We start from the raw sequence: 144179 nt of genomic DNA on the forward strand, positions 1-144179 counted from the left end.
TCCATTTAACTTTTGGAAACAGCTGGTTTAGATTGTGTGCATAAAAGCCACTTGAAAGAAACTTTGAATCTGATTTTAATATTGTGCAGAGAATGCCAGATTAGTGGTTAGATCAAACTCTTTGTATTTCATTGTTTTATGTTTTATTTGCACCTGTTTTATTTTCCTTATGTTGTCTACAAATGGTGTATTATATAAACATTCTGAATTGCCTCAGTGTGATAGAGATGTTTTCAAGTAAACTTGTTTGGTCTTTTTTGTTTTCTCGAGCCAACTCCTTGTCATTCATTCTCTCAGCTGCTCCCTCCTGTTACACAGTAACCCTTTTTTCTGCTCAGCTGCTCAGTTCCCCTTATCATTTTCCACCCTTTTGTTCTGCCTGACTGACCTAGGCTTTTGATCACCAGTAAATTTGAACTTTTAGGTGACCTGCTTGTCTCTGGCTGCGTCTGGAAAAAGAAGAAAGATAACAATCACCTCATTAATCCTTAAAAAAACCACACGACATAACAGGGGACAAACTAATATAAGACCCTGTCTCACAGCTCTCAGTTTTTTCCTCAACAGAGGGCAGCAGTGACCTAGAGGGACACCAGACCACTATGCATGTTAACATAACAAACAACTTCCAAATAAATCTTAAGTCAAGGCTTTCAATTTTCCAGTATTCGTGAGATCAAAATCATAAGTGATCTTCTTAAAGGGCAGAGTGTGAGTCACAAATTCATCCATTCTCAGCTTCTTGTTTATGTACTACATCACTCTGAAACACTGTCGACACTCAACTCATTTATTCAGTAGAGAGATGTACTGATGTGTGTTTTATAAGGTGGCTTCAGGAAACTATGTCTTAGGCTCATGGGTCAATTTTGAGGGCACAAAATGACTGTTGTTGGCTGGGAAGCATTATAAATGCATCTTTCACGTCTCACTTGATAAGGATAATTTAAAAGTAAAAGGGATTACTCAATTATAATTTACACCGATTTAGGCTTCATAAAGATCTCTAAACAAACTAATCCTGACATCTATGATACCATCTAAGCTATCAGCTTCAACCCCATTTTTACATCATGAAGCATGGACGATTCCAGCTGCTTCTCTGTCAGCTCCACTAAATTTGTATTATATTGACTTGTCCTTATATTTACTATTTATAACTTGGTGCACAATTTCAGTCATTCTCTCCACCCATGGCAAGAACATTGTGGGCGAGGCAGCAGAGGCAGAATGCAAAGGCCCCCTGACCAAGTTCAGTGCACAGCAGCCCCCCATCAGAGCCTCAGTGTCACCACAACATCAGCACCTGGCAGCAGGTGGACACTTAAGGGCCTGGAAAAAGTCATTGCCTGGTCAAGGACGAGCTTTAACTCAGCCAAATTCAGCTCCTTGGTGTTATAAAGGGGGCAAAGTGATGGACAAGTTCTGTTTCTTCTTGGATAGCACTGCACTCCATCAGGGAGAAACCAGTTAAGAGTTTGGTCAGAGTCTTCGACTGTACCCTTGCCAATGCAGCTACTATCCAGTAGGGTTGGGTACCTTTCATAATTGAACCGATACGGTACAGGTACCAAACGGTACCTTATTTCGGTACTTTTTAACCCTATGGGCCCTAGGCCTTTTTGGGGTATTTTTACTGCCTTTACTTTTAAACTCATATCACAGTCATTATAAAGGCTACATACACATGCTATATCTTGTTTTTTTTTCAGGACAATCTGGGCTAACCAGATTTGCCATCATTCCATGTCCTTCTATGTGCCTGTATTTTATATTAATTTTTATATCAATGAAAAAAACAAATCCGTGTGCCTAAATTCTTACATTTTTACATGTATCTCACCATAGCAAGTTGGAAGTAGACATATTCTGCCATATATGAAGAGGGGAGACTCTCTGGAATCTGGCAATATAGGAACCATGATGCTGGGACATTCTGTGACTTCACAGCTGTCCAAAACATGTGGTTTGTGCAAGGCGGACATAATTGCCAGTATTTTTTCATTATTGCAAGAAATTCCATTGACTCATTCACAAGTCAAAAATGTTTTATCTGAAAGAAACATCCAATATTTACATCTAAGATAATAGAAAAATAGTCAACCAAGTGCAATGATGTCCTCCAAGATAATATTTGTTTTTCAGTTTCAGTTATTTATTGAGGGAACATTTTGGGCATTGGGGAGGGGGCACGTGTCCCCCTCAATGTATATGATGACTACTGCCCTGTCAGCATGCATAATTAGGCTGCAGTTGTCTGGGTGCGCAAAGGTGAAGTGCGCTTGTCTTGTCATACAAAGTTTGATGGAGTGTCAACTGGACAATATGGAGATATTTGCATCTTGAAAGCCGGAATACAAATGTGGATAGACAGGGAGAAACACACGCAAGCCTAAGACGTGGTAAGATACGATATTCCTCACTATATGAAGTGACTGATAACAAGATCTGTATAATGGATTGCAAAGAAATTCGTCAGGTTTTTATATTGTAGACAATTGATCTGGATTTATAGCGTGATGGGATGACAGCACAATGATGTGTGTGGTCCTGCGCTTTCATGTGATATGCGTGGCATTTCTGTGCGAGCCTGCATTCGTGAGTAATCCATCCAAGAGTAATGTGTGTACAAAGCTGTATGAAAGCTCTGTTGTACATCATTTTATTGTAACTTTATAAAAACATTTTGCTGTGAAAACATTGGATTACCGACATATGCTTGGCCTTGTCGGAAAGCTACAGTTTCGCTGTTTCACGTGATATCAGTTCATATCAGTTTCAACATTTTATTGAGAACATTTAGGAACAGTGCTGCACGTTAACTTTTGTCTGCACATTTTTTTTTGTTGCCATTGTTGCTGAGTCTGAGGTGCGAATCATGCACTCTCGCTCCGCCTCCACCTCAGGTACCGAAATTTGGCACCGATTCATTTTAAGTGAATCGGTACTCGGTAGTACCGACGTGAATCAGTACCAAGTACAAAAAGTACAGAGTTTCGGTACCCAACCCTACTATCCAGACAACCACCATGGAGCTTGAGACCCAAACCACTACAATGGACAAGTCACATTTACTGAGCAAATTCAAACCTAGGATGTACCAACACTACTTTGAATACTCTGGCCTCTGCTGGTGTATGAGTTATCCCTGATGACAGAGGGGGTGCTGGAGGGTATAAGCAACTACCTACAGCGCAGCCTGTGCAGCGCAAGTCTGTATGTGAGAGCAACAAACTACAGCTTCCTTTCAGCAGCCTGGCTGGAAACTTCAGGGACTCCAGGGAGACTTATGTGGCAACAGCAGAAACTGAGTCACGGACGAGTGAGGAAGTGGAAGGCCCAGGAAGGACATGAGGTAGCAGGATCTCAGCGGAGACATAGGGTATTGGTAGGGATGGTGGCGTCTTGGCAAGCAGGGTTGCAGAAAGTGGGTACATTCTTGACAGGGTACAGGGCAGGGATAGATGCCAACTAGTCCTGGAGGTATGGGCAGGTGTTTTGGAAGAACAGAATAGCAGGAAGGTAGGAAGGAGCATGGACAAGGGGAGTGTGGTAAAATGGAAGATCTGATATCTGGTAGGCAGAACCCCAGTGCATTGAGTTTATGTTCCAAGCTGTATGTGATGTTTCTCCAAGCTCAGTGAAACACTGTGTCTGGGGGAAGAATTAAACCCCATCTATGCCCATCTATGCCCTCTATATCCTGGAAAAGGATCATTTGAGCATACCCTCTGTAGCTGCTTGAAAGCCTTGGGAGAAGAACTTTGGCGCTCCAACCAAGTGCTTAATGCAGTGGCAGAGTGCATCTCCAAAGCTATAACCAGCAGCGAGCACCTCCATTACAACAGGAAACAGACCACCTTAATCAAGGCCGGAGAGCAGCCCAGACCTCAGCCAGGAACACCATCACATCTGCTTACCACTGCATCTGATTGGGAGCTACAAATTGGGAAGGCAACAAGTTTCTGGGCCACAAAACATCATCTTAACTGAGGCCTGATGAAACCTAATTGAGTGAACAGTGCCTTGGGGAGACTGCATTGAAGAGGCCACTGAGTGGAAGTGGGCCAAGTGCCAGGAGCTGGTGGATCAATGCTGGGCACAAGCCCATCGAGGTAGCATGCAGAAGCTATGCTGCCCATTCCCTCTGCAGAGTCCACACCCAACTTGGCATCTCTAGAGCTGCAAAGAAGAAAGCCATGAAGTCCACCACAGAGGCTGCTGAGGAGGCCTTGAGATGGCTGTGGGTCGGGGGAGGGAACAATCTGTGGCACAATGCTGCTTGGACACAAGTCAGAATCTGATCTATCCCAGCTGGGTCACTTGAGGCAGGGCGTATGATGTTGAAAGACCCAAAACATCCATATAAATCTCAGGTAACATCACTGATGATGTATCCCAGTTCGTCCTTGGATCTATCTTTGAATTCTGATGACACTATTTTGTACACTTCCTGCCCTGCCCTGAATGCTGCCCTGACTTCCCTGCAACACAGCTTCAACGGTATCCAATCACTCATTCCAACCTTCACTTTCTCCTGAATACTAATAAAATAAAATGCATAGTCTTCCCCCAGAAATTACCTCAAGTCTCCAGCCACCTCAAAATCTCCTTCCTGGATGGGTCAGAACTCGAATTTGTCAATTTCTATAATTACCTGAGCATGTGGCTAGACAGCTAACTCTCCTTTTGAATACACATCAGCACACTGCTCTCGAAGGTTAGATCAAAAATTTGTTTCTTGTACCAACAAAAAGTATTTTTCACCTGCTCTGCAAAGTACATCTTGATTAAAATGACAATTCTTCCAGTCCTGGACTATCGTGACACTGACTTAATCTACAAGTTTGCCAAAAATCTAAGTAAACTGGATGCTATCTACTATAATGTTATCCGCTTTGTAACTGCAATTTACACTCTAGAAAATTCACAAGTATGGTCATTTGTAAAGTTGGCACCTGCTTTGTCCGTTACTTACTGGAATGAGTTGCAAAAGGTGTTAAACTCAAAACCTTGATTCCATTACCCTGCTCATATATAGCTCATTACAAGCAATAGTTTCTGGTGACTGCACCTGTTTTTGAATTTGCTCTTCTGGAACACAGTACATGCACCTCTGTTGTTGTATATACTGTATATATTTTTTGTATTGTTGTTTTACTGCACCAGCTCTATCTATGTTTTAATGACTTGCCTCCTGTAGCTGCTTCTTGGCAAGGCTGTCATTGTAAATGAAATGGATTTAGATAGATTTATCTAAGTAAATTAAAGTAAAACAAATTACAAAAAATAAACAAGAAAGCCACAGATCCCATTTGTTTATTTGAACACATTTATCACAATCTGCATGTATTCCATTGAATAGTGTTCAGAGTTCAAGACATCAGGCATCAGATTCTGCCACAACCTAAGTAAACCAATTATTTCTTTGTTGCCAAAGTTTAAAACTTCTTTCCTTTCCACTGTCACCTATCATTTTAGTGTCAGATCGATGTAATCCTCCACCACCCCTTTAATCTCATATTTCTATCACAACCAGTCTTCCCAGTTCACCTTCCAGTGAGCTCATCAGAAGTCCTGCTACACATCCCATCCATCCAGATCTTCAGCCATTGCTCTTGACCTCTTCACCACTGCCTGTGTCTAAACTTCGTTGAGGGGATTTTCCTGTATAGCTTATGGTATCACCTCCTTTAAATTATGAGGTCATGATGGGATCTAATCACAGATCTAATTTTTCTTCAACTCCCCCATTGTGCACTTTGTCCATAAATTAATTGTATTACTCTTTAAACATCTCTTTCAATTAAGTCTTCCCTGACTGAAATGTTTTGGCATCACTGAAAGGAACATAATGGTCTTTATGTGGAGATACATTCAGCACTGTTCGGATGCTGTGGAGCAAAACCAAAAAATCAGTTAGAGGACTTGCATGTATAAACTTTTCATCTGTGTAGCTGGTTAGTAATTCCTGAATGGTGTGGAAAGTATGGAGGTGTAAATCTACCATTTTCCATGCTTCATCGTTTCCATGGCATCATTGACCTGGTCTAAAGTCATGTTGTGGGTGATGAACTCATCCAGCTTCACCTTCTTGTTGAGGTAGGCTCTAACCATCAGAGGCACACCATCCTTACTCTTAAATCCTGAACAAAAAGAAAACACACAAAATGAAATGAGAGCAAACAGATTCTTATCTTAGTAATACCAGTTGAATGATTGCAAAGATCAGGTGTACAGCCTTTTGGTTACTGTGACAGCCCAAGTGGTGGTTGTTAAATGAGGGGATTTAACTACCATTAAACCTGATGGCTGTACTGGCTACCAACAGGCCATACGTATGTGAAATGCCTTCAGTTGCCAGTTAACAACAAAGGATGCAGGCCTTACCCAATACCCAGATTAGCTCATCCCAGTTTCGCTGTTGCTCATATTACCTCAATTACTATTAAGACCCGCTCCCTTGAGATTGACAACCAATCAGAAATGATAATTGACAACATGTAACTGTGACAGTTAAAGTAGTGCCATTAATAACTGTAGGATGGTCATATCTTACCATCCCACACTGACATAGGCATCTCACCTCCAAACAGGGAGCCCTTCAATGTGCGGCCAGCAAGGAACTGATTAGGTCGAGTAGAAAAGTCTTGCAAATCTGTTGCACCAACAATCACGCCAACACCCCACCCTTTCACACAAGACTCCAAGGCATTGCGCTGGATGGAGAAACAGCACAAAATCAGTTGCCATAGGGGATCAAATCCACAGAGCAGCAAAGAAAATGTATGCTTTAACATTTGAATAACACCTCTTGGGAAAAAATGTCCCATATAATGTGCCTTCTTGAAGACTTTATTTTTTTGGATCAAACCTGCTAAGAAACCTGCCTCACCATGACTTCTACATTCCCAACACATTCCAGGGAGTAATCCACTCCTCCGTCAGTCATCTCAGACAGCACTTGACTGATGGGTTTACTGTGATCCTTGGGGTTCACAAAGTCTGTTGCACCGAACACCTTGGCTTTTTCAAACTTCTCTGGATTGATGTCAACAGCGATGATCCTCTTGGCTCCTGCAGCCTTGCAGCCCATGACTGCAGCCAAACCCACAGCTCCCAGGCCGAACACAGCACATGTAGAGTCTGGTTTTACCTAAAGTAGCACAGACTTTGGTCAACATGGTTTTTTAGGTTGGACCTCTCAATTCTTAAAACACTAGTTCACTAGTTCTGCCTTCAATAATACATGTTAGACTATCCCCAAAAGTCAAACATACACACCTTAGCTGTGTTAACTGCTGCTCCATATCCTGTGGTGACCCCACACGCAAGGAGACAGACTTTGTCCAGAGGAGCAGTGGGGTCGATCTTAGCCACAGCCATCTGGTTAATCACAGTGTACTCAGAGAAGGTACTGGTTTCGATAAACTGCAGCACCTTCTTTCCCTTACATGTAAATCTGGAGTCTGCTAATGCCATCACATCAAAACGATCAGCAGCCCTGAACAGAAAATTTATTCAAATGAAAATACAACTTCAGACTAAATTTTTGCATTGAACCTGAGAGGGTGAAGCGAGTATTTGTTAACATGAGCAATATGCCAAAAAATGAAAAACCAAAGACCCAAACAATCTGTTCTGTATCTACAGCAGACAACATCCGAAGTTGCTCCACTGACATAATGAGTACTATGACATAGGTAGAGACATTATGCATGAATTGTAAGTGCACCCTCAAATGGGTCTATGACCTTATGAACACATCCCGGACAACTGAAAGAAAAGGTCCAGTGTGTAGGATTTAGGGGGATATATTGGCAGAAATGGAATACAGTATCATAAGTTTGTTATTTTAAGTGTTTAAGTGTATTTTAAGATGAGCTCACCATCCTTTCTCACACTGGTTGGTTCCGGGACTCTTACAGAAGCGACATTGTTGACACTGGGAGATAACCAGAGGAATCACCTTGTCTCCTGAAATTCAGAAACAGTGGATTTTAGGGCAAACTTTCAAGACCTAAAATCAAATGTCAAACAGGTTTGTTGGGCTGGATGGCACAAATAGGCCTTGGTCAACCCATTGCTGACATTGCTGCCACAAAGTCTGACAGGGAAAAAAAAACATGAGCTATTAGACAAATTAAACTGTTGAGGCTGAAGGCTTTCACTGACCTGGTTGAAATTCAGTGACTCCAGGCCCGACGCTCTCTACGATGCCGGCTCCTTCATGGCCAAGAACTACTGGGAAGCCGTCTTTTGGCATACCCTCAAACAGATGATACAGGTCCGTGTGGCACACCCCAGTTGCCACAATCTGCACCGAAGGCAACAACTACATATTAAAAACATTGATGCGTGTTTCTTTTGAACAGGTAAGGGTTGAGCATTATTGGGTTACTAGTCATAATGTTACAATTATTTATTAGAGCATATGCTGTACTCCAGTGGCTGTCCTTGGATGAAAAATACACAAAAAAGCTTGGGGACATTTTTTTTTTTTTTTTTGAACCAGCATGGAAACAAAAACAGGCATACCAACAAAGTGCAGAAAGACAAGACAATACAGTTATAATGTAGTTATTAATACAGTTTTTGTAGAACCGCTGAAGAATGACATTAGTATACAGTTAGCAATGGACTATATATATGACAGTATCCACAGCTTGGATACATTTTATGAAAACCTTACTGATATTTTTGATCACTGGACCCTTAAGGACTAAAAGAATATAAACAATGGAGGAATGAACACATATTTGGACTTAATGACTGTTTCAAAGGTAGGAAGATGCCACTTTATGTCTATCTCTTTTGCTTACCATGGCAGTAAATCTAAATGAATTATACTTTGGATCTCATAGTTTCTGTAAAACAGAACTGAACAATTGAATTGTGGAGAATCAAACCAAGCTAACAATGTGTTCATTCATTCACATTTTGAATTTGAGGTTTTAATAATCCGAAAGATAAGACTTTGTTTCTCTGAAATCATTTGGCAAATATTTGCTGCTAGCTTTTCATCATGCCTTCATGCTTCAAAATTTTATTTATCGTTCAAATTCGGTGATACAAGTTTCATATTCTAAAACCCAAGACCTTGTTTATGTAATATCAACTAAAACCCTAAAATGACCAATAATCGAAATGTTGACATAAATCCACATTTATCTAGAAATGAGCCATTGCACAATCAAGTGATTTTGATAGAGATTGCCACATTATAACGTCATTGTTGAAACAGCATCACATTAGGTGAAGAGTGCCTTATGACATGAGTGCAAAGACTTGGGAAAAAAAATCTCAAGGCTGATGCTGCAAAATGTCTTAAGATAACACATTTATTATTCAGAATAACACGACCCTTGATGCTGCAAGTGCCATGCAAAATCCTACAGTGACATGGCAAAATTTATAAAATTTTGTGAAAAGCTGTTTATGAGAAATTGTAAGTAATGTAATTGTGCCAGTAATCTTAATACATTAGGTTATTTCATTCTTTGTGTATAAAAACATTGTATCAGTTTGTCTCAGCCCGTTAAAGGATTATTGCAGATAATGTCCAGCTGCTGAAATGAGTGCCATGCATGCTGTAATTTTTAACTCTATATCATTAATGTCCCATTTGTATTGCTGTAATTTTCATGCATTTCTTTTGAGTAATGCATCTCTTAATACTTTCATGGACAAAATGGAAGGTATAATCAGTAACGCCTTAAGCCATTGTGCTACTTACACTTCATGCATAAAGACATCTGTCTTAGGTTTTTCACAAAATGCTTCAGCATATTTTCATGACCTGAATGATTGTAACTTATTACCCCCAACACTGTCAGTTGCACATTCATTAGAAGACATTAGTGTGATGATGTGACTACAGATTTCTGGTTAGTGAAGTCGTAAAAATCATCAGTAATCTCTACACTTCTACATTAATTCACTAACTCAAAAGTGCAGTAAGACATTCCTGTGTACATGTGTAAGTGGATGTCTCTCACCTTGATGCGGATCTCGTTGGCCTGGGGTGGGGCTACCTCAATCTCCTCAATCACCAAAGGCTTGTTGGGCTCCCAGGCCACTGCTGCTTTACATTTGATGACCTACAGGGCGGTGACACCAGCATGAAATCTCACATTTCTGGGCACAGTGCACAGGTGAATTTGAGACATTATAAACAGGTAGACGCCAGGTACGAAACCATAAGCAGCAGGCATGCAAGAGGAAGCTATGCAAATTAAACAAACAAACAAACAAAACAACCACCAGGCGGAAATAGTATACCTTTAATATAAGGTTTATTGCATTGTTTTTTGATGTTTTCTTTTTCTACCTACAGTATTCAACTATGCTTATACATAGGCTATACTTTATATATACTCTGAAAAACTCATTAAAACACGTCAGTTAAACATATGGTCTGTCATAATGTCCTGTTTGCAACCTTCATTCAGTATCTTTGGGTAGTTGATAAACTATACATTTTTGGAAAGTTTAGCTTGTGACCAATCCCAAAACGACTCTTGTTATTCTTTTCAAAGTCTCTGTGGGGGCCACTTAGGACTTTCAAACTGGCGACCACCCATAATTTGTTTTTAGCTGGATCCCTCGCGGTTAATCAAGTTGGCTTCTGAGTTTATTGGCTAATTATAATAATAATAATAATAAACTTTAATTATATAGCACTTTTCTTAACAATTTTACAAAGTGCTTAACAAGAAGAGATACAACCAAATAAGGTGGTAAAAAAAACTACCTTGGCAAGTGACTAAAAGACTGATACACATGAAGCAGAAAACAGTTAAAATGAATAAATACAAACAAAACAAATTAAAACAGTATAAAATAAAAGCAGTCAAACATTCCCAAAAGCTTTTACAAAGAGAAAGGTTTTAAGATGAGATTTAAAAGAGGCAAGGGACTTAGTGTGCCTTAGTTCAATAGGCAGAGCATTCCAGAGTGTGGGGGCTCTAACAGCAAAAGCACGATCTCCCTTCATCACAAACTGCGACCTAGGAGTAAACAGCAGGGCTCCATTCGTGGAGCTCAGTGGTCAAGAGGGCACATGGTGTGTCAATAAGTCTGTAGTATATTTCGGAGCTCGACCATTTAAGGCCTTAAAAGTGAGTAATAAAATTTTAAAATCAATTTAAGAACTAACAGAGAGCCAATGTCGGGAGGCAAGCACAGGGGTGATGTGCTCATGCCTCTTTGTCCCAGTAATGAGTCGGGCAGCAGCATTTTGGACCAGCTGGAGACGATGGAGGGAGCTTTGACTAATACCTGAGTAAAGTGCATTGCAGTAATCAAGTCGCGAATAAATAAAAGCATAAACAACTTTATCATCTTGAGCTGAAAGAAACAAGACTGAACAACACTTTTGACTTGATTATCAAAACAGAGTTTGGCATCAAAAATCACACCTAGATTCCTAGCATAGTTGCATATTTTTTTCGCCCAGAAATAAATGGGAACCTCTACAATGCACTAAAGATAGAATCTGATGAATGTTAGTCCCATACTGACCATTTCATTGGAGTGAGACCATTTTTTTAAAAACTTGACCTCATTTAATAGAATGACCCTTTTGTGACATCACCAGTTTTCACAGCGGAAGTGCTTACTCAAAGTCTTGGTGTTTTAATGTTTTTTGTGAGGGATTTTTCACCATATTTTCAATTCCTAAATGGTCAAAAATCATTTATCGTAAATGTTTATTGCTCCTGATGAGCAGGTGGTACCTAGTATGGTAGCCACCAGTGTATGAATACGGTGTGGATGGGTAGTGTTGAGCTGTGTTGTACAGCACTTTGAGTGGTCGCTAAAACTACAAGAGCACTATATAAGTGCAGTCCATTTACCCTTTAAGACTGCACAACATAAACATCTGAATATGAATGTGAATTTCTGAATAAAATGTATGTTTAGTTACCAAAAGCAAACATTTGCATCAAAACCTGATATTTAAAAAAAACAGTGTTTTGAAAATTCAAAATTCACCATCTAACTATTCCAAAAATATATAGTTGATCATCTCCCGAGAATTTTGAACAAAAATACATAAGCAACTTGACGAATAAGAGTTATCCCATATGGCATTTTGTACTTACCTTACCAGCTGTGGTCATTTTTGCAGCAAAGCTGAGTGTCAGAAAGTGCAGAAGGAGTTGAGAAAGAAAGAACTGCAGGACAGTATAGTGTGGAGGAGAGACCATGGATTTGAGGTTTAAATACTGCTGCAAGAAGTTGTGCAAACATTTGGCTGCGAAGGGACTGAATGTTCTATGAGTCAGTGGTTATCAACAACTATAAAAACTGTGGAAAAGTACCTGATAACATGGCTGGGTAATAGGTGTGGATGATGTATGGAGCTGAGTTAGCACAAACAATCAGCAGCTGAAAATCATGCAAATATACCATTTTAAAGATGACATTAACTTGATAAAAACAATAATTTCCAAAACTAGATTGCATTACTTTGTGGAGTTACAGGTTTTGTATGTTTTTAACAGTGCTGGGTAAGGGTTACTTTAAAAGTAATCAAAGTACGTTACTGCGTTACTCTCTAAAAAAGTAAGCAGTTACTTTACTGCGTTACTCCCTGAGTAAAGTAACTCAGTTACTTTAAAAGTACTTCCAACGTTACTCCCTGAGAAAAGTAACTCAAGCACTTTTAAAGTACTTTTGAGTATTCTACATTTCCTATTGGGCAATGGACCACAGGGCACTAAGCCTACATTTTTTGTCTCCAAAATTAAAGTTATGGACCACTTACCCTTCACTGAGATCCAATTCTCCCATCACAGCCGTCACTTTGACCAGTAGAAACACAGAACGATCTGCTGCCGTAGACAACTGTATGACAACAACACCCCAGCATTTTTTATTTTATTTTTAAAGATATGTTTTTGGGCATTTTTGCCTTTAATGGATAGGACAGCCAAGTGTGAAAGGGGGACAGAGAGAGAGGGGATGACATGTAGCAAAGGGCCACAGGCTGGACTCGAACCCAGGCTGCTGCAGCAACAGCCTTGTACATGGGGCGCCTGCTCTATCCACTAAGCCACCGACGCCCCTCCCCAGCATTTTTAATGTTTCCTCTAGGGATGTTACCACACAGAGTAAAAAGGGGAAATGATGTGTGAAACAGCAGAGGCACTTTGTCAACCCGCTGAGTTAACGTTACTGTCATTAGCATCAAGCTAGCAAACAATGGTACATCCTCACAGTCGGACATAAAGTAATAACATTAACATATAGTGGCAGGGCTTTTACTCACCACAACTGCAGAGGCTACATCTGCCATCTGCTGACCCTTTTAGGGGACTACAACAACATGTTGGCTGGCACATGAACAGACACAGTTCTGGCAGTGACTCAAATAATAGTGAAAGTAATAATAATAGGACAAGTATAACCCGATGACATCACACACACCGTGAAAGACCACCGGGGATAATTGGTGAGTACCAGCATGTAGCGTGTACCAGGCATAATGCAAGTCCTGAGTCTGAAATATGTCTGTCAGCGAGTCCTACTCCACCTATTTAGACTCCACCGTAGACAACAGCAGCACTTCTCCGACCACGTAGTGAGCCACAAGCTCCGTGGCTTCTTTCGGACTGACAGGTTTAACGTTATCTCCGTTATTAACCAAACGACAGCCGTTGCTGTTTCGGAGCTGAAGGACCAGCGTTCTAAAAGTAACGGAAGTAACTGATGTCTTGTTTGAAAATGTACTTAAGTATTTGATTACTCAAACAGCAAACTAACACATTAGGTTACTTGTTACTGCAAAAAGTAATCAAAGTACTCTAACGCGTTACTTTGTAACTTTGTAACGCGTTATACCCAACTCTGGTTTTTAATCCCAGTTCGTAGGAAAAAAATCACTTTCCAACCTGGTAGACCTATCGTTTCTTGGAGTAAAAGTCTAAGTGAAAGATATTATAAACATCAAAAATATTGATAAGGTCATACATGTCATATGTTTATACAGCAGAATAAATTATCTAAACAGATGGGGGCTGTGGCGTCTTTGTTTGTGTTGTGATGTTGTTGTGATGTATGGCACTGATAGTATACAAGCTTTCACGTTACTAGACACAAAAGTGATCTTGTCAAAGAGTTTTAAACTAGAATTCTGACCAAATGTCTCCCCTTCTGTTCCTGAGTTATGATGTTGAATAATGGCCAGAAAAGTGTTTCTGCAGGGCATTATGCTGTCACAGTGAAGTTGACATTTAACCTTTAAGATATGAAATGCCATCAGTGTATCCTAGAAGAGGTTTGTGCAAAACCACAAAACATGTTTTGTGATAACACAGTGACCTTGACTTTTGACCACCAAATTCTAATCAGTTCATCCTTGCATCCAAGTGGACAATTTTCCCAAGTGTGCGGAAATTCTCTGAAGGCCTTCTGGAGATATTGCATTCACAAGAATGAGACGGATGCAAGGTCACAGTGACCTTGACCTTTGACCACCAAAATCTAATCAGTTCATTGTTGAGCCCAAGCTCGCATTGTGCCAAAATTTAAATAAATAAATAAATCTCTCAAGGTGTTCTTGAGATATTGCCTTCATAAGAATGGGACAGACAGTTGAATACAACCTGAAAACATAGGCCATGGCTGTTGAGACAGAGGCATAAAAATCTCGGGGTAGAGTTCCCCTAGACCCCCATGGGGGTTAATAGTCAGTACAAACCAATAGAACTAGAGTGCTGCTCAGCAGCAGCAGTGCACTTAGTGCAACCACGGCTGGCCATAGGATACATAAAAGAGAAGAGTCCTAGTTTGAACTCAGATGTACCCATGGACAAGCAGGTAATGGAAAACTTCCCTTTTAGTCATGATCAAAAGCCTAGGTCAGGAAGGGACACAAAAGGGTGGAAACTAGGTGATAAGGAAAAGTGAGACCAGGTGAGCAGGAAAGGAGTTACTGCGAATCAGGAGGGGGTGGCTGAGAGTATGAATGGCAAGGACTTGGCTGAAGAAAACAAAACAGAGACAACACAAGTTCACTTGTGCAGCACCTCCTAAACACTGGGGCAATTCAGAATGCTTGATTAAAGACAATGAACAAAAATCTCAAAAATAAACACAAACAAACAAAAAGAAACACTAATTAAAAGCCATTTTTATTAAAAAAAAAGTTTTAGAGGAGTTTTAAAACTAAGGTAGCTTGTCTGATTCTCAATGGGAGGTTATTCAACAACTGTGGGGCCCTTACGGCAAATGCCCTACTACCCTCTCTTAAGCCTTGCCCTGGGGACTGAGAGCAAGAGCTGGTTGCAGACCTGAGAATATGAGCAGGGGTATAAGGTGTGAGACAGTTGATGATGTTGGAAGGGGCAAGGCTGCTCAGTGATTTTAAAACAACCAATACATTTTAGAATCAATTCTGGACATAAGGCAAGAATAGGGGAAATGTGCTCATATCTTTGAGTTCTAAGAAGACCCCTAGGTGCAGTATTTGGCACAAGCTGGAGCTAGCTGTTTGGATTTTTGGGGCAGTCCAACAAATAATGCATTACAGTAATCTAAATGGCTGGAGACAAAAGAATTAATGAGAGTTTGTGCATCACAGAATTAAAGAAATTATCTGATTTGGGCAATATTCAAGTCAGTTCAAGCCTGAATAAAAAATACTTCCACACTTTTAACCTTGTTGGTGCAATGCAAACCTTGGAAAGCTAAAGTTTGACTGGCACAATCTCTGTATGCTTGAGGTCAAAACACTTCAGTTTTGTAACTGTTCAGCATTAGGGAGTTACTGGACATCCAGGACCTTATGGCTGCAAGACTGTGAGTCTGTGAATGGGGTATCTGAGGCAAAGTCTAATAGATTCATGGACAAATAGATTTGTGCATCATAAAAATGGTGAATGGAGATGTGGATAAGGAACACTAAAGGGCCAAGAACAGACCCTTGAGGAATGCCGCAGGTGATATTTGCGCAGCTAGAGGAGACGTTCCCAACTGATACTGAGAAGGTTACTGTACATCACTCAGGCAAGACTTTAACCAGTCTAGAGTAGTCTAGAGTAGTCCCAGTCATGCCTCTCCAGTTTTCCGGTTAATCAGTTAATATGCCATGACCAACTGTGTCAAATGCAGCAGACAGGTCTAACAACACCAGATATTCAGATTTATATATTGCGAATAGGGTTACACCAATTCATCAGCTAACACTGGTACCTGCTGATTTTCACATTGTTGACTGCTATCAGCTTATCCGCAAATGAGAAGACATGTACAGATGGCTGCAGCTGATGTTCATCTGCTGTGTCACATCATAACTATGGCTTTAATTAGCCACAGAGATTTACTGACTTATTGAGAGAGGTAAAACAGTCTTTAAAGAAACAGTTCAATATATTGGGTAATATGCTTATCCACTTTCGTACTGATTTAGATAAGAGGATCAAAACCATTCCTATGACAATATAGTAAATATGTAACTGCTGCTTAGGATTAAGACTGGAAACAGAAAGAAACAGGTAACCTCAGGACAAAAGTCTCCAGTCTTAATGATTAAAGATTTAAAATTCGGTGTTTTTAACTATCAAATAATGAGGGATTGCATGGTAGGTTCTGCTCATGTGTTTCTATTTAACTTTCGAGAACAGCTGGTAAAGATTTTGTGCTTAGAAGTCACTTTAAAGAAACTTGAAATCTGATTTGAAGACAGTGATCAAGAAGATGATGAAGATGGATGCAGGATGGGCTAATCCATGGGCTCTTACTAGTATGTACCTACACTTTATTTTGAAAACTGCTGTTTCCAGTTATAGTTGTATGGAGGAGCAGTTTAGACATTGCACACATTTGATACATTCAATGCATTTACATTCAGTTTCAATGATATTTCAAGACTTCTGTAGAGCCATTCTGACTAGAAATAATCTAGCAGAAGTTTCAAAGGGGAATTTCCAGAGGTGAGACCAAGTCATTGTTGCCCAAGTCTTTGCACTCAAATCCTAAGTCAAGACAGGCAAGTCCTAAGTCAAGTCCAATGTTCTCATCTAAGAGTTTAAGTTAAAATGCACTCACCATTTTAACATCAGGGTAATAATAAATTAATTTACAAAAATCATGAATGTTTTTTAAAATCTTGTATGTTTCTGATCTGTTGTTATATAATGTAAATGCGAATGTTGTTTAATAGTAAACAGAGTTCTTTGATGTTGTATATGACATTGTCATACATAACATAGTTTTTTTTTATCTTTAGACTTGGGAAAAAGTTATTGAGTGTTTTCAAGTCAAAAGGTCCAAGTCCAAGTGAGCTGAGTTGCAAGTCTTTTTTGATTTTGTCAAGTTGAGTCCAAAGTCATCAAACATGTGACTCGAGTCTCACTTGAGTCCACAACTCTACAAATTTCAAACCACATTAATTAAGACATTGATTTCAAAGATAAATCTGAAGGGTTAGATTTCACAAACAGATATTAAGTTGCTTGTAAAATAGAAGTTGTTATGGTTATTATTAGCTCCCATAGTGTTTCCTTTGGGTTTTGCTTACTGGATAGGGAAATGTTTAGTATATTGTCAATATCACATAGATTCAAGTGACCTAAAATTACTTAAAATACATCTGACACAACTTGTAACTGTCTTTGTAAAATCACATGGCATCTCAGGAGAAAAATGATGTCTCGCATCTTCCGTTAAATCTCAATGTTGTCTTCATCAGAGGGCAACAGTTGCACATAAGGCCTGCAATAGACCAACAGGACATTAGAACACTATGCACATCAACATGACAACATTCTTTTACCCTCCAAGAGTACTTTCTGAAAGTACAGGAACTTTTGGGGTGGGGTTTGCAGGGATGACTGCTACTTGACTACTGAAGTCAAGTCAACTTTATTCATAGAGCACATTTAAAAACAACAATCGTTGGCCAAAGTGCTTTAAAATGGATACAATTATGCACAACCAAGAAAAATAATCAACCAAGACAGTTGAAAAGACTCCTTGGACCCGGAGCTTTCTCAGTTCATTTTTCTTTCTAAATAAATACAAATAAATATGGTGAATCTGCCAAAGTGAACCCAGCAGATACCTGCCACCTGACCACGCCCAGGTGGCAGGTGGCAGATACCTGCCACCTGACCACGCCCACCTACCCAGCAGGTAAGGTGGGCGTGGTCAGGTGGCAGGTATCTGCCACCTGCCACCTGGGCGTGGTCAGGTGGCAGATACCTGTCACCTGACCACGCCCACCTTACCTGCTGGGTAAGGGCGGAGACTATAAATTGTTTGTTCACCCCTCAGTTCATCCTTTGCACTCCCTGCCAGCACATGTATCCTGATTTGTGTGCGTCTTCAAGTTAACGTGAGTGGTCAATTCATCATTTTGATTGTTTCCTTTGTATGCCTTTTGTGGTGGCTTTGCTGACATGTGCTCTGCTACCCTACTCTCTTTGTTCCCAGACATGTGCCAGGAGCCATGTAAGATTGTTTGTCGCTTGACCATTTTACTGTTTAGTTGTGGATTGTATATTCACCCATACTTATTTGTTGTTTATTGTTTAATTGACCACTCCGTTGTTTGTTTGTAATTATATTGTCTCTTTGCTTATCCTTTTTCTGATGCAGCACACGAAAATGAGCTGTGACAATGACAGAAAGATCAAATCAAAGATAAATAAAAGCTACTGGTGTTGCATTGAAACCTGCCTTCTCCCTTGCCTAATTCCATCATTCCACTCCTTGCCATTGATGTCTTCTGACTGAGACTCTGTTTGCTCACCACACACTCACTCTCCCCGAACCACATCATCCCTACAGTTCCTTCAACAGTAGAATTCGCCTTGAGCAAATTCAATGAAAAAGATGAATATCAAACAAAAACGTTCTCATAATGAATCACCAAAAGCTAAGGCAAAGAGATGTTTTTTTTAGCTGGGCTTTGAATATATTTATAGAGGGTGAGGATCTAACTGTTTGTGGCAGGCTGTTCCACAGTTTCGGAACAACAACTGAAAAAGCTCTGTCACCTCTGGTTTTTAACATTGTAAGTGGGATGGAAAGCAGTGATTTGTCAGTGGATCTGAGGGGACAAGAGGTGGAATAGGGAGTGAGGAGTTCTGAAATATAATCTGGTGCTAGTCCATGCAGTGCTTTTAAAAACAAATAAGAGTCTTAAAATCAATCCTATACTTTTCAGGTTACCAGTGAAGCGAGGCCAGTACAGGGGAAATGTGATCACTTCTGCTGGTACCGGTAATGAGTCTTGCTGCTGAATTCTGAACGAGCTGCAAGCGTGATAGAGCTGATTGGTTGATGCCGGTGTAGAGGGAATTACAATAATCTAATCGGGAGGAGATGAACGCATGAACCAGAATTTCCAAATCTTATATGGACAGAGATGATTTAAGTTTTGCAATGGATCTTAGATGGAAGACGCTTGAGCTGAGAACTGAGTTGATTATCAAATTTAAAGCGTCGAAGATGACACCAAGATTCTTTACGTGAGATTTTAAATGTGAAGACAGAGGACCAAGAGTACTGGTAACAGAGGCAGAGATGTCTGTAAGGCCAAAGATGAGGACCTCAGTTTTGTCATGGTTCAGCTGGAGAAAGCTTTGTGCCATCCAAGATTTTATATCATTAATACAGAGTAGTAGTGAATTAATGCTGCAAGGATCTGATGGTTTCAAGGGAGGTACAACTGGGAATCATTTGCATAACAGTGATAAGATATATTGTATTTCCTTAGTATAGAGCCTAATGGAAGCATGTATAGTGAAAATAAAATTGGGCCTAAAATGGAGCCTTGGGGAACACCATAGGAGATGGGAGCAGAGGAGGAGTACACATTACCAATTTGGACAGAGGCTGAGCGGCCTTGGAGGTAGGAGGCAAACCATTGAAGAGCCAGTCCCTGAATGCCAACAACATGCTCCAAGCACTCCAAGAGAATGGAGTGATCCACAGTATCAAATGCTGCTGAAAGATCTAAGAGAATCAGAGTGGCATAACAGCCCGACTCTAAGGATAATAGTAGGTCATTTGTTACTCAACAGGGCGGATTCTGTGCTATGATGTTTTCTAAAGCCTGACAGAAATTTGTCCAGAATGCTGTAACAGGTAGGAGATGAGTTGAGAGAAAACAACTTTTTTCCAGGACTTTTGATAAAAATGAGAGCTTTGATATTGGACAGTAGTTACCGGGTACAGATGGATCAAGATTTTCTTTTTTGATGAGTGAATGATGCCATGATTAAAGCATGTAGAGACGTTCACTAAAGAGCTATTGATTATTGAGAGAACACTGGGCCCAACAGAGTTCAACATTTCCTTAAATAGGTGAGAGGGGATAATATCCAAGGAACATGAACTCGGATTCATAGGTGAAATGATGTGTGTCAAAGCAGAGAGAGAAATTGAGTTGAAATTTTTTAAAGTGGAGGAACATGAAGATGGCTCTGAAGGATCAACAGAAGGAGGTACAATCTGGGAACGAATACTGTCAATTTTGTTGATGAAAAATCTTAGAAAGTGTTCGCAGATATCTGGTGTAGCATCATTAGACTTTGTGAATATTGGTTTAAGTATTGAGTTAATTGTGTCAGATAAAACTTTGGGTTTGTGGACATGTTTGGATATGATATCTGAAAAGTATTTGGATCTCTCTGCTTTGACACATTTCTGATAATTAAAAAGACACTGTCTCAGATGCTGGTAGGACACTTGTAATTTATCCTTCTTCCATTTCCTCTCTGCTCTTCTGCATTCCTGCCTAAGTGACAAGGTTGTGGAGTTGAACCAGGGCTGAATTTTGGTTTTTCTTTTTATAACTTTAAGAGGGGCAGTTGAATTGAGAATATTGCTGCGTATGTGATTAAAATTATTTACTTGCTCTTCTGTGCCTAGGAAAAGGCATCAGAGAACCGATGGATAGTGAGGGGAGTAATAGACCTGGAGTAGCTGTGTGGGTGACTAGGTTTAGGAGCCTTGCAAGGAAGTGAGGTGGAGAACATAATAGGCCAATGATCAGACAAACCTGAATTGTTGATCTGGACAGACGGGACAGGGATAGCAGATGTTAAAATAAGGTCCAGAGTATGAACATGTATGTGAGTGGGCTCCATGACTGACTGGGTAAGATTGAAAGAATCAATTAAATTCAGAAAGTCCCAAGGGAGTGCATCAGATGGGCAGCAGACATGAATGTTAAAGTCTCTCAGCACATGATCAGAAATAACGAGCACTGAGGATAGGAAGTGCGAGAAGTCATCTATAACTTGGGTTGAATTTAGGGGGCCTGTAAACGAGTGCACAAAGAACTGGAGTTGATCTTTCAGTCTTACACATCAATTCAAAACTACTGTACTCATTAGATGACAGGAGTTTATAGTTAAAAACATCACCACAGCAACACCCCCTCCCTGGCAAGTGGTGCGCAGTGAGGTCAGAAATTTGTAATTTGGTGGACACAATTCAGAGAAGGAACTGACTTCACCAGATCTTTGCCAGGTTTCTGTGAGAAATAAAAAGTCTGAAGAGAGAAAAAAAGAGAAACATGACCGAGATGAGTCAGGAGAGGCTTTAGAGGTAGCCAAAAAATCCACAGAGGTCTCTCTTAATCTGAGGCCAGCAGTCCCATTGACAAAAAACAGTATGAAACAAAGAGAAGTTAGATTCTTTAATTTAAAATTTAAAAAAATATTTAGGACCATTTTAGGAGAAGGGCATAACAAAACATTTTCTGATTGTTTCAGGGCAGTTAGTTCTAAGGCACAAATAACCATCAAATACTTAACAGATTTACTTAAGATCAGATGCTCTTAGTTTCATTTCCTCCTTATCATTTTATTCAGTATATCTAATTTGCAGTTGCAATTGTTGTTGTAGTGAGACAAAACCTTGTCCAGTCATGCTGCGTTTTCATACGCAGATAAAAAATAAGATCAATGAACCTTTTAGTTCCTTAAAAGGTTGTCCCTTGGACTAAAAGTCCCAGAAACTTTGGGTCAAAACACAGCTTAAGATACCAGGTAGCTCAGCTGGCTCCGCTCCACCCCAATGATGATGCCTCATGCTTCCCAGCAGGCCTCCAGGGCTGACCTCTGCCATCAAGAGACAATATCAGGACAGTGTCACATTAACCTGATCCAGACAGTACCTGACTACCAAACTGAAATGTTTAAGGACTATGTTCACTCTAGCTTATTTGGAAATTTAAACCTAAGAACAGGACCGCTTGGATTTTAATTTATCAGGGTTGAGATTGACTCCAATAATCCTGAGTGCCCCAGCTGCTTTACAGCAATGATTGCTGAAAGGCCCTACCACCCCAGGCCAAACACTGCACAAGCTGACCTCATACTGACATAATATTATGTTAACATCTAAAGCAGACAAAATTGAGGCCAGATTATAAAAGACAGATAGCAAGCCATTTATGAAACTGTCTTCAAGTTACAAAATTGAGGGATTTTCAAATAATATTAACCTAAACACAATGCATGTTGGGTAAGTATATGCTAATAAGCTAACAGTGTTTTTAAACAACTTGATACCTAAGGATCAGTTTGACATTTAGACATCTCATTTTTCACTACTGTTATGGCTGCAGCCGTATTGTGTAACATTTATATTTCTGTAACATTTATTGTATATTGTATTTTTATGTGAGAGTAAGACCTCTTCTTTTTCTGAGGATCTGTGCTAGGTGCCGCCTCTGTCTCCTTCTCTGAGTGGTTAGCCTCGCATCACCAGGCTCTTCATGTACGGGGAAGAGCCTGATTTCCATTCACTCTGAATTTTGTCTGGATTCTGGTTCCGGTCTAGAGAGCGGATCCGGAATTCACCAAATTCACCAAAGTAAAAGTGTTCACCAAAGTAAAACTTTAAATTCTGGTGCACCATCGAATTACAATAAAAGAAAAAGGTTAACTTAATGGCTTGGGGCTTTTCTTGTAAATTATATTCTTTAAATTAAAAAGTTTCACCGCATTTTTATTAGCTTGGTGCTTTTATTTTGACGGAAAGGCGCATTCCATCAAATTCCGGATCCTGTCTCTCTCGCCCTCGTTCCTGTTCCTTACCAAAACAGCCACTAAACGGCCCCAGACTGTACTGAGTGGTGGGTTCTGGCTGGTCATGGCTGCTGCGATTGGCTGTTGCGGGGGCTTGGCCTTTTTAAATCCCAGCAATCTCTGTCAAAATCCGAGGGTCGTTTGACAGCAGCGTGCTCTCAACTTCAGCTTGACGCTCTGGTCGCTGGCATCGCGCTGCTCGCGGTTGCTCGCTGCAGCCGACGCGAGTGACGCTCTTCGTCGCGAGTGTTCATTGAAAATGAATGGCTGCTGGCTGCTTATGACGCTCATGAATCTTTTGGTGGGAATGCACACTTACTGTGCGTTCACACCAAATGCGATGGACGCGATGAACGCCACAAGTTTCCATTCAAAATCAATGTAAATGACGCGGTGACACGCGATGTCGCTTCGGGCGACATGTTTCAGGCGATAAGAGTGACGCTATGAAGCGATGACGCATCCATCGCCTCATCGCGTTTGTTGCTTGAAGTTGAAAAATTTGAACTTTTCAAGAGACATCGCGTGACGCTGTGCTGCGACATCCAATCAGTGTTGATATCCAACCATTCATAAAGAAATTATAAGCAACTAACCGGAGACAGATTGACAGGCGCTCCGCAGCTGGGATGGAGCGCCTGTAGTTGGTGTCCAGGCGGGAGATCCTCGCACCGATACGGGCCAACAGGTCCTCAAACTGGGCCAGCGTCAGCCTGAAGTACCGCTGGAAACGACCGTCATCCAGACGCAGCTCTTGCAGGAGGTGATGATATTCACCCAGCTGTGTGCGTTTCTGGAGAATATTGTGAACCCAGACACAACGGCGTTTGGGTCTCCGATCCAAATCAGCTGTCCACAACAGATAAAGAGCAGCTACGGTAGTTAACTCAGCCATGGTTGATGAGAAAATAGCGGGAGATGAAGAAAATTGCGGGAGGAGGGTTGCGTCATCGCGATTGAAGCGGTGAAGTGATGATCAAAAAGGTGACATTTGTGATTAAGCGACTCGATACTCGCATTACGGGTGATGACATCGAGTCCATCGCGTTTGGTGTGAACGCACAGTTAGCTGAAGTGTTGAATTGTTGTTTGTATCCTGCCGCTACAAGCGGTGAGCCTTTTGTCTGTAACCAATAACCGTTGCAGCGTTAATAGCACTTAGTTGTCACTTACACGTTACTTGTACATAATTGTATATAGCACAAAGCAGTAGGGGTGAGCTGCCATTTATTTTGAACTGTTTTCTCCTGTTTTTGTTTAGTTTAGGGAGTTAGGTTTAGTGATTGTATTTTTGTTTCTTTTTTTTTCACGTAGGGTTTAGTTAGTTATTTTGGGAAAGATAGTTTGTTTTATTTGTTGTTTAGGCCTGGGTTCACCCTGAAGACAAGCTTCCTTATTTGTAAATTGTACTTCTATCTGTGTGGTGGTGAATAAACTCACCTTTTGTCGTGCATTACCTTGTTGGCTCATTTTTATGTTACACTTCCTGACCCCTAGACGGGTGCGTAACAATTACTCTGAACAATGAACTCCACAATTTTGTTGACCTAACTTGAAACTGAGTTAAATACATTTACGTAATGTGAAAAGACAAGTTGATTTAACTGATTATGAGTGTAGAGGAATCTGGTATAACGTAAACATGGATTGAACTCTTGATGTAGGGGAATAAACGTGGAGGATCCATTTGGATTGAACAAAAAGCAAAAGGTTAATGATGTAAAAGCATTTTTTTCCTACTACACTCTCAAAGATGAGATGAGAAGAACATAAGTGACTTAGGCCTAGTCTGCTGGGGGACCTCCTAAAATACACCAAGCCCCTTCTCTCCTTCTCTCTCTCTCCTCAGTTTTCTGAAAAGTTGGTTCTTCTTCACTTGCTAACATTCACGTCCTATTACTGCATATCGCTAACTCGGCTTTACTACACTAAGCTTCTTCTCCGGAGCCTTTGTGCTCCACTGTCTCGCAGATAAACTCATATCACAGCGGTGCCTGGATGGTGTGTGGTGGTTGTGCTGCTGCCGTGGTCCTGCCTGATGCTTCCTACTACTGCTGTTATTACTAGTCATACTTTTACTGTTTTTAAACACATATAATTATTATTGTCACACACATAAACTATCAGATATTAATATAAACTTAAACATATTGTACCACAATTACTGCTACTATTATTATATTATTACTAAAATTAATGTTACTGTAGCTAATGTCATTACTGTCTGCCCTGCATCTTTCTCTGTCTCTGTCTCTCTTTATGTTTCATTATGGATTACTGCAAATTTATCATAATGATCTGTTCTGTACGTCATCTAATGCACGTCTGTCCATCCTGGAAGAGGGATCCCTCCTCATTTGCTCTTCCCGAGGTTTCTACCATTTTTTCCCCTCGTTAAAGTTTTTTTGGGGGGAGAGTTTTTCCTTGGGGTTTCTACAGCATTGGTTTTGGGATTCTTAGTATCAGTTTGACAGATCCCAGAATCCACTTAACTACTGATATTACTAATTATATGACAGTGACAGGGAAGACAGGGGGGAATTCAGGTTAAGGCTCGTGTAAACAAGTGTTCAGGTTCCAATGCAGGTCAGGCTTGCACAAGTAAATATATAATCTGGAATAACTAAAGATGCAAAGTTCATGTTAGTGTTAACGCTTTTTTTAGGGGCTGAACATTACATGTTGTAGATTATTAGCTTAGTTGTTCAAAGTCTGTGTTGTGCAGCAGGCTGCTCAGTGTTACCTAAGGATAAGGACACTGGCATTAATGTTTTATGCAAGATTTGATTGATTGTATCAAAATAACATCTCCAGACAACACAGCATACATTTACAGAGAAGTTATGTATGCTGTAGCAGACCAAAAAAACAACAACAAAAAAACAATTTGATGACAGTTGAATTTTAATGATAATAACTTTAACATTTCCTGCCAAGTTAAGCAAATACTGATACAACTATGATGGTCTGATTAATCTGAACTAAAACTGCTGGACTGACAAGAACACAAACAGGGAGGCCACAGATTCCATCTGTAAAATGCCAACACTGAAAAGTGTTGGGTGCTCGAGGTCAGGTATGTATACTGTCCATAAATTGTTAGATCTCTTTATTATGTGCATTGTATTTTGTGCATGGATATTGTTTTGAAATTCAGTTCAAGTACAACTTGGCTGCAAGTCATTAAATTACTTTTATGTCCCTGAAGGCAACACAGTGGTCTTATTGTGGAGAAACACTCAGGACTGTCCGGATGCTGTGAGGCAAAAACAAAACAGAAGTTAGAAAACTTGCATGGATTTATTCTTCATCTGTGTAGGTTTTTATGAAATCGTGAATGGTGGAGAAAGTGTAGTGGAGAGTGAATCTACCATTTGCTGTGCTTCATCAGTTCAATGGCATCATTAACCTGGGCCAAAGTCATGTTGTGAGTGATGAACTCATCCAGCTTCAACTTCTTGTCCAGATAGGCTTTAACCATCTGAACCACACCATCCTTACTCTTAAATCCTGAACAACACAGAACAATGTCACCAATGCTATCTCACCAAGCAAAAACAAAGTCTAAATCTTCCTGGTAATCTTCCTTTGTCTTCTGTGACCCCCAGCAAGTTAGGATTGTGCAGCTGGAGCTGCCAGCCCTCCCCTACTTTTTCTCTCCTTTCTGCATGCTCACAGCAGAAAAGCCTGACTCTCTCAATGTGTCCTACTCAAGCAGCCACACTGAACTCTCCTAAATGTTAGAACAACAGAGAAGTAAGCGCCTTTTGCAGACAAAGTTTGCAAACTAACTTTTTCAGGCAGCAAAGGGAACAGCTAACTCTGTAAGGACACACAGAGCAAATGGGTTCCCCTTACGTTCACCACTTGAAGGCAGTACAGCAAAGGCTGCTCTGGAACCACATTTCTTTTAAGCCAGGTTCATCCACAATAGACAGAAGCACCAGCTTACAGGCAGCACAACAAAGCAATTCTTCCCCCATTCATTGACTGTGTTTACAAGGTCTTTAGTATCCCGGTTTTGAGGCTTATCCCGGCTTTGAGCATATGCGGGATATGATGTTTACATGGAACACAGAGAAAACCGGTTATTCATATCCCTGTATACATGATAAATATCAGTAACCCGTTTTCTGATCGCTGCATCCTTTCTGCGCAGGCGTGTGTTACGTCTTTTACATCTTTTGTTTACAACAGATTGTGCGGGAAATGTGATATATTTATTATATTTAGAAGTAAGACAAAAATGTGACCTCTATGGCTTCTAGCAGGCTTAGCGAGGTGGAAAACCAGCGTCACGTAGCTTGTCCGCAACAGACTTGAATAGGTCGGCATTTCTGTGTCTTCTGCCGTCTAAACACGTAGTTATGTTGAGTTCTTTCATCATTTTCAGGCAAAATTCAGTCTCTTCGTCGCTCCAAAAATGGGAAGCTCTCGTTGCCGCCATGTTGCTTGTATATCTGATTCATCACTCTGGTGCCTGCACACATGGCGGGCAGCCATCAGAGACCGGGATAAGGTGTATACATGCTTCAGTATCCTGGCTTCTGTCGGAGTACTCCAGGTGTCAAAACCAGGTTTCTTGAAACCGGGAAAAGGGCATAACCCGCTTTCTGAATTCGGGATATGGTGTTTACATGCACAAACACAAAAACGGGATACTTAAAAAACCCAGTCAAAACCAGGATACTAAAGACCTTGTAAACACACTGTCTGGTAACATAAGAACTGGGCAAAGCATTAGTACAACAGTAAAGGTTAAGTGAAGCAAGACTGTTATCTTTGGTCATGTCATGTGTAATACGTTTGTAACATTAATTTGATGTTTTGAATTAGTTATTGTTGTGATCTTTGTGTTGTCAGGTTATTGGGAAGTTGGCTTTACTTAAGCTAAGTTGATGTTCGTAAGATAATGCTTTACACAGACAGGGTCTTGCATGGAACTAAATATCCTTTCCACTAACCCGGAACCTTAAATATCATAATCACTTACACAAATACTTAAAGAAATTGGCTTTAAATATAACAACACACAGAGAGGGAACTCAAAGTTCATGTTTCCTTTGTCCTCTCCACATGTGGTCATGCAAAACCTCCTCCTTCCTCTGAGGTCATTTTTGATATAGTTATCCTCTGTGTATCTATCTCTGTTGCCTGCCATTTTGATACACACACACACACACACACACACACACACACACAAATTATTATTAATTAAAATTATTATATTACATAAATAAGTACTTTCTGAATTATACTTGCTGTCTGTTTAATATTGCACAAGTATAGCTTCTGTGTCAACAGCTCCAAAATCCCTCTTCCTTCACTACTGACAAAGTCATTTTGGTTATAGTTATCAAATAAGTTATTAAAAAGAATTTCAAATTCATAGTTTAGTGTATATTATGAGATGGATTTCATCAACTGGTTATCATTTTTCACTTTTCGGGAATGGTGCCACACGAGGTGATTTCATGTCAATTAAACTATATAATATAACATAATCAATAACTTTGTAAAAATTTTTAATAATTTCTGATAGCCATGTGTAAAGCCTTTTGGTTACTATCACAGCACAGGTGGTGGTTGTAAAACAAGGGGATTTAATTACCACTAAACAGAGGTGTGGACTTGAGTCACATGACTTGGAATTGGACATGACTAAGCCAGACTCAAGTCACAAATTTGATTACTTAAGACCCGACATGACAAATAACAAAAGATTTGCAACTCGACTTGGACCTTAACACCAATGAATTGTGACTTCACTTGGACTCAAGCCTTTTACTTGAAAATACTTGATACCTTCCCCCAAAGCCAAGATTCAAAAATAAAAAAAAATTAAATTAATTAAAAAGTCTGCTACGATTGGTTCATCTCCTGAATTAACTAATATTAATGTTATTTATTCCCAGAAAGTCCATACTTATTGTTTTAGTCAAGTAAAAAAAGAAAAAACTATGCCATAGTCAACAAAAAACTAATTGCAGTATGCACAACTTGCAAGTTCATAATTAAATACAGAGATGCAACAACTTCCGACAAACTAGTTCACACAAAAAGATACAACTTTTAAAAAAACATTTGTGATTTTTGTAAATGTATCTAGTATTACTATGTTATTTGAATGGCATTATAATTGGCAAAGACTGCATTAGCACTTGTTAAAGACTAAAATCAAAGTTTAGAACTTGGGACTTGAGATTTTACTTAGGACTTGCAAAACAATGACTTGGTCCCATCTCTGCTATTACGACTGATGGCTTTACCAGCTATTAACAGGTCATACATATGACAACACAGAGGAGCTCATCCCGGTTTTGCTGTTGCTCATATTACTACAATTACTGTTAAGACCTGCCCTCCTGAGATTGACAAACAACCAAAATTACAAATGCCAACCTGAGACTGAAAGTTAAAGTAATGTCATTACTTAGTGGGGATGGTCACGTTTGACTGACAAGCATCTCACCTCCAAAAGAGGAGCCCTTCCATGTGCGTCCAGCAATGAGCTGAATGGGTCGAACAGAGACATCATACATGTCTGTCCAGCCAACAACCACGCTGACACCCCAACCTTTCACACAAGACTCCAAGGCACTGCGCTAGATGGAGAAACAGCACAAAGTCAGTTGCCACAGGATTTCAAATACACAGAGCAGCTGAGAAAATTTGTGCTTATATATTTGGAAAGCACTTCTTCTTGGGAAAGAATCTTTTTTATAATGAGCCTTCTTGAGCCAGTTAACATCTTTATGCAAACCTTTCTGTCTGCCTCACCATGACTTCCACTTTCCCAACACATTCCAGAGAGTAGTCCACTCCTCCATTAGTCATCTCAGACAGCACTTGACTGATTGGTTTACTGTGATCCTTGGGGTTCACAAAGTCAGTTGCACCGAACACCTTGGCCTTCTCATACTTCTCTGGATTGATGTCAACAGCGATGATCCTCTTGGCTCCTGCAGCCTTGCAGCCCATGACTGCAGCCAAACCCACAGCTCCCAGGCCGAACACAGCACATGTGGAGCCCGGTTCCACCTAAAGTAGCACAGTCTTTAGTCAACATGGCTCTTTAGGTGAGACTTCTTAATTCTTAAAATACCAGTTCTTCCTAAATACTGTGTTGTCAAAGACAGTACATTTCATTTCTGATGTCTGATGTTTAACAGAGTGGTGTGGGGAGAATTCATTACTGTAGGTATTAGCCTTCAACAGGACATGTTAGACTATCCCCAACAGTCAAACAAACACACCTTAGCAGTGTTAACTGCTGCTCCATATCCTGTGCAGATCCCACAGCCGAGCAGACAGACTTTGTCCAGAGGGGCAGCGGGGTCGATCTTAGCCACAGCCATCTGGTTAACCACAGTGTACTCAGAGAAGGTACTGGTTCCCATAAATGGCAGCACCTTCTTTCCCTTACAGGTTAACCTGCAGTTTGGGTCTGCCATCACATCATGGCGATCAGAGAACCTGAACAGAGAATTGAGTGAAATGGAAATACAACATGAGCCTCAATTTTTGCTTTGAAAACTTTCCAGTAAAGGGTGCAACAAAATTTCTTTAACATGAGCAAAATATGCCAAATAATGAAAAACCAAAGACCCAAATAATCTGTTCTGTGTCATTATCAGACAACGCATAAAGGTGCTCCAGTGAATGTAAACAATGTTCCTTTCCCCCCTTAGATGGGCTTATCACCCTATGAATACACCCTGGATAACCGAAATAAGGAGATGAAAAGACAAAACGGAGCTCACCATCCTTTATCACAAATGTTAGTTTTGGGACTCTTACAGAAGCGGCATTCTCTACACTGGTAGATGAACAAAGGAATCACCTTGTCTCCTGAAAGAGAAGAACAATGCTGCCATGTCAGCTTGCAAACAACAAATCAAATATCAGACAGTTTGGTTGGGCTGGATTGGCACAAATAGGCCTTGGTCTACTCATTGCTAGCATTGCTGCCACAGAATCTGACAGGGAAAAGAAAAAAAACTAACTAACTAACTAACTATTAGACAAATTAAACTGTTGAGGTTGTTAGCTTTAACCTGGTTGAAATTAGGTGACTCCAGGCCCAACACTCTCTACAATGCCAGCTCCCTCGTGGCCAAGGACTGTTGGGAAGCCGTCTTTAGGCATGTCCTCAAGCAAATGATACAGGTCCGTGTGGCACACTGTGGTTGTCACAATCTGGACAGAAGACAACAATCTCATACTGAAAATACTGTTGCTTGTTTCTTTTGAACAGTTGTGCGAAGTGTGAAGTGTTGTGCAGTAACACCTTACTAATCATAACATTACAATAAGTAAGTAAGTAAGTGTAGTGGAGCACATAATGTACACCAAGGGCTGTCCTGGGGTGAAGAACACAAAGACAGTTTGTGGGGTAACAAAAATAAAAAATATTTCCTAATTACCACATCTGCAAATAAAACCCTCAAACCTTGGCACACTAATTTGACTTCAGTGGTATTCCATCACAAATCAGTCACTTACTGACCTCAACCCTTCAAAGCCACAGTGTGTAGGAATTTCTCCCATCTAACATTGAAATCATATATTGTATTCAAACAGATGGCGCACTCTAGCGCCTCACTGTTTCAAACACGTATTGCAACAACTGTAGCCGCTGTGTACCAAAAAGCTATGATAACACTGATGAAACCATGTCATCCGATACTACATGGAGTATTCATTCAGGCTCCTACACAGACACACGCGACGCGAGTTGACAAACCCCCTCCTCACCATGCTGGCTGTGTTTACAACATAGGACTGTTGGGGCGGATGTAAATTGAAACAAACCAATCACGTCTTGTCCTTTGACAACTGACAAGTGGCTCAACCTCACACACCTCATCCCTCTCCTCGCATTACTGCGCCGCTAACAGCTGTTAGTGGCCAGTGGCACTACTGCCGCATAACAAAGTCCCACTCTTTGAGCATAATGCAGGATCATGCATATGCAGCATCACGGGAGACGGAATCCTTGTCGCCAAGAAAGTGCAAAAGGGAATCAAAAAGGCAGCGTGACCGGCGAATTAAAAAAACAAGGGTCAGCACTGGGGTTGCCTTTCCCAGGTGGAGAAAGCTGCTGAAGGAGAAAGGTAATACAGTCACAGGCCAGCGCTAACAGCGGCTAACAGCTGCTAACAGCTAACAGCGGCGCAGTGATGCGAGGAGAGGGATGAGGCTGTTAGCTACCGGCGAATTAAAAAAACGAAGGCCCACATCAGGGTAGCCTTTCCCAGGTAGAGAGAGCTGCTGAGGGAGAATGGTAATGCAATCACAGGCCAGCGCCGCTGTTGGCTGTTAGCCGCTGTTAGCCGCTGTTAGCGGCCAGTCGCTAACAGCGGCTAACAGCCTCATCCCTCTCCTCGCATCACTGCGCCGCTGTTAGCCGCTGTTAGCGCTGGCCTGTGATTGCATTACCATTCTCCCTCAGCAGCTCTCTCTACCTGGGAAAGGCTACCCCGATGTGGGCCTTCATTTTTTTAATTTGCTGGTCACGCTGCCTTTTCTATTCCCTTTTGCGCTTTCTTGGCGACAAGGATTCCGTCTCCCATGATGCTGCATGATCCTGCATTATGCTCAAAGAGTGGGACTTTGTTTCAAATTTGCCAGGGTAGTAGCGAAGCGCCTCTTGCTCCTCTCCTTCGGCTCCTCAGTCACACAGTGCTGGCCTGGCTCTCAACGAAAGCGCCGAAGGCGGTGCTGTATGTCCCTTGCTGGCAGGTGTATTCTCAAGATGGCGAAACGTAATGGAACCCCACAGACGACTTACCCGCACAATGTACAAACAAATCTGAAATTCTCCTTTTACGAGAATAAGTCAGATTATTGGTGGAGGTAATAGTACACCAGTGATGACATATTTATGAATGCAGACATCAATTTTTGCCAATAAACAACTGAAAATGTTACACAGTGTCTCTTTAAATTTGAATGATTTTTCCCAGTTGACCAATATTAGACGGTATTAGAATGGGCTTTGATTAATCACAATCCAATTATTCAGGAAACACAGGCCCTCAAAGTTGACCCATACTAGCCCACATATAAAGACACAAATCGTAAAGAAATAACAGTATCAGAAAGCTTAAAAACAAGTTTATTCAAAATTTCAATACTTTTAGTCAAAAATAAATAAATATGCAAATAAGGTGTTTTTTAATCATTAACTGTTTGTATATATTTTTCAACTATAGTTTCTAATATTTTCAATTTCTAATATATTTACTTATAATTATGCATAGACACTTACCCATCCCTGTTTACATTTATTCATTTTGCCATTTCTGTAAACTAGGGCATTCATGACTGTTACATTGTAGTAGTCATCAGCTACTCCCAAAAAGTAGTTGACCAGTTGATTAATTGTGGGAGATGAATCTTTTTTTGTTCCAGTCCATGATATGATTATTTCTTTTGCAGTGATCTGATATGGCTGATTTGAGGTTCACCTGCTCTGCTTTTTCTTTTAGTGATCTTTTGAGACGTCCTGCCGTTTCCTTTTCACATTCTTTTTTATGTTCTGTTTTTCTTGTATTGAAGCTTCTTCCTGTTTTTCCTATGTATGTTTTTTTCACATGTTATGCATGGGATTTCGTATATTATGTTACATTTTTTGTAAATGTTTATCCTGTCTTTTGGGTGAACTAAAAGCCCCCGGGATACTACCAGCTGATAAAGACACGTCATGACGCACATCAGATGACGCTTCTGAAGAAGACTGAAGTGACAGCCGAAACATGTCAAGGTAAACTACATCTCCTTAAAAACTCATTGTCTGGTAAAAAGAAACTTTCTATGCTTAATCTATTTTGAGTAGACAAAATGAACCTAATTACACTATTAGATGTTTTATATTGTCACATTTACTGGAAATGACATATAATATAGCCAACAGTAAGCGGGTTGTCATCAGCGATGGTGATTACCAGAAACTTTCAGCTCGAGTTTACTTGTTTGCAGGTCGGGTCTGGGTCATTGCCACTGGTCAACAAATCCACGTCAAACTTGTGTAATGTCGACCGACTAACTTGGTGAACACCAAAGCATTGTAAATTCTGTTACAGCCGGCAAAATATCTCCACTAATTAAATCAATGCTCTAGGCTACTTTATAACCGCAGTGGTCAAAGCAAGGGACTAATGTTTGGAAATTAATACATTCACTTATTGTATTTCATCTGTATTTCTGACAGCAGCTGTGGAGAAGCGAGGGGTGGACTGAGAAGTCGTGGACACTATCAGCAGACACCCTTTCACTCAAAGCAGCCCACCCTTATTTATGTGTGACTTTAACCTTTAAAAAAGGGGTGAGTTATATAAAATCCAATGACAGATCATGAGTTGTGCTATAAAGCAGTAGAAAAGCTTGGTTTGTTGACACAACATTTTCTTTTTTCTTTTAAATGCTTTTAATTCATAGTACATTATAAGTCCTAAATAGCTGCAGTACTTATTCATGCCAAGGAATATAGGTTGGTGTTTCTACAGTGTTGGTTTTGGGAGTCTAAGTGTCAGTGCAACAGATTACATTGAACTGCTGATGTTATTATACTATGACACTGGAGAGGTTGAATGGGGGTAAAGTACAGGCTCATATAAACATTTTGTTCAGATCACAATGTAAGTCATGCTTGCGCAATGTAAATATGTGATTAGGAATAACTAAGAGTGCAAAGTACATGATAGTGTATACGCTTTTTTATAGTAGCTGATAGATTATTAGCTGAGTTCAAAGTCTGTTGTGTAGCAGGCTGCTGCTTCATGCCAGATTTGGTTGTTTTGAAACAATGTCTTCAGAGAACACGGGACACATTTACAGAGCAGTTATGTATGCAAAACAAAAAAAAAGCCATTTGATGACAGTTGGACTTTAATAATAATTTCAACACTGCCTGCCAAGTTAAGCAAACATTGATATCACCATGATGGTCTGTGTAATCTGAGCTAAAACTACTTGACTGACAAGAACACAAACAGGGAAGCCACAGATCCCATCTGTTAAATGTCAACACATGATTCCACAATCTGCTCTTGATCCACTGAACAGTGTTGAGTGTTCAAGGTCATACAGTACACAATTTCTCTTTATTATGTGCATTGTATTTTGTATTGAGATTCAGTCCAACGTAGCTGCAGGTCATTAAATGACTTTTATGTCCCTGAAGGCAACACAGTGGTCTTATTGTGGAGAAACACTCAGGACTGTCCGGATGCTGTGAGGCAAAAACAAAACAGAAGTTAGAGGACTTGCATGGATTTATTCTTCATCTGCGTAGGTGGTTATTAAATTATGAATGGTGGAGAAAGTGTAGTGGAGTGTAAACATACCATTTGCCGTGCTTCATCAGTTCAATGGCATCATTGACCTGGGCCAAAGCCATGTTGTGAGTGATGAACTCATCCAGCTTCACCTTCTTGTCCAGATAGGCTTTAACCATCTGAGGCACACCATCCTTACTCTTAAATCCTGAACAACAGAGAGCACACATATGATAAATTGAGAGCAAATGCAGTAATACTGATTGAATGATTGCAGAGATCAATTGTGAAGCCTTTTGGTTGCTATCACAGCATAGGTGGTGGCCTTACAGGAAACCTAAATGAACTCAACCCGGTTTTGTTGTTGCTCATAATCAGGGACGTAGCCATTATTTCAGAAGTGAGGGGGACAAATTGTTTAGAGGTTTATTGAGTGATTTATCATCCTATCGCATTCAATTGCACCTCTCCTTAGCGGCTAAAGAACCACATAACCACAAACAGCCACAGTACAGCACCAGGGGACCAACTTTAGTTCTCTAAAATTATATAGAAATTTTTTCTCAGCCAGTTATAATCTCTCCTCACCTATGAGAACCCTGCATGATCATCCTTGCTGGCCTCTGGTCCACTGTCTCCTCCCTGACCCTGCTCTTTATATTGTGCCAATAAATATTAAAAAATATGTGCAAAGCAATAGTGAGCACAAGTTCTGCGCAGAAATTAAGGAGGAGTGGGTTTATTTCTAGCATGAAAGTAGCTAGCGAGTGATTTAACATAGGTAACAATAACATTAGTATTCTTGTTAACTAGCTTAACTTGATACATTGGCATCTATTAATTAGTCATCATTTAGCGAACATTATCTACATGCAACAGCATTACTCAACTTACACAGTTTGTTTGGAAGAAACTGTTAAAGGTTTTTTGCTTCTTGCTGGTTGGTTTACTGAACATAGTTAACACACAGCAGCACTGCCCAGCAGCACACGTCTCGTCTATGCGATTGATTCAGATCACAACACAACAGCAGGTGTATGCTGCCTGGCGCCGCTTACTCATGGTGCGTTTAAAGACGGCTCGAAAAATATGTTACCACATGTTAAAAACAAATTTAATGGTTGTAACGGCTATTAAAAGTGCGGGGGACAGAGGGCACAGATACGGTGCGGGGGACATGTCCCACGCGTACCCCGCGGCCACTATGCCCATGCTCATAATAGTACAATTACTATTAAGATCTGCCCTCCTGAGACTGACAACCTATCAGAAATGACAAATGACAACCTGTGACTGTGTTATTATTTCAAGAGGATGGACAGAATTGACCAATGGGCATCTCACCTCCAAACAGGGAGCCCTTCCATGTACGGCCAGCAATGAGCTGAATGGGTCGGGTAGCTACGTCATACATGTCTGTCCAGCCAACCAGCACGCTGACACCCCAACCTTTCACACAAGACTCCAAGGCACTGCGCTAGATGGAGAAACAGCACAAAGTCAGTAGGCTTGGAACCAGAGGAGTTTGAAATCTGCAGAGCAGCTGAGAAAAATGTGTGCTTTAACATTTAGATAACACTTGGGAAAGATTTTTTAATATAATGAGCCGTCTTGAGCCAATTAACATCAAATCTTTATGCAAACCTCTCTGTCTGCCTCACCATTACTCCCACATTCCCAACACATTCCAGGGAGTAGTCCACTCCTCCATTAGTCATCTCACACAACACAGCACTGATGGGTTTACTGTGATCCTTGGGGTTCACAAAGTCGGTTGCGCCGAGCACCTTGGCCTTCTCATACTTCTCTGGATTGATGTCAACAGCGATGATCCTCTTGGCTCCTGCAGCCTTGCAGCCCATGACTGCAGCCAAACCCACAGCTCCCAGGCCGAACACAGCACATGTTGAGCCCGGTTCCACCTAAAGTAAAACAGACTTTGGTCAACATGGCTCTTTAGGTTGGACTTATAATTCTTAAAACACTAGTTCTTCCTGAACACTGTGGTGTCAGAGACAGTATGTTTCATTTCTGATGTCAGATGTTTAATAGAGTGCTGTATGTGGAATTCGTTACTGTAGGTATTAGCCTTCAACAGTACATGTTGGACTATCCCCAACAGTCAAACAAACACCTTAGCTGTGTTAACTGCTGCTCCATATCCTGTGCAGATCCCACAGCCGAGCAGACAGACTTTGTCCAGAGGAGCAGCGGGGTCGATCTTAGCCACAGAAATCTGGTCTATCACAGTGTACTCAGAGAAGGTACTGGTTCCCATAAACTGCAGCACCTTCTTCCCCTTACAAGTAAACCTGGAGTCTACGGCTGCCATCACATCAACGCGATCAGAAGCCCTGAGCAGAGAATTTTGTAAAATTAAAATACAACTTAAAATACAACAAGAGATGAGAAGACAAAGATAAGCTCACCATCCTTTCTCACACTGGTTGGTTTTGGGACTCTTACAGAAGCGGCATTCTCCACACTGGGATATGAACAGAGGAATCACCTTGTCTCCTGAAATTCAGAAACAATGTTGCCATGTCAAAGGAATTAAGGGCACACTTTCAAGACCTAAAATCAAATGTCCCAACAAACAGGTTTGTTGGGCTGGATAGCACAAATAGGCCTTGGTCTACCCATTGCTAGCATCGCTGCCATAAAGTCTGACAGGGAAAAAAAAACAAGCTGTTAAACAAATTAAACTGTTGGTTGTAAGCCTTCACTGACCTGGTCGAAATTCAGTGACTCCAGGCCCAACGCTCTCTACAATGCCGGCTCCCTCGTGGCCAAGGACTGCTGGGAAGCCGTCTTTATGCATACCCTCAAACAGATGGTACAGGTCTGTGTGGCACACCCCAGTTGCAACAACCTGCACAGAGGACGACCACACTAAGAAAACACTGATGCTTGTTTCTTTTGAACAGTTGGGTATTGTGCTTTCTTTACAGCTGTATTCACAACTCAAATCATAGCAAAACAACTATAACTGCTGTAGACACTCAGGCCTGTCACCCATTTCTCCAAATGCCCAAGTGCATGTCTGGCTTACTTAACTAAAGTAGAAGCAAGCTACTACACCATCATCCGGACAAAGGCAAGCTAGCTAATGTTATGCTAATTGAATGCTGACAAAACGTCAGTGAATCATGCACAATTAATCAACCATTCAGAGGTTTGACATTAACCATGGCCTGTGGTCTGTGGCCATAAAAACTAGTGATGGCCTCATGAAGCCTCATGAATCATTTTCTTTATTTTCTGAGCCCACTAGATGGCGCTTTTTCTTCAACAAAAGGTTTAAAACACACTAGATTTCCATTCTTTTAGCCTCTCTCTTTAAACCAAGAGCACCATCTAGTGGGCTCAGAAAATGAAGAAAATGCTTCGTGAGGCTTCATTCTGCCATCACTAATAAAAACTGGTCCTTATTTTCCAGCATTTTCTTTTCATAAACTTTTCTGACCAGAATAAAAGTAAATATTAGCTTATAAAGCCTTAGTGCTGCAATTGGGCCAGGTACAATCACTGGCGGAGAGTCATCTTATTTATCCCCTCCACTGCAGATTCATTAGAAGACATTAGTGTGATGATGTCATTAAGGATTTTTGGTAAATGTAGTCTTAAAATCTTCAATAACCTCTTTCTATTACAAACTCTCATTCATAACCTTTACCCAACAGTGCAGTCAGACATCCCAGTGTGTATGTGTAAGTGGACATCTCTCACCTTGATGCGGATCTCATTGGCCTGGGGCGGGGCTACCTCAATCTCCTCAATCACCAAAGGCTTGTTGGGCTCCCAGGCCACTGCTGCCTTGCACTTGATGACCTACAGGGCGGTGACACCAGCATGAAGTCGCACATTACTGGGTGCAGCCAAACTAGGATGGGTGCTCTGCCAGTTTTTGGAAACCAGAGTTCCCACACTTCGTTAAGCATTATATTCAAAGACCTTTCAAGTACTTTCAAGGCCCACTTTCCTCTAATTCAAGGACTCAATACAGATCAAGGTTAATAATCAATAATGCAAGACTGAGGATTCTTACAATGAGAAGTAGCAAGCTTTACAGAAGGTCACAGACAACAATTGGCAGTCAATCTCAACAGAATTTGTATTCTTGCACAAAATATATGAATTCAAGCAATTTACATGACCCATGTCTGTTTATGTCTATTTTCAAAAGCTTTCAAAGCCTTGACGCCTTCGCTTCACATTTATTTATTGCATAGTAACTTAAGTTTTCATTTTTCTGACACAGCTGCTCCTGGGGAAGCAAATCTCACATGAACTGCAGCAGTTTGAAGTCCACAGAATTTAGTGTCACTGAGTAAACTGGTGAGTAAATTAGTTGTTGGGGGGGGGGGGGGGGGGGGGGGGTTGTGGAGATTTTTTTAAATTCCTCTGTGGATCTAAAGTGAATTCTTGGACTTCAACCATGAGTTTTTTTGGCTTACAACTCCCTCACCTATGCCAATATCCACAGTTGCGCAAAACTGTCTGCATAGTTTCAAACTGTGTGCCGGGTCAAAAGAGGACTTGCAATATGTCACAAGGCAGAGGGGACAGAAATACAAAGAGATTACTACATTATTTCATTATCATAGTTTTTTATGTGAGTGAAATAAAACATACATGTGCAAAGAAGATTACATTAACACTGCACATGAGAGCACTGCAACATGTTGTCAGGTATCAGCTTGCTGTTTTCCATCCATCCACATTATGATACTTAAGAATCTCATAAAATGTAGGTTAAATATATGAATGTGAAGTTTGTTGCATTGTTTTCCAATGACTGATTTTCTACCCACTAGACCATAATACAATACACTGGAAATCATATTAAAACATCACAGTTGTACAGAAGAATACTCCCATACTGAAATATGTACCTACCTTACCAGCTGTGGCCATTTTTGCAGCAACGTCGAGTGTCGCAAAGTATTGAAGGTGTTGAGAAAGAAACAGCTGCGGGCCGGAGAGCGAGGAGGAGAGACCTTGGATTTGAGGTTTAAATACTGCTGCAAGAAAAAGCAGTGACGATTTGGATGGGCAGGGACTGACTGTTTGAGTCACTGATTATCAATAACTGTAAAAGCAACTGTTAAGAAAACAGAAAAAAAGGAACAGCGATGTCATCAGTTCCTGATACTCACATCAGGTCAACATATGTGGAGGCTGCAAACCATATGGTGCCTAAATCATGCAAATGCACTTTTTCAGACGACAAAAGAGTATCTCATTACTCTTATACTCTTATACCCGCCCTCAAGTGCCACCCACCTATTACCACCCTGTACTTTATAGAATCAGTCATTATTTAAGCAATAAGCCACAAGATTTACACAAGGTTTTGATTTACGAACACAATGCAGAGCTCAACAGATTAAAGCTGTCAGTATGCATTCTGTTAATTTTTAACAGGGGGGGGGACCTTTTTTTTCAGCAATGTCCCAAATTGTTTTGCACAATGTACGTTTTTATTAAAGTTTGTTGAAACTGCATGACCTGCAAGCCAGTATGCAGTACGTATACTCTTTCAAGTACCCCACTAATAAATATCATCATACAACATTTTTATATGCGTATATATATATATATATATATGATAAAGTGTCCATACTCACTTATCGATTTATTAGGTACACCAGTCTGAAGGGTGGAGAGTAAATAAAGGATGGGCTGCCTGATAAAATAAAAGTATTTTATCAGCTTATCTAGGTGTGCCAAAGATGCTGGCTGGGTCCAGACCTTTGAATCCACCCACTCCTCAGAGTTCCAGTTGACTGATTTAGCTGGCATAGTGACATGAAACAGTGGTAAAAAACTATCATTGAGCGCTCCGGGGGGACTCAATTAGCCAATCAGTACCATGGGCTGAACTCATGCCTTTGTCAAGCTGTTGTCAAGCTGTGCACTTAAACCAATGAGGAGTATTAACAACAATAACAAGCTCTACAGACAAGGCTGACCGTGGGTGTTAAAGTAAATTTAGTTTATGGGCCACATAAAGGCTAATGTGATCTCAAGTGGGCCGGACCTGTAAAACCATAGCAGAATAATCTGTAAATAACTCCAAATGTTTCCCTTTCTTTAGTGTAAAGAAGTACATGCTAAAAACATTCATCATTTTCCAAAGCAGATGATGAACAGTCTAAGATGTCTTACAAAATAAATTTGTGCAGTTAGTCTACCACTCACATGTGCATACATTCCCACTCCTGTGTAGTGATGCTGGCATCAAAATCAAAAGTGGAAGTTGTTGAGGAAGCAGGTTAAGGTATCCTTTCCTCACAAACCATTCACAAATCTAATGTTTTGGCAGTGCCTAGTTGTAGGATTCCACCAATATTGTTTTAAAGGCCCTGACACCAAGCCGACGGTTGCCCATCCTTAAATGTGGACAGTCAGTGGCTGTAGCCCTAGTCAGTTGCCCTTCTTCGGGTTTTTTTCAGCTGATTCAGTATGTCAAATTGGTGGCGGTGACGGAAGAACCCATTGGTGAATGAAATCACTCTGACTGGCAGTTCAGCTCAGCACAGGACAAGTGAAACGGAAGTGAGGATAGTAAACAAACAGCTAAAGTCAAAAGGGAGGTAAGATTATTTTTCTTTAGCCATTGAGCGCTTTAGCAGAAACATTTCCTGATAGTTTGTGTTATTGTTTACTGGCACATGGTAAATATGCTCTGTTCTTTCAACATTGGATTGTGTTGTTAATGTGCTAACTTGCTAACTTGCTAACTAGCGTCAAGTCTGTTTAAGTTGGTTCATGATGAATACAGACTACTGGCTTCTGAGCATAGACCGTGGAACCGGGGGGGCCAGGGGGGCCATGGCCCAGGTAACTTTTGTACTCTGACATAGAGGGCTGCATTGGGATTGGGCCCAGCCGGGTCCCCATTAAACAGTAGAAGAAGAAGAAAAAGAAGAAGAAGAAAATGTAGCCTAGCGACAGGATGTCAACACAGGAACTTGGTGCACGTGCATGAGCGTTTCCACATATTTATTCATAAATGGACGAATATGCCCTGAACCAGCTTTCATACCAATTTGCCACTTGCTCCACCTGTCTGTCTGTCTGTCTGTCTATCAGCTCCATCTGTCATGAGACAAACATGAAAGAAGACGTATTATTATTTGTATCCAGACCAAAAGAATCATTTCCAGTTATAATATACGTCATACAAAACTTCGGCTCTATATCAGGATATAAAATAAATTTTGACAAATCAGTGGCCATGCCATTGGGTGGTGAAGACCCACCATACTGGCTAGACTCTCCCTTTTCTTTATCTACCTCCGGATTCACATATTTAGGCATTTCTATTACTCCTAATGTCAAAAATCTTCTTAATTTGAACTTTTATAATACACTTAAAAATATTAGAATTGACTTGAATAGATGGTTTAACCTACCAATTTCATGGATGGGAAGAATTAGTTTGATAAAAATGAATGTTATGCCTCGACTCCTGTACATTATGCAGATGTTACCATTACATATTACAAAGAAGGTAGCCAAAGAGATCGAAAGAGACTTTTCATGGTTTATTTGGCATGGCAAAAGAGCTAGACTTAGTATGAAAACTTTGCAACTACCGAATTACCGATTTTGGTCGGGGGGAGGGCATTCCCAGACATTTTATATTATAAATGGGCCTGCCACAGTCTAACTATATATGAATGGGTTCACTGCTATTATAAAGGTGGACCAGAATCTATCGAAGCTTGGGAATGTACCCCTCTGGAACTACTGGGAGAACTCACAAGTATAAAAAGACCTCCAGTTAGAGCAACAGATAATCCTGGACTTAGTAACTCATTTAAGGTATTTAAGGAAATTGGTGACCATACAGGCAGAAAGAATGGAGTTTCTCATCTAACCCCGCTTGTAAATAATAGGAACTTTCCTCCACGAATTAGGAGCAGGATATTTCAGTCCTGGTTTGATAGAGGTATTAAAGTGATAGGAGATCTGTTTGAGGATAATGGTGTTCTTATGTCATTTTCAATGGTTAGAGACAAATATGGTGTCGATGAATTTTTTGCTTACCTCCAGGCTCGTAGCTTTATTAATTCAATTGATAAATCTTCTCAGATCAAGACTTTGTTAGGGCCATTCGAGAAATCTATCATACAATATAAGAAAAATAAAGGGTTCATTTCATATTTTTATGATAATTTCGTGAACGACGACCAGCAAAATATAGATAAAGTGATGGACCGATGGGAAAAGGACCTTCAAACGAGCTATGAAAAAGAAAATTGGAAAGAATGTATCCAAGAAGTTCACTCTCTGTTTTTATGTAATAGATTAAAAGAAATGCAATACTGGATACTACAGAGACAACATATAACACCACATATCTTAAGTAGAATTGATTGATTGATTCCATGAGTAACTATGCCAGAAAGAATGATGAGGATTCATTCATAGGTGGCGCTATACTAAGCATTTCAAAATGAAAATTTTGCTTTTCTTGAGGTTGTGTGTATGCATGTTATGTGGATGCATGTTGTGTGGATGCATGCATGTATGAGGTTGCAGCTATTATGAATTTGCACTTGTTCTTAATTTAATGTGAACTGTGAGTGTGTCTAACTGTATTTTTCTTAATTTAATACATATTTACATTTTTAAAATCTTGTAATAATCATTTAAATATTTTGATTAATTTTATTGAATAAATGGTTGCTACAGCAACTAGGGTGCGTTTTTGCGATGTCCCAATATCTAGATTTGTTTGAAATATATCCACCAATACATGTACCAAATTTTGTGCTTTCATCACAAAATGAACGATTGTTGTGATATATTGACCTAAGCCACCCCGCTATGAGGCAAAGTAACGGAAAAAGAGCATGGATACCAAGAGGCGAAGCTCAATAGAATGCCCATAGCAACAGACTCGCCCATGGTTTCGTCCTACCGCCGCCATTTTGGACTGTCAGCAGACCGCAGCAGACCCGCTTGCATACAAAAACACACAGACAAACTGAAGTATATCGCTATTAATTATGCTTACAATACTCACTTCATGATAGCTTGGTCACAGTTGCTTTTTCACGTTTTTGTAAAGCAAAATATAGACTTTAAAAAAAAAAAAAACTAAGAAAAATGGCCTAGATGGTATCTCTACATATTACATCCACTTATGAGAAGATTAACTTAATTACTCCTTCAAAATCACCCCATAAGCCAATCTACCCCCCCCCCCCCCCCAAAAAATAAATAAAAAATAAAAAAATCAATATTTTAACTAGAAACACATTAATGGCGACGTCACAGTCAGGAATAATGATTTATTTACAGTACAGTAAGGGGACAGTAATAATAATAATATAGGCTATTTTAATATGATATATTTTAATGCTAAAGCATTAATCAGTTCATATATATATATATATATGGTCCAAGAGGCCACATTATATATATATATATAGGTATATATGTATATATATATATATGTGTGTGTGTGTGTGTTACCTTCCCTCCAAAACTGGCATATTAAATGGATATTAAAACACTTTAAAACTTACACCTCAGGAGTTCTTACCTGTCGGGATCCTTCTGGAAACGGTGGAAGGCCAGGTGCGGGGTGTTCCACTGATAGTTGTTGCAGTTAATTGCACTACACTGTTTTCTTTTACTTTTTTTCTCCTCTCTCCTTGATATCTTGCATGTTGTCTGGGCGCAACAGTCCAAGCTCAACAGTCCAAAATGGTGGCATCGCTACCGCAACACCCCTAGTGGCTGTTGGCAAAAATTCAACGGAAGCTTCGCCTCTTGGTATCCATGCTCTTTGTAACGGTCAGCTTTTATAAGTGCTAGCTCTCTGATGTGCGTTGGGTGTGTCTGGGCCTTCAGACAGTAGTTTGATAGAGATTCTTTTGTACTGAAGCTGCTGATTAACAATATTTTGCACAGTGTTCAGTATCTTAAAACTAGTCCATACCCATTGGTAGCTTTGTCACCTTCTACCTATGCCAATCCTCAATGCCTATGTGCAGTTTCACATAGATTGACCACGTCAGTGAGTAGAAAAACGTGGGACAGACAGAATAACTAACTGACAGAATGACACACTGACAGTTTCCGTGATTATGTACAGCATACCATACCATGACCCAGTCATACCAAAAATTAGAAAAACAAACAAACATTGGGCCACAGGGGGAGCCACAGCGATTGGTCACATTTTAGCCATTTTTAAGCATTTTTTTGTTGTTATAATGCCACCCAGTTGCCAATTAGAGTTAAATTTCTCCAGTCACCTTGAGGCGTCCTGTTCTACATATCTACCAAGTTTAGTAAAAATCGATATGGCGGTTAGGCCTAGATAAGAAATTAGCTCTCTAGCGCCCCCATTATGTTTGATTGGGTCAATAATGGAGGGGTCCCCTCAGATTATGTGTGGTCATATGCCTACAAAGTTGCGTGGTGATCGGTGAAACCCTTGAGATGTTATACACCTTTATGTGATGAGCCACGCCCTCCCCAATATTCATTGCCTTAAAGAAGCTCAGTTTTACTAAGTTTTCCAGCTTTTGCCAAGAGGGAACTTTAGATATTGGTCCCTTGATTATGTTCACCGAGTTTCATGCAGATCAGTCAAACTTCCTGGGAAGAGATCGATTTGAAGTGTTGGCGCAAATTTGTTCCTCATGAGGAGAGGCATCTCTGTGCAAAGTTTCATGTCTCTACAACATACGGGGCATGAGATATGCCCATTCAAAGTTTGCAATTTCAATCGGTTGCTATAGCGCCCCCCTTTGGCCAATTGATGTAATATTGCTTCATTCGCATCGTCCCATGACCCTCTACCACTGTGCCAAATTTCACATGGATTGACCAAGTCAGTGAGGAGAAAAACGTGAAACAGACACACAGACACACAGAGTTTTCGTCATTATATAGTAAGATATGACCACAGTAAGTATTTATTGTTGTTTTAGAGAACTGTAGTCTGGTCAGGTGCATCTTATATGAAGTTGGCTACTGACTGCACCTCTTAGCTCTCCTTATTCATTTAAATTAGGTGTGCAAAGTCATCCAGTGGGCTGGATTGGATCCTTTGATGAGCCGGTTCTGGCCCGTGGGCCTCATGTTTCACGCCCCTGAGATAGATGCTGTTACTACGGCTGTTCTAAATCGACATGTCTTCTTAAGGTCATAGGTTGTTTTACTTCGCTCTGCTTTTTTGAAAAAACAAAAAAAAAACAAAACAAAACTGGCAAAGCAAGTATCTTGACATGGCTATGCATCAGTGTGGACTTAAAATAAAAATAGATTCAGGTGGATATGTTGGTCTCAAGTGATTGGTCAGGAAAAACCAAATTCCTCTCCCCCTCTGGAATCAGTTAGAGTGGACGCAATGTCAGACTGAAGATCGAAACGGAGTGTAATGAGTTGACAATTCTGTCTAATATCAGGCAATGAAAGATGAGTCTTAACAAAATTGAAGACAATCCAAAACAGCTTTGTTTATATTGTTTTAATGATCTACTGATATCATTGACATGGGTGACACTTTACATATTAATAATTTGCTGATATGTTGCAAATAGTGCATTTTCTATGATCAAATGCATGGCAATTAGTCAACAGAGAACACATCCAGTGCTAATAATAAGTATTGTTGAAGACAAAGTAGTAAAAGAAGTCAAATAAGACCATAAAAGATGAACAATCCAAGTCATAACGCTTACTATAATCAGAATTCTTAGAAAATCATTTGCTTCAAAAGGCACTATATCAGAAAATAATTATCTCTGACGTGTGGTAACTTGCACTCACCCATTAAAATGATTTCCTCTATTGATGGCATACTTGAGCGCTCTCAACTAAAGCTGCCAGTAATAGTGATAACCATTGTTCCCAGGTCACTCTATAGTAAACAAAATATTCTGAATAGCTCCTTTTCAATGAAACAATATAAACTTTGTACAAAATATCAGGACCATCTTCCATCTTACACCAGCAAAGCTCAAAGACCGTAAAAGAGGCATGAAGCTTTTCCTGCCTTTGTATCGGTTTAATAGTTCAGATCATTATGGGAACATATTGAAGTATTCACACTCAGGACCAAATGATTACATCTGGTTACTGTTTATCAAGAACCAATCGTTGTGAAGGTTCTGTAGAGATCTAATTTAGATTAAGAATAGCATCGTTAAGACGTCAGGCCATGAGGTCTCAGAGTTTTATATAAGTCTATTTTTATATTAAAATATGCTCTAAATGCCTGCTTTTAGTATCAGTTGATGACTCTCCTGTGTGCAAACTTTAAAATATGTAAAAAAGAAAACATTCTGCATCTATATGAGTAACATTGTAACTCTTAGCTTTCAGCTCACAGACAATCATTTGCTATTCCAAGATTTAGGTTTTGATACTTTTTCTATAGTAAGGAAAGTAAATAACATAAACATCTCTCATTTACAGTAACAGATAAACAGGAATACGGAAGAAAAAAAAGATCCTCCCTAGAGCCCACACAGACATGTTAACTCCTCTGGAATGAAGTGGATTTTTTTATGACAACATTCAAAAAAGTCACACCGAGCAGAACAGTGTATTTCATCGAGCGCCACTGGCTGTGGTGCAGAGCAGCGACTAATTCTTACTGTACATGCATTAGTATGAGGAACGAGTGGTTACACAATACTTGTCAGTGTGCATACATGCAGGTGGGAATGTATGCATGTGGGATTTCTTTTTACAGCTGCCTTCATTTAGGAGTGTTGTCGTCCCAAAGCTCAGTAGCACAATGTAAAGATAAACCAAGAGTTCAAAAGACAGGTGTAGAAAAGCAAGGTTAAAGTGCAGTAACAAACACACCCACATCGATACCCAAAACCATGCAAGCAAGCAAGCACGGACACCCAACCCCAGTCACACACTGATTGAAAATATTAATGACTTTAAAATCACAGCACAAAGATAGCACTTTGTCATACAAAGCATTAAAACATTATCAGACGTAGAGCAATGAGGCTTTTACTGATAAGCACCCAAGAGATGGGGTGGAAATGTAGGATATTACAACCAGCACTGAATTACATCCAGACTAGTCCTAATAGTTTAGATGTTCTTCTGTCTTGCCTAAAAGACATAAGTATCTAAAAAATATGTTCCACTTTTTGCACTGCATGGAGTGACCAACTGACCCTCGAGACTTCAGCTTTAAACTGGAGCTCTGACACCGATGAACTGGACAAACCCAACTGTTAGAAAAAAATGTTGGCATTGCACGTTTCTGCAAACCACAGATTTACGTTACACTTGCACGTTATTATGTAGCGGATATGTTGAAACTTTATGTTTCAATAGCACTGTGGTAGTTTAGAAACAAAAACCACTTGGTTATGTACAGGAAAAGATCATGTTTGGGCTTAAAATATCACCAACTGCTGTTTGTGGCACTATCCCCACTAGAAAAAAAAAGGGTCAGGTTGCCAAAACTCCCATGTTGGGGATGCTGTATGAAACACATCGCCAAGTCCCTAAAATCACCCAGTTTTGGTGGCTGAAAAGCAGCAGGAAACACAGCAATAGGTCCCTACAAAACACCCATATTTTTAGAGCTTTAAAAACCCTCAGGAAACACATGGACTGGTCTCCAAAAATTCCCAAATTTTGTAGCTGAAAAGCTGCAGGAGACATGTCGACAGGTCCCTTCAAAACAGTCATGTTTGAGGGTTGAAAAGCTTAAGGAAACGGTCCCTACCAAACACCCTTGTTTGGGGACTCAAAGGCGCCTGAAACACAGCAATGGGTCCCTTAAAAAGAAAACCACATTTGGGGGCTGAAACGCTGCTGGAAACACAACAAAAGGTCTCTACAAAACACCTATATTTTAAGGTTGAAAAGCCTCAGAAAACACAGACAGGTCCTTTCAGAACAGGCATGTTTGAGGGCTGAAAAGCTTCAGGAAACATGGCAACAGCTCCCTACCAAACACCCTTGTCTGGGGGCTGAAAAGCTGCTGGAAACACAGCAATGGTCTCTACAAAACACCCACATTTTAGAGCTGAAAAGCCGCTTAAAACGCAGCTACAGATCTCCAAAAAACAACCACATTTCAGGGCTAAAAAGCGTCAGGAAACGCATGGATTGGTCTCCAAAAAACACCCACATGTGGGGGCTGAAAAGCCGCAGGAAACATAGTAATGGGTTGCAAAACAGCCCAGTGTTTCAGGGCTGAAAAGCCACAGGAAACAAAGACAGGTTCCACAGTTGGTGCCCAAAATGCAGCTGGAAATACAGCAATGACTGGCTAAAAAAAATAGCCAGTTTTGTTTTTTGTCAGTCTTGAACAGTGGTCGACAGCCTGACAGGTATCTCGTCTAGGTGATGCCCATCCACCATCTCTTCCACCTCCAAGTGACAGTTGGCTAGTATTTTAACTCACTTTAGAAACGATATGACACGTATGAAATGTGGAAATGTAACGTATTCATTGTTTGAAGAAACACACAATGCCAACATTTTCTTCTGGCAACTGGGCTGACTGGACTTTATATGGGGCAGATATTGGCCTTTGAATAGAAAGACTATTTTGACAATCACAACTCTTTGAGTCATGTTAAACTTGATGTTTGAGGTTATCTGTCATACGGTTAACTGTATAAATAACACCAAGAGTTGGTCAAGTAAAAAACAAAACAAAACATGCAATCACACTGAAGGATGCCAGTGATGCTGACATGTAACACAGCTGTGGGAACAAGAGGCCAGCCAAATCCATGTGTAACAGACAATAATGGTTTAAATTCCCTTGATATTTGGAGTTCTTTTCATTATGTTGCTTTCTTCAATTAGCATTAATGAAAGCTGGTATTTTAATTAGTCAAGCTGCTTTTTTTAATTCAACCACTGATAATTTGCTTACAGAACAAAAGACGGACTAATTAGCTGTCGTATTTGGATTGGATGCAGATATGCTTGCTGATTTTGATAGATTTTGCTAATGCCACTTACAGTTGGTGATTGTTGGAGCTATGCAGCATAAGGTTTGTCCTCTGTGTGCAGGCGCAATATGATAACATGGTTAATGACATGCCCACTAGTACTTTAGATTCATTTACATTTTGGCACTGTCACACTGACCCAGAGCTGGTGTTAGGTTGGGTAAATAAAATTCTCAAGCTATAGTTCAGGACTTTTTGTTTTCATGGCTTTTAACGCTAATTATTCAGAGTTCATTTTTATTGACTTTCTATAGCAAGTATTTGATATTTAATCCCAACTGGTCCGGAATTAAAGGAACAGTTCCACATATCAGGAAGTGACATTATATGGTTTGTTTTAAATTTAGATAAAATAGATACTGTTCTTGTGTCTGTATGATGCATTTGAAGCAGGAACCAGCAGGTTATTAGCTTAGCATAAAGACTGGAAACAGGGGAAGGCATCTGTGTAAAATTGGTGCAAAAACCAGAATGCAAAAACAACAATTTGTGGTTTTATGGGGAGTTACGGACTGGGACTATTTCTCTTTGGGCTAGTAACCAAGGGTCTGTTGGCTATTGCTCTATATTTACCAAATGGCCATGAGAGTGGTATTGATCTTTTCATCTAACTGCTGAGGGCAAAAAAAACAAATAAGCATATTTCCATAAATGTCCAACAGTTTCTTTACAAGTCATTGCAGTGTCTGCTGTTCAACATCCTCTGATAGATAGCAATCTTCTGATACTATCAGCACCACTACTGATGGAAGTGATATGCTTAAAGGAATACTTTACATTTTTCATGTATGCCTTCGCGGTGAATGAATAATCCAAAATTAGAGAAATTTTTTGATGAACTGAAGTCAGAGGGGGTCATGTTTAACAACAGCAAAATTATATCAACACATCTGTTTACAAACCCACAGTATAATCCAAGTCTCATTTATCCAGTTGTATGCTCATTACTTTCCACACACATGCAGTTTTGCTAAAACCATATTCTCTAAAACACTTTTGCATAAACAAACAGTCTCATGCACAGACGAATGGCACACCTGGGCAAGTGCGTGCGTTCTAACTCTGCTTATGCATTCAATGGAATTTCCCAGGCCCACGACTCATCCGTGTGAGACTGTTTATGTGCAAGTGCTTTAAATAGATTACAGAGAAAATGCATTAGAAGAACTTAACATCTTACTGGACTAATGAGACTGGGATTATACTGCAGGAGTTGTGAGTTTATGAACAGATGTTTTGATATAGATTTGCCGTTTTCAAATATGGACCCCTATGACTTCAATTCATCAAGAATGTTCTTTGTTTTTGGATTCTTCCTTCACCGTGGAGGCATGTGAGACAAACAAATTCAACTTAACACAGGATGAGTAATTGATACACAAATGGCCATTTTGTGGGTGAGGTATTCCTTTAACTCTGAGGTTCTATATTTTTTGTCTGTCTAGAACAGGGGTAAGCAACCTGAGGCACTGCAGCCGCATGCCGCTCTTTAGCGCCTCTTCAGTGGCTCCCTTTGGTTTTAACAAAATTTTTTAAAAAATCATATGGAAATAAATAACACTTATTTTTTAACAATTTGAATTACATTTATCAGTGCTGTAGGCCCTAAGTGATTCTGACATTCTTCAACTGTAAAAATGAGTAGCCAATACACCAAATAAAAAAAACGTTTTTACATTTCTGCAACTAAATTATGCATCAGTCGACGTCAGCCCAGCGTCTGGGCCATGGTTCCTCTACATTTTGCCAAACGTCAATAGCGGTGTCTACGATAGTCCTGAGTCTCCCGAGCTTGGCTAGCTACAGATTTCAAATCCAAAAAGAGAAAAGTTTCTGAAGAAAATAGAATTTATTTATATGTGAAGAGATTTGTTTGCTGTAACTGCCAACTCTGCTTCAAACATCTATGGCCTGGCGCCTTTTCCTCCAAATTTTGCCAAACATCAGGAGCGGTGGCTAGTCTTAAATCTCCCTAGCTTGGCTAACTATGGGTTCGAAATCCAAAAAAAGTAAAAGTCTCTGAGGAGAAGAGAGAATAATATAGTGCATGGAAAGCCTCATTTGCTTTCACTGCCAACTCTGCAGAATTCAAGTTCCAAATAATCAAAAATAGCCCACTGCAGTGTCATCTAGTGGTAAAACATATTAATGAATGCTCAATCGGATCTATTTGTAATGTTGACAGGCTAGTTTAGATTTTATATGCTGCAATACCTTCATTATCAGGCTTAATATTTTTTTGCCGCTCCAGATAGATTTTTTTAAATCATTTTTGGTAGAACATGTCTCTTCTGATCGTAAAGGTTGCCGACCCCTGGTCTAGGAGAACCAAGGATGGAATGACAATGATGTAACGTGATCAAAAATGCGTGGTGAAGTCAGGTTCCAGGAGCAGTACGGCCTCTGGGTTTTAAGACTCGTCTTATTCCCTACAATGAAATGGGGAAAAGTTTGAGTTCTGTTTTACCTTACAAAACTACTTTCAACAAAACTACAAGTTCCCTAGTAGAGTGTGCACCACCACCACCACCACCACCACCACCACCACAGAAGTCTCTAAAGTCTCTAAACAATGCCAAGTGGATGTTGGGGTTCTCCCATCAGCACATGAATAGTATAATGTTAAAATTGTCCAATGGCAGTCCAGATCTGGATCAATAATAACACAATCCCATTTCACTTGGTGCTATATCTTGTAATAGACTGACAGGGATGAAATCGGGTCACTTGCATGTTCAAACATTGCAACATCCAGTGCTCTCCACTTTCGGCCTATGACAACTGGTACTGGATGAAAGAACATGCCGCTTGATTGATGTTTTGATGAATCTAACTTTACCCCATTAAAGTTCACTTTAGATCCATATTATGAAAAAATCCCAGCAGTTCACTGTTGAAGAGACATTTGGAAAGTTGGCGTTTGTCCACTTCACATACACAACCACAAGGCTTAACATGACAAATACTACAAGCACTGCAGACACACACACAGATAGAAATAAAATTTTTTGACACAAAACGATAAAAAGTAATAAAAAAATACACAGGAAAAAGCCGAAGTGCTGTTTTTCAGTGTGTGCACCACAAGTTCTGCATGTTTATGTAAGGCAAAGTAGAATTAGATGACAGTTTTAAGTGTTTTCCTTTTGTTGGGGGGGGGGTTACATTATGGCAAGCTAGTGACAAGGGGCACCTGTGCACATCGCGGTCCTTGTGGAAGACTTGTGATCCATCTTGACCCGTTCTGTATTTTGGGGGGGTTGTTGTGGTTCACCCCACTTTATGGAGAGGAATGGTTCATCAGTCATCAATGTCCTCATACACATTATCGTCAAAGGGTCGCACCAAAGATGGCTGTATTTTGTGTCGGGAGTACTTGAGCTGAAGAAGGTCTCCCACCTCATTGATGACACTCAGCGCCTGTGGAGACATTTAGACAATAAAAAAGCTGTCACCAAGAAGGGCAATATGTGGCTGGAGGAAATTTAAAGCTGCACAGAGCAAGATTTTTATGGAAAAACACACCAGTCACAACCTTAAATCACTAACTTGGGCTGAAACAGAAAACACCGCTGACTTTAATGCTGCAGATGACCCAATCTTTTCAATTTTTCATTCCTATTACTTTGGAATGAGGTGTGTGAGGTGAAGCACCAGTAGGACACCTTGTTACGGCACAGGAGGCGAAAACGTTATAAAGATTTGTCATCTAAACAGCAGAAAATGTTCTTTCTGGCTGAAACTCTTCATGCAAAAACAAGCTATTCAGTCTTAAAAGTGCAACATTTCAAAGTCATGTAATTAAAACTTTCTAAATTTCAAACACTCATATATTAAATAATCTAATAACAAATGACAATAAATAACAACATGACCACAATGTGCTCTGACTTGGTTATGGTGTTTATATAAAACACACAAACACAAAAACCTGTTCTGCTGACTCCCAGGTTTGTCTGGGCTGAGTGTGTATTAATGTAGAAAACCCCTTGCTGCGAATGATTGTTGTTTCTGGCAACTAAAAATTTGACTGCACATTTCTTTGGGTAACAATACCGATAACATTTTAACCTACAACTGCTGAGTTGAAGCAACATTACGACCCCCTTTACACCTTGGATTCAAATGCGTTTTAGGGGATCAGATTGCAACTAGATAGTGCTTGATCCCATGAGAGCACAGGTGTAAATGCACCCAAAGGGCACCGAGGACGGATTGTGATCTAATCAGCTAAACCTCCTCAAGAGGTGATCAGGGACGCATTGTAACCACACTGAACACAAGTGTAAACACAATTGCATTTTCAGTCAACATACAACAACATGAGTGGAGACATGTAATTCAGTGTGTGTGTTCCAAACCAGCAAGATAGCAGCAGTTAGCTAGTTAGCAAGCTAAGCTACTAGCAAGAAAGTTGGATATTCAAGGCAGCCATTTCACACCAAGTACTGATTTTTGTCAGGAAAATTTGCATAGAAATTTATAAAAACGGATTGCCTGGGTTCTTATGAAAACGTTCACACCCCTGTAGAAAATTTGTGGGGTGGGGGTGTTCGGAGGGACCTTGGTTTCAGCATAAATATACATTTGGCCAATAAAATCCTTTGTTCCAACTGATTATACCTACAGGTCAGCTAGCTTGCTGCCAAAATGGGGAAACATCTCATCAATGTAATTCCGCATCACCCACTATTTTGCGACAAACAACGGGACAACAACCTAAACAACCAAATATAGACAGGATAAGGCTTGAAATGGCCCATCAACTGGGATACAGTGAACACAGTAATATAGCTTATATGCACTTGCTAACATCATATGTTGATTACCAAAAGCGGCTAGCCACAAAAGCTAATGTTTAGCTAGTATAGATTGGTTGATGTATTGTTTTGTTAATGTTAGCCCCTTAGACATTCTCTATCTGGACAGGGTTTTGTTGTGTGGAGTGGACACGGACACCATTAAGTAGGAAACTCACTGGGCCTCATTCAGTATTCATTTTTTGGACAATAATGCAACATGGCAATGCAGATAATTCCCACTGGCCCCGGTGTCCATAATTAATATATATGCAAAATTTGCACACAGATTTTCCATATTCCAGGATTTTTGTATCGCACTGGAGAGAAACAGCTCTATATCACATCTAGAAACAATCTGAATGAGAGGTGCATTTTTATGCAAGGTGTATACAGGGGTCTATTATTCATTTGGAGTTGTTCTTCTGGCCACCTCACAAACATTTGGTTCGATATTAACTCTCCTTTTGGCGCCAAGTGTGCTCATTAGTCGCTCACTGTGTATTTGCTATTTGGTTTTGGACAGGTAGTGTTGGATTTTAGGTGGCACTATTCGGCCCATTTCAGCAGTTTCGTGGCTGATTCAGCGTATTAAATCAGTGTCACACTGGGTGGAGCCGGGTGGTGAGAGTTATCACTCTGATTGGCAGTTCAACTCAGTGCACAACACAGTGAGGAAAGCAAACAAACAACTGAAAATGGCGTGAGATCGAAAAAAACTTATTATGTTAGGTAAGATAACATTTTTTTAGCCATTGAGCTTTTTAGCAGAAACAGTTTGTAATTTTTTTATGTTACTGTGCACACAGTAAAAACCCTTTGTTCTTTTAATATCGGGTTGTGTTGTTGATGAGCTAACTGGCTAGCTAGCATCTTGAATCCGTCCTGTTGGTCCACTGGGTTCCCTTTTTCAAGGACGAGCACACACCACCACCTGCTGCTATGGAGTGTTACTTCCTCTCACGCAGGGCACAGAACATACATGCTAGCTGGCTGTCGGCTGTGGTCTTTGTGGTGTATTCAACAGCAACTTCTTAGCCAAGACACAGGCGATGTGAGGCAATGCAACAGTTGGCCTTTGTTGCTACTAGTTCATTGATGTCGGATAGGCGTGTCTGTGACCGTTGAGCTTTCAGAGTGAGGCTGAGCCAAAACAGCAGGAAAACCGGCTTAGCTGAAAAGCTCCATAGAGCTGAGAGGAACTGCAGTCAGGTATCAGCATGTGTGGTTTCATTAATTTCGATTAGTGACTCCTTGCACCTTACATATACTCAATGGATCCATTGTTAATATAAAAGTATTGAACAATGCAGATTGATTGACTGATTGATGATTTTATAAGTCCCCTTTGGCCACATATAAGGTCAGTTTCACGGTTTGGATATCAATGTGGTTAGTGAAATAAAAGGTCTTCAGAAGGACAAAAGTAAAAGAATTTAGGTTTATGTGTACAAGTGTGGGAGTGTTTGAATGAGAAGGCAAAACTGCAAAAGCTCACCAGGGGATAAAAGAGAAACACAAATCAACATGACACATCAAAGTACAAGGGAATGGTACAGAGAGGAAGGCTAACAAAGAGAGATTTTAACATCATGACAGATAAAAGCTCTACAGCACTACAATACTCCCACTCCCTGTCTTCATTTGATTTCGTTGTATTTTTTTTTTTTTTTTGAAAAGCAAGAAGAGGAATGCGAGCGCTTAACAGCCTCAGCACATCCTTGAGACACAGTATGCATCTGGGCCAACTGAGCCACAAGGACACCCCAATTAGACAGGAGAAGGTTCACCCACTGTGTGAAATGATCTATATTTATGTTAAAATAAGAGACAGACTGAAGTTTAGACAGTGACTGGAAGAGGACGAGCAGGCAGGCCTGCTGTGAGCTCAGTGCTTTAGAAGAGGAGCCCTCATTGAGAGGAGTGGGAGGCTTTTTGATGTGCTGCCAAGAGCGATCAAAGCTGAGCAGCTTGCACTGACGTAGAGCTTCACAATGAGGAAATAGGATGGCCAGAGTGGAGGCCTGAACTCTAAACACGGGGAATATACTGTACATTAACCTGCAGGGTGATCCAGCTGACACAGGCGCAGAGCTGGGAGGGAATCACTGTATCTTAAGTGACTTGAAGACATCTCTAGAAGTAGACATTTGGGGTCATACAAGATCATACCTGTGTCCTTCCAACTACAGATAGTTTCCTGCCCATTAGACTGCCTTTCATGCTTTTATGCCAACATGATCTCTTGGCTTAGTATCAAACAAGCTGAAGGTCATAACATCGACTAGGTACATGTTGTATTTTTAAAGTGAATAACTTAGAACAAAAATCTGCCTCAGCTAGTATCAGCCAGTGCCATGAGAAAAGCCTGCCAATGGTGGAATATTGGCATTTGTATCTTTCTCTTCCTCCTGGACTCAACAACAATAACTTGCAAATCAAGCTAACAAGCTAAATGCTGGAAACCTTTGAATAAAACGTGCTGTGTGTACAAGTCATGTAATTAGACACAGCCCCCTGGAACTGTATTTAGCCCTAAGCCCCAGTGAGCTGAGTTCAGTAGTCTGACAATTCTGACAAATTAAAGTCATTTTAACAACCCACGGTGTGTTTTTTGCTGAATAATTATGGCTTCAGCGCTGCCCACACAGGAGAAGGGTCTGTGAGCCAGTGAGATCTGGCAACACAGGACTAGTCAACATCAATACGCTTGCCACTACAGGTGCTGCGGTCTAAAAATACCTTTTTTAAAAAAGAAAAGCAAAGAAGGTTTTGCACCACAAATACAAGGTGGTGAGTGTGTAGGAGCTGGAGATCAAAGGTGAAAAAAAAAATACACTAAAGAAACACCTGTTTTATCAATAAGAGACAACTGTGATGTTTGAGGTATCCTTCATTGATCATCAGCCAACCAATCAGAACTAAGTATTTTTAGTTGCCATGATTTCACAGGTTTTAATAATGCAAAGTAGTGTGGTAGAGTTTGTTTTGTCTAAAGAGAACCACAAATTGACTGTTAATAGAATTTACTGCAGACAGGTTAGGAAATGAACAGATAAGTTCCATCTTGACCTGAAGACAGTTTTCAAAAAAAAAAAATGTTTTGAGTGCTTGTGTTGTCAGTTAACTATTCCTTTGTTTTAATAATATTCTCAAATTAAGATCTAATTCTTTGCCCAAACAGAACAGAAGTAAAAAGCCAGTTTAATTGGCAAATTTGGTTACCCATCTGTCTAAACATATGTTACTCAGCAGTAAGAGCAATTAGTTACCCTGTCGAGCACGTCTTTTGTGTGGGCGGCTGAGATGCAGAAGCGTGCCCGGGATTCGATGATCGGTGTAGCAGGGAAGCCAACGACCACCACCCCGATGTTCCTCTTCAGCATCTCCCTGCCAAACGCTCTGGTGGGACAAAGATGAGGAGACACAGCATAAATGTCATGAGGATGCAATACTGGTGCCATAAAGGCATTAACCTGAGTGTTGCACTCCTCTGATTGGATGAATATGGGTAGTTGGTATATTTATGGATAAATGAATGTGGTTAAAAGCTCTTGAATAAGCTAATGGACTGTGGGTTAAAGGGATAGTTCACCCCAAAATGAAAAATATATATTCCTCTTGCCTGTAATGCACTTTATTAATCTGGATTGTTTGCGTGTGAGTTGGAGAATGTTGAAGATATTGGCTGTAGAGATGTCTGCCTTTTTAGAGTGAACTGCCCCTTTAAGATATTTAGTTTTGAACATTCATACTTATAGGATTGAGCAACAACACAGGTTGTATAAGGACAGTCTGCCATCTGACTTAAGTTTACTGAGATTTTATTGGGACTTAGAAAAACAAGTATTTTTTTGTTTCTTGATTTCCTTAGTTTCTTGATTTGCTATTTCAAAAGCTGGATTTCAATTATTTTTTTCCATGTTAATAATTTAAGATTCAAAAATTCAAGAATCAGAACTACTAGTCCATACCCATTGGTAGCTTTGTCACCTTCTACCTATGCCAATCCTCAATGCCCATGTGCAGTTTCACATAGATTGACCACGTCAGTGAGTAGAAAAACATGGGACAGACAGAATGACTGACTGACAGAGTGACACACTGACAGTTTCCCTGATTATGTACAGCATACCATACCATGACTTAGTCATACCAAAAATCAGAAAAACAAACAAACATTGGGCCACAGGAGGAGCCACAGCAATCGGTCACATTTTAGCCATTTTTAAGCATTTTTCTGTTGTTATAGCGCCACCTAGTTGCCAATTAGAGTTAAATTTCTCCAGTCACCTTGAGGCGTCCTGTTCTACATATCTACCAAGTTTAGTAAAAATCCATATGGTGGTTAGGCCTAGATAAGAAATTAGCTCTCTAGCTCCCCCATTTTGTTTGATGGGGTCAATAATGGAGGGGTCCCCTCAGATTATGTGTGGTCATATGCCTACAAAGTTGCGTGGTGATCGGTGAAACCCTTGAGATGTTATACACCTTTATGTGATGAGCCATGCCCTCCGCAATATTCATTGCCTTATAGAAGCTCAGTTTTAGTAAGTTTTCCAACTTTTGCCAAGAGGGAACTTTAGATATTGGTCCCTAGATTATGTTCACTGAGTTTCATGCAGATCGGTCAAACTTCCTAGGAAGAGATCGATTTGAAGTGTTTTTCAAAAAATTCAAAATGGTGGAAAATCTATATAACCGGAAGTTATGGGTTCTTGGGGCAAATTTGTTCCTCATGAGGAGAGGCATCTCTGTGCAAAGTTTCATGTCTCTACGACATACGGGGCATGAGATATGCCCATTCAAAGTTTGCAATTTCAATCAGTTGCTATAGTGCCCCCCTTTGGCCAATTGATGTAATATTGCTTCATCGCATCCTCCCATGACCCTCTACCACTGTGCCAAATTTCACATGGATTGACCAAGTCAGTGAGGAGAAAAACGTGGAACAGACACACAGACACACCCACACACAGAGTTTTCTTCATCATATAGTAAGATAAAAATAAAAAAAATTAATAAAAAGAGGATTTGGTTGGCTTAAATTTGATCATATTCAGATTTAAAAATTAAAGTCGAAAAATTTCAAATAGCAACATGTGCGGTTCCGAAGACAGGACAGGCAATGAAGCCTTGATGCAATCGAACCGACTTCTGGCCTATCACAGCACAGTCTGTCGGTCATATGATCCAAAAAAGGGGGCTGGAAAATTGAAATCAATGGCAAGCCATTTAAAATGTTCACTTTAATTTTTCTGAAATTTGAATTTGACTGATGGTCTGCTTGAAATAAAGAATTAATAACGAAAAAACAAATGAATAAATTACTAAAATATAAACAAAAATCTTTAAAATTACAAAAATTCAAATTCAGGTTTTGAAATAGCTAATCAAGAAATATCATATTTCAATTCCTAATAGGTGAATTTAGAACAAACAAGCAACAAACAAGACCAGCTTATTACACAATAGCTATATTGTACATAACTGTTATGTTATAGTACTTTTAATGTAAACACAAAAGAACAAAGCAAATTCCTTGTAAGTGAAACATACTTGGCAACAAATCCTTTCCTGATTATGATTCTAAACAAATTCTCACACACACACACACACACACACACACACACATCAAGTTTCAGTAGCTGTTAAAATTTGAATACTTTTGTCTCTTATTTGCTTCCATACAACTCAAAGCTCAGGGCTCACCCTATCTTGGCGGGCATGTAGAGCATCATGGGTACAACAGGTGAGTCCTCGTTGCCGTAGATGATGAAGCCCATTTCTCGAAGCCTCTTGCGGAAATAGACTGTGTTCTCTGCCAGCTGTCGCACACGTTCACAGCCTTGGGATGAGAGGAAGACATCTTGAAACATGAGAGCTGACAGCAGTTGCAAAGAAAAGTAACCACACATCTATCAAATTTTTGCGAAGGATGAATTTTAATGATTTAGTTGATCGGCAGTGTGCCAAACACTGGTTACCTCACAGAGCTGTACTGAATGTCCTTCATGTTTATTCAGTACAATTTACAACTGAAAGTAAAAACAAAAATGCAGAAAGAAATACTGGATTGTAATGAAATGTCTATAAAGTGCCAGATTCCAACATGATTTTTCTCTGCAGATTTCATCTCTCTGGTTGGAAAAAAAGATCTTTAGAGCTAGCTTGATTATGCTTTGAAAAGTAGGAAAAAAAAGAGGGTTGACAAGCAGCTGAAAACAATCACATTCATGAGATGACTGTGGGAAAACATCTGAGTGTTACAGCATCCAGGCACCATGGGGAGATCAAGTTTTTAGTTTCTCTGTAATGTTTTCCTTCTCCCACAGGCGATCAGGAGATTCACTGCTTTGTTTGAAAAGCTACGTTTTCAAGACTACAAACTTTGTTAGTTTGCTCACAACTTTAGTCACAAAACTTTTACACGCAGAATGTTGCAAAGACATACAAGTCCAGAGTGTGTTTTTCTGACCATACAATTGATAGAGTCTTTGCCAGCAACAAAAATGACAGTTTTGGATTTTAAAAAATAGCACAAAGGACAAATCTTATCAAACAAAGATTTATCTGAACGAACCATGCAATAATAGAGGAGTGGAGGGGAGATCCTATTGGGGCTGTACGATTTGAAGAAAAGGTCATATTGCAGTGACTGTGGACAATTATTGAGATTTAGGATATAATAAACAAATGAGTCTACTTCAGGCTTACTAAATTCGTGGCCTGTGGGCCATGTCCGGCCCAGAAGCAATCTCCGAGTAGCCCAGGATACATAACTTTGATATACCTGTATGACAACATATAGCGTCTGGAAGTAGCTGACAAGCTTCGTTCCTTCATCTCACTTCCTTCTCACCTTCGTAGAGTTACACATGTATAGCACTGTTCAGGTAGAATGGATGGATTGGTTTAGCGACACCGCCAATCATACCTTTTTTCTCATGTTTTCATGTGTGATGCAATTCTGACCGCGTTTAGTAGCTTTTAAACATATCTGAGCTGTAGTTGAAAAGTTTAAAAGCACTCCCTTTGTCTTTACCTACACACTTTTCTTTGACCTCAATGGAAAAAGTCATGAGATAAGTTGAAGTGTGGGAGAGAGAAGGAGGGAGGGAGATACTTGTAGAGAGAGATAAAGTCTGTTACTGGTTATTGTTATTGCCACTAATGGTGCTGATAGTAATAATGGTATTGATAGCACTGATACCTCTTTTTTGTCTGTTTCCGCACTTTGTGATGTGCCTGGGTCAGACATATGATCAAATACATCTTTTTGTTTTTTTGTTTTAGTATACGTTTTGGACAAGGCTGCTAAAAATGTCTGGCCCTTCTATATTTACTGCTTTTAATATCCGACCAACTGAATCTGTATTTAAATAGCTCTGATCTACTTACTTGATTATCAGGGAAAACACATGGATTACTGATAACTTTGAAATGTGGATTTCCCAACTCAAGAAAGGACAGCAGGGGAGATACCTGCACACCAATGTAACTGGGCTAGAACGCCACAAAAAAGTCCATAGGCTGCCATCAGTGTAAATATATTTTCTTTAAGATATCTGTGCATAAAAAAGGTGCTTAAAGTGCAAAAAATGATAAAGAGAGAGTAAATAAACAGACTATTATAGACTTTTTTTGCGCTGATCTCAGCCTGTGGACCTTTAAGTGGCTTTCCAACCCAGTTACATTGGTGTGCAGGCGTCTCCTCTGCTATCCTTGTTTGCCTATTGTACAGACACACCCAAGACAAATTTTTTTTGTTGCCCTATGTAGGTGCAGTTTCACAGCAGCCCTAAGGCTTATTTCTGAACTCAAACATACAAACTAAATCTAAGAAAATACAAAAAAAAGGTACAGTACTACTGTTTTCGAAATAACTTATTATTTGCAAAAATACATAAATAACAATAAGAACAAAAATCTTTTTCAAAATAAAAGGCATTTCTGCAAATTCCTAAATAAGTAAAAATATTAAATTAAAATAAAACAACCTTAACAACCAAAGACATTTGAGCAAGATGTGGAATAAAAATAAATTAAGTTACAAAATGGAGCATACTTTGTAGAACTAAAAATGAAAGTGGTTATACAAGTGATGCTTTACATTGTTTACTCAATCAAACCTAAAACTGTTGTCTATTCTACATTATTGTTATAATTACCAAGTTGTACTTCTATATCCTCTTTCTAAAATGTTCCAGCTATCACTTCAGAGGGGGAAAAAAGCCAAAAGCTGTTTTTATGTGAGTGTGCACTACTAGGGGAACCACCAGGGCGTGTGAATGTAAGTGTTAAGTTCAGCATTCACTGCTTCTCTTTATAGTTTTGTATTTTTCATTAGTTTGTTTAAAATTTTTGTTTTCACTGGGTTAATTTTAGATTAGTTTTCAAAGTGGGTTTGCTCATTTGAGTTTAGTTTCAGTGTTTAAAAATGTTTATCTTTAGTTTATTCTTTATGCGGTGTATGGGCGGTATTTGTCAGAGGTAAGATTTAAGAAGTTCAGAATAGGTATTACAATACAGACACAGCACACATCGCAGTCTCAATAAACACGTGTATCAATTCTCTCTTTGTGCATGTTGTGTTAATAAATTCGAGTAAACTGACAAAAACATAAACTAAAGACATTTCCTGTATATTTCATTTTAGTTAGTTCGTTTTGTAACAGTTTTTTTGGAATATCTGGTCTTTGATAAGAACCACTGTGATGTGAGTCTTTCATAGATTCATTAGTGCGCACTGACATCCAGTGGCAACTGATGAAAATTACAGCAGCTACGATTAGATTCACTCAACTCTGACAAACCAGACAGAGGCATCGCTAGTCTGATGGTTGTCACTCTCAGTTTATTTTAAATGATAAGCTATGAAAGTATCTGGGCCTGTATTCACAAAGTTTCTTAGTACTTAAGAGTTGCTCCTAGTGACAAAATTCTAAGGAAATTCTTAGAACTGTGATGTTTTCTTAGAATTTCCCCTTAAAGTTAAGAGTAGGTCCTTGTAAAGATAAAAGTTATTCACAGAGCATCTTAGACCTTAAAAAAGTCCTAAGGTCAAAAAATGGTGGGAGCAGGAAGGAGGACTTTTAAGAGGCTAATGAGTTTCTTAATCAGGATAAAATGGTGGACACACAAAGACCTTGGCGAAATATTCTCCAAATGCTGGATGACAGTGAGTAACTGAAATGCTACAGATCAGATTGTGCAGGGATAATATTAGTGGTTGATCTCATTGGGGATACACACATAACGCCAAAAATAAAATGATCACAACAGTGCAGCAGTGATGACTTTTGTCTGTCTCAACCTTCCATCAGCAGAGTGATCACACCAACAATGACAACACTTTCAGTCTCATGTCGTCACGCAGTTCATTTCATTGCCACTGGGTGTCCATACCTTACAGGCTCACAAAAGGGTGTGTCTGTGACAACCAATCACATCTGTTAAAAGAATGCATCAAACCTAGCAACTGGGTCAACCACACCCCCTAAGTAAGATAAAAGTTTCTGTCGCTTCCTTGTTCAGAGTTGCTCTGAGAACTTTCCTAAATCACTCCTAGGCTAGGACTCCTACTTAAAGTTTTTAGGCCAGGTTAGAAGCTCTCTAAGAGTATTCTCAGAATGTTTGTGAATACGCCCCCTGATGTATGATATTCACTAAGAGTCTCTGTTGGCTGCTTCATGTGTAAAATGTCTGACCTTGTCATGAGCTCCTCTCTCTTTTGACATGTCATAATAAATGAACCTTGGAAGGGTCCTGCTTGAGCTGTAGGCTACTTTGATACCACTTGAGCCTTTGATGCTGTTTTAATAAAACAATTCTGCTATAGAATATTACTTCTGAGGACATGAGGGGGATTGTTCTTGTGGCTGGGATATCAGGACTCAAACACGTTATTATGCTATTAAATTATCATAAGATGACATTATCTATAGCATCGATTATTGCTGTTATTTCTGGGACAATATACACTGATCTGCCAAAATATTAAAACCACTGGCTGGTGAAGTGAGTAACATTGATCATTTTCTTACAGTGCAATGTTCTTCTAGAAAACTTTGGGTCCTGACATTCATGTAGATGCCACTTGACACTGAACACCCACCCAAACAACATTACAGACCAATACACCCCCTCATGGCGACGGCACTCCCTGATTGCAGTGCGCCCCCCAGGCAGGATATGAACCATGCCACACCACATAAACTGCTCAGGAATGGCCCAGGGGACGTGACAAAGAGCTCAAGGTGTCAACCTGGCCTCCAAATTCCCCAGATCCCAATCCGACTGAACATCCATTGGCATGCCAGTACCTTAACTCACAACCCACAGGACTCAAAGTATCCTTCGACAACGCCTTGGTGCCAGACAGCAACACACCCCCAGAGGTCCTGTCTCCATGCCTCGACAGGGCAGATGCCCCACCGCAAAAGGACTTAGCTCTGGCCTGGACAAAGACCTCTGGGGTTCCAGTTTGTCCCACACATGCTCGATCAGATTGGATCTGGGGAATTTGAAAGCTAGGTCGATGCCTTGAGCTCCTTGTCACATTCCTTGGGCTATTCCTGAGCAGTTTTTGTGGTGATAATGTTGCAATGAGCAGGGGTACTTGGTCTATAACAATGATTAGGCAGGTGAAGTGTGTAAAGGGGCTACCTCATGAATACCAGGACCAAAGGTTTCCCAGCAGAATATTGCATTGAAATGCAGTCATGACAGTAGTCATGGTAACAGGCCTAATGAGGACCCATCCATTAAAAAAACTGCTTCACTAGCACCACTAGGTCAAAAACTCTACCTTTAGTATATATTAATTTTTTTTTTTTTTTAAATAAATAAAAATAATAATAATAATAATAATAATATTGTTGCACCACTCACCTATTGTTGTGCCATCCTCTCCCATAATGCACTTCATAGAAGTGATGATTTGCTCCACCACAGGAGGAGACATGGAGGTGGCGTAGACCGCACTGTGGGAATGGGAGCGCAGGTACTCAATAAGCTCCTAAACCCAGCAGATACACAGGAGATGTAAGTATTTGTGCATGTAAAGCTTTAATTACTCTACAATCTCTACAACCATGGAGAGTTCAGGACTCTTTGTAAACGAGGCTTGGAATGGCTTACTTTAGATTTACTGCCTGCTTTAGTGTGAAGAATAAGAGCATGCCCCTTATTCACTGCATATGCATTAAAACAAACAAGAAAAGTTGGTTATAATCATTTAAATGTCAAAAGATCATGGAGAATATGCTGTTTTGCACAGATTGTAAGAATGTAACAGTCTCTGTGTCCAATGCAAACTGCCATATATGCAGTAAAGTTGAGAAAAATATATTGTACTTCTGATGAAAAAAAAGCTCCAACAAGATTTTAAACTACCACCCTTTTTAACTATTTTGTTACAACGTTTGAAAGACATGCAGGTTATTAACACTTTTCTGTAAGCTTATCCTGTGACTTGATGACACATTCCTAGACTAGTGATTCAAGCCTCAGTGCTGGCTTTCTTTAAAAGTGAAAAAAAGTCTCTGTGAGAAAGCAGTGGAGGTGGTGGGCGAAGATGACAGGGTGTCACAATCTCTTCAGCCTTTCACAGAGACAAAAAAGTTGTTTATGTCTTGAAGATTCTTTTTTAACCCAGCCTTTTGTTTTGATAAGTCCATGTCAGGAAACAGGGCAAATATGTCGAGAATGCAGCATTCATGCACTGCAAGGCTGTTAATCCACATTACAGAGATGACAGATGTTCATTATATTACACTTAAAACTTTGTCACCTGACACACTAACCCCTGATCTTGAGATATTGTTTACAACTAAAGCATTCTCATTAAGACTGCTGTTTAGCCTTGTTTACCTAGCTTGTAAAAACACTGGGTTACTGAACTGGAAAAGCATCCATGTCTTGTGACTCTACACGCCTTTATCTCTTACAAGTCATCTTTTTTTTGACCCTGCCTTCAACAATAAAATGAAACAGCAATAAAATAAACCCATAATCCTCCATCCTCACCCTTTTCCCTGCGATGTATCCCCCTGCAGCACCGAAGCTCTTGGTAAATGTGCCCATCAAGACATCCACATCACAGGGGTCTAGGCCAAAGTAATCGACCACACCTCTCCCTCTCGGCCCCAGGGCCCCTATGCTGTGGGCCTCATCTAGGTAAAGGTAGGCCCGGTAGCGCTTCTTCAGGGCAATCACCTCTGGCAGGCGCACTACACTGCCCTCCATGCTGCAGGGAGGAAAAGGCAAAGTAGAAGATGTCACCAGTGTCAAGTAAATGTCCTGATGTGTTCAGATTTTCCTGGTACTTCACCATCTGTTCTCCACTCAAGGTCATAGTGACACTGCTGGGACCTTTCAACTGTTAACACACTTGATCTTAATGACAACTGCACGTCTCAAATTTAATGTTAACATATAAAGATATAACTCATTAAAATACTGCAACAATGTCAAATAATTTGCCTGCACTTTGTAGCTGCAGACTGCTATATAGTGCAGCTTTCTTTCTGGCAGAATAAAGAAACCCATCAAAGTTGCTCAGTGTGTGTACAACCAGTAAGAGCTAACCAAGCACTGAATCAGCTCTGGCAACCAACAATCCAGTCCCAGGAGTGTTGTTACTGCTGAATCTAATGGAACCACATGAATCATCAACACAAGATAAGAGCTGTTTCTGGAAGCCTGTATTTTGCATGTGTTTGTGTAAGACTCCTACTAACATACATGTTCTGCCCAAATTTTAAGTTAATACGGAGAAATAGCTCAAAAAGTATAGAACTTAAAGCAAAAATCAGCTACCAGTGTACAAGATCTGATGAAACTACTGTGTGTGCTGTTAGTCAGTGTTGATGTTGAAACCAGGAAGGAAATCATGGAGGTTTTCAAGGTGGTAACGCCTATTGTTGCACTGCTTTAGGGCTATGACACTTTAAGCATTGATAAAAGTGAATGCTGTGAACACTGATGTCCCTGGACTCACTCTCAGCACTGGTAACACCCCTTTTGTTGTGTTTTGCACCAATGCTTTACCATTTGAATAACCCCGAAACACAAAGCTCAGAAGGTCAGAAGAATAAAGACATTCTCTACAACAACATTTAAAGTGCCTAAATATTTTTTTTCAAACATCTATTTTGTGAAAAAATGGGTATGCTACCTGTAAATGCCCTCTACCACAATGAGGATCTTCTTCCATGGTCTGTGAGTCCTGGGCTGCCCGTGGACTATGGCCTCTCTCAGCAGTTTCTCAAGGCTCTGCATATCTGACAGGAACAAAATAAGAGTTACAGAACACTCAAAATGAAACTTGTGGTTACAACAGTGGTGGCCAAAAACCACTTGCTGTTTACTTGTCTACTGGGAATTCATTAGAAAAAAGTGAGACACCCCTAAACACAGTTTCAATACACCCACAAACAAAGTTTTTATTAAAAACATAATAATCAAATGAAGTCAGATTCTTTAACAAAGTTGCTCTTGTTTTTAGCACATTAGCCGTAGACTGTTCTGTACTGGTCAGAAATCCTGCATTTTAGCAAAAAATTATAACAAGTCACATGCTCACATACTTCTGAATTAACTCGGGGATTTGGTTTGTTTGTTGCAATAGCTGGAAAGATTAGCAACATTCAACAAGTTACCAAACCAACTCACCAGTAAAAACAGACGAGTAACACGCTCTAAGTGGCAAGTTGAAGAGTTTTGGCTAGTTAGCTGGTAGCTAATGGCTAAAGATTAGTAGCAAACCCTTCACTGCTAATAATACCCACAAAGTAATTAGCATTAAGATGCAAGCTTTTTTATGTCAACATTATCATTATTGTACAACAAAAGATGAACCAGCTGGATTTTTCGCTAAACATGACGTCAAATAATCCAACCAGATTTTCTGTGAAAAAATTATAACAAACAGCGCGTGTATGTGACAGCTGCAGAACAAATGCTGTGGCTAGTTAGCTTAATGGCTATGGCTATTGCACATCTAATAGCTTTTCTTCTTTTCTTTTTTTTTAAATTACACCCAATCTATTACATTATATTTCATGTATCTCATGTTCTATGAGAGGAAGAGCTATTTTTGAGCCACCTGAATGCATAAACAGCTAGCTAGCTCTTCTTCTCTGCGTTTGATATACAGAGAGCTGTTTTTGTGTGGAAATAATGAAGCTTGTGTGATGACTTTTTGAGATTTGACATGTATTAGATAAAGCACGGGTGTTAATAACATTAACAAAAGCTATTCTTCTGTTCTATTCAAGTGTCTCAGTAAGCCATGACAGTGAGCCAGCCTGAACAATACCAGAACCCGGAAACTGAAGCAGCTATCATTCATTTTATATTTTACCTCTGTGCTTTTCCTATTGTAGCGTGTCAAAATATCTTTTCAGAGAAGACTGTGGCCTCACTCAAAAAACAAAAAGGAAAAAACATATGGTTTCTTAACTTTTTATTTAACATGTTGGCTGACTTCTAAAGTAACACAACAATCTGTGTTGGTTAGGCTGTTCAGAACACCGTAAAACTTCAATTAATAGCCCGGGCTATTATTTGCTTAAATCACTGAACTCAACAGGCCTATATGTGGGGCAGGCGTCTATGGGACAGGCCTTTAATTCCTTTCACACAAACTGTTGCTCAGTAAGGATCAGGAAATACAATCAGATTGGCATTTATTTGTCAAAATTTGTAGCCCCACCAGGCTAGTAAAAGGGACTGGGCATTTAATTGGGACTTTAATGGTTTTACAGTACTCAAATTATGATACAAAACTGACTGCAATATAGAATGCAGACCTAACCTCCCAGTAGTGTGTGTGCATTGTAATGTATGTCTAAAACTGTGTAAATCAAAATGATGACATCACCATTCAGCAGTGACATACAGCACATGGAAGTAAGAAGTAAGAAAATCATTATCGCTCAAAGCGCATCAATGTCTGTGATGATTAAAAAAATAAAAGTTATAGAAAGAAGCAAAGAATGAAGATAGACTGGGGTACTGACAAACAAAAAAAGAAATGAAAATAACTGTAGCTATAGATGCCGGTGGGAGACATACTTATAAGAGAATCTATTGTGATCAGAGACTCACTGTTGTGTTTGAAGACTCTGATGGTGGCCCCGGAGAGTCTGGCTCCCAGGACCAAAGAGGCGTGGTTAAGTTCATCACTCAGAATCAGGCAGCCCTGCAGGACACCAGACAAACTTTAACATGTAGAAATGATTCATACATCTGATTTGTTTTTATCCATCTGAGGCAGCAGATAGTGTTACTGACTTCCAAATCACTTTAGAACATATTTTCCAGCAGCTGGTAGGTCTGGTGAGTGGGTGGAGTATGGTTTTGTGTTTATAAAATTGATATTTAAGGGAAGTAGTTGAGTGACCACTGTGATGTTGAAAATGTACATTTTAACCGATGAGTTTGCAACATTTCACAAGAACAAATGAATTTAAAGCTGCAGTCCAACCCTCTTCACTGTTGGTTACCTCTCACAAGTTACAGAGTGGAAACAAACTATGTGGTCAGGTAGCTACCTGCCAAACAACACCAGCAGCAATGTGACAAAACAGACTGCTCTGAACTCTGTTATTTTCACTCTGACAGCCACCACGCCAACAGGAAGTGTTTGCTCCTGATATGAGGCCAGAGAGTGGGTTTGTGGCTCAGTGTTCTCGGTGCTGCTGTTGATCTGTGATAGTGTGATGTTGCGGAACTGTTTTGTTAAAACTAAATATACTCTGTAAACAAAAGTGTCTGGCAGAAAACATATTTCATCAATGGCAAATACACGAGTGCATACACTAACACAACCTTAACATTCACATAATGTACAGAGAGTGACAGTGTGACAGAGGACAGACAGAGAGAGAAAGAAAAGAAGAAACAAAGTGCTGTGACAACATCAAGGAAATCTGACAAGGAAACAAATAGCGAGCCAAAGAGTGGAGGCAAGAAATGGAGGGTGCTGCAGTGTGCTGCAAGAATAAATCGCAGCCCTGCCCAGAAAACACTGATCACCTGCGCTCTTACCTTGCCAGCCAGTGCTGGTATGTTCATGGAGTTGGTTGCAAAACCCATCCCAAATGCCATGGCTGACTCCACACCCAAGAACTTAGCCACAAGTTTCTCCATCTCCTCATGTCTGTCCAGGTTACCTGAGATACAGGATATCATCATATACACACAGCAATCAGAACCTCAAAGATCTATGCTTACATGGACTGCTTGGCCAATGTCAAAGGAATAGTTTAGTTTTTGGTTTTTTTTTGTTTGTTTGGTTTTTTTTTTACACTTTTTCACTTTCTTGCTGAGATATCACCAACATATCTATCCTTTCAATATTAAAAAGGTATACTGTGCAGATTCCCCCCCCCCCCCCCCCCCCCCCCAAAAAAAAAACAATGTATAAACTGATACAAAAGCAATCCCTCTCAATCATCACTTATGACCCACTGTAAGTCTGTGGTGTTGTACTTATTTGCAGAAACTCTCCCCTCTGCCTGTATTTTCTTATTTTCATACTCTGCTATCACTGGGATGTTTCTGGGTGTATGCCCCCCAGCCAATAACAGTGCACAAGTGTGGTCAGGGCCTACCAGGTGCCAGACCATAATCAGCAGGCATCTAGAAGGAAGCTACAAAAATTGTGGACGGTGGCGAAACAACACAAATATAGTGAAGCAAAACGCCATGCAGACAAAGCCCATTTCAAACTGAGAATGAATCTAGGGTTCGCTTTTACTTTCACTTTTGCTGGCGAGTGAATTTATAATGGTAACTAACAATTTCTGCATAGTATACCTTTAAGCTACAGCCAGCTAGGAGATGGTTAGCCTAGCTTACAGCTTGCCTGGCTCCACCCAAATTTCAAAATGCCTTCCAACACCTCCAAAGCTCTCTAACTAATATGTTGCATCTTGTGTGTTTAATACATACAAAAAACAATGTGCAAAAGTGACAACATTTGAGGGGTGTTACACGCTTGACTATCTCTTGGGCAGGTACAGTGACTTCCTGGAGTCTTGCCATCACTGCCAGGTTAGCAGGAGTTGCTTTTACACCTCAGATTTTGTATAAAGTAAACAAACAAGATATGATGTGTTAATAGTAGGGCTGTCAAAATTGCTCAAAAATGACGTTCGAATATTCCTTCAAAAAATAACTCATAGGTTCAAACCATTCGAATTTTTTTCTTTTCGCATTATGTCCACAAGAGGGCAAACTAATACAAGGAAACATACTTGTATATGTATTAATACAAGGAAACATAACTACTTGTAGGTATTTTTATTTCAACATAAACGTCTTTGAAAACATTTACATACCTACACATTAAAACACATAAAACAATTATCTATAACATTACGTTGTAAACGGCCGCGGACCTCTCGCTCGCCCCCCCTCTCTGACCCATCAGGCCACACCGCCCACGGAAGCACTGTGAATAGCCTCGAAGCGAAGCCAGTTTCCTTTCACCGCCCATGTTAACAGATTGTGTCATCCACACCGGCTGCGCCGCGCCACGCAGCTCCGTGGCCGGCTCGCGCCCTGCAGCGATCGTATCGGCGTCTGGTCTATTTTCTGCGTGAGCCACGAGTGAATGTGTCAAGCCGGGTGACGGAGACAACAGCTAGGAGCAGAACCGCTTGTCGACCAGCGTGGAGAAATGTGTGTCTCATGTAAACGGAAGTGCTCCGGCTCGCGCGAGAATTTCGGTGCGCTGCAATTTTTTTTCTCCACAATTGAATATCAATTTTCACATTCGAAGGTCCATTTTTTTTTTCAAATTCGAATTTAAATTCGAATTTAGAATATTCGTTGACAGCCCTAGTTAATAGTGAGCTTAAGCTGTGCTAGTTGCTGGATATGTTTATTTGCAGAGAGAGCCAGGCTAGCCTTTTCCCCCTGCTTACAGTCTTTATGCTAATCTAGGATAAGCTAGGCTAACCAGCTGCTGGCTGTAGCTTCATATTTAGCATACAGACATTAGAATGGTCTTGACCTTCTCAATTAACTCTGGGTAAGAAAGTTAAAACATACTTTGCAAAATGATAAACTATTTCTTTAAGTTACTGCTTCTGTAGCTAAAAACTGTATATCCTTCAAAGCAATCATCAAACTTTCATGAGATGTGACCTCATGAAGTCAATCTGTCTCTTAGAGCTAGGTTATATGTCATCTACTGTTTAGTGCATCATCTCAATAGATGTAAAACTGACTCCTGTTATGGAGCACACACACAACTGCACTCAACATCAAAATGTGGGCTTCTCTCTGTGTGGGGAGAGAAATGTCATTGGTTGTTCTCTATCAGTAAAAATCTGCTGACCATATGACCTGTTTCACCTCCTCCAGGGTGATCTGGATCTTATAAGACTCGCTCATACAGACTCTTGGACACACTGCTTTCAGATATTCAGCATTGTCCTGGATTTTTTTTTACAACTGAACTTAAAGTTTGAGATTTATCCAGAAAACAGATTTTAAACTGTTCCTATCTGATTTAAACACACTTTATCTGTGGATTGTTTATTTTTATTCATATTTTGTCCACATTTTAATTGCTTGCGTTATGACTTGTCTTTTTAAATCTGGCTATTTGTTATAGTTTTATTTCACATTTTGTTTAAACCAGATTTTTTTTTTGTACTTACTTGAAATAAATAGTTTCTTCCGGAGAAACCGGAAACCTTCCGGAGTTAAAAGGCTGAGGGAATAGTTTGACATTTGCTGAGGGTTAGATAAGAAATCTGACACCACTCCTGTATGCGTATGCTAAAAGTAGCTGGAGCCAGAAGCAGGTTAGCTTAGCTTAGTACAAAGACTGTAAATAGGGGAAATCAGCTAGCGTGGCTCTGTCCAAGTGTAATAAAATCAGCCAAATGCATTTCTGAGGCACCCCAATGTTGTGTCGTGCATTTAATTTAAAAAAACAACAGCGTTTGCTGTGTAGGAGTAAAACTACGTATTAAGGCCACTTTGAGAAGAAAATTGGAGATTTTATAACAAAATAAAAAAACAGGAATAAAGTTGTAATTTAATGAGTATTAATTTATGAGTTTAGTCACATAACATTACGGCTTTTTTCTTGTAAAGTTTTTGTAATATTACGACTTTTTTTCTTAAAATAGTATGACTTTATTCTCCTTCAACTAGAACTTTATTCTACTAATATTACAATATTTTTTTCCAAAAAAATTACAACTTTATTATCGTAATGTTATGACTTAACTCTCTATTATCTGAGAGATTTTTTTTCTTCAATGTGGTCCCAAGACTCCTCCGTACAGGAGAAATTAAACCAGGATATCAAATGATATTTGTGTTGCATTGTGTGCTTAGGTTGAATGCACCCACTGCACCACTAAACAAACTGGTCTGTGATGGCATCTTTACTGTGGTGAATTCATCCCTGCATTCCTGCTGTTCATCTCCAGTGATATCAAAGGTCGTGGGTGTATCTTTGTTTTGGTGTGTGTCCCTACCGATCTCCTGCCTGGTGCTTGCAACTCCGACGCCGTACTTCATGGTGACCTCGGCTGCAGACTCAGCACATGGACCCGTGTTCTCAGCGAAGCCGAGGTAATTATACGAGCCCAAGTTAATCACATCCGGCACGACCCGGCCTGTGTAACTGGAAGAGAGACAGAAGGAGATGAGGAAACAATCAATGGCAGGAAGCTAATGTGTTTTGCAAGTCTACTGGTACAGTTAATAATGACTGGTGCAGCTAATGAAATGCTAGATTGAGGTGAAGTGAAAAGCTTCACAGCATGACAGTCCTCTTTGTTTAACCTTTATAATACCGAGTGGCATCTGCCCTACTGTTTGATGCAGCTGTCCTTCAAACACGAGTGACAGGAGTCAAAATAAAAATGCTCGGTTGGAGGGATGTTCATGTCACTGACAGTACAGTATGTAACACAAGTTTCAAATTAAAAATGATTTAATGCGTTCACACTCTGTCATGTCAGTCACATATGAAGAATGAATAGATTAGTGCCCTATTTATCTGCAAAGAGATGTGTTTAAATTTGCAACTCAGGGTTTAGAGCAACGCCTGGCTTCATGGCACTTTACATAATGAAGGTCCAAATGTGTTCAATGTAGTTAGGTATAAAGATTTTAAATTTGGGAACCAGAGAACACTTGTATTTGGCTGGTACTCAGTATTGGCCAATACCCTGAGTCCACGTACTGGCAATGTTTCTCCTTATGGACTGCTTACCTGCCGCTTAAATGCAACTGGTCAATACTACTTGGACTACAAACGAAAACAAGAATGATTCCAATAGCAGAATATTGCCTACAGATTCTGCATACATATGCAGATATCTATTTATAAGTATTAGGATACTGGAAGTACTGGTAGTATTGGGAGAGATGCATACCCAAATTACTCGATAATAAAAGTCAAGTAAATTCAGTAAGCACTCTGAGTTCGGATTCACAAATGTAAACATCTGCTGGTCTTCTATGACAGTAAACTTTGGGGTACTGTACACTAGGGGTGGGATACTAAACCGATTTTAAACCTGTTGCAATATATTGAGTATTGAGATAAAATATATTGCGATATATTATGATTTATTGTGATTTATTACCTTTTTTAACTGCGAATTATGTCCCAGAAGGAAAGTTTGTCAACATCAATAGTTTTATTAAATAAAATTAATTAGTTACCTGAAAAAGCAACTGGTTATAGAATTCTAGTAGGCTACTTAAAGTTAATTTGTAATATTAATCATTTATATAATAAAAAAAATCAGATACTTGGTGTCTGTGTAACAAAAATATTGCAATAATATGTTGAATTGATTTTTTCCCCAACCCTTACAGGACACCTATACTGTTTTCACAGACATTCAGGCAGATGGTAGATGCCAGACAGGCAACACTTACTGGGTGGCACAGGAAAAACAAACAGTCCCATGGAATGGCAGGATGGTAAAACCAACACATATGATGATATGTTGCTACAGGGCAGGGTTGGAAATTACCAATGGCCACCTGCCAAATGCTGGTAAAATATACAAGTGGCTGCAAGATAAGCTTCACTTGCCAGGCAAAGAAATGATGGTAGTCTATTGGGTGGCTGATAAATTTTGGAATCCTCCAGCCATGGTGGCAGGTTGATAAAAAAGTTAATTTGCAAGCCCCGGTATATTATACATCTAAAGCTCAAGATGCACTTCCCTTTAGTGCCAGTTTCCTCTTTCATCCAGCTTAACAACATGGAATTGTAACTTGTCTGCTAGCAGGTTCGTAAGGTTCATAATTCTGCTCAGTTACATTGTAGATTAGTAACATTATCCAGTCTTTTTTTCTAATTAACACAATGTCTCACTTGTCTTGGTATTCATAGGAGAGAGGTCAGGCAATACTAATCCTTGACAGGGGCATTAACCATACAGCACACTTCCCTTTGTTACTCCTGCTCTGCCCCATGTGTCTGAATGCCTCGTGTTTACAGTCTTGAATGAAAGGTATGTCTTTCTCACTTAAAAGTCCAGTTGTAGTCATGGGAGGCTCGTTCCATCAGGTCCATTTTGGCCCCTGGTACGCTGCATATGGGCCTGTTCCAGTTGTCTCTTATACGCATGTAGAGGTTTCTGGTGTAAAAGTTCTCAAAATCCTGGTAGAGCGGCACAAAGTCCTACACATGGGTGGATAAAGAGAACATGATGAGGAGGAGTAGAAACGGGTGCATCAGCTGAGTGGCAAAAAATGTAGAAATGTCATTCTTGTTTTATGAGTATAAAACCAAACCAAATTTCAATGAACTTTAAAGACCTACATGCCATTCATGCATTTGGAAAGATTAAAGCCGGGGTGAGCAGTTTTATTTTGGTGTCATTAGGCAAAAATTCCATAATAACATTTGAATATGTTGTAATTCAAATGGTCTCAGAGAAAACTACACTTCTGCACCTCCTCTTGGCTCTGTTTTCAGGCTTTAAAAATTTTGACCCATGATGGGAGACTTTGGCCAATCACAGGTCATTTCAGGAAGAGGGCGTTCCTATTAGCTGTTCTACAAATGCAGATGCACGTCCCTTCAGATGGTGAAAGCCTGATTCAATGGTGGAAAATCTTGCAGAGAAAGTTGCTATTCCAGCATTGGCAACAACTACCTACACTGCAAAGCAACCCAAAAAAGTAGACAGACTTATCAAAAAGAGGGTCTGACAATAAACAAAACATGTGTCAATATCAGTAAAGTATTTCACAGATGGAGAGAAAATGTTGCTAATAGTTTGTCCTTCTGCTAACTGGAGCCAAAGGCTCATGGCTGCAGCTTCAAGTTTACGTTTATGTTGCTAACATTACCATGTCTCCCACCTCACTCCCCACTGCTACAGACAACGTCGCTGGGAGGAGAGCGGGCAGCAGCCCCGAAAACTGACCCCAATTAGTGAATTCAGCCAACACAAACCCCAGCTCCTGGGGATTTGGACAACCCCGCCTTCTTGCCAGATTAACAAACTTTCTGTTGCTGCCATTACACAGTTTAGGCCCGTGACTGCAGCTGGCCATCAAACCACAGCGACACCTAGTACTGGGGGGTTTTCACTGAACAATTTTTAGCTGCTACAGCCACCAGCTGAAGGTCCATTCTTGAGCTGCTGCCTGCTCTCTTTGTGGCTTGATGGCCACGTCTTGTCTTATTTGTGGTCTGATAAACAGAGAGAGAAAGGGGGGCGAAAAGGGCCTTGGCAAATGTGCTGTAGGCAAGTCAACAATAAAACAAGATTAAATAAATCAATCAATGTATGGGAAACACTGGATGACTGTATGAAGTGTGTACACATGCTGTGATAATCTGGTGGGAGGGGCTTAGGACAAAGAGGCAAGAAGAGAACTGCAAAGGCGTGTGCATTTTCAAATTCTGCTTTTTTTTTTCCATTTTCCAGGTTTCTATTCCTATCCCAGCTTTAACTCGAGGGAATTCAATCCCTAGAAATAATCTCTAAATTTCAATATATGACTCAGGAAGTTCATTTTCCTTGGTTCTTAGAGGAAACGTCCGCGGGGTATCCTTGGGGTGATTTAATGACTTCCTCACGTCTATCCCACGAGCTTCCTTTCCTCAACATAACCAAATACTTAAAAACAATGGGCCTCACTATCAAAAGTTACATAACAGGTTGAAAACAATCTCAGTGGTCAAGGACATGTTCCAAATGTGCTGATAACGCCACCATTAGCTGTGAATTAACAAAAATGCAATCTTAAGTGCACATTCCACTGAATTGTGAAGAAAAGCCATGACAACTTATTGGGAACATTTTAAATATTATACAAGACTCAGTGAGTCTGCGTATGATAAACCAGGAACACTAAATCCTGTCTGAACTGCTGAATGTTTCAGCAAATACACAAAGACTTTTCTTGCAATCTATTTCCTGTTTGTAATACTGTGGTTGACAAGATTACCTCTAACGATATGAGGATTTGTTTACCAAATGTATGCTTCTTCTCCATACACCAAGGTTGAAATATGAGAACCCATTGCTTCTAGTGTTGTGAAGCATTGTGGTGTGCAAATATCACTTTGGTTCAGTTTGGTTAACAAACAACAAACAGATCAAGTCTAATTTTCCATTTGTTATCTCTATTGTTTCTACAGGAACGAGGCAAATGCCCAGTCACCAGGCAACAAGTGCTCAAATCAATTCCAGTCAACACTTGAAACCCATCTGGCCTTCTTTTCCTCAACAGCAATTATCCTCACAGTGTTGTCACTGTGCAACCAAAACAATCGTAACATCCCAGTCATTATAGTATAGGCAAAGTATGCTGACTGCAATGCATGTGTCTGCTGTTAGAAACCATAACAGCATGTTGCTCATTACAGACAAACTGTTTCTAAGATACAGGGTAGGGCTGGGTATTGTTTTAATATTTACCATACTAGTACCCTTAAAGTGATACTGATACCAAAGAGTATTTCATTTGATTGCGTTTTTTTCTTGGAGCAGAAGCATTCTGTTGTGTAAAATGCCAGCAGACACCACAGGTGAGTAGTGCAGCATATTTTTGAACATTTGCAGCAGTGGGTCAGTCACACCTTACATTAAATTGAAGCATGCTTGTGGTCATTGGCTGTGAGCAAAATCATAACCATTCTTGTCTAAAGCACAAAAAGGATCAAATGCAGGTATCTTCTGACTGGAGGAGTTTTGATACTACTTGGTACTGGTTTATTCCAGTTGACACCTTAAAAAAGCATTGAGTACAGATACCCAGCCCTAAAACAGGGTGTAAACTAGAATTATTGCCTTGCAGTTGTATGCATCCACGTACCAGTCAAGTCTACAGTTTACATCCATGTCTGGTGGACACCCCAGATTAGTGTCACCAATTCAGTACGTCACCAAATGTCTCCTCTTCTGTTCCTGAGTTATGACACCGAATAACGGCCAGGGAAACATTTTGAGAACATAGTGATGTCACAGTGATTCAACCTTTGACCATCTGGATATAAAATGTCACAACTTTTTTGAAATTTTATTCTATGAGACATTTCTGTGAAATTTTGTCATAATTAGTGTATGAATTCTTGAGTTGTGGCCAAAACATGTTTTGTGAGGTCACAGTGACCTTGACCTTTGACCATCAAATTCTAATCAGTTCATCCTTGAGTACAAGCCAACATTTGTGCCAAATTTGAGTTAATTACCTCAAGGTCTTCTTGTGATATCGCGTTCATAAGAATGAAATTGATGAGGTCACAGACAGTGACCTTGACCTCTGACCACCAAATTCTAATCAGTTCATCCTTGAGTACAAGCCAACATTTGTGCCAAATTTGAGTTAATTTCCTCAAGGTCTTCTTGTGATATCGCGTTCATAAGAATGAAATTGATGAGGTCACAGACAGTGACCTTGACCTCTGACCACCAAATTCTAATCAGTTCATCCTTGAGTACAAGCCAACATTTGTGCCAAATTTGAGTTAATTTCCTCAAGGTCTTCTTGTGATATCGCGTTCATAAGAATGAAATTGATGAGGTCACAGACAGTGACCTTGACCTTTGACCACCCAATTCTAATCAGTTCATGGTTGAGTCCAAGTTGACAGTTGTGCCAAATTTGAAAATATTCCCTCAAAGCGTTCTTGAGATATTGTGTTCAGAAGAATGGGAGGGATGTATATACGGACGTACAGACAACCTGAAAACATAATACCTCCAGCCACAGCTATCGCCAGCACGGAGGCATCAAACCACGACCACTGTCACAGCCGGATGTGTTAATAGATAAATACAACACCATATTGTGTCTGCGGCTTCTCTCACCCTCTGTTCCTCCTTCTCCCTGGCGATGTGACACCTTTCGATCTTCCAGTGACGCAGAAAGTCTCGGAGGTAGCCGAAGATGGTCAGGATGCCGTAGCCCATATAGGTGAGCACTGCCACCAGCATCGGCGTCTCCTCAAAGGACTCAAGAAAGGGTCGGATGTACAGGCCACCATGATGTGATGCTGCGTGGACCTGGGAAACGTGGAAACCAAAACATCATATTAAATGACAAGGACAAACCTTTGGCAAATGGACATGGGGAGTTTTCATCTGATTTGGCCAGGTGTCATCTAATTTTCTGAAAAATAATAGTGTCATTCAGTGCATATTATTATTTCTTTATATTTTGGCTACAACAATATACTTTATATGTTGAAACATGTAAACTGTGGATATCACATGTTAAAACCCAAAATGTTTACAGCTGAAAAGCTTAAAAATATACACAATCTTTGAAGTCTTTCAAATCAGCAAAAACAAAATGTAAAGATAATTTATTAATATATTTTTTGGAACCTTAGTCTGTATATTCTTGCATGTAAACACTGTAATCTGTTTGCTGTCAGGTTCAGTAAATAGTTCAAGGGCAGTTTCATGTACACCAAGTTACAAAGAGAAAAAAAGCCATTGTCAAACACAGCAGGAAAAGCACACAAGTTAACACTGTCTCCATGTTTACAAGTCTAGCCTGTAAGAAATTGCACTCATGCCTTGGCTGGAATAAAGTTTCACGTTTGGAATACCATTGATATAAATGCACGTCTGACTTCCTGTGACTCCCTCTCCTTTTGTCCTAACGAGAAAAAAACAAAACAGTTTATCTTTTGTTATACTTGGCCGAGGTCTCTGTAACTCACTTAAAGGCGACTTCTATGAAGTCAAATTGGAAGTGGGGGGAAGATGTGAAAGTATTAGCTCTGCTGCAACTGTACACCAGCTGTACAGGAAAGAAAACACTGGGTGACAAATGCCAGAGAGGAGGATTTGACTGCCAAATAAGGGAAGGGCTGCTTGTGTTGAATCTGTGTACTTGGAACTAAGCGACCCACTATGCATTAATAAGCTTTACATGCATATAAAGAAAAGTCAACATGTTTCCCAGACAGAAACTCACCACTCACACACGTTATGTAATTTTGCCTTCCCATCATGCGAGTTTCAGTGCTCATGGCTATTAGGCACTACATGTGACCGGTCATGCCTCTTTCTCAAATACCTTACAGAGCAGCAACGCTGACATCTGCATGAACCGTAATCAGCTGAGGTCCAGTCACCAGGCACTCAGTTTTTTTAGCTGTCCCAGCTCAGTTTATTAAAACAGGAAGAACAGAATGTTTCACCAGCAAAAGGTCAGGTGGTGACAATAACCTGTCAACAGTGTGTTTCTATCTTTATTTTTCTTTTACATCTCAAACTAGAATTGGTTTTGAAAAATGTCTCTTTGCTAAATGTTAAACCACCAACTAAGTCGCCAGTTATTAGCATCTTCCTAGCTGCCACTGGACATCAATATGGTGTCAGAAAACATTGGACTTTTACATCAGATGTTCAATTTTGGTTGGAATGAAAATCTGGTTGATGATATTTTAAATGTCTAATGATGTTAGAATTTCACATTGAGTGGACATTAATATTATGATGTTTTGCAGACGTTCGGTTTTGTTCTTCATACCTTACTACTGAATGTCTTTATTTTACGTCAAGATGATGTTTGGACGATGTTTGGACGATGTTGGAGTTTGGTTATTTAAGAACACAACCTAAACCAACAAAATTTCAATGTCATCTATCGTCAGTATTCTTCATCCAATTGAAGTTACCTGACATCACAACCCAAATTCAATAAAATATCAATGTATAATAACGTTGGTGGCCAACTGGGTTACTTTGTGTTTTCTGGTGATTGTGCAACCAAATTCCTTTAAAAAAAAAAAACCCTACACACACACACACACACACACACACACACACACACACACACACGTCTGAAGACAATTTAAAAAAATGTTTCTACATTTTTCATTTTAATTAGCAGTGCAAAATTCAGACCAAACACCTCTCTATCACAACATATCCGTGAGTCTGAATGCTCGTGTGTGTGTGTGTGTGTGTGTGTGTGTGTGTGACAGCATGTCATCACATTGTCTGAGGGGATCTGTTAATTGGGACAATTACAGAGGGCACACCCGAGAGTGGAAATTTCATTAGCCTTTTAGGAAAAAGCTGTTTCGCAGCATGCATGCAGTCTCAGTGGACAGCTCTAACTAAACAGGTGCACTGGCTCAGTGTCTCCTTAATCACTAACACTTCATAACTCATAACACTTCAGTGTTTCTTTTAGTTATAAAGGGAGTTACCCACTTCAGGAAAATGGAATTTTTCCAAACTCCTGCAGCCAAATATGTGCCACTCCTGAGACTGCAGGCAAAAAACACACCCTGAAATGAGCCGTAATGTAACAGAATTTCATAGTTTGATTTGAGACCAAAAGGAGTTGCCAGTCTGCACAATTAAGTATAAACAAAAAAACGCACTCCACCTCCCTTAAGACTAACACACAAGACTAAGACTTAAGACTAACCTTAACCCTCAACTGATAAGGATGCATCCAGGCAGAAACATGTGACCTGTCCAAGGTTAGTAAGTGCATCATTTGATATTTCATGATTTCAAGCCTTTTTGAAATTGTTATGAGTTACATCATCCCCAGTTTGAGTAATCAAATCAAATGGTGCTACAGCTAGATCTCTTCTTAAATTCGGCATACTTATTATGCACTGAACAGTGTTAGAATTTGGTGAAATGTCAACTTTCAAAGTTGTCACCCGCCCTTTTTTAAACAACCCCCTCCTATTAAACAGCTAAGGGGGCGGTGGAGCGCAGTATTCATAAAATTGAGATATTAATATATTCAGATATTTTTTGGTGAAAATATGATTGTGCCGAATTAAGCAGCGTTCCGTGAAGATTCAGAGACAGCTTTTGATTAATGTTTTGGGGAAGTGTATAACATTAAAAATCAGCGAAAACTCTTTAAAGTAGAGTATTTTTAACGGAGTTTGGTGTTTACTCTGTTCTCGTGAGAAGCTCGATGACAACTGTCAGATAATCAGCAGCATGACTCGGTCAGTATGAAAGCTGTTACCGTGTCACCTCCTAATCACGCACGAGCTAATGAAAATGACAGCAGTGACAGTATCGACCGGGTGTTTCCGGGTCCACATAGCAACCTTCATAGATGCTTCCCCGACTTCACCAGCCTCTCCTCTCCCGTCCCATCCCGGGCCTCACCTCCTCCTCCTCGGGGTGGCAGTGGTGCTTGGGCTGCCGCTCATGGCAGCTGTGGAGGCTCTTCACCAAGCCGTTTCTGTCCAGCTTCAGTCCGTTCTTCACACGCTGACACACATCCCCGTTGGCTGGCTTGGTCGCGGGGCTCTCGGTCATTGCTGGCCAACGATTGTGGAGCCGCGACGGTAACTTGCATGTAGGAACACGGCGCCTGCCTGCGGTGCAAGGCGGTGACAGTATCCGAGCTGGGAACGTTTACAACCACACTACAAACTCTCTCACACACTCAACACACACATTACAACACGCACACATATAACACGCACTCCGTGGAACCTGAAAATCCAAACACCGAATACCGGAAATCAACGCCCATATATAATATCGGAGCATGCAGGAGGGGGCGGGGCCACGCGGTTGACATGTACGGAGGGCGTGGCTTGGACATGAACTTGATTCACACTTGAATAGTTTATGATGTTTATTGCACTTTAAAGTGGGAAGAAATAAACAATGAGGCGGTGTTTTGTTGGATATCTTTAAAAAAGCTCCACAAATATTAAGATGATTGAATAATTAAGGGCATCACATACTGAAAAAATGTCTTGAGATTCTTGATGTTTGAGAATAGTCCACATTTTCATATTGTCTTTTAAATGTTACAATTTTGTAAAAATTCTCAGCTGTGACCCTTACGGACTAAAGGAATATGAATAACTTACAGAGTAACTGAGGAATGGACACATAATTTGAGTGACTGCCACCTTGGGAATATGCCTGTTTTCAAAGAAGGACTGTCATTAAATTGAAAACTGTGCCATTGGCTATATACGCCCTTGAAAAATGCAAACCCATCTCCATCATGCTTTTCTTTATTTTTTTGTATAGCATATATAATTAAAGTATATGCTTATTATAAATAAATTATAATAAACTATTAAATTGTTAAATCAAATTAATAATTTCTCATTTTCATTGGTATTTTTTGTGATATACACACATGCAATGATGATTGCTAGGTAATACATATGTTAAAGTTATCCAATGTCAAGTCTCTGATCATGTGAAGAGACAATATGTGCACGATAGCGTACACTATCTGTCATAATAGCATGCACTGGGGCCCATCATACCATAAAGCTCTGATTAATAGCCCGGCTTTTATTTGCTTAAATCACTGAAATCAATGGGCCTATATTTGAAACCGGCGTCTATATGGGACAGGCCTTTAATTCCTTTCACACAAAAATGTTGCTCAGCAAAGATGGGAAATATAATACAATACAATACTGGTTTGTTTAAACCAGTATGAATATTTCTTGTTTAAAATTAGGCTTCAGATAATATATCTCTTATGAATCATTAATTTGATCTAGCTCTGACAGACAGCTCATCACAGAGAGAGAGATACAGCACTCGAGGATTACAGCACCCAGCATACCGACACAACACCATTTTATCCTGTTAAAACAATACTCACAACTTGGATTAATTTCTATGAAAAACCCTTTTGATTCTTTTGATCTGAGGACCCTTACGGACTAAAGGAATATGAATAACTTACAGAGTAATTGAGGAATGGACACATAATTTGAGGTAGCCAACAACCCGGTTTAATACATCCAAAGAACTTCCATAAAAAAAATGAACTGCCTGGCAACCAGACCAGGCCCCTAATTGAGACAGGCCTTTATTTGTCAAAATGTGTAGCTACACTGGGCTAGTAAAATGGACTGGGCCTTTGATTGAAGTTTTACGGTAACTACTTTACACCACTGCCTCTAACACATCATAAAACATGGTAATACAAACTTACATGAATATATTTATATTCAATAATATTTAGGTGAAATCAGATCAAGTTTTATAATCACCTGTACTACTGTAATTCTCTTTTTACCTGTTTAAACCCCCTCTCAGTCTCACAATTGCAGCTTACATGGAACTCAGCAAACAATCAACTAAATCTGGAAGGTTCTGTCACATCAGTCCAATTTTAGCACCACTGCACTGGTTGCCCATTACTTTTAGAATACATTTTAAAGAAGCTTTAATATCTTACAGCACAGCTGGGCCATCATATCACTGGTTTTCCACAAACTTCCTGCAGTTATTGTGTTCACTCTTTGGGTTGATTGTAAAGTTATCAATCATTCTGTACTGTTGTTGTTGCTATGCTTTGAATATAATATAAAATATCCATAAAATATGTCACTTTAGCAGATGTCACCAGTTTACTCAATTTTAGAAAAGTGGTCCCTTAAGGAAAGTTTTGTCTCTCAGATTTATATAGGTTACATAGAGAACGTTTCTTCCTCAGAGACTCACCTCTGTGCACTGCCAGACCAGAATCTTAAACTGAGGTTAAATTAACCTTTATAAAGAAAAACAAAACAAAACCAACAACCCATTGTCCTTGTCATGATTTTACACTCCAGTCATAGCAGAGGTCTTAATTTCTTGGGAAAAATCAGAGTTTAGCTGCTCCCTCTAGTGGTTTGAGGTTGTAAGGACACCAAAATGGGACAAACTGGGATTCATTGCTGTAGTCTGTAGCTGGATTGAAGACCTCCATAGCACAAGGGTGAAGTGATGAAGGAAATAGTGGAGCTAAATTCACAGGGTCGCAACATGGTGAGGTCAACCCAAAAGCCTGGACATTTTCATTTGCTTTTATCAGCAGTTTTGAAATGTTTTGCAATTAACATCATCATCACTGTTACTGTTGGTTGAATGAACAGTTGATAAACTGTTTTTCGTAACTGTATCGAGAGTTTGCTAAACCTCCCTAAAATGAAATTTCTAACACAAACATCACACATCTGTGTAAGTAGCCTAAATCCCACAATTTAAAGATACTTTAAAGATACAATTTTTCTTAAGTAAAAACTTGTGCTTTAAGATCAGTTTACTAGTGTTTTGATAAGTTTTACTTGTATAAGCAGGCTACAACCATTGCTGACCCAAATAAATTCAGTATCTTAGACTGAATTGTTATTAAACATTACTCCCTCCATTAAGATCTTTGCTCAGAGTATAATGAAGACCTAAAAAACTGTGACAGAAATAATGATGTATAATGTTATCAAACCTTGAAAGCTTGACACAGTAATTACAGTGTGTTGAGAAAAGAGGGCTGAAGTATGCTGAAATATTTCAAACCTTAATTACTTACAAGGAATCTCAGATAGTTCAGCACGCATGTTTGGTTCAGAACCTTGTATTACCATCGCAGTGGCAGCCCTAGCACATTTGGTGCCCTGGGCGACCTTGGAACCCCCACCCCCCTAAAGAAAAAAAAAAATGCAGCTCAGCAGTTAAAGCACTTCCTGTTAATTACCAAAATGCAACCTAACAAAAATACTAAGAAAAAAATATGTGCTAATTTGCTTAAGTAATATGTTGTACATGTGTTGTAATAATCATATAAATCAATAATCAATAAAAAAGAATTAGGCTACATATTAACTAGTTCAGAAGAATAAACAACAAGAATACACAATAATATATGACATTGTAAAATGATAATAAAAAATAACTTTCTAAATTGAACTAGTGGTGCACCGATTTTGGAATTCTGGGCTGCTGCTGATACCAATGTCTAAAATAACAATTTTAACATAGGCCAAAAGCGATTTTGTTTTTTGTTATTTATTCTTCTTTTGTACCAAGGAAACACTGAAATCTACACTATTAAAAATAAATATACAGTTCAACATGAACAGTACACTATCTTTGAATGAGCACAAAAATTCAGTGATACACATTTCTGAAACAACCTTTAACATAACCTTTTTTCACATAAAAAAAACATCTTTAAAAAAATAAGCAAAAAGCCTTTTCACTGTATGTGATAGGCTACATCATAATTCCCTCTCTAATGTCTGCTTTATAGTGCTGTGGAAACATCAACAAATTTCTCCTTCAAACAGCTGGATTTATTCAAGTTTCTCACCAAATGCTACATTTTACAATTGTAACTTTTACTGAATAGAACTTGAACGCGTCACAATGTAAATCAATGCAACCTCCGTGAGCTGTTTGTTGTGGCTACCGGCTGGTTAGAGGTAATGACAACTAGCTCTCCACCTGCTGATTTCATGTTCCTTCCCTCCACATCCACTCCTCTCAGTGGTGTAGTGGTAGTTGAGTGGGCACCAGAGACATTTTGTCGGTTTGACATGATAACGGTACTGTACGTCGTATTTCAGGGGTCACATGACATCAGATAATCCCGCCCATCTCCCTCAGAGAGCAGGTGAAGTGTAAGGAGCTGGGGAGGGGAGCCGGGGGCGGCAGGAACCCGGAAGAAAGGCTTCTCTATTATTAAGTAGGATTTACTATGTAGTTATGTTGTTGTGGCCTTATTCAATATTTCAAAAATAATAGCGGTAATAGTAGCCTATTAGTTAAAAATACTAAAGGATAACCTTTTTTTTCCACCCCCTTTTGTGGCGCCCCCTATGGATGGTCCTCTACCACGGGCACTGTTGCCATGGCGTCACAGGTTCGCTGTCACTAACGTGGATCACAAGCCAGTTAAACAAGATGGGGAAACAAGACAAATATCGACTTCTGTGCAACAAATACACCTATTTATACCACAGGTAAGAGATAAGAGACATAATGATAATAATAATAATGATAATGACACAGAGACATTTAGTCACTGTTAGGATCAGAGGTAGAAAAAGTAGCCTAATACTCCAATCTTTACTTAAGTAAAGTAGCAATACTACAATGTAAAAATACGCTGTTACAAGTAAAAGTCCTGCATTTTAACTCTTCTTCGAGTAAAAATACAAAAGTATAAGCATACTTAAAGAAACAAAAGTAAAAGTTCTCCAGCAGAACGGCCCTTTTCAGAATCATATTTATATTGTTGTATTATTATAATTGATGCATTCATGTGTTCATCACTTTAATGTTGCAGCTGGTAAAGGTGGTGGAGCTTGTTTAGTGACTTTACACATTGCTGGGTGCATCAACCTGTAATAACGCATCATAAGTTACTAGTTACTAGTAATTTCCAAACTAACCCCTAACTGAAGCTATCAGATAAATGTATCTGGGTAAAAAGGACAATACTTACCACTGTAATGTAGCAAAGCAGAAGTATAAGTTATCATAAAATGGAAATACTCCAGTGAAGTACAAGTACCTCAAAATTGTCCTTATCTACAGTACTTGAGTCAACACTTAGTTACATTCCTGGTTATAATAAATCATTGCTGTTGTGCTGAGTCAAAAACATGCATGATGGTGAATATCTGGCTAACTTTCTGCCAATACATCTTAAAGAAATGAAGAGACGTGGTCCAGACTGGTGTGTTTTCCCTGACTTATATAGGCCATGATGAGACCTCCTGTGGTTCTCTTTTATTTCCTCCTCATCCTGAGTGAAGGCCTTGCAGCAAACAGCAAACCCCACAGGAGTGTTTCCTTCCAAGGTAAGGCATTGAATGTAGATGTACCAGCCCAGCCGCCAGAATGAAATGTTGCCATTGTATGTATCTGCAAACCACAGATATGTGACATTTATAAGGTTCACACATATGGCTTGCAGGGGCGGATTGTCAGACAATGGGCCCCTGGGCACAGATCTGTAAGGGCCCTCCTGCCTCTCTGACATAGAAGCAAGACACACACGTTTTATAGTTGTTCAGCCTTGTTGTGTGTCGTTGTTTTGCCTGTCTTTGTAGTCATAATGTGTGTCTTTGAGGCAATGCAGTGACTTTTTTCCCCATTTTGTAGTTATTTTGTGTCTCTTTGCTGTTCTTTTGCATGTCTTTGTGGTCATTTTAAATCTCCTGTCGGTCAGTATGTGTTTATTTGAGTGACATGTTACAGGTGAGGGCCAAGGGTCCCCCTTTATACTTTGTGCTCCTTGGCCCGTTCAGTAATCTTTCTATGATGACATAGTTCAGATTATATATTAGCTGAGTTTCCCATTAGGTGGCGTGACACCATACCACCGTTCAAAACCAACAAAAGCAAGTATTTTTTAATGACGGGTCGGGATATTTCCAGCTGTGTTTGTGGCGGCTAAGTTGTGTATTTGAAGGCAGAACACAGTGTTTTCCTAAAGCTAGTGGTTTTGTGCCTAAACTTAACCATATGTTACCACAGTGTTATCACAACGTAAAATTGAAAATCATAACATAAAGAAAAGTAATATTTCAACATATTCTTTACATAATAAATGTACAAATTTAACATATCCATGGTCTGCAGAAACATACAGTGCCAACATTTATTTGGCAGTTGGGTTGGATGAACATTTAGACTACAGATGGCACTTTGAGGAAAATAATGAGACTGTATCATTACATCAACAGTAGACTGTGCACAGTCTTTACATACAGCATGCAGCATCAGCCAAAAACACTACAAAGACAGTATGAAAAAATCCCACTGGATAACTGGACATGAAAATGCATTGATTTGGAGAGTAACCTCCAGCTTCTTGTCGTTTGTCTGCTTCAGACATAAACTTGAAACAGTTCAAAGAGCCTGGTTTTGGCAGCTTGAGCTCTTTGATGATAAGAGAGGATGTCGGCCAGCTTGTCGTCGGAGCCAGAGGGAAAGTGCTCACCCTCAGCTTGGATGACATCACCAAAAAGACAAGTGAGGTAAGATTTTGTTTGGGCTGACTGACTGGGCTGCTGTACCTGACACACTGAAAAAGAAGCTTTCCTCATTTAGGTGAATGAGTAACAATGAATTGAATTTTCACATGCTCAAACACATATAGAGGAAGATTTTCCAGTAAACAACATATAACACATACTTTGAAATATAATACATATTCAGTTTTTGGTGTGAAAATAAGCCATCAGAATGATTTGCGAATATCTTCAGAATCCTTTATATCCCCACTGACAGTGTCAGTTGCTCATCCCTAACTATCTTTCTTCCAGGCCAAATGGATGGTCAGTTCAGCAGACAGATCCCTTTGTCAAAGGAAGGGAAAGGACACTAAGGTATAGTGAATTATTAGTGAATGTCATCAGTTATTAGTGCAAGTTTACCATCAGACACAGCTCACAGTATAAAGTTTCATTCATGTTAATCACATTTATTCTTCCAACAGGAATGTGATAACTTCATCCGGACTCTACACACAATGGACGATGGTAAAATGCTGGTGTGTGGGACGAACGCTTTCAACCCTACATGTGACTACATGGTAAGTCACTTTATTTAAGTCTACAGAGATACCAAATACTGTATTTCTAAAGACAGCTGCTGTCCCAATCACAGAAAGCATTTTAGCAGGTAGAGGCAGCTTTTTGTTATTGTTTTTAATTAGAATTAAGCTTTTGCTCACTGTTTTTGCGGTGCTATGTACCTCGCATTTCTCTGTTAAAAGCCCCTGGCATTTTTGCCAGAGTGCTCTGAACTCCATGAGTTGAAAAAACTTCAACTCAGAACAGAAAAGCACCATGTCATCTCTGTTTTTTTTTAATTGTCCAGTCGGATGATTTTAGAGGCCGGCCTTTTGTGGTAGTCATGAAAACAAGTTTAAGGTTGGTAAACAGTGGAAGAGAAACTGCAGTTTGGTTGCGGTTGCTGGATACCCAGAGCTATACAGCCCAACGATAGACAGCAGGTTGTCAAACTGCACCAGTGTCATCCTAAAATATGCCTGGCTCCTGGACCAACAGGTGGTACTCCCTGTGATTCACCCTCTCTTTAAGGGTCTCTGATACCGGGTACCAACACAGATCTCCATTTTCCTGTGCCCAACAGACTATTTACTGACAGCCCCTCACCATCAACCAGATCTGCAGCAAGTACCCTCTGCCTGCCCATTTTAGGAACTAGCTACTAGTTAGCATTTTTTTCCAGTGGCATTCAATTTGAAAAAATAAATAAATAAATGAATAAGGCAGTGAGGTGCGCCACACTTTTTGCAACTTCATAACACTTTCTTTGTGATTGGGGCCTAATCCTCTCCCTCTGATAAGAAACTCAACTCATACATGTCACTTTAGAAACGTAGATATGATACGTATGAAACGTACAAATGTAAAAGACTGGAAACAGATTTTACACTCATGGATTAAACAAACAAGAAATAAAGTGTTAACTAAGGAGCTTTACAGGTGCTAGTAAGTGGATATTGTTACCATTGGAAAAAGCCAGGCTAACTATTTCCCACCTGTTTGGACTCTTTGTGCTAAGCTAAGATAAACTAAGCTAAGATAACCATCCGTTGGCTTTAGCGTCATATTTAACATACAGATGTCAGAGTGGTTTCAGTCTTCTTATCCAACTCTTGACAGGAAAGCGTATAAGAACATTTCCCAACATGTTTCATTTTTTAAAATGGAACTGATGGATTACTTGAGCACCTCATACATGAATGTTTCCATCAACAGACTTTCACAAATGGAAAACTGTCTCTGGAAGGAAAAAAGCAGGTGGGCAGGGGGAAAGTTCCCTTTGACCCTTACCAACACTTTGCTTCCCTTATGGATGGTGAGTACACCTTTCTTAGCACTTTATTTCTTTATGTCTGTTTCGTCATGGCTACTCTCCTTAGATGGATATCTGCCTGCAAAAGTTGAATCAGAAAAAATAAAGCATGGTTAGTAGTTTTGACAACAATAATGACTCACCATTTTTTCTTCTGCACTTGACAGGAAACACTTTGTACTCTGCCGCTTCCGCCAACTTTCTGGGCACAGAACTGGTGTTTCAGAGACATGGACCGAACCCTCTCAAGACTGAAATGAAACACTCCTGGTTCAACGGTAAGCTGCTCTTACCTGAACACTTGTATAGTAACATAATTATCGAACGTAAGTTGCAATAAGACAGATGGATGAATTTTAAAAATATATTCTGAATGTTTTGGTTTCAGAGCCTACCATGATTTCCTTAAGCCTCGCTGAAGCAAGCAAAAACAGTGAGGGCGGTGAAGACGACAATGTATTCTTGTTCTTCACTGAGAACGCTGTAGAGGAACGTCACAGCAACATCCAGGTGTCAAGGATTGCCCGTATGTGTAAGGTATGTCTCTGAAGTAATCTGATACAGAGACTTAAAACTCCCGCACTAGCTTAACATAACGAGTGTAAAACAGGCAAATGCTATCAATATGTGTTGTTTTAGAGTGACTTGGGGGGCAGAAGGACCCTGCAGAGAAAGTGGACTTCTTTCTTGAAGGCCCGTTTGGACTGTCCATTTGGCGATGCTGGCTCATCAGCCCTAGTCCAGGATGCTTTCCTTCTCCAAAACCAAAATAACTGGAGGGACAGCATCTTTTATGCCACCTTCACCTCCAACTCGTAAGTTGAGTGTATCCACAGTACATACCTCAGTGCTTTGGATGTACATAGCTGATCACTATTATAACATAGAAATTATTTAAAGAATCTATATGAAGAAGTTATACATTAAGTAGGAATAGAAATAACGGGAAATTGTTTTTGTATCTGTCACAGGGAGTCTTTGGGTCCTTGCAGCCGGTCTGCTGTCTGTGCATACAAGCTTTCAGACATCAGCCTGGTGTTCAGCGGAAGGTTTTTGACTGAAAGGGATACTGGGAGCTGGGATACATACACAGGAGAGGAGCCGTTCCCTCACCCTGGTTCAGTAAGTATCAAATCAAGGACAATTTGGGGAGTCCTTTGGTGCACTTCATTTTGGTTGGCATGAACGCCGGATGGTGACTGGTCTTGGAACACTATCAGGCAAACTCTGGAGCAGGAAGTGTACCATTTTATGTGTCAGGTCATTGTTTAAAAAACATTTTCCTATTTTGATGAACTAGAAGCCTCTTTGTGCATTTGCTACCAAAATGTCAAGTGGCAGGGGACAAATCGTGGTACGATCTCATCGGAGCCAACAGTCTTCTGCAGGGCTGTATCCATCACAGAATTATGTCAGTCAAATCAGATTTGATTGTTCACTACAAATATTCGACTACTTGTTCCTTTTTTTTTCCATATAGAGTTTAAGAGTTTGAACAGGGACCAATGGGACATTCAGTGTGACAGTGACACTCACATAATAAAGTAAACAAGCTAACTGTGCTAATGACACACCAGAAATGTGCAGCAACATTTTTTGCACTAGATATCAAAGAAAAGCCAGGGACTGTGTTGTATTAAATTGCTGTGAGCTGTAAAATCACCACTTCTAAGAAGAAGGCAGAAGAAGCTGCCTCTGTGTCTGCAGCTGCCTGTACCAAAGAGCAGTGTAACAGCGAGGAATGCTTACTCAGCAGCTAAATATGGGGACTGAAACTGCACATTGACCGAAGAAAAAAAGAAAAAAAAAGGCTGCTTGGCTTGAAGACATCTCAGTCAACTGAGGGGTCTCTGACTGATGATTCAAATCTCTTTCAAGGGGTAGCCCTAGTCTTCTGTGATAAGACCTTCTAACGGCAGAGCCTCTTTCTTGAAATGCCTGCGTTATAAATTCTTTATTACCTTACAAGACATTTATATGTGCATCTTTTAAAGTCTGATATGCGTACAACATGAACATGAACAAAACCTGATGGTGCTCCATGATTTTTGATATCCAGGTACAAAATGGGAGTGGTTTGTTTTCCTTTTATCCACCAACTGTATAATTGGATAACATTTCCACCACGTGGCTTTTGATTACAATTTCTGGACCATTTGAGGTTTGCCTTTGAGAATGCAAAGCAGACGAGCTGGAAAATTAAAACAATGTATCATCCTTGCATTGGATCGATTGAGGAACTGAACCTCTACGTGTGAGCACATCCTTAAAGAACACATCATTATTAGGGATATTATTACTATTGTTTCATCAAAAGAAACATTTAGATGCCGCTCTTATTCATCATTTAAATCTCATTTGATATCATTCAATCTGTTTCTGTCTTGTTTTCGTAGTGCATTAACGATGAACTGCGGGCTGAAGGTGTGATGACCTCTCTGGACCTCCCTGACAAAACCCTGCTGTTTGTGAAGAACCACCCTCTGATGGAGGGGGTGGTCACACCGATAGCTGGCAAGCCTCTGCTGGTCCGCACAGGGACACTGTTTTCCAATATTGTTGTGGACCAGGTCACATCACTGGATGGACGACAGCATCAAGTTATGTTTATTGGCACAGGTATGCAACTAACTTTTACGCCAAAAACATACCTGAGATGTGTTGCCAGATGTACTCCACGTTGGATTAATCCTTCTCCCGCAGATTCTGGTTGGCTGCAGAAGGCTGTGAAGTTTGATGGTGAGGACGGCCGCATCATTGAGGAGCTGCAGCTGTTTCAAACTCCTCAGCCTGTCAGTTTTCTCCAGCTCTCCTCCAAAACAGTAAGACTCAAGTCACTAGTGTTTTTTTTTCCAATTCAGATCCAATGTGGTAAATTACCCTGATCCATCAAGAGTTTAGTTTTATTTCTTACTTGATCTTTTGGGTGTTGTAATTCAAAGGGAGGCAGCTCTAATCTCTGTTTTGAACTCTGTTTCTAAAGAACCAGCTGTACAGTGGTGCCAATGACATTGCTGTCCAAGTTGATATAAGGGACTGCAGTCGCTACACATCATGCGATGACTGCCTTCTTGCCAGAGACCCATACTGTGGCTGGGACAAGATCAGAGGCCAGTGTGCATCAGTTGCTGGCATGTTACTTGGATCTATGTAAGTCAAATCTCTTAAGATCTTTACTTTCAAGAATGTGTTTTTAACATCAGTAATTCTGTGTTGGGAGCTTCAAACTTGAAAGAGGTGATTTTGTTCTTGCAGGATTCAGAGTTTGGCTGATGGAGACATCCAGATGTGCCCAATCTCTGAGTGTAAGTTCAGCATTCAGTATGTGCTCATACTGTAAACATAATATGTTTGAAATTAGGAGAGCTGAAAACACAACAATCATATGGCTTATTCTTCATCTCCAGGCATTAAAGGAATACTTCACCCCCCAAAATCATCATTTGTATATTAATTACTCACACTGTTACGTTGCATCTGGGGAAAAAACTTTGTCTCAAATGACTCCATGATAAACAAAGAATACAAAGAGAAGTCTTGATGAATTGAAGTAAATGGGGTCCATGCTTACAACAGCAAAGCTACATCAAAACATTTGTTTACAAACTCTTGCAAAACTCCTGTAGCCTAATCTAAATCTCATTTATCCAGTCGTATGCTCAGTATTTTCCGAACGCATGTATTTTAATCAGACCATACTTTTTAAAACACTTTCATATACAGTACGAGTAGCACGCCCTGAATGTGCCTGGGCAGAGTGTGCATTTGTTCTGTGCACACGTCACTAGTATTTTAAATTTTAAAAGTATTTCACAGCTGGTAAGATGGTCTTTTCATTAAAAAGGGGTTGTCTATAAATTTTTAAAAACATTTTATGTGAGAAATAGACAACATGGTAACAGAGTCTTGGTTCATTTTTAATCAGCACTGCTTAGCTTTACCGTTTTATCTCAGTAACTTCAGCCCAGCACTTACTTTCTGTTCATAAACTCTCACAATACACCTAAACTGTGCACTAAAATATGTATCTGAAGACATTTTAAGAGAGAAATTGGCAATACAGTAACACAATCTTGGTTTATATTTGATCAGCACTGCCTAGTTTTGAGCTGGGAGAAGAGCAGGGAGATCTGGGCTCTGGTCAAAAATATTAACCATAGTTAATTCACACATACTATTCACATTGTCATGGTTCAAACCTGGTTGAAAATTGGTAAAATATTTCTATAATAAATGGTGAGGTTTTAGCAAAGTTGCACGTGTTTGGGAAGTACTGAACATACGACTGAATAAAGGAGACTTGGATTATACTGTATGAGTTGTGTGGGAGTTTGTGAACAGATGCTTTGATATAGTTTTGCTGTGGTTAAACATGCCCCCCCCCCTTACTTCAGTTCATCAAGAATTTTGCCCATTTTTGAATTCTTTGCTCACTGTGTAAGCATACGAGAAAAACAACTCTGTCTTTGAGTGTAATAAAGTAAAAACAGAATCTATGTTACATTACGTAATGTAGTACTGAGAGATGAATATTAAAAGAATCTTAGAAATTAAACAAGTCTGAATGTGTGTGGACGTTTGATATCTTCCTCAGTGAAAAAGAAACCTGCTGTCATCCACCTCATCACTGGGACAGCGCAGTTCCTCCCATGTTCTCCTGAGACAAACCTCCCGATCAGCTGGCGCTTCTCTGACAGCATCCTCCTTCCTGCTCCCCGTCACACTGTACTCAGCCAGGGCCTCATCATCACACCCTCCTCTTCTGATTCTGGCATTTACACCTGTGAGACAGTGGAGACAGTAAAGGGTAGAGTGCACCGTAAAACTGTGGTCCAATACGTTGTCCAGGTTCAGGACACTAATACTCTTATCAGGACAATGAAGGCAGTCGTGATCACTCTGGCTGCTCTCAGCTGTTTGCTGATACTACTCATATGCAGCACCCTCGTGCTAAAGGCAAAAAAGTAAAATCACATAGGCTGTGGCAACGAAAACAGTAACAACAATCATATGATCACTGTGAGGCCTCTCTGTCACTATGAGCGGACTATGGATCGATGCATGGAGCAAGGGCTGGTTCCCTGTGACCAGACAGGACAGCAGAGTATGGAGACTGTAAATGCTATGTCTGTACTCATTCTCCCAGAAGGCACTGTACCCTACAATAAGTGGCTGAAGAGGAGGTGGAGGAAGTCAACAACAATGGCTGCACACTTATTAAGATCAGAGTGATTCCCCTCTTGTATTGTATTGCATGTATGTTTCAATAAAACATAAAACTAATTTCAAAGGTAAGTGATTATTGAGACTGCAGCCTCAGAGGAACACATTATATTATAGTAATAAAGTGCCAAGTGATCTTTTGTTTTTTTTGCTGTTGACTGATAGAGATGGATGGACCTGTTGAGGCATGGACACAGGACATCTGGGGGGCATCCTGTGCTGTCTGGCACCCGGATGTTGGTGATGGATCCTTTGAGTCCTGTGGGTTGTGAGGTGGGGTACAAGTATGTCCCACAGACACTCGATCAGATTGGGATCCAGGACATTTGGAGGTCAGGTTAAGGCCTTGAGCTCTTCGATATGCTCCTCAGGCCATTCCTGAGCAGTTTTTGTGATGTGGCATGGTGCATTGTGCTGCTGAGGGGGGCTACTGCCATTGGGGATTGCCATTGCCATGAAGGAGGCTACTTGGTCTGCAACTGTGTTTGGGTAGGTGGTGCGTGTCAAGTGGCATCCGCATTAATGCCAGAACCCAAGGTTTCCCAGCAGAACACTGCAAGGTGATTAATGTTATTCACTTCACCTGTCAGTGGTTTTAATGTTTTGGCTGATCAGTGTAGCAAGCTATTTAATTTATCATTCAAGTAACCAACCAACCAATCAAGCACGGAAGCAAGCAATGAAATACTCAGTTAATCGTCCATCAATCAATTTATTTGTCACATGAAATCATTTAAAGTACAATGCCATTGAAAGGTAATTCCATTATTTTTAAAGAGTAATAATGGATGTGTGTATGATGGACTGTATATTTTTTACTATGTTAAACCAAAGGCAGCGTCTGTCAAAACGTGTTCCCATTAAACTGGATTCTCAATGGTCTTTCCAACAGATCTTTATTCTTCAGAGAAAGACAGACACATGTCTTGTTTATTTCTTTTTACATAGGTTATGATTATAGATGTAAGGTCTGCACTGAGCAACTTAGCACATTACCTTTTTCATTTTTGTGATAAGGCTGAGAGAAGGTGATTATACTGTTGTACTGAGGCAACCTTCGCTTACATCTTCATCAGCTGCCTAACATTGACTACCATCATTGTTTGATATTTACAAAAATAATTAAGCCTTAAGAGGCGGAGCATGGTCTTTAAAACAAAGGTGGAACAATGAAATGATAAAATTAAATATTTTCTATTGTTGAAGTTTGAAAAAGAGGATGATCAGATGTGATGAGTTTATGATCTGTCTGACTTGGCTTTTGAACCACTCCACTGTTTTAATTAGTGCTTAGTAGTGATGGCAGAATGAAGCCTCATGAAGCATTTTCTTTATTTTCTGAGCCCACTAGATGGCTCTCTTGGTTTAAAGAAAGAGGCTAAAAGAATGGAAATCTAGTGTGTTTTAAACCTTTTGTTGAAGAAAAAGCGCCATCTAGTGGGCTCAGAAAATAAAGAAAATGATTCATGAGGCTTCATGAGGCCATCACTACTGCTTTGTTTCAAAGTTACTTTAACTGGCCCTTCGCTTTATATGACGTTGCCTACTTTTTATATCTTTGGGCTTGGGGAAAATTATCAAACATTTTCAAGTGAAAAGGTTTAAATCCAAGTGAAGTCACAAGTAATTGATGATAAAGCCCAAGTCAAGTTACAAGTCTTTTTTCAATATTTTCAAGTTGGGTCTAAAGTAATCAAATTTGTGACTTGAGTCTGACTTGAGTCCAAGTCACGTGACTTGTGTCCGCACCTCTAGTAGATATCTGCTTTGCCTATGACATCGTTCCACATAAAAAACAAACTCATGTTTAGCTATCAGCTACAGTAACATTCTTCAGCACAGTAATATACAGCTGAAGTACTGCATACACAGGGAGGTGTGCCAACAGTAACGGATCTCACCATTCCCATGAATGCTCTAATCACTTTCTCTGTAAATGCCTTTATACTCCATGCTCCACACTAGATGGCAGCATGGAATGCATGTGGAGAAGCTGTGTGTGTTTTGTCTGCGGTTGCAGAGAAAGTGCGTGAGAAAAGAGTCGCAACATTAGATTTTTAAAGTGGCCTTGAACTGAGCTCTGTGGTAATGGTATAATTAGTTCTCAGGGGAATGAAACTGCTCTCTTACTGTCTGTGGGCTCTCCCTTTTCTATCTCTCTCTACACACCCCTCCCGTGTGCCTCTCTCTTCCTCTATCTCATCTCTCTCTCAGTCCTTTTCCCTCTTCTTTTTTCCCGTGCCTCTCGCTGTCTCTCTCCCTGTCTCTAAGCAGGGGTGTGACTGGAATAGCTGTTCTCTCCGTAGGGAGCATTTTGAGGAAAGTCAACAAACATGTCAAAGCTAGAGAGGGAAGAGAGGAGAGCATGTGACCAGATGAAAGACTAAAAAAAGCAAACAAACACACTGGCATCTGAAGAAGAGAGGCAACAAGAAAATAGAAGTTAAGACACAAAACTCTTGACAATTAGAAAAACATATGAAACGTTAATTGACAGTCCAGACACGGTCTGGACATGCACGCACTCACATATTACCTCAGGCATGTATGTACCACCCAGTTTGATCCAGCTCTGTGCTCCAGAGTCTGTTATGCTGGTGTGTTGGCCCAGAGGCTGGGAAGCAATCAATACAAGCTTTGAAGGCTACACTTAAATATTAGGAGGGAACCAGCGGGCAGCAGCTTCTGCTAATATTACCCGTCTTCAAATTGGGCCATTTTTGTGCCCTTATAGAATATGAATATCAAGAAAGATTAAAAGCTTTTCATTGGCAACCAGTGCAGTATTGATTAGATATGAATTATGTATCGCCATCAGTCAGTGTAAGCAGAGGGGAGAGGGAGGGTCAGGCTGTGTATACACCTTCATATTGTCAATTTAATGTGTGTATAGAAGGTGTTTCAAAATTGATTACAGTGACTGACTTGTCAGGTTTTATTTACACAGTCAGTGTCAACAACTTGTAGAGCACGATCTGTATAATTTAGCAGCAGATGTTCTTTTCACAGAAAAGCAATAAGCACTAATTCCTGTTAATTTAGACTTCTTGGGAATATGGGCACATGTGAATATGCATGGTAGTATTTTTAAATGCAATGTCACCTACTGCCACAAGATGGCAATCACGTATAGCTAATAATAAAGAGCAAAAGGCAAGACGTTAACCTGTGGAAAACAAATATGTAATCTGGACAGGCTTTTAAATCGGCTCAGTAATTTTCAGAAGGAGTCTCTCAGCAGACTTGTGGCTGCATCAAATTATTTATCACAGACCTAAGATGGTCGTGTGGGTTCTTCTATTTTAACTAGGAAAAGGGACAATGAAAATGGACAGACGTAGTAATCTGGTATTTGTGATATTAACTAAAAATATTGATCTGTCGGTATGATTGTATAAACTTGATTATGTTGGGGAAATATTCTCCAAAAGCACAATCAGTGGCTGGAAAACTAAACCATCATTCGTGCAAGACATCATATTAAAACAACTTTTTGGCTTTTTAGCTGTAGACTGCTCAGTGACAAATGGACAGTCCCAAACCATTTTCAGATGTAATATCCTCTTTATACACAATTGAAAATGAGAACCTTTGACATGTGATGGGTCAAATAGATAATAACTCACTCACATTCTTGTGAATTGGAATAAAACCTTAATTTTTTGGGTTTTTGATTTTTTACTCTTCAATTATCCCGGTAAAATATATTTAAAAGACCAAAGTCTTGACTATTAAATCTTGTAATGGGCCGGCCTCCCAGTGATTGAACTTTTTTGAGTAGCATACACAATGGGTGTCAGAGGAAAGATCTGACAAAGATGACAAGTAGTTGCTAAGAGTTCTTAATGCTTATCAAAATACTCACTTTTAAACCATAATTCTTATTTACTTTGGGTTAAGAAGGGCTGCAAAGCTGACCTGTCGTGGTTGAGATGCTCCACTTAGCAAAATTATAGAATGAGCTTATCAAAAAATAGAAAGCTTATCAGTGCTTGAGGAACACTCCCACCTTTTTGGAAACCATGAAGCGAGACAGGAGTCCTTGTGGTATAGCGAACTCCTTTTATGCCCGGTTGAATTATGTTTTTATAGAAATCTGACAGAGTTGACAAAAATCTAGGACACATCTTTAAAGGGCCAACGTTTTCACAAAAAAACATTTTAAAACAAAGATGATTATTGCAGTACATTTTTATACTGTCATCAGTATGTAGTATTAGTTTTAGATTTTGAAGGCTTTTAACACATTTTTAATTGTTTGAAGTTGTGAATTCTTCTCTGGGACGAGGTTTTCTGTCACAGTTAAAGAAATGTAGGCAGATCAAAATATTTTATAAATCATATTTCTTATAAATAAATCCTTTAAAGAAATATTCATTCATAAAGACAGAATTAAATGTGTTGATAATTGGAAGGCTTTTTCTGGTAGACATGACTTGTCCCAATTCTCCAGAAAAGGTGAATTCTTTGTTAGTCTGTAATTGTAATGGGGAGACTGCATACTCATTGACTGAATAAAGATCATACTGCTAATTACAATTGCTTGCAAGATAAACATATGATGTCAAAATGATGAGTTTATGGCAATGAAATCTGAAAAACCTCCACAAGTTACAAATCAAAATTTTTCTTCATTTTTTTCGAATGTTTACCATACGCTAGAAGACTAAGAAAAGACTTTTGAAAGACTGGTCTGACAGCCTCTCACATCTGAAGACAATGTGAATTTTTAGTCACACATTTTAAAATTTTCTCTTGCAGAGTCACTATTTGCAAGACAGTCACTAAATTCCTTTTGAGATTATTTCACATCCTGCTCCTGGTGCAAAATTTTACACCAAAATCATTCATTCATTCATTCATTTTCCATCACCGCTTATCCAGTTAAGGGTTGCAGGGGGCTGGAGCCTATCCCAGCTGACACTGGGCGAGAGGCAGGGCTAACACACAGAGACAGACAACCATTCACACTCACATTTACACCTACAGACAATTTAGACTCACCAATTAACCTGCATGTCTTTGGACTGTGGAAGGAAGCCGGAGTACCCGCAGAAAACCCACGCTGACCCAATGGTCAGGTTATTGAACTTCAGTATTTGCATGAGCCAAGACTAAAACTTACAATAGTATTAAACATGTTTGATTTTGTCAGAATATCAAGATGAGAAAAAGACTAAGTTAAGAGATCTTAGACTGACGTTTATGATGACAATACAAGAGAACGACTGAGATGGGAGTGATTTGTCTGCGACAGTGAAATCTCTTAAAAAGTTTCATGTAAGACCAGCAGTAGCTGCCCAGGCACTACAGGTCTTTCTCACAGCTGACATTTTGACTTGTCATAGCAGGGAAAGCACAGGTGTCACTAATAACATTAGCAATGGCTCCGATCTGCTCAAGTGTCCCTGTAAGCCATGATATTGTGACAGTAATCCAGCACACATGATGCCAGGACCCTGACACTGGAACACCTTAATCGAATTCAGCCATCATTAATTTTATTTACATCTGTGCATATCTATGATAAGATAAATCTTGTCTTTTTTAATTGGTTACATTGCTTGGGTGAAAACTACAGTTTCTAAACACACAGACTAACTGATGATGAGAAGCAGCTGGGTAGGCAGGTATCCAAATCAGGCCATCTACACAGAAGGGAAAACTCAGTGGAGGCGAGCAGTGGGCAGGAGAGAGATGACAAAAACAGGAACATTCTACAAAGTTTGAAGCTGCGTTTTAATTTCTGAGGCTGAAGAGGAAAGAGAGGGAGACCCTGCAGAAGGCACCACACAGCCTGTTCAAAATAATGCTGCAGGTTTATGTCACACACCACCTTGTGGGGTTGACATTATGGTGCCTCTAATGAAAATGGCGATGATAACTGCCTGTCCTGCTATTAAATGTGTTCACTGTATTTAATTAATAGCTAGTAAAGCAACATTTTCTCGCTTATTAGCATGCAGAGTATATACTTTGAATATTGACTGTAAACCTTCCAATGTATCATAAAAAAGAGGCTTGTTAAAGGGGAACTACATCCATTTTCAAAGTTTTAATACAAAATTCACGTTATTCCTATGGTCAAAGACAGTCTAAAAATATTGGTTAACACAAACAACATACTCCCATATCCAAAATCTAGAGAGCTAAAATTCAAAATTGTTATGTCATAAGTCAGGAGCTGCTCCATTGACAATGAATGGTGGGAGAGGTTCTAGAGCAGTGCTAGTTCTTCTCATTGTCAAAGATACTTCCTTATTAGGACAGGTCCTTCCAAATCAGGTCCTACAGAGGCTGGCAAGACTCTGCATTTGGTAAACACACATTGGAACAGGCTAGCAAGTGCCCAGATGTGCTTCAATAAAGAGGGTACACACGTATCCTTGAAAATTCTCTGAAGGAAGGACTTGTTCCTCTGTAGAGTTTGAAGGGTCCTTGACGTTGGAACAGTCCTTTGGTGGGATTCGATGACATAGCCTCCTTGAAATTGAGCCATTTAAGAATCCTTCCTTGACTTTGAGAAGCACCATCTGGCTACAAATGATGTCACCAGCATAAGATGGTTGTGACTGTCTCTATATTTTGGCTTCATTTTTGTACAGAAGGAGGAAGTCCAGACGTGTCGTCCATCTTCATACACCGTCTGTGTCTGTGAAATTTTATTAAGACTGTCAGCTCCTGCAAAATGAGCCTTGCTACAGTGTGTTTGTGATTCCTAGCCACTTGAAGAGGAGCTATGATGTTTTGTCATGTCTCTTAAAGTATCCATGAAAGGAGTGTTTGCTCAGAATTCATCTCCAGCAGAATTTTGAATGCATATTTAACGGACAGCACTTTAGAGTCCTGGTTCACCTGAGAAATATGGCTGATGTGAAATCAGATTTTTTAAACCAGGGCAGCTCAGCTTGGTGCATCCATTAAGGCTTAGTGTGGTAATATGCCAGTTTCAATTAGAGTGATTTCATTGTGTGTGTGTGTGTGTGTGTGTGTGTGTGTGTGTGTGTGTGGATGTACAATTCTACATCCAAGAGAGAGAAGAAAACTTGTTTTTAGCCTGCAGTTGAGATGTGTGTTCTTCATATATTAATGTTACCATGTTTGCATCATGTATAATTTAACAGTCACTGATTTATTTAAACTCAAATTGGGCCTCAAAAGGAACCATGCCCCTGCACCACACACACACACACACACACACACACACACACACACACACATATGCAAAAACACACATGAATCAAGCATACTTCAGTTATGCAAAAATAATCTCCCTTGCAGCAAATTCACACAGTACGCTCTCTCCTCTGTGTTCATACTTTGTGCGTCTCTTTCTCTCACTCTGTCCTTGTCTTTCTCCTTTTCCTCCTTCTCTCTCGCCTGTCCCTGTGAATCCCCTTAACTTGCTAATGAGTGCAGGCCCATAATGTCCATCCTCTATCAATGATAGATTACAGTGATAACTTTATAAAATTTTAATAGCCAGAACTTCACTGATATTAAAAAGCTGATCTCTGCACCTATAGCACCGCTGGGAGCAGACCTTTAGCTTTAAGAGACAAAAAGGAGCGGAATGGAGATATAGAGAAAGTGTAAAGATCTGTTCAAATCCTTCCTCTCTCTTTTTCTGTTCTGATTCCACAGTGGGCCCCATATAAGGGATGCTATATTAATTATAACCAGACAGACAGCTCAGGGCAGCCTCTGTACGATAACACCCCCAGTATGACTCTCCCTACGGGTATTACCCCAAATATATGCAGGTATGTCCCTGAACAGTAAAGACCCCAGCCACCTCGAAATGACCCCTTTGGATATTACATCAGTTTTATCCCGGCATGTTGTAGGGCAGCTTCTGTATGACCCCTGTATCTATTAATGTTATGGTCAATAATAACAGCCAGGCAAGTCCCAAGGGCAGCTTTTGTTTGCCCCTGGAAGCCCTGGATGTTAAACAAATTCTAATCAGGCATATCCAAGGCCAGTCTTTTTATGATCATGTCAGGATATGATTGAAAGTACACCAGTTTATTCAGGTGTGAACCTATGTTAAGGCCCCTGGTGCTTTCAAAGACCTCCCAGGATAGCACATTAATTAAATAAAGGCATGTCCAACGGCAGCCTTCTTATGGTACCTTTAAGTATTTATACCAGGGCACCAACCTGTCATTGACTTTCTGGACTATTATGGAATTTTGCAAAGTGTGTTCAAGATAGGCAAGGTCAGAAACTCGCAAGGGAAATCAAATGGTTCACTTTATAGCAATACAGCAGCATGATTTTTTTTTTTTTGTATTAGCTTGTGATTTCTCAGGCAAAATCAAGTAGAAACCTCTGTTTACTGCTTTCAACTCATGTTCCAAGCCATATAAAACTAGAAAGGCACTCAGAGAATGCCAAGGCCAAATGCCCTGCCTCGTAATGTTGAAGGTGCGATGTGCGGCATTCAGAACATCAATAAAGCAGCAAACATCTATTATTCAAGGGTGAGTGTGAGCTAACCCTTATTAGCCCCTTTTACACTGCCTCCTAAAGGCGGGAGTTTCTCGCTGATATTCCACCTCCCCATGCTGTATATAAAGGTACCATCCCCGAATGGGGGGACAGAGTTCTCTTACAACTAAGCCGGCATCAGAGGTCGTAACAGCGCAGAAATTATGTCTGCATATACGGGACAGCTGGTATTTTGACGACGTGTTACGAGAGCGACCCACTGCGCGAGATTTAAAAAGTAGTTTGTAGCAGTTAGCAGCTAACTCAAAGAAAAAGAACAGCAGCTAAAAATGTCTGCAAATTTGGTAAACAATGAGGTCTGGAAGCTCCTTACCCTACAAGCAAAGGACAAGATCAGCTGCCGTACAACAGGGACGGTATCTGATTGTTATTTTCATGTTATGCCATTGTTATTGTTGTTAATGTCTCACTAGAAGGCGATGCTGCTGTGTTACATGTCATGCCCGTCATGCCTTTCCATGATGCCTGCATGCTATTTAAAATCACATACCAGAGTGGCATGATGATGCCGCTGTTTGCCTCTGTGTAAAAATGTAAAGACTTCATGAAGAAGGGAAGTTGTACTGGTCCTATACCACAATCTCTGTGAGAAAAGGGCAACTGTGAACCCCAAGACACACCAAACTGACATCAAAGACTCAGTGGCAAAGAAGGCTGACTGTTAAGTCGCTTGTGTCTTGGCCAAAAAGGTCTAGCACCTATGGTCTACACCTGTGTGAAAGGAAATAACTCTCCATAGCAGCAGGCGGCGGTAGTCTGTATTTGTCATTCAAAACGTAAAACCGGAAGACTGACAGCCTTCTGACAACCCCCCCTAACCCAAGACGCCAGTTAGCTAGTTAAGACATTAACAAGAAAACCCAATGATATTTACTGTGCACTAGTGAACAATAACACAAATTTGTGTTATTGTTAAGATTGAAACAGACTTAATATTTGGTAAGATATTTTTTACCCAATAAGCTCTTTAGCAGAAACTGTTTGTAATAGTTAACTATTACAAACAGTTTTTAAAAAAAAAAAAAAAAAAAAGTTTCAAAGTTATTTCAACTGGCCCTTCAAAAAAAAACAACTCTTTACAAACCCTGCTTAAAACAACAGGTGTGACCAACACTAACAGAGCAGGAAAGGATTATGTTTTTAGGTTGTGCTCTCTGAAAAGCTGTGGGATTTTTATATCACGGTGACAATGAGTAACCTGTACTGACTGATTTGTATTTGGAGAGGAAACTTTCTTACACTTGGCCAGCATCAGGCCAGCATCAATTCTTAAACAGGGTCCCTGAGGGAATGTCAAGGTAGTGGAGTTGTTGCTTTTCACTTTGCTAAGTGGGGCACAGGAAATGTGAGACAGGGGTAAAAAGAGGCAGTGACAGTAATGGGGAGAAAAGAGGGAAAGAGAAGGGCAGACAGAGATGGAGGGGGGTTGGAAACCTAGAAGCTGAAATGTGAGGAAAAAGAGAGAAGCAGGCAGACTATCAAACACTGTCCACCTGTCTGCCTCTTCCCCATGGCAACCATGTGTCCGTGTCTATCTGTGTGTCTCACTCAAGCCAGCTGATAAACAGAAAATGGTTTTTAGAATGGAATGACCATGGTCAGCCTGAAATGACTCCACACAGCAGTGAGCCAAAATTGTTTCACACAAAGGTTGAAAAGTCTTATCGCAACTCTCCTGTTCTACACTGATGAGATTTAGTGTATTCAGTGTATATTAATTCCAAGGTTTCACAATTGCTTAATTGAAAATAGAAATTAATTCAATATCAATACACATGTATTTTTGGGCAGACTCTGGATATTCTTGAAGTACTCTCAAGACTACAAGAGGAAGAATTGCAGCTGCCAATAACTCTTTGTATATACATACTGTATGGGCATGCTAATTAAGTGATATCACACAAGAGGGAGTGCTGTTGTACGGCACGGCTGTGATTCAGTCAATGGCCTTGTGCCTCAGTACTAAGCAAAATATGATTTATTTTTTATTTCATCGCTTAATTGGCTTTTAAATACAAAGAGTTTCAGGTGGACTGGAACAACACATTCTCTCTCCAACCTTCTGACATTTCAGGGTCATGTCAGGGACTTTCCACATCGAGATATAACATGCAAGGTACCCTGGGTCTGTTGCTTGTTGACATTCTGCCTGTTACATGTATTGTGTGCTCTAAAGATACACTATGTTTTCACAGGAAAGGTACAGTTTGCATACAGTCTCTTTCAAAAATAAACGCACTACGTCGGTACAACATCACGATTTGCCGTTTTTGTCCTTCAACAAATGCACGTGGTTACATTTTGCCAATGCACGCATGTGGTTGGGTTTAGACAAGAAAAAGAACAGAGTTTGGCTTTACAGTCTTACAGGAGGTAAACACTGGCCTCCCGGGTGACAGTCTGGTAGTTGGTGGACGGACCAACCCACCACCTCCTCCTGCCCATCCTACTCTGACTTCCAATGTCTTAACTTTCATTGTTGTCCCGCTGTGTTTCCCCCTGATGCAGCAGGGTGCTGTTAAACAGTAACAGTGACTGGCCATGTATCATGCCGACAAGGAGGGGTAGCTTTTTCTTTTTGTCGATTTCTGACGCCGGCGGTCACTGACCAAGCGCTGGTTTTCAATGACTTTAGAGTGAGACCAGGTTGACTGGGACTAGGGCTCAGATTGCCCCCTCCCCCCGAAGAAACAAAACAAACAAACAAAACAAAACAGTGTGTCTTCGCGTGCACATGGCCTGTAGTGATGCAGCACACAGATAATGATCAATGCTCTGTGCTGCATGTTACGTAAATCTCTCGCCCTGAAGCAAACACTGCCAGCCACGTCATCTTGCAGTCCCTTTGTTTTCTGTCCTTCCATCGCATGCCCTGTCCCACCCCCGGCTCTCCACTGTATTTCTCCCTGTCCATCACTTTCCCTCTCTCAGTTGAAGTCCCCCAGTTGGAGTTTGTTGGATGTGTCCGACTTTCACCCCAGAGCCTGGTGTTCACTTCTCGTCTGAATGTAAAACCAAACCATGATGTTTTTTGTCCTAAACCTAACCATGTACTTCAGTCACACAAATACAACAGTAAAAGGTAAAAGGTAAATACAAGGTTTTTTTTACTGACACTGTCAGTTTATTTTGAAAAAGACTGGATGCCTCTAATGAGCAGAAACTGTACAGGTCCTGTGAAAACAGAATTGTATTTTGATAAGACACAATGCATATAACAAGCGTAAAGTGGCTCACCTTCCTGGGCACCAAACACAAATGATACAAATGATGACGATACCTAGTGCGTAATATATAGATAAGAATGGCACTGACAGAGCAGTGATATTTGACAAGTTGTACACAGTGATACATGCATAGTTAAAACTCCCATTAATATTATACTCTATATCAGCACTCAAGGATTGCCTCTTCTTACAATCAATTACTTGGTTGGAACTAACTGTTGTATAATATTGTTAAGTAGTTCATACCCATTCAGCCACAGGGGGAGCCAGAGCAATCAGTCGCATTTTAGCCATTTTTAAGCATTTTTCTGTTATTATAGCGCCACTCAGTTGCCAATTAGAGTTAAATTTCTCCAGTCACCTTGAGGCATCCTGTTCTACATATCTACCAAGTTTAGTAAAAATCCATATGGCGGTTAGGCCTAGATAAGAAATTAGCTCTCTAGCGCCCCCATTTTGTTTGATCGGGTCAATAATGGAGGAGTCCCCTCAGATTATGTGTGGTCATATGCCTACAAAGTTGCGTGGTGATCGGTGAAACCCTTGAGATGTTATACACCTTTATGTGATGAGCCACGCCCTCCGCAATATTCATTGCCTTATAGAAGCTCAGTTTTAGTAAGTTTTCCAACTTTTGCCAAGAGGGAACTTTAGATATTGGTCCCTAGATTATGTTCACCGAGTTTCATGCAGATTGGTCAAACTTCCTAGGAAGAGATTGATTTGAAGTGTTTTTCAAAAAATTCAAAATGGTGGAAAATCTATATAACTGGAAGTTATGGGTTCTTGAGGCAAATTTGTTCCTCATGAGGAGAGGCATCTCTGTGCAAAGTTTCATGTCTCTACGACATACGGGGCATGAGATATGCCCATTCAAAGTTTGCAAATTCAATCGGTTGCTATAGCGCCCCCCTTTGGCCAAATTTCACATGGATTGACCAAATCAGTGAGGAGAAAAACATGGAACAGACACACAGATGGACAGTTTTCTTCATTATATAGTTAGATATAGTAAGATAGTTAGATAGACAGACTATAAAAATGCAAACCTATCCTCTAACATGAATAACATTCCTCTAGGGACCATATGTTGCTGTGCTCAGCAAAGTCCTGTCCAAGGGACTGATCCCAGTTTGCACCAGCTGGAATGATTTCATGGTAGTTACTGATGGGAGATACTGAGCCTGTTTAATCATCAAATACACTTGTTGGGGTTACTCAGTACCATCTCTGTACTCCTGGTTGGTGAGTCGTTTCCTAGGGAGATTTGCCAGATCTTGTGTTTTCACTGAGTAACGTTAGACATGGGAACTTGGGTCCAGAAGAGCTGCAGTGTTAATTCATGGACAGACTGAAACCTACACTGTACATTTACCACCACTTGTTAGGGACTGGTGAATGAGGAGCCAAATACAGACACAGAGCACAGGAAGTTAGGTTGGAAGAGAAGGGGATTCGCTGCAGTCTTTTTAAAGGTGGAGATAGGGGAATGATGTCCTGGAGGTAATGCTAGTGGGAATGATGACGGTGGAGGAGTGACAGAGCATAAGGGGGTTGTAGCATGGCAGAAAAAAAGGTTTGTTGGTGAGTGGGCAGGTATTGCAGGCGGACTGGCAGGGAGGCAGATGGGAAAGCAGTGATCCTAAGGCACAGGAGAAAAAAACTGAGTGACAAAGCATGAAAAGCACAGCATAGATAAATTTCACCAGGAAAAAAAAACAAACCACCGGGAACAACCTGAGCGCACGTATCTACCACTAGAGTTGAAACAACGATCTGGTGATGAGTGGGTGCACAGCTGAGGTTGGTGTGGTGAAACACTGATGAGCTGATGGATGGGAGGTGAGCGAACAGAGGGAGGTGATGAGTTGATTGCAGGCAGGTGTGTAGGTAGAGCCAGGAGCCTGGAGACAGGAGTGGAGTCATGCCCACACACACACACACACACACACACACACACACACACACACACACAGACAACAGGCAGACAGAGAGAAATGCTGGAAACACAGGGAAGAGGGACACACAAGAGACAAATCAGCTGGGGCATGGCCACGGCCGTGACATCACTTGACAACTTTATTGCTAATTTCTTCTCTGCACTGATCGCCAAAACGTCTGCTCTGAGCGTTGACACCTCACTCCCTCTCTCTCACTGAGCTGTTCCTGGAAGAACCCCGGCTACGTCTTACAAAGCATTCTTTACAAAGCAACATGTATGGTCTCATATGAGCTAAAACAAAAGAACCCGCCCTACAGCAGTAACATCTAGACAGCCACGCCATTTTACCATGTCCTTTTTCCTGACATTGGAGCCTTATGGTCAGGCAGACACTTATTTTGCCTCAACTCAACAGATGGAAACACACCCAATTAACTTTCTGTTTATTGCCATATTTCAACTCAATCACCAGAATAAAAGTTGGCATTGTAAGTTTCTGCAAATCACAGATACATTACATTTGTATAACATTATTATGTGTCAGATATGTTGAAACTTTTAAACTTTATGTTTAAAGGAATTACTCTGCAGGTAAATGTCATCCTAATTAATAATATAATGAACTATCAACACATAATGCTGGTCTGTGATTTAATAGAATACTTCTTTAATAGCCGGTATGGGCAGATGCACCAGAAAACCTTGTGAATAAAATAAAATGATATCACCAGATTTTCTGTATTACTGATGTATTGTAGGTTCCTGTGGCAAAAGAAAAAAAAAAAAAAACGCAGCATGATACATACAGTAATGCCTAGTTCAGACCAAAGATTCGTGATGAGACGAGCTGTAACACGCGCCGTTCTACAACACTCTGCCAGTTCACACCAATGCAACTAGATGAGACGGTATATAATCTTGATGCAACAACACTCTGTACTTCTGTTCTGATTTCCACCGTTTTAGGCTTATTTTGTGGCTGAATATAATTTGTTGCTTCTTAAATTATGAATGAGGACAGTGATAGTGACATACTGGCTCCAGTTGTATTTGTTGTAGTAATAAAATGGTGAAAGACATAAAAGAAGCATTAGGTGGAGAGGGGCAGAACTTTGATTCTCTGCCCGAGCCCGAACCCAACCTAGGCTATGGAACCAACTACTTTTATCTGACAGCGCCACTGGCCATGCACATGTGAGTTGCCGATGGTGACAACGTATGTGTCGGCTTCGTCGAGTGTACCAAGTGCAGCACGATGCTGGTATATGACAGCAAAAAGACAGGGACCTCAACACTTAAGAGGCACATGACGAAGGCTTGCCATGGGAAGAAAGACGTGAGTCAGCCTTCAATGTCCACGTTCATATGCTTAAAAAGAGCATGTCGGGTTTAATCCAGGCTCGGGCTCATAATTACAAATAAAGGGACGACAGACAGAACATGCACGTCGGGCTGGATTTTTTGGGCCCGATCTAAGCTTTAAAGCACATACAGTGAGCAGCAGCAGCAACCCACTGTCTGACATTAGCACACCCTGAGGACAGAAACAGAGGGCTCGGCGGGGACGACTAGCTGTTGAAACAGATGGCGTACTTTATGCTCTAAAACCAGTCGCCTGCGATATGACCGGTTGAGTCGCAGGTGACACCATCAGCTGGCTTGAGTCATGCTCAGACCGGCCAGTTCACACCGTTGCAACTTTTCTCTCTTAGTGGTTTCATCTTGTTGTAAATCACTGGTCTGAACTGGACTTAAGCCCTACTGTAATTGCACAGCTTTGGTTGGTGGCATTTATGTAACATTCTAGCTCAACAAGTTGGATAAAGTGCATTTATAATCTATTCTTTGGCTGAGAATCTGTATTGCTGAGTTGGCATTGACTTTAGAATAATGTTACTCAAAGGAGCTGTAAAAGGAGCCTTTTAGCTCATGCCCAGACTAGGAACAAAAACTGTTCCCACTAGGTTCTACTCCGAGCTCCTCACTCTATCTCTAAGACTGAGCCCAGCCACCCCATGGAGGAAACTCATTTCGGCCGCTTGTATCCATGATCTCAGTCTTTTGGTCACTACCCAGAGCTCATAACCATAGTTGAGGGTTGGGACATAGATGCACGAGTAAATCGAAAGCTTTGCCTTTTGGCTCAGTCCAGTGCAGTGCCCACATCACTGCAGAAGCTGCACCAAGCTGCCTGTCCCCACCAGGTTATGTCCGCAGCATAAGTTACCATGGCGATCCAGCCACTTTCATAGGATGGAAAACTCTGGCTTTAGACTCAACATACCTCATTAACCCACCAATCTACTTTCGTAGTACAGCCCTCTGCTGGACATTATTACAACATGCACAGAGTCCAAAGACACAAAACAAAGTCACTTCAAACAAGCTTACGAACGCGGCTGTTTGTTTGGCTGGGATTAAAGTAAAACAACAAAACTTGACCCCTACAATAATTGGCTATATTGTCATCCCATATGTAGCTGTACCTTGTGAGACTTTGTAAAGATTTTTTTTCCTACACACATAATATCTTGTATGCACCTGCACGCTTCATTTGAGTTCACTGCAGGCCCAACACTAACTATACAATTAGTGTAATGAACCATTTCATACTGTGTTTAACATCAAACCTTACACAAAACATCACCACTAGAGAGATTTTGTGCAACATTGAGTCATCTCACTGTATTTTGTTCTTTATGTTTTGCAGTGACATTTTAAAAAATGCAGCTGTTATTCATTCGAGTTGATTTCATTCTACACTATATGACCTTAAGTATGCAGTCAGCCCTGTCCAAATACTTTTGTGTACTTTTGGTCAGGGGCTGGTTTTCATAGTTTGGCCTCTTAATTCCAATTTAGGGAAATCTTACTGCTACATAATGAAATTTTACTAGACAATCATGTGCTTCCAACTGTGTAACAACAGTCTGGGGAAGGCTCTTTGCTGTTTCAACATAACAATGCCCCTGCGCACAAAGCAAAGTCCATTAAGAAAGGGTTTGTTTTTGCCAGTTTTGCATGGCATAACATAACTGGCCTGTGCAGAGTCCTGACTTAACACCTTTAGGATGAACTGGAACAGCACCAGACCTCATCACCCAACATCAGTGGCTGACCCCTCTAATGTTCTCGTGTCAGAAAGGGAGCAAATCACTACAGCCCAGTTCCAAAATCTGGTGGAATGATTCCCTTAATAGTGGATGTTTGTGAAGCAGCCTTTTAATGCACATGCTTTAAGAATAACATATTCAACAATCACACAAATATTGAAATGTCCACATATTTTAGACCATAGTGTACCTATTTATGAATGCACTCTTGAACTTCAAAAGCAGCACACTAATTATAGTCACTGATGTCCTGAATGTTACTATCTCACTGTGTCCACTAAATTTAATTTTTCCTTTCTGTGCCACGTCCTTCCTCCTCTCGTCTCGATTGTATTGCCCTCCCTCTGTCCCACTTTCTTTCCTTTTCAAACAGAAACCCTCCATGACTTTGATCCTGTATTTGCAGTCATTTAAACCAGCCGCTCTCTGAAACCTGCCTCTTTTTAAGTGATATTCTTAATTCCCCAAAGGAAAACGTGTGCTCACCTCCCTCCAGGGGGAGTTCAGGCGGTCAGTAATACCAACAAACAGCACCCCAATAAATGGTAGGGACTCTTCAGCATAGGGGATCTGTGCTTTATACAGTGCAATTCTTGTTGCATTTCAAGAAAGAAAAAATCCTGAATAGTAATTATGTGAGTTTGCCTCCACTAATTGAGTTGTGTGTGTGTTTTTAATTAGTTCACTCTAGTTAAAAGAAACAGAATGGAATCAATAAGATACACTATATAGTCATGCAGGTACGTATGGTTTTATTTTCCCAGGCTTTGACGAAGTTGAAGACCACCCATCTCCACAGACAGACTGACAAATTGAGACCGATTATTATTCTCATATAATTTTAAAATCCGTATCAAAGTCCACAAATGAGACAGTTTATCAATAAATAAACAATAACACAGGCCTGGACAATTTTGACAATGCTGTAACTACCCAGCTGCCACTGGACGTCAATATGACAGCAGGAAGACTTTAGACTCTTTTGTCGGACAGGCCTCAGATTTTGGTTCGAACAAAATTCAGGTCAACAATATTTTAAATGTCTAATGATGTAGACATTATCAGGTTTTGCAGATGTTGGGCTCTGTTCTCCATACCTTAATGCTAAATGTCATTATTCTACATCAAGATGACATTGACATGAGACATTTGGAGACATTTACAACATGACTTAAAACCAATTAAAGCTGCAAGCAGCGTTGGCCAGGACCTCAGACTCACGTTGTTTCGGCCTCCAGCTCACGTAGACCGTTAAATACAAAAGTTGTAGACGATTTCAGACCCCTCTCCACTCTAGCTCACAGCTGACAATTTCTCCACTTTTGCTCATGTTACTTTCAGAGGCACTAGCTCACTTCCTGTTGGTTTTAAGTCAGTGCATGATTTGTAGGTCTTGATGAGACGAACAAGCCAGTTTTGGTTTGATCTTTCTACGACATTCCTATGGGCCGCAGTGGCCATTTTAGTGTGTCTAGGTGGTGCTAGAGAGCCCATTTGGGCACTTTTGGGGTTAATTTTTTCATTTTATCAAATTTTTCGCCAGTCCTGACATGCATGTCAATTTTGGTGAGTTTTTGAGCATGTTTAGGGGGTCAAATTTTGTTTTTTGCGCACCAATGGGGCTCCATGTCATGCAGTAGGTGCCCTTTTTTCCTTTTCACCCCTGCCCTTCAAACATTCTGACTCCGTCACTGAGAGGGAGAGACTAGCTGTGTGAGACCAGGCAGATGGAGATGGCTTTAAAATGTCTCGAACTCCTCCCTGTTATTCCCAAACCATGGGTCCAAACGTCAATCTGAGCATAGACTCACAAGTCAGTCTTCAGACGCTTTGCTTAACTAAAGACTGATGACTTTCTCCCTGATTTTGTGTTTAGATGGGCGGATACAATTTCAGAGTTTAAAAAAACTCCCTACGTTGCAGAACCAATAGTAAATCCGCAGGGTGGTCCTTCAGTGGCTCACTGAACTCTTGTGCTCGTAAACATAGTCCGACTAGAAACATGTGTAGTGGTACAAAATGGTTCAAGTCGCTGTAAGTCCTTCATTTCCACAATCTTGTGGACTGAGCAATCCGTTTCATAAAACGGAGTTAAATCTCTCGGCATCCATTTTCAAGCTTTCTGTGTGTTTGTTTCCTTGGGGACGAGAAAAGGGGGAGCGCACATTTCCGGGAGGGCGTGTCTTTTTCAAAAATGCAAGAGGCGTTGCTTTGTTGCCGGCCGTTTTCTCCGGTGTGTTAAACACACTTTAGAAAGGAGTGTCCCCAGACTATCAGAAGCCGGAGATCTCTGATTGTCTGGTGGCGAGACTAATCTGAGCATACCAGCAGAGAGATACACTCGTCCCGAACGCAGACATATAGGTTTCATGTTTGTGGAGTCAAAAATGCGATCTTGGCCGCAAGTTTAAGATGTCTAACTCACAGCTGCCACATTTGCTCATGTTACTTTCAGAGGCACTAGCTCACATCCTGTTGGATTTAGGTCAGGGGTGTCAGCACATGATTTGTAGGTCTTTTATTTCCACTGATGAATTTAACGGCATCATAAAGAATGTGGAGATGGAGGCATGTGGTTGTTTTGCTTGAGAGGCCACTGTGTTAACTAGCTGTTCTTTTGATTTATTGTGAATCTTTGTATATCATGGTGTATGTTGTACTGTAATTTGTTGTAATTTTGCGCAGCTGTTACCTTGGCTGCTGCCTTGTAAAGCAGATTTCTTTTCTCAGTGGAATTTCCTGGTTTAAAAAAAAAAAATAAAGGTAACAACTCAACTCCGGCTGGTGCAAACCCCAGCACCACCGAGGGTCTAATCCCACACCACCCTGACTCCCTGCCATATCAGCAAACTTTCTGTTGCTGCTGTTACACAGGTTAGACCCAGTGCTGCTGCTGGCCACCAGGCCGCTGGTGTTCCACTCCTCCTGGCGAAATACTCTTTTAGCAGCGGGGAGTGAGGCAGAGGGACCATAGGGTGCAATAGCTAACTAATTCTTGTTTAATTTGTTGTCTGATAAAGTGAAAGTGATAGTGGGGCAAGGAGGGGCTGAGTGAATCAATACACTGTCCAAAGCTCTATAATAATAATACTATTTGGTGGTCAGTGTTGATTTTGTGGTGCAGGCAGCTACAATCAATAAATAGGAAACACTGACACTTCCTGTTTGTCATTTATTTGACAAGCTGAAATATAAGTGAGGAATATATTCACTATAGTGCCCCTAAATATCCACCGTATGTACAATTCTTTTCACTAAGCACCTCACAACACATTGCTTTGATCCGATAGATTACAGCTAACACTGCACTTGTCAATGATGTGAACTTATGATGAGGATTCATCCCAAAACTACATTTAGAGTCCACCATAGATGGTTGGGTGTTTAGTATGTAAGAAATAGTGAATGAGTGAACTAAAGAGTGCAACTGCAGGCCTTGTGATAAAGACGGTATGCTGATCAATCAGTACGCACTATTGTTGGTTATGCCTGACTTGAAATTCCACATTCCAGTGTTCACTAATTAACACTCTGTATCTCATGTGTTAAATTTTTAAATTTAGAAGTAGAAACTTAGTATTTAATCAATTACATCAGCCAGGCGAAGGGACTGTGTGTACTGTAGCTTCCTAAAGGCTTGCTGTCGCAGCTAAGTTGCCAGGTTTGGTAACATAGTGCCTGAAAAACTTGTCCTCAATGACTGTGTCTGGCAACTGGGTGTATGGACACAATGTCCCTCGTGACATACCTTCCCCTAAAAAGACAAAGTGTTGTTATCACAGTACTGTTTGTAAGTGGTGTGTTGAGTTTGTGAGTTTATTTTTGAAATTTGGACAAAGACAGGTCAGTTGTTTTTTTGTTTTTATTTGCTATCTCATCACAATACTTCTTCAGTCATTCTGAGCATCTTCCTAGTTGGTATGTGTTAATGCGAATGTCACTTTGCAGGTGAAGGCCAGCGAAGCCCCTGAGACCATTCAGAAATCTGTCCATGGTAATGTCCTGACTCCAGCTCCACCAGATATGAAATGGTATCCTCTCATCTTGTTCTTGAAAAAGTGAATAAGAGCATCAGTGTTGAATTATTCCTCTAAGTTACTTTTCAGAGGTACATGACATCTTTTAGGATCCTTATGAATCCTTTTGCAATGGTAAATAAAATTCACACAATGGAAACATAGCTTTCTCACTTGCTGCATCACGTAATACATTGGCTGTTAGATAACAGGTTAGTGAGATGTAATTATAGTTGATTATGCTCACTAATAGTTGATATACTGGCCAATTAGAGGCTTCTGAAGAAGCACAGCAGACTCTTGAGCAAAGGTTAACTGTGTATACAGCAGACAGATTTAAAGCAGACCGTAGCAGTTGGCACAGCTTTGTGCCTGAGGGAATACCATGATAAAGAGCCATATTACTTTCTTCTCCTGTTGATAAATATGAATCCACCTAACAGTCCTGACGGCTACCCCAACCTTACAGTTGGCTTATGATGATGATGATGATGTCGGCTGTATCCTGGAGTATGAATATGTTTTAAATATTTAGGGAGTGTAAAAATACAGGTGCTACAAACAGCTCAGTACAATGAATCCACTTGACATCCTGTAGATTAAACTTTAATGGCTTTGAGTGAAAGAGAGAGAGAGATGTGGTGTGTCTGCGCACACTCGTAGCTCTGTGTGTGTGTGTGTGTGTTTGTGAATCCGTTGGACACCGGGTGTATTAAACTTTCATGGCCGCTTGGTTTGAGCTGGTTCTTTCTCTCGCAGCATGTGAATGATTGCAGCATTGTATGTATGTGTGTGTACGGGTGCGCTCAAGTGCATAAGACAGAGAGGGGGCGAGAACGAGTGTGTGCAGTATTCGTTTGTTAAGGATCCATGTGTGTGTGTGTGTGTGTGTGTGTGTGTGTGTGTGTGCTATGAATATTTGATGTGCTACTCAGTATTCATGAGGCTGAAAGATAGAGAGAAGCAACGAGAGAGGAGGAGATAGAGAGGTAGGGGAAAAGGGGATGATGGGAGATTTAAATCATCCGACAACAACATATGGTTACTATGGCCATAACACTGTAGTCTTTTAATGTGATTATGGGCACAATGGCGAGTCTGGCTGCTTGTCTCTCCAGCACTGTGAAAAAACATACAGGAAAAGGCAAAAGAAATTTTCTTAACTGAGATCTTCACTAGCTTTTATCAAATCAGTGAGTGACTTATTGGACTAAGCAGGATGTCATTATGATAATTTTGATGAATCAATTTAAAAAAGGAATGAACAGGACATGAATGAACAGTACATGGCAAATTGTGGTTAGATAACAATTGGAAATGTGCTGAATAAATGATGGCTCAGCATGATCTGTTTAATGAATCATTCAGTCTCATAACACTTAAGTGCTGGCTCATGACTTGAAATGTTATCTAAGTGAAGTAGTTGTCTTTTTACTTTTTACCTATCTTTATCTATGGTTTTAACTAGCTGTTAAGAACTGACAAAGCTTTGTGTATATATATATATATACATATATGTATATATATTTAAATATATAGCCTATGTATATATATATATGTATATATATATATATATATAGTTGGAAGCAGTGATGTCTAACTGCTATCTGTGAATACCTGTACAGATCCATTTAGCTAAGATGACAGATCTGCACAGCCACTGATAACATTCAGTGTTTCAGACATCACTCGATCTAATGTTACAGCCAGAACGGCGGCCAGGCATAAGAGTGATGTTTGGGCGTATTTCAGTAAAAACACACAAACAAACAAAAAAAAGAACTTAATGTGCAGTGCAAGCTATGTAATGTCAAACTTGTCTATCATAGCTAATTTCTTCTGTGCAGCACAGAAAGGTAGACAAACCCTTAGCCCACCCCTACCCACATTTTTAATTTCAGACCCTATTGTTAGGTTTTTCTGTTTGCTTGTTTAATTTTGGGATTTTTTGTGAGTACTTGATGATAATTTATGATAATTTCTTACTCTAATATCAAAATTAAATAGGAAGGGAGGAGAGTGGCCAGCCTGGTTCAAGATGATAGAAAGGCAACAGTAACTCAAATAACCATTCTTTACAACCAAGGTCTGCAGAAGACCATCTCTGAACCAACAACACGTCCAACCTTGAAGCAGATGGGCTACAGCAGCAGAAGACCACACCAGGTGCCACTCCTGTCAGCTAAGAACAGAAGACTGAGGCTACAATTCACAAGGGCTCACCAAAACTGGCCAATAGAACATTGGAAAAATGTTGTCTGGTCTGATGAGTCTTGATTTCTGCTATGACATTCAGATGGTCGGGTCAGAATTTGGTGTCAACAGCATGACAACATGGATCCATCCTGCCTTGTATCAACAGTTCAGGCTGGTGGTGTAATGTGTGAGGGATATTTTCTTTGCACACTTTGGGTCCCGTAGTACCAATTCATTTAAATGCATCATTTAAACACCACAGCCTACCTGAGTTTTGTTGCTGACCATGTCCATACCTTTATGACCACAGTGTACCCATCTTCTGATGGCTACTTCCAGCAGGATAACGCACCATGTCACAAAGTTCAGATCATCTCAAAGTGGTTTCTTGAACATGACAATGAGTTCACTGTACTCCAATGGCCTCCACAGTCACCAGATCTATCATGTCAATATGGGCCAAAATCTCTGAGGAATGTTTCCAGCACCTTGTTGAATCTATGCCACAAAGAATTAAGGCAGTTCTGAAGGCAAAAGGGGTCCTTCCCAGTACTAGCAAGGTGTACCTGATGAAGTAGCTGGTGTGTGTGTGTGTGTGTGTGTGTTTATATATATATATATATATATATATATATATATATATATATATATATGTGTGTATACATATATATATATATATTTTACATATACTAAAAATGTCAGTAGATTAATATAAACAAGATCAGTGGTGATATTTTATTTTGTTTCATGTTGTTTCGTTCAGTTTAGTTTGATACAAACATCACAGCAGCATTAGAATCTACATTTATGCACAACAACCAAATGCACTGTATTTAGTGCATTGCTTACTAAAGAGCAATGCAAAAATTAGGCATTCACTCATTAAGATTAAGCTTAATCTGCATCATACAAAATTATATGACAATCCACCCAGTTGAGACAAGTCATCAAAATGTCAACCTGGTGGCGCTAAAGAAAAAGTCAGGGTCTCACTAAAGTCAGTGGGATTCTTATACATCAGTACTTGACATCTTTCAGTCTGGACCACAGTGGTCAACTGACCAACTAAGTGACCAGACAAACACACAGACTGACACTGCCATCCTGAAATCTATGCTGCAAACATAGTAAGAGGTACTGTGAGAAATATACACGCTGATGATATTTTCCTACTTTCGGAACAGACTTTATGCCTGGGAGAAAAGAAATGCCTTGTTTAATAAGGTATGTGGTGTTCCAGAAGCTGTCAGTGTCAATACTGAGTCGTTCAGCAAATTAACATATTGTTGAGACGGGCTCAAACGGAGGCGCACATGCAGTGAAATAGGGAGTTGTATTGGATTTTACCTCACTCTCGCAAACATTTAAGAACCTCTTAAAGAGTTCTGCCTGAATGTAACTGCAGTAAATGTCGCACTCACATTAGTGCTGCTGTCTGGTTTCATTATGCAAACAGGAAAAAGGAGCCTCACATTCATTAAAGTGAGCTGTTCACAAAGTTTGTAAGTGAACAAGCCCTCCTATTTGAGACATCTACTGCTATCGGGCGCTAAAAACAGTATTACCTTGCAGCTTTGTGAAATGATTTTTCTGGTTTATTTCTCTCAACAGCCAACATTTCGTATCTTTCTTTATGTATAATAACCTCATAATACTATGTTGTTAAGTATGTGCCAGCTCATTCATCATTTGTTGCATTTTTTTTTCAAAATACCAAAGATAGGACTGCTTCCCATACAAACATTATCTTCTCACTGATATGGTTTCTCTATGGTAAGCTGATCAATGTGCTGCATACACAATATATATCCATTTTTTTTTTTTTTTCAAAAGGCTTGATTCTTTATAGGTTTAAGATACATCTTAATTAAAGACACTGTTTGAAACATGCCACAGCCTGGTAAGATAATATAAACTTAATCAATGTCCCTACGTACTATAGATAAATTTATAAAATAATATAAAAGTTACCGAATAAATAAAATACATCTTTCAGTTATACAGACACTGTATGAAAAGGGCATTTCTAAGATTTACGAACACTGGGGGCTTAGCCCAGACCTCTGTAGGGGGTTGAGCCTTATCTTGATGCTTTTTTATGTACTCTGGCACCTTATGTACATTCAAAGTACACATCTTAAACCCATTTCAGACCAAACAGTCATGATGAGATGAATCTGTTTTAGAACACTGATGAAAAACATTGCAGTGGTGTGAACTAGCTGTCTGAGCTTGACTGAACTTGGTCAAATTGCCGGCAGCTGGTTTTAGAAGGTAAAGCACATCACCTGTTTCAACAGCCAATCGGCCAAACCGCAGATGGCGTGTTCACTTGCTGCGGCAGGTGCCCCGTCCCCACCGAGCCCTCTGTTTCCGTCCTTATTGTGTGCCAGTGTCAGATGGTGGGTCGCTGCTGCTGCTCACTGTATGTGCGTTCGCCGTTACATCACCACTACCAATACTACAATCACTATCCTCATTCATATTTTAAGAAGCTACAAATCATATTCAGCTACAAAATAGGCCTGAAAAGCTGGAAATCAGAATAGAAGCACATCGAGTTGTTGCATAGGGATGATGCGCCATCTCATCTAGTTGTGTTGGTGTGAACTGGCAGGTTTTCAGAAGAAGCATAACAGCGCATTGCAAGTAGTTTCAAGTTTCAACTCATCTTGTCATGAATCTTTGGTCTGACGTGGACTTTAACCACACATCATAATCATTGAAAAATTGAAATCCGTACCTCAAAAACAGTTTTTCATCTTCTAACCGCTTCATCCTCTTGAGGGTCGCGGGGGGGCTGGAGCCTATCCCAGCTGACATCGGGCGAGAGGCAGGGTACACCCTGGACAGGTCGCCAGATTATCACAGGGCTGACACATAGAGACAGACAACCATTTACGCTCACATTCACACCTACAGCCAATTTAGAGTCACCAATTAACCTAATCCCCAATTTGCATGTCTTTGGACTGTGGGAGGAAGCCGAAGTGCCCGGAGAGAACCCACGCTGACAACATACAAACTCCGCACAGAAGGGCTCCCACACCCGGGATCAAACCGGCAACCCTCTTGCTGTGAGGCGAAAGTGCTAACCACCACACCACCGTGCCGCCCCAAAAACAGTTTTTAAACTTTCATAATTAATTATAACTTGTTAAGTAAGAAATATTAGTAGTTAGTAAATACTATTAGTATTAAGTATAAAGAGTACTTTACAACTGCTATCATTCAAGGTTCAATCGATTTGAACAGTTGACCTGCAGGTGGGTCTTCCACCAGAACTAGAAGACCCAAATGTGGGTTCCCTGTTTGCCGGTCAGCTACAACAGCACCAGAGAGAGGGTTGCGTCCAAGAAAGGGGTGGTCGGCGATATGAAAGGAAAAACATCCAACATGCTAACACACATTTGACCGCATCAACCAGATGTGCCAATCACCAGGACAAGACAAAAACGAACTGGAGCCCAACTTTTTATCCCTGCTGCTTCCAAACAGCCTTTTGATGTAAGAGCATGATGGCATTTGCTACAGACATTGTGGGTATATCTATGGAAACACACTGAAAATGCTAACACACAGTAGGACATCACCCAAATGTGCCAATCACTGACACCCTTGTAGAACATAGCCTACAGTGACACATGACACAGAAACCTTAGGGTGATATGTTTCCTGGTGGTGCACTGGCAGAAATGTGGATTAGTGAAAACAATAAACACTTTATTGCAGGTGATAACATGTTGTGTGAAAATGTAAATGTATGACATTACCTGAAAACCTGTTGGTAACTTATTACATTACTTAATGCTAAAAAATAATATATTACTGTAATGCACTACTTTTGCACCATGTAATCCCCAACACTGTGTGTAAAATCCTCCTGAGAGAGCCTGGTCTGACTCAGAAGTCATCGAAATCCTGCACTTGGGCAGTGACTTGCGGCATCAGAAACCAACAAATAAGGTGTCCTTTAACGTCGGCATGATACACGGTGGCTTTCCGTTGTAGTTCAACGGCACCCAGCAGCGTCAGGGGGAAATGCTGCAGGATCAGAATGAAAGTTAAGGGGGCGAAAGTCCAAGTGCCGCGGGCAGGAGGGGTGGTGGATGGGTCCAACAACACTTTTACCTGAGAGCGGTGTTCCGTAAGATTCGAAAGCCAAACCCTGTTCCTTTTTCCTAAACCTAACCATGTTTTTTTGTTGTTGAAGAAAAAAAAAGACAGTTTGCAGTGTTGTACCGACATAGTGCGTTTATTTTGAAAGAGACTGTATGTAAATGTTAAATTTCCTGTGAAAACGGAATAGTATCTTGAAAGAATACAATGCATTTAACAGGCAGAACTTGACACGGTGTCCAAGAACGTCAACAAACAACGCATCCAGGGTACCTTGCATATGTGGACATGGAAAGTCCATGACCAAATGTCAATATGTGATGAGGTTGGAGTGAGAATGTGTGTGTTTTTTTAAATATACTTTATTAATCCTCTGAGGGGAAATTTGCATTAAGTGGAGTCCTCACAGGAGAACATCACACTTAAGGTTTACTTGACCTTATATTTCATTTGCCTTAACTTAGACCTGTTGTCCACATTGGTGCACACTCTTTTTGTGCCATCTAGTGGTAATAAGAGTACAATACACTAATCCATGTAAAAACAAAATGGCAGTGTCGTGCCAACGTTTAAGGACTTGATCACATTTTATTGTTGAAACTTGTTTATTTATGATTAATAAAGTTTGCAGTTATATGCCAACAAAATCTGACCAATGTTAGCACCAGTAACAAGCTAAGACACTGTTAATTAGGAAGTCCTCATATGAGGACATTGAGACTTAATTATTGTAGACAATTTTTATACTTATGAGGTCCACCTAATCCCAAATAGCTAGGAGAAATTGAAAATGCATACCAAACAGAAGTTCTTGACTCAGGTGGACATATATATATACTCAAACACAATATGTCCATAGTGACAACACATTTTACAGCACAGTAATAAAAAAGCTTGTCAGCCTGTCACTGGTCTATATTTGGAAACTCTCCCAGATGATGTACAACTGACCTCTGACAATCATCCTTTGGCTCCAGAAACATGACAGCAGGATGTAAAGAAACAACAAAGTACTGACAAGCAGAATACACACCCACACAAGTGTTTGTGCTTCCTGCAGCTTTAATTGCTGCTGTGCAACTATGTGAATAGACAGCATAAAGAAATGAAATAGGAACAAATGAAATTTTTATGTTTCCCGTGGGGTGATGGAGTTATTACAACAGTAAAATCCAAAGAGCTACAACAAAGAAAATGGATAGAATATAAATAAGCGTAGAGCAAATTGGATGGGGGCATGGCATTAAGTAAAATTATGAGCAAGAATAAAAATACAATATATTTGCCCAGCAAGCATATATGAGGAATATTTATATTACCCAAACATAATGTAGGCAAAATAACAATACAAGGGTGGAAAAATAATAAATGTTTAATTTTAGCGACTAAGCAATATTGTGCAGCAGGCCAGGCGGTCATTATCACAAAATTAAGGCCAACTGGGTGAATCAATTGATGCAAAGTGGACCTCATCGCCCCGAGCAGCAGGCTGTACATCATCCTAGTTATTACACTGCTACTTACCAAAAACATTAATCTTTGGGCACAAAATATCGACTTGGAATAACTTCATTACAAGCTAAAGTCATTTGCAAGCTTTTGCTAACAAGCTAATTTAACAAGCCTGCAGCCATGCAAACATTTGTAGCTAATGGCTTCACTGTGGCTGACAAATGTTGAGGCCTAGTCTTTGGTGCACTGCTAAATAGTAGGAAGGTGAAGTCACTTTTTCTGCAGTGTGCCTGTCAGACAAGATGAGGGGAATACAGAGAGAAGTGACAGATGTTGAACATCAGTCTTATTAGAGGTACAGAACCAGGCTGGCAGTGATTGGCCGTGGGTCAGAGGCAGTGTCTGAAATGAACTTTTTTCACTGCCTGCCATTGTGGCAAGGACGTGTTTGGTTTTGTCTACCACTCAGACACTTTATCTACCATTTGTGAAATCTTTGCACTAAAATAAGGGATAACATTTAGATCATGTCATTTATTGTTTGATTCATTTACACAACAAAAAAATACATGAATGTTATATTTATTTAAGATGTTGGGATTTGGTGTGCATTAGGTGACAGACTCAAAATTATACGTGCTCTCCCCTCCTCTCTAGACATCAGAATCAGAATAGTCTTCAGTCCTGCTGCCCCTCCTCTTGTCCTTGAAGCCCGGGGTGCATTCCAATTCTCTTATTTGATATTTCCTTACTCCTGGCTTGAACCCAAAGTTGTTCTGGTCTGCCATCATGAGGGCAGTCTAAAAGCTCTCATTTCTGCTCTGAGGAAATAGGAGGGATGTCTGTGAAGCGATGAGCAAGGATACACGAGAGCAGCCTTTCTGGAGTCAAGTTAAGCTGAAAGCCATAACGGCCTATCCACCTTATCCATAGCCCCTGTGATACTTTGTGTGAATTATAGGCGCAACTTCCAGTGCTTAACAAGTACGCCAATCCTCTCCTGGAGCAACTTTGGAATAAAACATGGGGAACACATCACCTGTTACTCAAGGTTTTTAGCTGCTCATTCCAAGAATCACATTGTCACTGAGGCTAAACCACACAAACCACCCTTCTTATTGTTATGCATGTTATGTGACTGTAATAATGTGTGTGATGGATTGTAGGTTGCCCTTTAGGCCTATGCAGGGGTGGACTGGGACAAAAATTCAGCCCTGGCATTTTCTGTCCAGACCAGCCCACTACATTATCAGTGGACACCACGTAGAAGTCCACAAATCTGGGCAGAGAGTTAGAGAGGAAGTCTACGCAGCCAAACAGCATGCCACCTTAAACTATAGATAAAAGCTATAATTAAGCCTTGTATAGTGCTCAGGGTCCAATTCTACCCAATGTTTTGTTTTTGTTTTTTTAACAGTTTTTCTCAGTGGCTTTGGAGCATTTCTCACATCACTATTAACATTTGCACAACAGTTAGTGCATTTCTCAAAACAATTAGTACAAACTGCAAAACCTTGTTGATAACCTGCAGCAAGCAAGTATTCATGTCAATGAAAGTGTGCTTGTCATAAAAAAGTCCTGACACCATCGTTTATGAACAAGATAGTCAAATGGCTTTGTCATGTTTTCATTATGACACTTCACTCTCTAAGTGTTTTCCAATGCAAAAAAGTCAGATCTTTGTGACACTACCTGAAAATGCTCAGGACAGCACTATTTGCACAGCCATTTGAAAACTACAGTAAAAGTTACACATTATTGCATTTAATGACGTAACTGAGTAAAAGATACTGAATACATATACGATTCACATTTTTACTGCATATGCTCTTTGCAATTTTAATTTCTTCACAGCATTGTGCAAAAGAAAACTACACACTTAGAAAGTCCCTTTGGCTAGAGCTGTGCACAAACAATATCACAGTCCACTGGAATTGTTCAATTTAGGCGACAATGTCTGGAAAAAAAAGTGATAAAGAAATGTATAAAATTTGCTTGACAGATTTTGACAACTAGTTGAACATGTTTGTATGTAATGACTCAAGCAACTAAATGAGGACTATTAGTTTTATAGGGAATGACTATTCAGCATTCATAAGTATAGTTAATTTTGACTGACATGACATAAACAAATGATAATGTTATAAAACAGCAGAGAATTGTATGAAAGCAATTGATGCATGTCCAAAAGCATTTGCAATTTGTTAGAAGGAATGAGAAACTGCTGCAATGATGTGCACAAATGACTCAATGTTGTGGAGGTTGAACTAACAGTTATGAGACTTTTAATTCTGATCAGAGAAATGCACCAAAACAACTGAGAAAAAATATAATATTTGAGAGCTGTAAAATAGCCTGAGCACTTTTACTGAAGCCTCAAATTGGACAATTTCTGACAATAACCATCCTTTCCTATCCTATCTCTCCTTGTCTTGTGCTCCAGATCAAAATATGTATACCTTTATAAACATTTTCTGTGCAGCAATTATACTTTTAAGGTATTTGACCCTTAATAATTCAAAATCATCAGGCAAAACTAATGCTTTAGTCTTTACATCCAAAACAGTTCATGTTTTTCTCCTGTTTTATGTAATTGGATACTTTACTGAATGGTTGTAAATGTATTTTCTCCATTAAAAAGAGTAAGAACAGACTAAATACTACACTCTGCTCTCAGAAAGCTTCATGGGCCACTTTGCAGGTAAAGCATTGCATGAAGAAATGACTGTTTGACTTTATCAATAAAGGTAACATCACATTCAATGTAAAAACGTTTTTTACTATGTTTTGGACATGTCTCAAAAATATAGCCAACCAGCCCCATGCTAACGTTACTTACCATGTCTGCCTCCACTCGCTCATCATCGGTCACGGACAAGATCACCACCAGCTCCCGCTGCTGAGTCTGACCCGGCCCCCCTCGCTCGTCTCCTGGCGCAGCACCTGCTGCTGCTGGGGTGGTAACAACGGCCCCAAATAGGTCCGTCAATTTTGCACACTTAGCAGCCTCCACCTCGAGAGATTTTAGCTTTTTAGTCCTCTGCTTCCTGTCCATTTTCGTCGTCTTTTTAGTACTGGGCTAGTAGCGTAGCAAGCTAAGTTAGCGAACAGCCTAAGAGGTCCCGCCCCATCCTGGCTCGTGTAGTGATTGACAGCACTGTCAGGGCTCTCTGAGCATGTCAGCCCATGATTGATTGACAATGATAAACAATAGACCAATAATATGTGTCGATGGCCGCTGGCAACACACTGCGGTGCTAGCCCTCTGTAGCCAATGATGAGTGGCTGGCCGGCCCAATTGGAGGGAGTTTAGAAAAAAACGAAACTTGCACAGGCCGTCTGATAGGCCATGTCAAAATAATAATTTAAAAAAAAACGTAGCAGACCGGACCGGCCCACATTGGGTCAACAGCCCACCGGGATGATGCCCGGTATGCCAGATGGCTAGTCCACCCCTGGGCCTATGCATAGATATAAAATGTGTTGCTTAACAGGGACAGACAAGGACACATTGAAATGAAGTAAATACAGGCTGCAAAATGACCACCTGGCACACAGCCAAGAAGCCCTGGGGTGAGTTAACTCTTTTACATCTGTTTTGTCAATGCTATCTGCTGCACAGTGTGATAATCGATGCATTGTCACGCTATTACCATACTGTGACCTACTAAATATAGTGTGTGCAGTTATTAAGTATCTCACTGATTGTGAAGTGATCGCAGAGGCTCTTCTCCTCACTTTACACATAAGACTCTCATGAGTCAAATGGCATATGTAAGAATAAACCTTGCTAATATCATATTGGGTCCTATTTAAGCAACTGATCATCTAAAGTGCGTGGCACAAGTGCATTAAGGGTTTGTCCAACCACTTTTGCGAGTTAATCAGTGCATAATCTGAGTGCAAAGTGAGGTGCAAGGGGCAAAGGGGTTGTATCTAGTCACTTAATCAGAGTTGGGTATAACGTGTTACAAAGTAATGCGTTACAGTACTTAGATTACTTTTTGCAGTAACGAGTAACCTAACGCGTTAGTTTGCTGTTTGAGTAATCTAATACTTAAGTACATTTTCAAACAAACCATCAGTTACTTCCGTTACTTTTAGAACGCTGGTCCTTCAGCTCCGAAACAGCAACGGCTGTCGTTTGGTTCTAATAACGGAGATAACGTTAAACCTATCAGTCTGAAAGAAGCCACGGAGCTTGTGGCTGGCTACATGGTAGAAGAAATGCTGCCATTGTCTATGGTGGAGTCTAAATAGATGGAGTAGGACTCGCTGACAGACAGGTCAGACTCAAGACTTGCATAATGCCTGGTTCACACTACATGACTTTTCTGCCCGTTCTGAAAGTCACTATGTCACATTACACAATTGTGGAGTCATAAAATCGTGTCGTGACTTGGCCGACAGACATGACACACTACACGATGGTACTCACCAATTATCCCCGGTCGTCTTTCACGCGTGTGTGATGTCATCGGGTTATTCTTGTCCTATTCTTATTACTTTTACTATTATTTGAGTCACTGTGTCTGTTCATGTGCCAGCAGAATTGTTGTAGTCACCTAAAAGCACTACTTAGTGCTTCATCATTTTCAGCATCTTAATGTTGGAGTAAAATCATGAAAGATTTGCTGATAAATCATTTTGTTATCTTCCACAAGCGCAAGGCCTGCTATTGAGCACCCAGTCCTGATGGACTTGTTTCGGGGGAAACCATGAGCCTGTGGCTGACCTAGCCTCCAGTGGTTGTGGCTCATAATCTCCTGGAGCTGGGGCCACTTCTTGTGGCCAAGCATATGAGGAGGATTTTGTACAGCGTGGCACAAGTAACGACATCACTACAGAGGCGGATGATGAGCCATCCACCTCTGTTCGTCCCCTACCCCCCAGAAAGACAATGTGCCTCCAGGGGAGCATTATTGGTATTTATGACAGAGGAGGCCAAAAGGAGGATCAACAGTTTCAGATTTTTGGACCTGCTTGAAGAATGAGTAAAAAAATAAATAAACTGATAAAACAAGTTTAACATTTTGAATTTATTGATTTCTTTTACACCATATTGGCACAGCTCAAATTTAAAGGCAACTTATGAATCTACATAACTAAAACACAAAGGGCCTCAAGGCACACATTTATTCTAAAGTATGGTGGCCCATGTCCCAGGCCTTTAGTCCCCAAAGTGTACAAATCACTCTCTCGTGGGTGGTCGTTATGTGGACATGGCACACATGGCCAGCTGTGCAAATGCTTTGCCTTCTCCTGCAGTGCTCCAGCGATAGATCGTCTGTAGACTTATGGTGAAGTGTTGCAATTTTCTCCACTGCAGTGTGCACCAGTCTGCTGACTGTAGACATCGGCACATAAAAGGCCCTGGACACCATACTGTAGGATAAGCCATGTGTCAGCCAGCAGATGATGATCAATACATGCGCCTCATGTGAAGAGCCTTGTGTGTTCTTTGATGGCAGAATTCTCAATAAGGCCTCCATGGACTGTCACCCCAGCTTGTAGACAGCCATGAGGTCCTTCTGGCTATCAAAGAACACAGCAAGGACTGGCACATGGGGATTAAGTTGGGCATATATTGGCTCTGTGTCTGGCTCCCTCTACAAAATACAAGAAACTGTGTTACTTCCCACTTGTCTTGTCTTCATGGACTGTCATTTGTCATTTATTTTAATTTTGATAAACAAGTATATGTGTATTAAACTCTTTACTTTCAGTGGACGTCAATAAATCTGGTTTACTTTTTAATTATGCAATAGATCTTTGCTTGACTTGAAATTCACCAAGGCCCACAGTACATTAGGCTGCATTTCACCAAACCCAAAGCAGAAGAACTCATCACTGGGTTTTACTTCTTTCAGAACAGTTTCAGCAAATGTAACACAAAGATATCTTCATGAAAGTTATCAGCTGTAGGTTTAATAGTAAACCGTTGTGTTTACTGTGGCTCAAAGTCATCACTGAACAGAACCTGCCTGTAAAAGGACTGATCAGGGTATTGTGAGGCATTTGGTGGTGGAGTTGGGACCTTGCGTTTTTTGCTATGTGGCTATGTGAGCAGGGGCAAGTGCTGCCATAGGGTTGCGTGTAGTATGGTGGCATATGGAGTGGCATTGTCTAGAGAAGTTCCTGACACATTTGCCTCAGAGGAGAAAATCCTTCATTTACTGAAGTTGTGAGTTGTGCAATGTTGGAGGTTATTTTGTCGATACTGTCAGTGTTTTATGTGTCTGCTCTTTCCATGAGCTTCACCACCATCCTCTTCTTCAATTGCACTGTTTTCCACTTTTTTAGTTTTTCATTTCTGTACCCCTGAAGTTTTGCCTTAAGTACAACAAGAAGAGAAAACATGACTTACAAATGGAACATAACTTTAAAAACGATCAATACACAACAATAGGCTTGTTCAAGTTCTTTTTCAAACCTATGCTCCACAATTACAGAGAAGCAGTTGTTGGCAATAAAAAAAACAAAACAAAATGACAACATAAAAAAAAGGTAAAGTGCTATTACAATGTAAAGTGTGTAGTGATGGGCTCAAGAGATTGACAGTCTGATGGCCTGCTGTCTTATGGCTTACTACTAATGAGAAGTAGCCTGTGTTTAAAAAAAAAAATCTAGGGTTATAGTCTATGTAATGTTACAGCATAACAGCTTATAGTGTTCCAGTAAAACAGCAACCAACAAAGACATGTCAAACGTAACATTACCTTGGGATGACCGAGGCGAATACTTCAGCAGATACCACACTTTCAGCAGACATGACATCGGAATCTGAAGCAGGATCCGCACTGGCAGGGGAGGTGCAGTGCATATTAATTAGTGATGGCAGAATGAAGCCTCATGAAGCATTTTCTTTATTTTCTGAGCTCACTAGATGGTGCTCTTGGTTTAAAGAGAGAGAGGCTAAAAGAATGGAAATCTGGTGTGTTTTAAACCCTTTGTTGATCAAAAAGCGCCATCTAGTGGGCTCAGAAAATAAAGAAAATGATTCATGATGCTTCATTTGGCCATCACTAATATTAATATCTTCTGACTCAGTGCCAGTAGATAGGGAACTCGTCATGGGTGAGCCACCCAAAATCTGCTTGAAGAGCTCCAAGTACAAAAACACCACTCTACCGTGTCCACTTAGGCGTCCTGTGTCAGCTGCTCTATGGTACTTTGTGCTGATGGTCTTGAGCATGGTTGATATTAATGCCTTGTTTACCATGTCTTTTGAATGAGGTAACTCTTTCCCCACCTTCTCAGAGTGTCAGGGTACTGTTCCTGAAATGTCGCCAATATGCTGGAATATTTCGTACAACAAGACTCCCAAAAATGTTTTTTGGGGCTTTCATCAGCTTGTAGGGTGACACTCAGCAGCCACTCCATCTCGCTGTCCACCCATACATAAGTGTCACATGTCGGCTTTGCCATAGCACCAAACAGTATGTGCAATACGTAATATGTATAAATAAAGAAATAATTTACTAAAGTTACTATTGTTTTGATGTATTTTGGTTTGTAAATACCAACAAAGTTAAGCTCACTGTATACTTTCAGAATCATCATCTCTGGTATTTGACGAATTGTTGATGTAGCATTACCACCATCTACCCTGGCAAGAATTTAGTGTGGATAGATTTCTTTTTTTCATTTGTTATTTCTATAGTTATTGTAATAATTACCTGACCTGGGAAATCATACTTCATTTGTCTTTGGGTACAGGTTTGTGGTGATGTGTGTTCATGTTGTGAAACTCTGAACCACCCAGACATTTCCTTAGATAAAGCTTTACATTTGCTGAGCTGTCATTATCACATTTAACTGTGATTAGCACAGCGGTTTGAGAGATATGAGACCAGTGATGTGACTGGCTGAGAGAGTATTTAATAATCCCCACACTTGCTGATTGATATTAACCTTTATCCAGCCCTTTTGTATGTTGCACTGCTACACCGGAATCAAAATACAAGTGTACATGGAGATTCCCACACAGTCCACATGTCTATTATTAAAATTTCAAATGCGCGTGCAAAATATTAAACTGAGGTTGCATTGTATGCTTTTGAACCAGGCCTGTTCCTATCTAACTTTGTGCTAACATTTACAATAACATTATGTAGGTGCTAACAAACCGAAAACGAGCATTCCTTTCCTTTTGGCAAAGGCATGAGCATTTCCATAAAGGAAGATTAACCTCTTTATTTGTGCTGTCATGGAGGTGACAGCCCTCACCGCCTCATTCTGAGATAGTGGGATTACTGCTGTCCTTTTCTTCTCCATTAGTGGGAGTTTATGCTGCATGATCTGTCAAGGCTTCTAGCTCAAGGTTTTTGGTCCCACCAACAAAAGAACCTTTTCACCTGTCCGATGATAGCCTCCAACAAACTAAACAGTGAAGTGCCCCTCCTGTTCAAATTCAAGCCAGTCACATAGCTCTACTTCTTTCCCAAACCTTCTATTTAACATTAAAGTACCTTTGTTTCTTTTTATCTACTGATGTCTATTTTTTCCATCCCATCTAGTTTAACTGGTTTCTCAATATTCATAAAGTGATGCCACATCATAGCTACTTAATCAATCAAGCTGTCAGCCCAGGCATTAATATCAGACCCTGGGCAGAGGTGTCCTGTTTGAGGAGAAACACACTTATCCTGAGTAGGTCCCAAAACAACTTGCCTGAAGTATTTGCCCTTTAGTCTGTGCTGCTGCACTTGTTCTTCTTCCTCCTTTCTCCCCAGTATATGTATCATGCTGAGACAGATGCAGGACTGAGCAGTGGGGATTCCCACAGTATGAAGGCTCATACAGTCAAAGGCTCTCAGTAGACTCTGAAGGCATTTCTTCTTTTGAAACACTGCATTCCACTTGCAGCAGTGTCTACAGTGATGTTTATACCATATATTCTTTCCTCTTCTTTGTTGTTCTTGTTCATTTTTCTTTGCTGTTGTTCTTTTTCATTGTTCTTCTCGTGTTTGTCATCTTCTTCGTCCTATTTGATGTTCTTTGTTCTGGTACTTTCTTGTTCTTCCTCTTCATGTTTTTGCTTCTGTTGTTGTTCTTTCCCTTTGTTTTTTCCTCCTTTGTTGTTGTTTGCTGTTGTTCTGTCTGTGTTTTTCTTGTACTTGTTCTTCCTTGTCTGTTGTTCTTTTTCTGTGGTAAATGTTGTGTGTCTTCTTCTTCTTTGTTGTTCTTTGTTGTTGCTCTTCTCTGTTGTTCCTTTTCAACTTCTTTTGGTGGTTTGTTCTCCTTTCTCCTTTTTCTTCTTTGTTGTTTATCTTCTTCATCTTTGTTGTTCTTCCTCATCTTTGTTGCTGCTGTACTTCTATGTTTTTCCCTCTTTTTTTTCTTTCTTGTTGTTGTTCTATCTTTGTTGTTCTTCTTTGTTACTGTTCTGTGTCGGTAGTGTTCTTTTTGTTGCTGTCGTACTATTTGTTGTTGTTTTTTTCTTTTTGTTGTCTTTAGTTTTCTCCCCTCTGTTGTTTGACTTCTTCTTTGATGTACTTTTACCTCTGTTGTTCCTCTTCTCCGTTGTTGTTATCGTCCTTTGGTGTTCTTTGTTGATTGTATTTGTTGTTTTTGTTGTACTTCTTTGATGTTCTTTGTCGTCTCCCTCTTTGTTGTTGCACTCCTTCTTTTTTGTTGTTTTTTCTTCTTTCTCTTTTGTTTCAAACCCATGCACACCAGGTCTTCTTCTGTTTAAGCTGGGTTTGTCTTAAGAAGCTGAAGCATGCTTAACCTGAAACCCTCCTCAGACCCCAACTTGGACAGTTGCATTGATATGTATATATTCACACCATGCCCCATAGGTGCCCTGCCAGTCCTACAGAGTTATGGAAGAGGGAAGGAGGAAGAGGACAAAGAAAGGAAGGTAAACCTAGATAGAACAAAATCAATGATAGATGTGTGAACTGTATAATGGTGCTAAATAAAATGACACATGCAAGGTGGATGCCAGCTTAAGGAAGAGAGAGAGAGAGAGAGAGAGAGAGAAAGAGACTAAAACAACTTTTCTACCAGACAAAAACCCTCTTACATGGACTAACATTTGACTTTTGTATTTAATGGGAAAGATTACAATCAGCATTCACTCTGTGGATGATTGACTCTGCAGAAGTCACGGTTATTTGTTGGCTCCAGATCCAATCAGCTTTGATTGGCAGTGATGGAAATATGTCACATGGGTAGACATGCTAATTTTAGCCCCTTTGCTGGCAAAATGCAATAGAGTGGTGCAGGAATGAGTCCTAAAACCCAGAAATGAGTTAGCATTTCAGCACTGCTGGTTCCCTCGCCTCCAAATCAATGGATTTTTTGAATGGGTTTTTGGTTAGATGCCTGAAATAAGGTCTGTGGGTAACACAAGCCTGAGAGTCTTTCATGTCTTGTTTTACTGCAAAAAAATACATACATATAAACAGTTAATCTTCATTCATTTGTGAAAATTATCTTGCTGAACAAAACATGTTAGCATCATAAGCTTTTGTTAGCCACAGAGCTTATTTCCTGCTGGCCTACAAATAATGTCATCCCTTTAGCACTCTATCACTGTGTCTCAATTCAGGGGCTGCAGCCTTTGAAGGACGGGCCTGTCATGGTCTACGTTGGCCGTGTCCTTTCAAGACCGCATCAGCCAAACCGAGCAGTCTCTGAAATGGGATGGTCTGGTCTGTTCCTGGTTCCACCACCAGTTGCTCGTGTCTGACCCATTGGCGTTCCTGTTACTTGGCAACCAGCTGCGCTTGACGAGAGAAGCTAACTGATGCAACATCAGTTAGCATCACTAACGTCATAAATGTTAGTCTGTTATTGGAACAAAACTTTGAGTTTGAAGGCCTCTTGTATTTAATAACATTTGTATTGTTAGCTATTTGAGTGATTTGATACCCAGTATTTAGATATAGATAGATATACATTTATTGTCCCCTTGGGGAAATTTTGTGTCAGTGAACATACATAGCTCCAAGGCCCATGCCTTGGCCCATGCCTTGGCGTGGCATTTCCACTCAAACACATAATGTACACATAATTTACATTTAAAAGTGTATTCTGCCGCAACTGCGCGACGTGACGCAATTGGTCTTCATATGCAGCCTTCGAAGGCTGCAGCCTCTAAATTGAGACACAACTTATGACTGGCCACTACAAATTACCTTCTGTCTCTGTCCAAGAAGTGCTTGAATATCATTTCAAATTTTGTCAGCAATTAGTTTGAAAGAGATACTGCAGAAGTATAAAAAACAACTAACCACCGCCACATTTTCACCGGACTTCATGCTGCTTTTTACTGTTATTAACCTGTTTCCATCTGTGACGTTGAACATGACATGCCAGAAAACAAACAAACAAAAACAAAATATAAGACATACTCATCTACTGCTAGCAAGGGGAAAGCAGTTTATTGCCTATTATAGGAGTCATCCCTAGTATAAAATCTATGTTGGATGCTAATATGTTCTGTAGGGGTCACTGTTCTGTCATGGGTATCTGTCAATATAGGTATGAACCAATCATTCAGGGACAGTTACTAGATGGAGGAGCACATATAGTTTTTGGACCACAACAGCGGTCCGTGTCAAGTCAGGTGTAAGCTGCTGACTGTAATGGTTAACAATTTGTTCCTTTGGATGGTTTATGGACACATGTTTATGGATGATTGCATGTTTTTATTGAAGACAACTGCAGTGAGAAATAAATTATGCATCAAAGAGGAAGAAGAAGTGGGACTCTATATGTTCACCTGATCAACAGCAGTTGGTTATGTCAGGAGAGCGTGTTATGTGTGTCTATGCAGCACCTCAGTGGCTTTAAGTTTAGGCTTAGCCACCGAGCAGTCTTTCACTGGCATTAACACAGCGCCCGATGGGAGGTAGGGCAATGAGTAGCACTTCAGACTTTTTGAATGGCCATTCATGTTTTGTATGCACACTAGAGTGCGGCACGGGCCGCATATTTCTGTCCGAACCCGTCCGAGCCCGAGAGAAAAGTGCCCGAACCCGTCCGAACCCGACAGTCATTCTGTTTTGTTATGTCGAAACCGAACCGAGCCCGACATTATTTAATTAGGCTACTAAGGCACTGAGTTTGTGTCACACAGTTGTTATGGTTACAGGCTATTTAACAGGCCGGGCGTGCACTGTGGGTGCTCCGCGGAGAGGGAGACCTCTGTGTTTGAGACGGGAGCAGGCGGTGGGAGGTCTGAGGCTTCCAGCGAGAGGAGAGGGAGAAATAAAACAAAATAAGATAAAATAGGAGACACCTGTCTCCCTCTTTTATTTTATTTTTCAGCGTTTAATCAAGGCGGAGGCGGGCGGCGGAAGGTCCGAGGGTTCCAGCGAGGAGAGAGGTAGAAACAAACAGCCAATGTGTGTGTGTGTTGTGTTCAGGTGTTGTCACGTAAATAACAGTGCCCAAGCAATAAACAGGACAGACAATAGGATTTTATTTATTTTTACACTACATTTTCACTGAAAGCTGACCGAATCCGACTCGAGCCCGAATACAATTTATACATTTTTGACTGAACCCGGCCCGATCAGGTAGCCACACTCTAGTGCACACAGTTCATTGTATTTTGGAGTGTAAATCCAATGCACTGGTAATCAGCGTTGGAGAACAAATGACTGTATTTACTTTGTGCGACAGTGAGTGTGGACAAATTTAACCCAAGTTTCGACAAAATAAACTGAATAATGGATGTGCGTAAAACTGTGGACAGGCCCGAGGAGGCTATTGCGCAATCAAGCGATGCAAGCAGTATTAAAAATGGTGTGGTTACACAAAAGGACAAAGAAAAAGGTTGAAGGGTTGCAGAGCTCTAGAAAAGCTAAACTAAATAAGACCAGTACAATAAGAGATATTCTTTATGGGCTTGTAGAAAAAGGTGCTAAAAAATCTGAGATAGGAGGTGCTCTTGATGAGCTTATCAAGATGTGTGATGAATTAAAGGGTATTCATGGTTATTTCATGGGTATGTTACCTCATGATGAAAAAGATTCATTGATGCTTGCATGGTTTTACATAAAGACTACAGCAGTGAGAAATAAACTATGCATCAAAGACAAGAGGAAAATGTGGAACTCTTTGTTTTCACTTGATGAACAGTCGGTTAGGGCAGGCGAGTGCATCAATTGGTAAGTGTCAGGTCTATGTAGCCTCTAAGTGGCTTTAAGTTTAGGCCAGTATACCTATTTTTAACAGGTTTTCCTATGTAATATAATAATAACATAATTCCTTTTGTGACTCCTAAAAATTAGGCAGTATGTCCTTGTGAAATTTTGTCACAGGTTGATTATGAGTGACTCATTTTCGCCTCTAAATTTCTTAGATTGCTTCATTTTAATAATTTAGTGACAAAACAAATTAAAACTATCTCAATCAAGTAAAATATATAGAGAATTTTTTAGTAGCAAAACATCTTTGTCCTTTTCCTTGAATCATCTTTTGACATAAGAGCCCAGCCAGCTCAGACTGGGTTCCACCATCAAAACCCATCAAATTCTAAAACTGAGTATTTTTCTTCTTCCTCCGTGCTTTCACTGACATAAAGGATTTGACGACTGTCTTCTCCACTGCCACGAACCATTTCCAACTGTCTTCCCAAACACATTGACGACACAGAATTCTCTAAACATCATCCATTTAGACTCCAGTATATTGCAGTCTCTTGATGAAATACTATGTGAAAGCTTTACTGGTGATTTCTTTCTGACCATGTCACACAGGAAGATTGTTTAACAGCTCTCCCTCTCCCTCTCAGGCTAAACACACTATGATTACAGGGACTGGGCTTTGGACTCCGGAGCTGTTTGAGTCTTTATTTAATTAACAGATTTTGACCTGAAATCAATTTGGCAGGCTACTGGAACTTGGCACCCTGATGTTTAAGTGTGAATGTCCAGCAACACCACTCAGCCTCAACAACTAATGGCTGGCTTTTACACCCGGGCATGCACCCTCCCACACACACACACACACACACACAGAGTAAACCAACTGCCGAAGTGAAGTTGCCAACCTTGTCTATGTAGTCAAAGAAAATGGACATTTAATTGTAGAGCAATCAAGGCTGAGAGCTTAATGGGACTTTTATAGCTTTCTATCGCTCAACCACTCTCCCTCCTTGCCTCTCTCTCTCACTCTTACCATGTGTTTCTCCCTCCTCTCTACTATTTTTTTAATCCTTTTTCATCCGAACAGCTACAAAGATGTGAGTGCTTTCTTGTGCTAAAACTGAAATGTACTTTTTTTCCCCACTTCTCTCTTTCCCCCCTCAACCCTATTTCTTTGCTTCTTAAATCCAATCAGCTGAAATCAAGGGCCGCATTTGGCAATAAAAATAGCATTTTCATCTCTTTGCTTGTTGGCTTTAGTTTTGTATTCCTCTGGTCTGTGAGTTTTGATGTTGCACTGCCTGGAATCACAAAGGCACAACTATAAAACTTTTTAAATAAAACTGTTAGGACAAAGCATATCTCTGTGGACATAAATGGGTAAAAATCCAAATCTACCAAAAGCATAAAAGGACACGTAGTGTTCTGTGTTTGTTGGCTGATAAATTGACCTTAAGCTGAGAATGAACAAACACTAACAGATACTACACGTTTCAGATGTTTGAATGTAAGATGTATTACAAGTACAATGACAAACTTTTAAACGTTGTGCAAAGTGATCGTAAGTTGTTCATGGACACTTTGAGGGGGTTCAGCAATACACATAAATATCACAGAACATTCAATAAAGCTGCAAGAAATGTCAACTCCAGTGAGCAGATCTACATTTTTTTAGTCTGTGACCTGAAACACAACACTCTTGATGTGTACAAAGCAAACAGCATCAGAAAAGTTGGCTTACCAAACTTTAACACAGCTTTTATACTGTGAAAGTCTTTGGTTTAGAGTGACGATTGTGTACACAAAGCCCTTCACATCTTTGAAAGACCCAAGGCGGTTTCTTCTTTTATGCATTGCATCCTCTTTTCCTTGAACTTGGCACTCTGACATAAACTTTCCTAAGTGTTTTTTATACTGCACACCTGTCTGTTGAAGGCCAAGGTCTCTTCACCTTCACTTTAGGTGGCTCTATGGATGACAGGGAGGTGTTGTAAATGTGTAATGTACAACACATATAACACAATGTCTATTTCTGACTCGAATATTGTATATAACCTGTATGTCAGCTTGTAGATATAAATGGACTGTGTGACTACAGCATAGACTGTAAAGCTTGGTGACTTGTGTGCAGTTACACATGGGCCTCCCCAAACTGCACGCACTCTGTGTTCAGTCTGATGTCATTCAGTTATATTCTAAACCAGAATAGGTGTATGGTATTTTTACAACTTATATCAATCAACTGTTAACTATGTAGGTGTAATAAATATATTTGCCAATCAGGAAGTACGCGAATACGCCAGGTGGTACATCTGGTGAATTTCTTTTATAATATTATTATGTTTTAGATTACTTGATCACATCCTTGATATGAAAAACAGTTGTCTGACTAAAATATTGTTAAATTGCCATGAAAACTATCTGTTTAATGCTTTTTTTTCTTTTTCCATGTTACAACCCCAACTTACACTGTTACAGTTAAGATGCACATGTGCATCATTTGTAACATCGCGTCCACTTTTGGTTTAGCTCCTCATGTCTTGTTTTCTCTATTGAAAAACTGTGGGGACATTGATGAAATGGAAGCATTTCATTCTTTTTCTTTTGGGAGTGAATCTTTTTCAAATGTTAATAATATATTTGTTGTCCGAATTGTACTGTTTTTATCTTTGTTGAAATAGCCATTAATGACAAAAAACGGAAATTACAAAGCCAAGCCCTCCCTACCCTTACTTTCCTCTTTCATTTCCTTATTTTATTTTTGTAGTTAACCTATTTCACCTTTTTCTTTTTTCTTTTTCTTTCTTTTTTTTTTTTTTACTGGATACAAAATCATTTTCAAAAAGCCCTACCCCAGATAGCAATATCAGGTATGTAACAGTAATGCTTTGCTAATTTTGTTTTATCTTTTTAAACAACACAAGTCACCAGGAAATGTAGTGTGGTCTGACAATTAATCTGAGAATTACTGATCATAGCATCAGAGCAGTGAATATCACCTGCTCATAAGTAAAGGATGATGCCTGATGAGGTGTCCATTATCGGGCATCATCCTTTACTTATGAGCAGGTGAAGGATGATGCCCGATGAGGTGTCCATTATCACTACTTTCAATGTGCAGCAAGGGCGGGGGCAACCACCACAATATGATGCAAAATCTTTGCTCAGAAGATGTTACAAAACCATCACAGAGGGTATGACATTGGCAGCCCATGTGGAGGACAAGCTAATTTCTGTTTCAAAATGTCTTCGATCAGCCCGTACAGGTTGAATGTGAAGGTGGCAGGTGCAGTGAAGTCAGCTGCATAACACCCAGTGTTTGTTTCTGCTCAAGCGTGACTTTTTTCATGATCACCTTAGCCTTCTGACTATCTATCTATCTACTATTTGTGTTACCTGGTGTGTAGATGCTGCTTTTTCTGTCATTTTCTTCTGTTGTTTTCTGTTCATCACATCAGTGTTGCCACTGGTAGAGGTGGAGCCAAATTTAATGACTATAGATACTGCTAGGCAGCTGAATTTCCCTTCAGGGATCAATGGAGTCTTGTAATATATTATACTTTATTTGTTGATTATATCTTGTACTATTAATTGAATTTATGAAGCACATAGCAACTAAAACTGTCAGACAAATATAGTGGAGTAAAAAGTACAATGTTTCCCTCTGATATGTAGAGAAGCAGAAGTATAAAGTTGCAGAAAATGGAAATACTCAAGTAAAGTACACGTGCCTAAAAAAGTCACTTAACTACAGTACTTGAGTACACAGACTTAGTGACCTTCCACCACCAATGTATACGTATAAATCACACAAGGGCCCAAACATTAGAAGCACTTGCAGCCTTACAGGCAGCAAGAAAAGCAAAATGATGAAGAGCAAAAGATTTGGAATCACAAACGCGGAGAAGTTTGGATTTCAAGTAGTTTTCATGGGGTCACTGTAGATTTAATGTTATGAGTACGTAAAATTCAAACTTTGTTCATTATATTAATTTTTTTACTCAAAAATACATCATGTTAACCAGCGTGAAATTTCATATAATGTCTTCCATTTGACTAAATAAAACCTTGTGAGTTGCTCTATGTATTTGATGGAAATGGAAAATGCCAGTTGGAGCAATAGAGAGCAAAAAGTGTGTGTATCCAGATAAGAAGCACAAACACACACATTTATTGTTAATGTTTTACTTTTCTGAAAACTATGAGAGAAGCACATAAACCATAACTGGAGGAAGGCTATTAGAGTTAAAATAAAGTGAGAACCAGCCTAAATGTCCTCACTTGGCAAAATGAGCCATGGTCCTTACAATGATAGCCGTACAAACATACACACACATGCACACACACACACACATGTGCAGACACACACACACACAAAAATATACAGTCAGGGGGCACAATTCTCTCTCCCACTCTCGCTGTCTCTCTTTCTGTCTCAGATTAGAGTTGACTGTAATGGGATTCCTCTGGAAATCCAATCCAGCTGTCCTCATTCCATTCCAACAAATCTTGACTGTCCATTAATGTGCACTTGTGTGGCTGTCTGTGAATGTGTGTATGTGTGTCCGAGAGAGAAATCAAGTGATCAGTCACAGACAGACCCTCCCCATCTACCCAATATTCCAAGTGGTCCAGCCCACACATCTTGAAACACGGACATCACATGATTGGCTTGGTCGGTAGATAATTTCTGATCCAATTTGTTTGTAAAATAATAACTGAATTTCTCAACCACAAACTACTGTAAATGTCATGCTGAACACAGGGCAATGTAATGACAGGCCATAGCCTTGAGCTGTCTGTTGATTGTGTTCAATATATACAAGATGGCGTGGACATCTAACCCAGACTAACTCCCAACTTGTCAAATACAGACACTTGGGCAGTGGCTGTGAGCATCAGACACCGAAGCACCAAGCACTGGCATTTTTAGAAGTTCCAAGCAACTGCTGTAGTATATTCAATTCAAAAGGAGATAAAGAGGAGAACAAACAAACTCTGGACTTTCACCTATAAGACCACTGTTCATGTCCCATGTGAAACCAAAAGTCAACCAAGT

At 40.1% G+C, this 144179-nt stretch overlaps 4 protein-coding genes, 1 long non-coding RNA gene and 1 pseudogene across 7 annotated transcripts; 2 read left to right on the forward strand and 4 right to left on the reverse strand.

Annotated features, from left to right (window-relative positions):
• Window positions 1-5303: 5303 nt before the first annotated feature.
• On the reverse strand, window positions 5304-12262 carry LOC117266984 (alcohol dehydrogenase 1-like). Its single transcript, XM_033642511.2, has 9 exons — window positions 12108-12262; window positions 9999-10100; window positions 8176-8317; window positions 7890-7977; window positions 7285-7504; window positions 6896-7156; window positions 6587-6719; window positions 6008-6146; window positions 5304-5894 (listed from the first exon to the last, which is right to left on the reverse strand). Exons 1-9 carry the CDS (start codon window positions 12210-12212, stop codon window positions 5807-5809), a joined length of 1278 nt encoding a protein of 425 aa, XP_033498402.1. The 5' UTR covers window positions 12213-12262; the 3' UTR covers window positions 5304-5806.
• Window positions 12263-25270: 13008 nt separating this feature from the next.
• Window positions 25271-31292, reverse strand: LOC117267264 (alcohol dehydrogenase 1-like; annotated as a pseudogene). The gene is made up of 7 exons (XR_013493328.1): window positions 31112-31292; window positions 30818-30905; window positions 30311-30530; window positions 29835-30095; window positions 29527-29659; window positions 26426-26564; window positions 25271-26310 (listed from the first exon to the last, which is right to left on the reverse strand). The product of XR_013493328.1 is annotated as an alcohol dehydrogenase 1-like (transcript).
• Window positions 31293-33338: 2046 nt separating this feature from the next.
• LOC144466934 (uncharacterized) lies at window positions 33339-67312 on the forward strand. 2 transcript variants are annotated; one of them, XR_013493329.1, is made up of 5 exons: window positions 33339-33822; window positions 34270-34383; window positions 39597-39673; window positions 66069-66158; window positions 67172-67312. It is a non-coding gene; the product is annotated as an uncharacterized LOC144466934 (long non-coding RNA). The 2 variants fall into 2 exon arrangements; XR_013493330.1 differs by having other exon boundaries at window positions 34273-34383.
• On the reverse strand, window positions 34929-40359 carry LOC117266985 (alcohol dehydrogenase 1). Its single transcript, XM_033642512.1, has 9 exons — window positions 40235-40359; window positions 39065-39166; window positions 38066-38207; window positions 37765-37852; window positions 37470-37689; window positions 36997-37257; window positions 36680-36812; window positions 35405-35543; window positions 34929-35289 (listed from the first exon to the last, which is right to left on the reverse strand). The coding sequence occupies exons 1-9, from the start codon at window positions 40250-40252 to the stop codon at window positions 35256-35258; spliced, it is 1137 nt and encodes a 378-aa protein (XP_033498403.1). The 5' UTR covers window positions 40253-40359; the 3' UTR covers window positions 34929-35255.
• Window positions 46821-84096, reverse strand: LOC117266983 (serine palmitoyltransferase 2-like). Its single transcript, XM_033642510.2, has 12 exons — window positions 83735-84096; window positions 80441-80635; window positions 76640-76794; window positions 74624-74772; window positions 71169-71293; window positions 70227-70320; window positions 68293-68398; window positions 67143-67362; window positions 66006-66132; window positions 60825-60960; window positions 58385-58514; window positions 46821-53733 (listed from the first exon to the last, which is right to left on the reverse strand). The coding sequence occupies exons 1-12, from the start codon at window positions 83885-83887 to the stop codon at window positions 53614-53616; spliced, it is 1710 nt and encodes a 569-aa protein (XP_033498401.2). The 5' UTR covers window positions 83888-84096; the 3' UTR covers window positions 46821-53613.
• LOC117267253 (semaphorin-4E-like) lies at window positions 82853-97462 on the forward strand. Its single transcript, XM_078174908.1, has 16 exons — window positions 82853-83079; window positions 88239-88338; window positions 89082-89181; window positions 90218-90363; window positions 90652-90714; window positions 90825-90920; window positions 92116-92215; window positions 92380-92490; window positions 92601-92749; window positions 92852-93027; window positions 93184-93334; window positions 94609-94831; window positions 94916-95034; window positions 95196-95362; window positions 95468-95517; window positions 96807-97462. Exons 3-16 carry the CDS (start codon window positions 89085-89087, stop codon window positions 97178-97180), a joined length of 2022 nt encoding a protein of 673 aa, XP_078031034.1. The 5' UTR covers window positions 82853-83079; window positions 88239-88338; window positions 89082-89084; the 3' UTR covers window positions 97181-97462.
• The last annotated feature ends 46717 nt before the right edge of the window (window positions 97463-144179 follow it).

This window comes from Epinephelus lanceolatus, chromosome 15 (assembly GCF_041903045.1).
Source record: "Epinephelus lanceolatus isolate andai-2023 chromosome 15, ASM4190304v1, whole genome shotgun sequence".
Taxonomy (NCBI): domain Eukaryota; kingdom Metazoa; phylum Chordata; class Actinopteri; order Perciformes; family Serranidae; genus Epinephelus; species Epinephelus lanceolatus.

Excerpts from the sequence above, each read along its gene's own strand:
- LOC117267253 (XM_078174908.1), top strand. The coding sequence starts at position 89,085 with ATGATGAGACCTCCTGTGGTTCTCTTTTATTTCCTCCTCATCCTGAGT. Across the intron at positions 94,832-94,915 it reads AGTTATGTTTATTGGCACAG|ATTCTGGTTGGCTGCAGAAG; the intron begins GTATGCAACTAA and ends CTTCTCCCGCAG. Across the intron at positions 95,363-95,467 it reads GGCATGTTACTTGGATCTAT|GATTCAGAGTTTGGCTGATG; the intron begins GTAAGTCAAATC and ends TTGTTCTTGCAG.
- LOC117266984 (XM_033642511.2), bottom strand. The coding sequence starts at position 12,212 with ATGGTCTCTCCTCCACACTATACTGTCCTGCAGTTCTTTCTTTCTCAA. Across the intron at positions 8,318-9,998 it reads CCAACGAGATCCGCATCAAG|ATTGTGGCAACTGGGGTGTG; the intron begins GTGAGAGACATC and ends CCTTCGGTGCAG. Across the intron at positions 6,720-6,895 it reads TTGGGAATGTAGAAGTCATG|CGCAATGCCTTGGAGTCTTG; the intron begins GTGAGGCAGGTT and ends TTCTCCATCCAG.
- LOC117266985 (XM_033642512.1), bottom strand. Across the intron at positions 37,690-37,764 it reads AACCAGTGTGAGAAAGGATG|GGCTTCTGATCGCGTTGATG; the intron begins GTGAGCTTATCT and ends TTCTCTGCTCAG. Across the intron at positions 35,544-36,679 it reads GAAGGGCTCCCTGTTTGGAG|GATTTAAGAGTAAGGATGGT; the intron begins GTGAGATGCCCA and ends TCTGTTGTTCAG.
- LOC117266983 (XM_033642510.2), bottom strand. The coding sequence starts at position 83,887 with ATGACCGAGAGCCCCGCGACCAAGCCAGCCAACGGGGATGTGTGTCAG. Across the intron at positions 76,795-80,440 it reads GGGAGAAGGAGGAACAGAGG|GACTTTGTGCCGCTCTACCA; the intron begins GTGAGAGAAGCC and ends ACCCATGTGTAG. Across the intron at positions 60,961-66,005 it reads AGAGGATGGCACAACAATAG|GCTGTGAACGTGTGCGACAG; the intron begins GTGAGTGGTGCA and ends TCTCATCCCAAG.